Genomic DNA, 122574 nt, shown 5'->3' on the forward strand with positions numbered 1-122574 from the left:
GCTGGGCAAATTTCAGAGAGAGGAACACCTCCCTCGGGCCCAGCCAGGTTTCAGTAATACATGCCAGGTCGGCCTCCTCATCCAGGATCAGATCCCGGATGAGGAGAGCTTTATTTACCACCGACCTGGCATTGAGCAGCAGCAACCTGAGCCCAGGGCCAGAGTTACACTCATCACCAGTACCCAAGGTTGGGCTCACGGAGCCAGAACAAGGGATCGTTATTAAGCAACGATCCCTCGTTCCCCTGGAACGGCTAACTCCGTGGCCCCCGCCATATCTGCCTCTCCCCAGAAACACTGGAATATTCCGACCCTCTGCCACCCCAGAGATCGGTGCCCCTTCCCCTCCCGCCTCTCGAGCGTCAGGTGGGCCAAATCTATCATTCATACTGTTACCATTCATCTCATCCATACCGTAACCCCACCCACCCCAGCCATCCCAATCATACCAACCATTCAGCTCCTGCACACAAGTATATCTATCCCAATCATCCATTAATTTAGAAACCCCCAATAATATTAAAATAGATTAAATTAATAGCAATTTAAAAAACACTAATAAAATATATCACAATATATAATATAAAATAGAAGATAAAAAAGATTATATAATTATATAAATTAATTTTTGATAGTATAAAATCACATCATAATTATTATTTAATCATCAGCAATCAATCAGTCCAGGTGTGATGTTCCTTTAGGTCTTCATAGAGTCTTAAGGTCTTAAATCTACTATCTTTTTCAACTGTCTTTTTTAATCAATCCACAAGGGGCATAGTTCTTCAATGATGGTACATAAAGATTAAGATTAAGAGGGGAGGGGAAAGGGGGTTGGTGGGACAACAAGCGGTAACAGACAATGGCAATGATCCCAGTCCAGATTGGTCATAATGTTCCCAAGCAATGAAAAAATCCATCACTCTCACCCCCTAATCATTCTAACTGTTGTTATTCCAAGGAGGCAGGGTAATTTCAATATCTGCCAACTCCTCAGTCCCTTAGCCTTACTTTAGCCTCCCCTCGGCCCAGCAGCTCTCACCCACTGGTGCCATACGGGGGGGGGCTGAGTTGTTGCCCCTGGATGTTCCTCATTTGCCGCATCTCCGTTGGCATCTAAAGTTGTTCTCCGCCACTAGACTCCGTTCCTTTCCGCCGTCTCCCTCACCCTTCATCGTCTCCGTCACTCCCCGGTCACCACCGTCTCGACACCAGTCCCTCTCACCCACCGGAGTCGGGCTGGGAGTTTGACTCAGCAGTGGCTCGACTCCTCTGAACTCCTCTCGGCTCCTCTCCTCTCTTCCCCTCCGGTGTTTATACTTTCCGTCCGGCCCCGCCCCCATCTTCCGCACCAGCTGGTCGTTTTCCAGTGCCGTGCTCTCTCTCGGTTCTCTCTCGGCACCCCCTACGGCAGTGGCTCGATATTCCCTCAACTCTTCTCCTCTCCTCACCTCCGAAGGTTGCACTTTCCGCCAGACACAAAATTTTAAGATCCATATATATGTGTGTGTTTATGTATCTTATGTATTCCTTCCTTCCTTCCTTCCTTCCTTCCTTCCTTCCTTCTTTCCTTCCTTCCTTCCTTCCTTCCTTCCTTCCCTTCTTCTCTCCCTCCCTCCTTCCTGTCATTTTATTTTATTTTGGCCACCAAGAGGCTTTGGGGTCAAACATACACAAATGATGTTTGTTTTTTAATTAATGGAATTTACCCTTGAATTAATGTTTATTTAAAACCAGTTGATTTCAACAGGATTTATTTCAATATATATATTCATAGGAATAATTTCATGTTGCATGATGTTACCTTGCACAATAGCAGCATGATATTAAATAACATCAGAAAATTAAGGGTTTAGCTACAAACTTTAATAAATATATTAAATTCTATTATTGATTATATTTGCCTTACAATTATGTTTTGATCAGTTTCCATTAAAGTATTTTAAAATCTACCTAATTAAAAATCAATAAATGTAAAATATAACTAATGTAAATTCAGATGCATTCAATAAATTGGATTACTGTATTTCTATTTGTTGAATGATTTAAATATTTTACTGCATTAAAAATTACAGTTCAGTAATAATTTTATGAAGGGCTGTGGGGATTATTTGATTCAGCGATTTGAAATCCTGAAGCCTGTTTCTATATTCCTGCAGTACTATATGCATCCCAGGAAAATGAAACACAAAAATTAAATATTTTTGTTCTTTTCAAGGCAGCTGGAAAGAAGGAAGAAGACATCTGCTTTCTTAGGTGATATGAGGTCATAAAGGGTTGCCTGCAGTGGGGAAGATACTTCTGATGTCACAAAGGAAGCCTTAGCAACAATTGAAGCATAAATACAACAATAATTGCCTTGTGAGCTCAGAGTGCCTTTGACTGGCTAAGTGGGTACGATCTCTGCTTGTCTTTTGACACCTGAGATTTCAAGTGCCCAGAAGATTATTTCCAGCTCTCCATGAGCCCAGACTCCTGAGCTGGAATTTGAGATTTCTGCTTTCCAAAAAGCTTTTTTCCCCCAAGTCCTTTCATCCCAACTGGTGGAACCCCTTAAGCTAATGTTACCTCTGGAAGTATTTCAAGTAAGTTTTTCCTTTGTTTGGGAAGACAGTAACTAGCTAGTTCTCTACGAGTAATCTCCAGATGAAGAGATTTAGAGTTCTGACTGTCTCCTTATAGTTATTTTTAGGGCTCCAGCTGGTGGTGGTTGTAATACAGAAAATACTTTTAGTAGTTATGCTGATTCACCCACTATTTCTATACAGAAACAATTTTATTTGGGTAACTTCCCAGCTGGTCTACAGAACGTGTTACATATGGAGTTGGCTTTAGTACCGTGGTGAAATCCAATTTTTTATACTACCGGTTCTGTGGGCATGGCTTGGTGGCATGATGTGGTGTGGCTTGGTAGATGTGATTTGGTGGGTGTGGCAGGGGAAGGATATTGCAAAATCTCCATTCCCACTCCACTCCAGGGGAAGGATATTGCAAAATACCCATTCCCTCCCAAATCCTGGGGGAAGAATATTGCAAACTCTCCATTCACACTCCACTCTAGGGCCAGCCAGAGGTGGCATTTGCCTGTTCTCCAAGCTACTCAAAATTTCTGCTATCGGTTTTTCAGAACCTGCCTGATTTCACCCCTGCTTTACTATGATAGTACTAAATAAAAATATGAGCAGCTTACTTTCTACTGTTGTGCTGGTTACCAAATAGGCTCTGGGACTGGGAGTCATAAAAGAAGGAATGGAGTCCTGATTTATTATATCTGCACTTCATCTTTCTTTTAGGAATTAACTTGTTCATCTGTTCAAGCTTTATAAGCCTGCAAGAATACCTAAGCTTCACATTTCATAGTTGAGTGGGGATTTGATTCAGGATGTTTCTAATTTAACTCCATCATTATCACCCTTATAACAATACAGCTTTCACCTGTTTTTTCTACAGGCATTGCTCTGATGGAGTTGTTTTAATGGCTTGAATTTTGATTTTGTGCTTGCTATTTTATGTCTTATTGGAAACGGGAGGAAACAGTTTGGAGTAATTCTGTTACAATCCTGTAAATTGTCTTGCAATCTGGTTTGATGAAGATAATATATATATAACTTTATGGATACAGAGATGTTTTTAAGAGTGGGTGGGATACTGTATTTTTTAAAGAAGGAAATCTTCATGTTTTCCTAAAGTGGGGGATACCCCCCTGAGGGTCGCTGGGATGCCTTAGGGGGAGTGCTAAAAGATAAGAGGGACCAGGGGGTGGTGGTAGGTGGTTCGCCGGTCCTCTCCCTGCACTGCCAGCGCCACTCATATCCACCCAATCGCCCGCTTGCCACTTTTTGCGCCACTCTTTTCCCAGCAGGGACTGAGCGGGGCTGTAAGATGGGCATCTTCCTGGAATTTAACAGCTCTGTGTGTTTGTTGACTGGTCTCTAGGGGAAAAAAGTTTGCAAAATACAGTGCACAACTTGTTTATAAGGAAAAAATATGAAAGTAATTTTGTTATCCCAAAATGATATTTTGGAAGGTTGAATTCCATTACTTGAAATTACAGGAGCATACCCTGGGAAAAGCAGGTAATTATTATAGAAGGCACTTAGTGAGGTAAACATTGATAACAACAGCGAGGCCAGAAAGACTCAGAGAATTTTGAAATATGGAATAGATGGTATCATTAAATCAAGCATAGAAAAACAAAAGTAAAAATAAAGAGTTAAAATAGAGGTATAACATGTAAATATGTATACTGTATAGAAAAGTATAAGTATATTAGCTACTGTAATAATATCAGTATAATATGTCTACATATATAAAATGTGAGGAAACTCAAAAAAAGATGCAATGATGTAACAATACAGAATCACTTGTATTTATTGTATTGTATTATTTTTGCAAAGGAGACTGAAAATTAATAAACTCTATTATTAATTTTAAAAATACATCTAGATTTTGTTTTTAGGATTGATCGGGGGGAAAAATCCCACATCCTGAGACTCAAAGGAGAAGAGGTGCTTGTTAAAGAAGCCACAAAAGCCGAACCGGCATGGGAGACTGGAAAGCTTACATCAATACAGTCCTGAAAGACAAGAATATTGAAGATGTAGCAATTGTTGGACATTCTGACAATAAGTCTGTATGGGCATCTAAACCAGGAGGTCTGTTGGCAGCCATTTCTCCTCAGGAAGTTGGGCTGATCACTGGACAGGATAGAAAATCTTTCCTACAAACTGGGATCACCATTGCTGGCAAAAAGTGCAGCGTGATCCGTGACAACTTGCTAGTAGAGAAAGATGCTGTCATGGACACCAGAACCAAAGGTGGTGACAGTAGGTCCATCTGCATTGGGAAATCTTCCAAAGCTCTTATCTTTCTCATGGGGAAAAAAGGGGTCCATGGAGGAGCCCTGAACAAGAAGGTGCATGATATGATAGCAAGCATGAAGGCAAAAGGCAGCTAAATAGAGGGATTTGCCTGAATCACTTTTCTCCTGAAAGGAGGACATGGGGAAAGTATTGGTCCTTGAAATAAAAGCATTTGATGAACACCTGGCCTATTTCTTTGGATTATGAATTGGGATAGGGATTGCTCTAGTAGATCACCTACTAAAATCTAAAGGGGGAGAGGCAGAGAAATAATACAGGTAGGAAGAGTGATTCCCAAATATAAAGTACATGAACTACTAAGCAGCAAACTAACTGGCACAATGTTTAAAAAATGTTTTGGCCTGAAAAAGTCTCCACTGGAATGAATATGTCCAGCTGTCCAGCATATCTTAAGGCAGTGATGGCAAACCTTTTTGGTTCACGTGCCAAAAAAGGGTGTTTGCGTACACCTGCCCACACCCATTCCCTTTCCCCTGTGCATGCACACAATTCCCTCCTGTCCCTGCGCATGCGCACAGGCCTCACTGAAGCCTGGGATGGTGAAAAAACGGACAAATGGGCAAACCGGAAGTTTGGGGAAACAGATTTCTAATTTGTCTGTTCGGCTGTTTTTTGCACTCCTGAAGCTCCCAAGGGCGCAATGGCCTTCTCCAAGGCCAAAAACCAGTTGGTTAGTGCAGTGAATGCTGGCTGGGGAATTCTGGGAGTTGAAGTCCAGATATCTTCAAATGGCCAAGGTTGGGAAACACTGGGCTAGTGCACATATTGCATGCTGGAGTTGACATAGAGCAATGCGTGTGCCCTCCGATATGGCACCTGTGGCACATGTGCCATAGGTTCATCATCACTGTCTTAAGATGATACCAAGTAGTCTCCACCAAGGAATCTTGAATTTGTTCTGAAGAGTCAAAAGAGCCAGAGACTTGGATTCAAGATTAGTTTGAACCAATGGCTTACAATGGTATTTGGCCACAAGTTTTAATTAGAATCATTCCAGCCTCATCCAAAGGTCTGAGTTAGGCACACAACCAGAAACAAGTGACTTAAGAAACTTGGTTGAAAATCTTATGATGGTTGATTCCCCAAACATCCTAAGATTTTTATTAATATTGATTGTTTCTTCATTGCTTATTTGACCCCTATGACAATCATTAAGTGTTGTACCACATGATTCTTGACAACTCTATATTTTCTTTTATGTACACTGAGAATATATGCACCAAAGAGAAATTCCTTGTGTGTCCAATCACACTTGGCCAATAAAAGTATTCTATTCTATTCTATTCTATTCTAACCCAACTATTGGTAACCCAACTATTGGTAACCCAACTATTGAGTCACATCACTATTTGATATTTTCTTCATTTTGCTTTTTGAAGGAAAATAATACATGGAATATTTTGTTAACTTCTCCATAAGTTCAAATATGCTAATTTAATATTCTTTAAGAATATTCAAGTACATTATTCCAAATTCTGAAATTCGCTTTCTTCAATTCCTTTTTATAAAGTAACTGGAAGATGTCCGGATTTTAATTCCCAGAATTCCCCAGACAGCATTCACTCAGCTGGGAAATTCTGGGAATTGAAATCCAGACATCTTCAAGTTGACACACTTGGGAAACACTGCCTTAGTGCAAAGTTCAAGGGGATTCCTTGCATTTGTGCTTGATGCAAATCTATGCAAGAAGTGTGTATTATGATAAAAATGTAATTATAACCATTAAACTGCACATTAGGAATTGGAAACCTCCACACCCATTTCCCCAGATGTTTCTTTTTATCTTTCTATTTGATCATTAACAAGAGGGCAACTGTCAATGGAGATTCTAAATTATCCAAGTCATACTTGTCCAGAAAGTGTTTTTCCAGAAACCAACTGGACTTTCTTGGGGTTTTGTTTCTGAAAATATTTTACTTCTTAAAAATATTTCCTGTAAATTATACCCTAGCCTCCATCGTAAGGAGTAGTATAATTTTTAGAAAGGTTATGTCTTTCAGGGAATTTGGGCAGAGGGAAATCCTGTGCAAATAAATTAGAGAAAATGACAATGAACAAAAAGGTATTCATTCCCTCACCTCCAAATAAACAAGCAGTGGAACAGGACAATAGATATCTTATTTTATGGAAATAAAGGAGAGGATAAAAATATCTGTACTTCCATTTACCATCTCCAGGGGAAATGCTCAGTGAGTCATACACGTTAGCTGAACTCAGTGCAGTTTTATTCTGCAAGTAACTGGCCAATCATAGAATTAAAAATAGAATTATTAATAATGGATACTTGGAGAAGAAAACAGCTCTACAAAGACAATTGATTTCACTTGCACTTCTTGGGAAATCATTTTAGCAAGTATTACCCATTTTCAGCAAAATCGTCGTGCAAAATTCCAGAGGGAATGATGGGAAGTTAGAGGTGGCCTTTACTGGCTGTGCCTGTTCCATTTATCCTCCCTACCTCCATGAATCCAGACTCCTGAGCTGAAATTTCATGACAGAAGTGTGCATTTTGCATGCGCAGTAGCTTTTGGAAATGTGCACATGGGTGGTTTTTTTTGCAAGCCGTGGCAATCGGAGGACCAGTTGAAAAGCGTGGACCATTGCTGTTGGTTCGGCGAACGGCGGCAAATTTCCACTACTGGTTTTAAAGAACCGGACCAAACTGGCAGCAACCCACAACTGCCCTGCCCTGTGTATTATCCTAATTTTGTTACGCTCTACATAGCGTTTCTTATCAGGTAGACTCAGCATGGCATGGCTGGCAAAGCTCTTGGAGCAGGAGCTTGCAGAATCATTTAGTTAGGGTATGAGCAGGAGACTACGGCATCCAGATACTCCAGCTAACAAACACAGTTCTCACCATAAAGGGAAGAGAAGGTACGAACATCGGAAATGGCAGAGTATGAAGGCTATGAAGGGACTGGTGGGTAGAAGAAGACTTGACAATGGTCCTAGACTCTAAATCCAGCATGGGGATAGTGCCATTTTACCAGTTCAGTAAATGAGGCTCGAGGAAAACAATTCTGAAGATATAGTCTCAATTTTAAAAAAAAATCACAACAGCACTCTTTGTGCCCGACAAACATTTCTGCTTTCAATAGTTTTTGTGGAAATCCAGAAGGTTTTGATGAGTTAATTTAGGTTTCCCTTATCTTCTAAAGACAATGAAAGAGGCAATGACATGGATATCAACAATCCTGTGGTAGGAGCTCTATTCTTGAAAATATTGCTGATTATCATCAAAGCAAGCCTCTTCAACAAGTTTAAGCTCTTCAACCCTCTTCAACAAGAAGCTTAAAATAGAAATTTTCAATTTTTTTAAAAAAATGTATATTTTAATAGATTTTGTTTGGGGTGTATTTTTTTGTAAACTCTGCAAAGCCGAAGGAATGGGAAAGTACAGACAATTGTTGATATAACAACCTAAATCTATGCAATACAGTACAGTATTTCTTAAATATTTTCTCATTCCCAACAGAATTTGAATTTTTCACAGTAGAGGGTGCTGAAGAGCAAGTGTAGAAATTTGAGTTTTCATAATAGCTGCATCTTGTTATCCAGATATAAAATGCTGAACCTGGATATGTATCTAGTGCACATTCCAGCTAGGTCCAGCTACAGTCTAATTTAAGATTTCACCATTGATTTTTATTTGAAAAAAAAAAGCAATATGTCTTATTTCCCAGACATATAACCTGAAACATTTATGAAGAAAACAAAGGCATCCATAAGGGGGAATGGGTCAAATAACAAATTGGGCCTGGCAATACAAACTACAGTATGTGCCTTATGCACTTGGGGCTGCCATAAAGATCCAAATCACAAAGGACTTTGTGCATTGACCCAGAACACAATAACAAATTAAACAAGTTCCTATTATGCTAGGGCAGAGGTCTTCAAACTTGCCAAGTTTAAGACTTGTGGACTTCAACTCCCAGAATGGGAGTTGAAGTCCACAAGTCTTCAACTTGCCAAGTTTGAGGACCCTTTGCTAGGTGGATTAATCACATAAAATGGAGTGGCTGTGGGGTTTGCTTCCCAAGGACAATTCCATCTGTCCGTCCATCACCTGGGGGGGGGATTATTGACCCCCTCAGAGAGGGTACGCAACTTGGGCATCCTCCTCGATCCACAGCTTACATTAGAGCACCATCTTTCAGCTGTGGCGAGGGGGGCATTTGCCCAGGTTCGCCTGGTGCACCAGTTGCGGCCCTATCTAGACCGGGAGTCACTGCTCACAGTCACTCATGCCCTCATCACCTTGAGGTTCGACTACTGTAACCAGTGTTCCCTCTAATTTTTTTTTTGGGGGGGGGCAGAAAAGTATAGTGTCTGAGCGGCAGTCCCTTTGGGACTGGGCGGCACAGAAATAATAAATAAATAAATAAATAAATAAACAAACAAACAAACAAATAAAAAACCCACCCTGTTTTGCCTCAGAGAATTTCAAAATAAAATACTGTACTGTGTGTCTATAACAGTGAGCTCATAATAGGGCAACTCTATCAATATCAAAATGCCACTTAAATAGTTGAGCTAGTTTCAAACTAGATTTTGATTTTCTTTCTCTCTTCCTTACTCCCATTCTTTTTCTTTCTCTTTTCCTTCCTCTCTTTTTTCTATCTGTTTCTCTCTCTTCCTCTCTCTCTCCTTCCCTCTCACTCTTTCCCTCTCGGCTTCTGGGCAGGTTTGGAAAACTCTGAGTTGATGATGATTTTTAAGTGAGCGATTGCTCACTGCTCAGCTTAGAGGGAACTATGACTGTAACTCTCTACATGGGGCTACCTTTGAAAAGTGTTCGGAAACTTCAGATCGTGCAAAATGCAGCTGCGAGAGAAATCATGGGCTTCCCCAGGTATGACCATGTCACACCAACACTCCGCAGTCTGCATTGGTTGCCGATCAGTTTCCAGTCACGATTCAAAGTGTTGGTTATGACCTATAAAGCCCTTCATGGCATCAGACCAGAAAATCTCCCGGACCGCCTTCTGCCGCACAAATCCCAGTGACTGGTTAGGTCCCACAGAGTTGGCCTTGTCTGGGTCCCGTTGACTAAACAATGTCATTTGGCAGGACCCAGGGGAAGAGCCTTCTCTGTGGCGGCCCCGACCCTCTGGAACCAAATCCCCCCGGAGATTAGGATTGCCCCCACCCTCCTTGCCTTTCGCAAACTTCTTAAAACTCACCTCTGCTATCAGGCATGGGGGAATTGAGACATTTTCCCCAGGCTTATATAGTTTTATGTATGGTATGCTTGCGTTGATTGGTTTTTAAATTAATGGGTTTTTAGATACTTTTTAAATATTAGATTTGTTTATTGTATACTGTTTTATTATTGTTGTGAGCTGCCCCGAGTCTGTGGAGAGGGGCGGCATACAAATCTAATAAATGAATGAATGAATGAATGAATAAATAAATAAACAAACAAACAAACAAACAAATAAATCTGTACAAGAATACCTAGAAACTGTGGATAATTATCATTATTGATGATAATTCTGCCATGTAGATGCCTTGAGAGAAATATTCAGAAATACAAAAAAACAAAAAGGCAAAAGCATTCCTTGAGCCCTGGAAATTGAGAAAAATATTAGGTAGAGAATTGAACTGTCTCTTTCCGGATTCACTAGGGTATAATAAGGAAAGGAGGAAAATCTCAGTCAGATTTGCAAGATCTCAATAAAATTTAATACTTGTGTGCTTGAGGAATCTATTTCCTGATCTGGATTACCTCAGTGGGCTGACAGTCTCTCACCTCTCTCCTTTGCTATTTTCCATTCCTTTCTCTCTCCCCCAACTCTGTTTATATGTGATATGCCTTTCTCAGAACTACACTCCATCCATCTGATGAATGAAAGAACATCATCTATGAAACTTCTGTGAGAAACTATATATTACAGCAGTAGAAGACACTGATGGTTTTGCCGTACAAGATTAATGTCTATTAAAACTGTTGCCGAGGCATGGATTCCTATTCACTCCTTCAATTGACATCTGCTTATTCCAGGAAGGTTAATGCTTTCAAAACCTGAATGACTTTAATAATGTCTGTTCGAAGATACCCATCATCAATCCTTGGAACTCTAAAACATAACCCAATCTCCTTTTCATTCAAGATTAATTCCTTCTAACTCTATCCACACACGGTTCTCCACACCATTTAACTGTTATATCCTCTCTCTTCTGCCGTTGGTGGGGTCATCCTGAGGGCCTCCCTCTTTCACTGTTCTCCTTAGCCTTTTTACCCTTTCTACGCTAATCCCAAAACCTGCCCAGCAAGTGATTTCCCCACTTTCTATTTCTATCTGTTTGGGATATTCCATAAATCAAGCGAAATCAAGAGTAGTAGATGCTTGGAACAAACTTCCAGCAGATGTGGTTGGTAAATCCACAGTAACTGAATTTAAACATGCCTAGGATAAATATATATCCATCCTAAGATTATTATTATTATTTATTAGATTTGTATGCCGCCCCTCTCCACAGACTCGGATAAAATACAGGAAATAGTATAAGGACAGACTAGATTAATGATGGCGAACATTTTTTTTCTCAAGTGCCGAAAGAGCGTGCATGCACTCTATTGCGCATGCACAAGTGCCCACACCCATAATTCAATGCCTGGGCGAAAACAGCTTTCCCTGCCCCCCGGAGGCCCTCTGGGGGCTCGAAATTGCCTGTTTCTCAACTTCCGGTGGGCCCAGTAGGCCCATTTTTCACCCTCCCCAGTCTCCAAAGGCTCTCCTGGCACAGGGGGAGAATAAAAACGCCCTGCCCCATCCTCCTGGAGGCTCTCTGGAAGCCCAAAATGCCCTCCCAGAGCCTCTGTGTGAGCCAAAAATCAGCTGGCCAGCACACAAATGCACATTGTGGTTGAGCCAGTGCTAGCAGATATGGCTTCACATGCCAGTTGTGGCACCCGTGCCATAGGTTCGCCATCACTGAACTAAATGGACCATGAAGGTTTTTTCTGCCGCCAATCTTCTATGTTCTATGTTAAGCCCATCTCCTTTTCTTGCGAAAGAGAAAATGGAGAACACCTTTGAGATATGTGGATTCATGCAGTGCTGGGTTGCTACCTTCTTTACAACCGATTCGCTGAATGCGCACTTTGCTGCACGCATGTGTGCAGTTCAGAGGAAATAGAACTTCTGCCTTATAAACTAGGCAAGGAGCATGGAAAACAGTTGTGGAGCCCCAATTCAATCTGCCGCCCCTGATCAGCTGGGCTTCAAAAGCAGAGATAAAGGTCAGTGTAGCCCAGGGACACTTTCACTGATACAAAGAACTGGTGTTCTCTCGGCTTGGGAGTCAGAACTACTGGTTCTAAAGAACTGGTCCGAACTGACAGCAACCAACCACTGATTTCATGGCTGTAAATGAACATAATACCCCTAGATAATTGATTATCCATGCAACACTTGGAATAAATCTGTATCAGTGGTGGATAGAATAGAGTACAGTAGATTACAGTAGAGTAGAGTAGAGTAGAGTAGAGTAGAATAGATTAGGATTTCTACCAGTGTAGTAGGTGACTCCGTTCTGGTAATGGCGGCCAGATTATGCAATTTGTGCACAACACTCCAGTGCCGGTCAATCGGGCAGCATCATTTTTTTCCTTAATTTTTCAGGTGGTTTTGCTGCTTGCACATGCGCAGAAGCAAAATCTTGCAAGGGGACACTCGCACCAAGAGATTTTGATGATTTTTTGCTTATGCGCATGCGGGGAAGCAAAAAGATCTGTGAAATCGTGCACATGCGAGCGTTCCCTCATGAGATTCCAGTGCATTTTTGCTTCCTGCACATGCGTGGAAGCAAAATCGTGCGATGAGCCTGTGCATGGGGGCGCACTGAAATCAAGAGGATGTACGCGAAGCGCAACGGTATGCAGGTAAAGTGCAGTCCGCTACGTCTGTGTGTTCCATTGCAATTGATTATTATAAACAGAATGTATTGTTTAAAACAAAATGTATTGATAATGGCAGAAATATACTTGTCTTATTCCCTTTCTTTTGGGTGAAACTTTGGAGATTGCAAGCTTGAAGAAGGGTGGCTGCCTCATTTCTTATGCTATGATCTTGTGTCAATTAACTCTGGGAATCCTTTGGACGAAGATGAAGAAGCGGGAAGGAAAGCAGACTAATATTATTCAACAAAGCCATGTATCCAAATTAATTGGTTAAACGTCTTTACTTTTTTTTTGTAAATTATTTTGTTAACAGATATGTTTATTAGCAATTTAAAACACAATACAGCCTTAACACAGTTATATAAAATAAATTCTGAAATATATACTGAAAGCAGAGGCAAGCAAAAAAAAAAGGGATGGAAATGAATGTTATTTAAGCAGAAATGTATCATTTGGGAATAGAAAGACTAGAATCATTCCTCTACATAGATGAGAGAGCTATTTCATCCAGGCTGCTAGCCCAGCTTCATACTTTTCCAGTGAGATATACATCTGATTATTTATTTTTGATTTATGGACCATATCAGAAAAATAGATTTGATTAAATATTGTAATGCAAATGTCTGTCCTATGTAAGTAGGCAATATAAAATCCTATACAGGAGATTTGGGCTGCTGCTGCTGCTGCAACAACTCCAGAACCTGAACAATGAAGCAGAGCTATCCATGGCATGTATATACATTTGGCATTTCCTTGGAAATTTTGGATGAACTGAAGTCCCTGCAGAGAGCAGCTTTCTCTCCCTATTCTTAGAAACTAAGCCTTAGAATAGATCTTCTGCCAAGTAGATTCCCAAGCAGCATAATTACTTTGGACTGGTGATTCACTGTTGGCCTGTTAAGTCTCTTGTATCGCTAGAGGGTTCAAGAGAAATGCAATCTATTCCAATAGTTCAATGTCTCTCAACTTTGGCAATTTTAAGTTGGGGGACTTCAACTCCAGAATTCTCAAGTAGAGCATCTTACAGAAATACAAATGAGAAAGAACAGAGACACAAGTCACCTAGAACGGTAAGCATATATTTCACCACTACATTAAAGCAATAAGAATAAGAGCTACTTGCCTCTGTCTCTGTTCCCTATAAAGAAGCAGATTCCCCAGAATCTCTACTGAATGGTGAAAACCAAACTTGCAGTCTGCAGTATCTCTGCTCAATACAGGTGGACTCTGAAACTGCTAGAGTTGAGGGGACTATAGACCAGACACACACTGAAGGACCCCACATTTCGATCTTTCAGTACCATTCTCCTGATTTGCTCCCTTAAGTGCCTGCTACACAGTTTTTCATCAGTCCTCTTCATCACTACCTTACATGATTTTTATAAAATGCATGGGTAACAGTTAATTCTAGACAGTAAAACTGCAAGTTTCTGCACTTCACAAGGAGAGTCTAAGCCTATATTGGGTACTATATGAAAAATTAATGAACTATATCTTAATGTTTTTTAGGGGACCAATTAATTTCTCTTTTGGAATTCCCATTCTTCTTCAACACTCACGATACTCCTCTGGCTGAACATACATATGCTTTGTTATTACAACCTTTCCTAGCATGGCACTTTGGAGAAGCTTCTATTACATGTATGTCTGATCATTGGCCAGCATTTTGATGTCTTGCCAGAAAAGCAATTACTTTTCTTCTGTTTCTTTAATTTCTCTTTTTTTGCCTTCTCTCTCTCCCACCATCCTATATCTTTTCCTTTTTTCATCATTATTTGAATGGACTGATTAATTTTCCCAAGAGTATTATATGTTTAAATCTGACCCAGTTAATTAGTTTTGTACCTTTGTCATTACGTGTTTGTTTTAACTGATTTGTTCTGAATCATAAAAATCTGAAAAACAGCTAAATGTTTTACAAAAAAATGCACAACTGGATCCATTTTCCTTATTCCTCCTTTGACAAATTGGGGCATTTACAGAAGATGAAGCGTATATGAATGAAGAAGAAATTGCGGCCCTCCACAGTTGTTTTGCTGTTGTTATCTTTGTCGTTCTTGTCCCCTTCAAAAAGTAGGAAGATCTATCGCACTGATGTACCAGTCCAAACAGCCAAGCCAAGGGGTGAAGTGTAGGCCCTGGCCAAACCCTGAAGGCCAAGGATCAAATAGCTGCATCCTTTCTGCAACACTTTGCCCACATTCTGAAAGTAGTGAAAAAAACATTATTAGCATGAGAAAACAATTCCCCCCACAATACTACAAATATTTCTACAGCCCAAACATTCCAATTCAACTCAGTTGGAACAATTCCTCCGATTCCTAGAAAGTCCAGTGGCTGGGGAAAGCAAGGTTAGATCGACACTTAGCCAATAGGTTCATTGAGTCAACTTGATTCAATCACTGTCTTTTAGGCCAACATATTTATCTAACAACAGGATATATTTATTTATTTATTTTATTTATTTATTAGATTTGTATGCCGCCCCTCTCCGTAGACTCGGGGCGGCTCACAACACAATAAAACAATTCATAATAAATCTAATAATTTACAATTTAAAATATTTTAAAAACTCCATTATTAAGCAGACATACATACAAACATACCATACATAAATTGTATAAATTGTATAGGCCTGGGGAGATATCTCAGTTCCCCCATGCCTGATGACAAAGGTGGGTTTTGAGGAGTTTACGAAAGGCAAGGAGGGTAGGGGCAGTTCTAATCTCTGGGGGGAGCTGGCTGCAGAGAGTCAGGGCCGCCACAGAGAAGGCTCTTCCCCTGGGCCCCGCCAAACGACATTGTTTAGTTGACGGGACCTGGAGAAGGCCCACTCTGTGGGACCTAATCGGTCACTGGGATTCGTGCAGCAGAAGGTGGTCTCGGAGATATTCTGGTCCGATGCCATGAAGGGCTTTATAGGTCATAACCAACACTTTGAATTGTGACCGGAAATTGATCGGCAACCAATGCAGACTGCGGAGTATATAATTGTGTTTATAGCTTGAACTGCTTTCATGCTGGTTTATTCCAAACGGGACTTATTCAATTTTTTAATGCCGCCCTTCTCCTTAGACTCAGGGTGGCTTATAACATGTTAGCAATAGCACTTTTTAACAGAGCCAGCATATTGTCCCCACAATCCGGGTCCTCATTTTACCCATCTTGGAAGGATGGAAGGCTGAGTCAACCTTGAGCCGGTGATGAGATTTGAACTGCTGACCTACAGATCTACAGTCAACTTCAGTGGCCTGCAGTACTGCACTCTACCCACTGTGCCACCTCGATTTTAAATGCCTGAGCCATTGTTCATTATTCACATGAAGTGATTTTTTAAAAATCTGAAATATTTTTCTTTCTTTTTCTTCCACACCTTCTTTACAATTCAAATGGTTTCAGAACAAATTACCAATAAATAGCAGTAAATAAACAAAATAAAAAAGGGTAAAGAAAAACAGATTTTAAAAAAACCAAAACATACAGGAACAAATGCCAATTTCCATTGAATTTCCTGCCAGAAAATGTCAATGCAAAAAAATAATTAAATAGTCATGATATTCCTGAGCTAAATCTCATCAGTGAATATTGTGGTGTTTTGCATTTTGAAATGATTTTGAAAGGCTATGGATTATATCACAGCCAATAGCAGCCACAGGATCCTTGTGCTTTTTGTCAGAATGATGAAATAGTGTTATATTGCACGCTCTGGTCATGCGTGCAATATTGTGACACATGGGGGAAAGCGGTGAGACTTGCTGTGATGCTTTCATTAGTCTGACCCTTTTGTTTTGCCTTCCCTATCCCCATTGATCTGAACAGTAGCTGGAAAAGGGGGAAGCAGCAATGCAAAGTTGTTTTAATATACACATTCAGATGCCACACACAAGAAAAGCATTGATTCCCCATTCCAAAATAGCACATTGCTATATTAATATAGCTGGAAGAAGGGGTGTGTGGAATGAGTACTTTCCACTTCCCAGTCTAGTCAAGACAGTTAGTACAGTGGTAAAATCTACTTCACTTCCCTACCGGTTCGAAAGTGTGTGCTTTGCGCACATGCCTTTTCACTCTGCGCATGTGCAGAAAACTCTGTGCATGCGCAGAGGGTTAAAAACAATAAAATGGTGATGTGTAGATGGGCGGAGCCTCGTGCTGCTGCTGCTTCTGGTTCTCTAAATGACCGCTGGCTGCCACTACTGGTATGCCCGAACTGATCCGAACCTGTAGCATTTCACCCCGGATCAGTACTGTACTAATTTACAGGCTAGTTGGATTAGAACCTGAACAGATCAGAATGATCTTTCCCTTTCCCCCTGAAGCTTTTAAAAAAGGAATTGTTAAATATTCTGTCAGTCATCTACTTTTAATCTATGCAAATATGAACATATTGTTTTACTGTGCCTTTAAGGGCATGATTTCCTTAAAAGAGAAATAGAAGAAATAGAAGAATCAAAGCTGGTAATGAGGGGCAAAATTAACCACCAGCCAAGAAAGGACCCCCCCACCCCGATTTTCATCCAGTATTGCTAATGTTGGACTGTGATGGTAGGGAAGGAGGGAGCCGCCGCAAGTTCTAAGAAAGGAAAACCCATAATCTCTGCCTCCTTTGATTCTACTCTCTGAGTAAAGGAGTGCATAGGGTTCAGGAACAAAGAGCAAGCATTGGTGCTAAAATAATATGGAGTTATTATTAGGATTCCACCTCTTCTGAATGGTAAATGTTTTTGCAAAAGCATATTTATCATGCCTAACTTGGTTGATACAATTTTCTGAGTTTTGCTAGAACACTGAACTATAAATCCATCAATAACAGGCTGGCTTTTCCTGTAACACTAGGCTACATAAAAATTGGTTGCTCAGTTTGTGGTGTGAATGCTGCCATAGATTCTTCTTTAGGAAGTGTTAAGAAAATCGGCAGTGCACACCAACGGAGTGGCACTTGCTTTTCTAAAAAACGGAATATCTGTTTTGCCTTGTTATAGTGCTAGTCCTTTTACAGCATTTTGACAGAATATATTTCTTGTACACAGACAAGTCTTAAGGTCAGCAGGACAATACAAAAGAGAGACTATAATAAAACAATAGTACAGTACAGGAAATGTTCTGACAAGCTTCAGTGGTCAGGAAATTGAGATATTAAGCAACAATCAAGGACAGTACTAGACATTGCATCGAACAATCCTTGCTATGCTTAAATAGCACAGATTCACAGAAAGCATATTTGTAGTCACCTAAAGGTGTGTCTGATTTCCATCTTACTCTGTTAGTAGTGGAAGGACCCAGGAATGCTAAGAATGTTTGAGAAAAACAACAGAAAAGCAGGGACAGAAATTTAAAGCTAAAGGAACAAGAAGGAAGTAAAATATTGAAGTAGGTTTATCCTTTAAAAAATGTAAGATAGTCGTGGGTCAACATAACAATATCAGTGTTACATTCTTAGACTGAAGCACATGGACTTTAGTCAAGTCCTCCTTTCTGAAGGGAAAATACTGACTGCTGATGGCTAGATTGTTTGAGAGCTCCCTCTGAAAGGGCTGACTGTCAGGCAGAGTCTTTGCTGGGTTGCAACTACTGTATTTTCGGAATATAAGATGCACGCAGATTTTAGTGGTAGAAAACAAGGAAAAAACTATTCTGAACCAAATGGTGTAGTAATATATTATTTAATAAAATACCAGTGTAGCAGAATACTTTTTACAAACATGTATACTTTTTACAACTATGTGCACTTTTTATAAACTTCAAACTTAACACTTTTAAGACTTGCGGACTTTAATTCCCAGAATTCCTCCTCTAATCATGCTAACTCAGGAAAGGGAGTTGAAGCGCACAAGTCTTAAATTTGCCAAGTTTGAAGAGCATTGCACCCCTAACCCCTAACCCAGGAGTCTTCAAACTTGACAGCTTTAAGACTAGTGGACTTCAAATCCCAGAATTCCTCCTCCAGTCATGCTGGATGGGGTCATTAGAAGGCAAAAACAGTTCCGTTTTTTGCCCGTTTTTCACAAAAATGGGGGCATTTTTGCCAGCACCCAGGAGCTCTCAGCAGGCTTCCCAGACCCTCTGTCCAAAAATTGGGTTCAGGGGTGGGGCTTCGGGACAGCAAAAATGGCTGTATTCGGTGTATAATATGCACCAACATTTCCATCCTCTTTAGGGGGAAAGGTGCGTCTTATCCTCTGAAAAATACGGTAGTTGCTAAATAAAGAGTTGTTGCTTTGAAGCCACTTCTGCCTGCCTCTTCCATTCACCCTACCTAACAATCAGTACTGCAGCAATGATAGAAAAAAGGGAGAAAGAAGAGGATTTTTTTCTTAATACCATAATAACATAATAGGTAGCGAGATAATAGAATATATATCATATAAAAAGTGTTATATATCAGATATAAAAGATATAAAAGAAAGAATAAAATTTCCACAACACAAAATCAAAAACTACTTAGACACAATTGCCATTGTTTGGGGTTTTTTAAAGAAATAACCTTAACATGTAGATTCTGATTCCTGTTACTAAACCAACAGCAACAGATTATGTGAGCTGTAAATCAAGAGGCTCAGACGATGATGGCTGGATCTTTCTTTTAAAGTAAGATGGATATGAAAATACACAAGATCTGAAACATTCACAAAACAACCCATTTCCTCTAATATAATCATCTTATATCAGATGGCTCCAGCCGATGGTGCAGATACCACAATGGAGAAAAATCCAGGAAATACAGTACTTGAAATGGAATCCAAGCCATTGCTTTTAACCTAAAAATTACAAAATCAAACAGCTTGCAATTGCAAGCTCATTATGAACCATCTCTTTTACTGTAACTTAGTTATCAGCTTACGGACTGCTCTCTGTTACAAGAATGAATATAGAAAATTCAAGTACAGTACTTGATTACAGGCAATATAAATAGTTTCTGTGAATGAATTTGCTGAATAGAATCTAGTTATAGAACAAATCTAGAACTAAGGAGGAATTCCCTGGCAGTGAGAACAATTAACCAATGGAATGAGTTACCTTCAGAAGCTGTGGACAATCACTGCAGGTTTTAAAGAAGAGATTGGATAACCATTTGCCTAGAATGGTACAGGATCTCCTGCTTATGTAGGGGGTTGGACTAAAAGACCACCAAGGTCCCTTCCAACTTTATTATTCTGTTATTCAATTAAACGTTGCCTACTGTAGCTCTCTCATTCCAGAGTAGGGATAGAGAGCTAATCTATCCAACGCTCCCATTATTGTTCATATTGAGATAATTAATGTAGTTCAGCAATATTCTGAACATTTTGCAATACCCATATATTGGAAATCTCCGGGTTAAGTGCCAATTGTAAATCCTAACAGAAACAACACAACTTCATTCTGATATTACTGCAATTAATAAAGCTAGGAGTACGAACTAGATATTCAAGAAGGATAGGGAATAACATTCAATTCTGATGTATGGCACAAAACCCTACACTGAGAATGAATTCTAAAACTAAATATATTTCTTTCTCTAGAATCTGATTGGTGGATCTACAATACAAAGTACAGCCTACATCCAGAAATGTGCCTGCCTTTGGATTAGAGTATTCTATGCAAATATCTCCCTACCTCTTTAAAATAGGAGTCCCATTTGCACATTACAGGAGTCAGGGGAATCTAAACATGCTGTGCAGAACTCTAAACAGTACAAATAACTTGCTTAATTAATCCAAGGGGAGTTAAAATTTAATCACATACGAACAACCTTTTGAAGGCTAACTCCATCTCCAGATTAATTAATCTTCTGGTATTGTATGAACTACTCCTTGGCCATTAGTTAACACTCCTCAATCCTAACACAAGTGGGTGGACCAAAAGAGTTTTTGTTTGAATGGGTTTTATTTATCGTTATTTACTGGTACCTAAAATGATGCATTTACTGCTGTTGCTTCTTCTCATGATTGTTCGATGGGATTTTATTATTATATTATCCTTCAACATAAGCTGGCAAATAATTTTGATTTGGCCGACTCCAAATAGGAACTTGGAGAACTCCCAGCGGTTTTAGGATCATACTTTAAGAAATTCTAGAAACCTTTCTGCCTTGATAGTTTTCATCCCACACAACAGGTAAAAGGGAGAAGCAAAGCTGGAAGGTATCTGCCCTCTCCAAATTAGAAAGATTATAAGAGCAGGAAAGTGGGTAGAAAACACGTCAGCTGCCCGGCATCCTATCAATAGCTTGGAGGATTTAAAATAATGGTTGTGATATGGCAGATCAAGCTGTCTATGATCCTTGTTATTGGTAAACAAAGTGAATCTGTTGAATGGAGAAGGAGATGGTTGGGTTTTCCTCATTGTGCAAACTCAGCTATGATAAGCAGTCTTTCAAGAGATAATAAAATGTAGGCAGATGTCACTATCTTTTCTTCTGTTCAAAACAGAGGAGCCTGAAGACTTCAGTAATCTGTATAAAAGTTGATCACAACAACACAAGAGTACACAACAGATTTAAACTTAATATTAACTGCTCCAAACTTGACTGTAAAAAATATGACTTCAGTAACCGAGTTGTCGAAGTGTGGAACTCATTACCGGACTCCATAGTGTCATCCCCAAACCCCCAACACTTTACCCTTAGATTATCTACGGTTGACCTATCCAGATTCCTAAGAGGTCAGTAAGGGGCGAGTACAAGTCCATCCCCTGTCCTATTGCTCTCCTATATCTCCTATACCTTTCTTCTATTCCTATATCTCTTCTTCTATTCTTTCATTGATATGTTCTATTATTATATCTTCTTTTCTATTGTTTCTTAGATATATTTTACTATGAGTATCTCCTCTATAACCTTCATCTTGTATTTTACTATGTGTATATAGATATATACCCACTAAAACCCTCATTGTGTATTGGACAAAATAAATAAAATAAATAAATAAAAGGCACAATTGCCACTTTCTTCAATCTAGCTCAAGAAAATGACTGAAGCTTCAGTTGTAGAAGCAATTGTGTTCCACAGGAAATACTTGATTACAGCCCGAACAATGAAGCCCTGATCTCAGCAAGGAGCAAAGTAGTGTTCTAAGATATGGCATGTTTTTCTTTTGTGATTACTTCCATACGGAGCAAACATTTTGAAGCCGGACGTGAATATTTTATCAACAGCAAGAACATACAAAACTACAGAATTCAAATCATTTCTCTTTTGGTGGTTACAATTGCTAAATCAGATGACCTGCATACAAACATCCTACAATCTTCACTATGTGGGTCAAAATGTTGAATTCATCTGATTGCTACAATAGAATGAGCAATCCCAGAGCTACATGAATCCCCAGCCCCATTTATTTTGCAGCCCTCGGGGCTTCTGAAATCACAAGCTGTGGCATGATTTTCAAGCAGAAAATGTCAACATTCCAAGTAATGCAACTATAGAAATAGGAATTGTGAGGCAGGCAAATTCTTCAGTTCGGGAAATCTGTAGTAGCTTAATATAACTGAACAGCAAAGAAACATCCAAGCCATCTGCTCCCCTAAACTAAAATTTTAAAAAAATATTGGAAAATTCTGGATCACCTACTTGCCATCACTGCCTTGTCAACTTGTCAGAAAATGCTAATGCAGCCCCCACTTATCAAAAACTGTTGTTCACAAATGGCAATGATCATGGACAACCCTTTATCTGTTATGAAAGCTTTTTCAGCCTGATGGTCTCAAAGTCTTGGCCATAGTAGCTGAGACAGGTAGAGCTGAATGATATCACGTTGCCCAAGGATGCCTTAAAATTGTTTACTCTAGGGGTGAAATTCAAAATTTTTCCCTACCAGTCCTGTGGGCATGATGGATGTGGCAGGGGAAGGATACTGCAAAATCTCTGTTCCCACCCCACTCTGGGGTAGCCAGAGATGGTATTTGCAGGTTATCCAAACTACCCAAAATTTCTGCTACTGGTTCTCCAGAACCTGTCAGAACCTGCTGACAGAATTGCATTGGCTGCCGATCAGTTTCCGGTCACAATTCAAACCTTTAAAGCCCTTCATGGCATTGGACCAGAATATCTCCGAGACCGCCTCCTGCCGCACGAATCCCAGCGACCGATTAGGTCCCACAGAGTGGGCCTTCTCCGGGTCCTGTCAACTAAACAATGTCGGTTGGCGGGCCCCAGGGGAAGAGCCTTCTCTGTGGCGGCACCGGCCCTCTGGAACCAACTCCCCCCGGAGATTAGAACTGCCCCTACTCTTCCTGCCTTCCATAAACTCCTTAAAACCCACCTTTGCCGTCAGGCATGGGGGAACTGAAACATCTTCCCCTGGGCATGTTTAATTTATATATGGTATGCTTGTGTGTATGTCTGTTAGTATATGGGGTCTTTTTTAAAATCTTTAATATTTTAAATTGTCAGATTATTTATGATTTGTTTCCACGTGTTGTGAGCCGCCCCGAGTCTTCGGAGAGGGGCGGCATACAAATCTAAGTAATAAAATAAATAAATAAAATAAATTTCACCGCTGGTTCTTTCATTGCTTCTTTTTATTTCACTGATTGATAATCAGGGTAGGAAAACACGTGGTCTTCTAGGTAGAGTTGAAGTATAATTCATATCATTTCTTACCATCGGTAATGCTGACTAGACCTGAAGACATTAGACTTCAATAACATTTGCTATATTGCACATGGATCATCACTAGATCCAGACTCAAATTTCTAGCCCCAGCAGAGAAGTTAAGTGGGCGATCTCAAGTCTTCATTATCTCTAGCCTGCTTTGTAGACCTTAAGCCTTCAAAGAATTGTAAGGGATAACAAGACAAGGAATAAATGGCCCTAAATTTCTTGAATACAAGGAGCCACATGAATGGAAAAATTAAATTAACAGCAGGAATAAAATGTGAAATGGCTTCTCAAGCAGTAATAAGTTGATGCTGATGCATTCTCTAAGTTGCCATCTAGAAGCTGTTCTGAAAAGAAATGTGGTCTGTTTTGCTGCTATTGTGGAGGAAGGTGCACACTTTCTGCTAACTGAAGCACTGACAAAATTAAGGCCAAGAAAAAAGCAACAGAAAGATTAAAAAAACATCTGCTGTCATATGGATTTGCTTAGAATATTTTCCATACAGAAATGACACATCCCTCTATAGATCTCTAGGTAAACATCAACTTCACTTTCACACTGATCAAAATAGTTTCTTTTGAAGAAGAGAGGGGAAAAAACCCAGCCAACTCCCACGCTGGATAAAACAAACACTTTGTTTTTCAGAGATCATCCTCATTCTGTTGCAGGATTCCAGAGAGTATCTAAAACATCTCATACGCAGATTCAGATAAATAAAATGCATAACATATTTATTTAGAGCTTAGTGTCTCTATACTGCAATACACTTTGTGTAGTTCACTGGAAAAAAAAGAGGTTCCCATATCTTGAGAGCATGCAATCTAATCAGCCGTTCAGAGTCCGTTTGGAGTGAGTGGCATATAAATACAATCAATCAATCAATCAATAAATAAATAAATACTTTAATCCCATCAGCATTTTGTCTGGGCTCTGGTTAGTGGCCGTGCATGGTGTGATGTGCTGAGCCAGTTGGTTGATGTATTCCTGCCAGTTCCCTGAGGCTCATTCTAGTTAAAGTCTCTTTTGTCAGTCTCACCATTCTTTCTCACCAGCCATTGCTAGCCGGACTGAATGGTGAGACGAGTACTGTACATGCCTTATTCCCAGGTCGGCCAGGAATGACTCCATGCTCTTGGCTGTCAGCTGTGATCTGTTGTCTGGCACAAGAACGTCTGGAAGACCATTCATCGTGAACATTCTTCTCAGGATTTGTATGGTGGTTTCTGTGGTCAAAGTGTGCATGTATACTACTCCAGCCATTTGGAATATGGACCCACAACAATTAGAAAAGTTTGCAAGTCTATGTGGATTCTTGATCACCGGGCTTTGGCTATCTTCCATTCCAATTATTTTGTCTGGGATACAGCCAGCTTGGTTTCTTGTCATAGCAGTCAGGTCACCACCTACTCGATAATGTCCTGGTCCAGTTTCGGCCACTACTATAACTCCTTGCTAGTGCTTTCATGCATACTATTCCTGGGTATCATAAGAACATAAGAAGAGCCATGCTGAATCAGGCCAAAGCCCATCAAGTCCATCATTCTGTGTCACACAGTGATCCATCAATTGTACATAGGGATCTTGAGCAGAAAGAGAAGGCAAGACCCTCCCTTTCCCTTGACCCCCAACAAATGGTACCTGAGGGAATCCTGCTTGCCTCAACCAACATAGAGGGGCACATGGACATCCGTTTCAATAACCACCGATAAACTAGGCATCCATGAATCTGTCTAATCCTGCCTTGAAACTGGCTATAAGTATCCTATAAGTATCCTATAAGTAGAGTCCCCATTACTCTTTTCTATAGACTGGGGTGCAACAATTCGCTCCCCCCACAGTAAATACCCCTTCAATACTGATAGTTCAATTTTCTTGTATTAAACAGTTTAAATTCCTCCCCCACCTCCTGCAGCAAGCGCTTCTTTGTCCAGCTGGCTGTAATTCCGCTCAGCCCATGAAAGAGTCTTTGAATAGTATGCGATGGGGACTTCTGAGTTGTTGGGAAGTTGATGGCTGAGGATGTCCCCCACTCCAAAAAAAGATGTGTCACATGTTAACAATAGGGGGGAAGTCTCACTATATTGCATGAGGATGCTGTTAGCCGAGAGCAAGTCCTTTACAGCAGCAAAAGCATTGACCTCTCTTTGTCCCCATGTCCACTTGACCATCTTCCCAAGGAGCCTATAGAGAGGCTCTGCAACGGTCACTTTCTACTTCTTTAAAAAAGGCATAGAAGGTGAATAAGCCCAGGAAAGCTTGTAACTCAGCTTTGTTTTTGGAAGTCGGTGGCTCTTTGATAGCTTTTATTTTTGTGTCTGTGGGTCAAATGTTGGAAACGTCTATCAAGAATCCCAGAAATTCTACTTTGGTGACCCCTATTTTGCATTTATCCCATTTTACTTTTACTTTACTTCGTATTCGGTGACTTCAGTCATTCAATTGGACTCCCTGTGTGTCCAATGGACTGTGCCGGTCTTTCAGATGTCTGCTGCTGAATTGTCTGACAATTTGGCATCTTGAGCTTCCTCCACGACATCCTTGAAAGATACCTCCCCTTCTGATCAGCAGCTTCTTCTGTAGATTGAGATATCTCATGCCTAGAATGATCCAATACTTCTTCATCTCCTCCAGATTTATGAATTTGCATTTGGTTGCAATCTCCCGGAGTTTGGCAACAAAGTCATTCAGAGATGCACCATTGCACTGGCGGAGATGGTAAAATTTGTTCCTGCTGACCATCAGGGTTGCTGCTGGAGCATAGCGTCCGTGGGTGCCATTACTGTTGTGCCATTATTTACATTTTTGGCCCACAGTAAATTAGGAAGAGAGCCCTCTTCCTTCTATTGTCCAATAGATCCTGGAAGTTGTTGGCTTCCAGGAATATGCAAAAATGGCTCAGGTAGGTGGGCCATTTTTCCATCTTCGGGTCGAAGATCGCTGGAGTGGGAGAGGTGCGAGTAACCATCTTCAAGTTTGCCTGGAGCAGGTCAGTGCTTGCTTCTAAGATGGCCATGGAAGGCATGTGGTGCCTTTGTCCTATTGTCCCTCTTCCACTATCGTAGTCGCCAGTATTGAATTTGCACGGGAATGAAGGAGTGACACACAAGAACAATTCAGCACCTTTATTTCTCCAAAGCTGAGTGGAAAACAAACTGGTGAATGAAACTGAATTGAAACAACTGATGGGACAGTGGGACAAAGTAAGAAGATATATGACAAGTAGAATCTGAGACCAAGCTACATGAAATAAATTGGAATCACTCTATAATATAGATAATTTGCTCTTGGCTTAAAGTGGGTTATATAAGAAACACCCCCGATATGGGGTGGGGTATGTGTGCGTGTCGGGGTGGTGGGCATTTTTCACCATGCACTGTTTTATGTTGTGTGAATATTAAACTTGTTAAAAATCAATAAAAAATATATTTAAAAAAAAGAAAGAAAACAAACTGGTGGCAGGCTGCAGAGAAGCCGCTTTTAAGGGCTTCCCTGCAGCCTGCTGGCCACTGATAGCAGTTCATTTCTCCCACTGCTAGAATAGCCAATCAGTGGCAGCCATGCAATAGATAACAGGTACAACCCACTTTAACTATAAAGTGGGTTGTAGCTGTTATCTACTGCTGGAGACTTCTGAAGACTTTGTTTCTGTCTCTCTCTGTATTGTGAATATAGTATGTGTTGTGAGTGCAGATTGCATGTCATACATCAGGTTCATACTCACATCCCCATGAGTGAACGGTAACTTTCTGTCATGTACACTCTCAGGGCAGACCTGCATTTTATGCCTGGCCAATTAAGAATGCTGTACAAGTCACCCATCCCTTGTCCTTTCCTTATTCCCAGCCTTTTCAAAATACACTCTGTAGGCATGCTCTGCTGCTTCAATTCAAAACTATTTTCCAATCTGACCTTCCTTATGCCCTTCAGAGCAGATGGTGGCCAACACTTACTGCTGTTCTAGTAGGAACCCCAGCCATGATTGGTGTCAGTGCTTGGCATACTCCAGGGGTCACCAGTGGCTGCCAGTTTGATTTGTCTTCTGCCAGTTGGCAGGCTCCATCTTTTGATTTTGTAATTTTCTAGTTGATCCAGTAATGGTTTTAGGTCAGTGAACAATCCTCAGTCCTAGAAGTTCATGCTCCTTTCAATCCTTAGATCCTCCAGTGGCATCCTTTCCATTTCTGGCCCAGGTTGAGTGAAGCCAGCTTCTTTTGCTTTCCTCTCTCTGCTCACAGAACTGCCAATCTTCCCTTCCCTACCCTTTATTTTTCAAATAAGGTTGCTACATAGCTCCTCTAAAACTGGATTACCAATTTGTGCTGTCCACAAAGTTTGCATAGACCCACAGAAATGTGGGAGCAAAACCCCCACAATCTTTTCCTTTTCTTTATCATTTAAAACTGCAATATAAATATATTGGAGGGTGGGTAGAAAGGAGTCCACATGAATGTCAAAAGAAATAATGTGGGAAGGGGATTGAAGGCATCTATGTGGGCAAATAACAAAGAAAACAAAGGCAAGGCATGGGAAATAATGGAATGAAAAGCAGCCACTGATAGATACAGTGAAATCCGCCTTTCCTTCCTGGGTGGAATGCTAGACCAATCCTTGAATACAGCTCATCTGTCTGGAGCCCATATTGCAGTCTTCGGAGAGGGGCGGCATACAAATCTAATAAATTATTATTATTACAGTATTATTATTTTGGACATAAATACATTATAAAGCGTCCAGAGATACTTTACGAGAAGAGTCCTCCACTCCTCTACTTGCAACATAATACCATATACTTAATAGGAAAGTGAACACAAGAACAAGGGGACACAATCTGAAGTTAGTTGGGGGAAAGATCAAAAGCAACATGAGAAAATATTTTACTGAAAGAGTAGTAGATCCTTGGAACAAACTTCCAGCAGATGTGGTTGGTAAATCCACAGTAACTGAATTTAAACATGCCTGGGATAAACATATATCCATCCTAACATAAAAATACAGGAAAGAGTATAAGGGTAGACTAGATGGATCATAAGGTCTTTTTCTGCCGTAAGTCTTCTATGTTTCTATATACAACCAGATTTGAAATCCTAGGCTTAGAAAGCTTAGAACTAAGTCACCTTTGACATGATCTAAGCATAGCCCATAAAATCATCTGCTACAACATCCTTCCTGTCAATGACTACTTCAGCTTCAACCACAACAATACATGAAGACATAATAGATACAAACTCAAAGGAAACCAATCTTGACTGTAGAAAATATGACATTCACAACTGAGTTGTTAGTAGTGCATGGAACTCACTACTGGACTGTTGTTTCATCACCAAACCCCCAAAACTTTACCCTTAGACTATCCACAGTTGACCTCACCCGGTTCCTAAGTGGTCAATAAGGGGCATGCATAAGTGCACCAGTGTGCCTACGGTCTCTGTCCTAAGTTTCCCTCTCATTAGTACCAATATCATGTATACAAACAGTGTCATTTCTTCTATACTACCAATAGGTACTTGACAAATAAAATAAATTATAAATAAGAAGCAGGAAATGATCATTCGGGTCTTGCAGTGGCTGTCTGGTACCCTACATTCCTTTGACCTGAGTCTTTTACAGGAAGACCTCACTTAGTGACTGCCCTGCTGAATGACTGTTCAAAGTTACACTGCTAGTTAAAGAAGCTATGCTGCTAGTTAATAAAGTTACACTGCTAGTTAATAATCCTGAAAGGAAAAGAATAAATAAATGTCAGCATCCAGTGAGTTTTCAAAAGCTTTAAAACTTCACAGTCTTCTCCTTTACAAAGTACAAAGTAACAAACAAAAGGAAGGAAATTCTTCTTTCACTTGGACTCCCTTGTGGAACATCCGCTTGAAAGTGAACAGAAACGCCAACCTGCCATATCTTACACACATACCAACAGAGAGAGAGAGGGAGGGAGGGAGGGAGGGAAGGTGAGAGAGAGAGAGAGGGAGGGAGGGAGGGAAGGAAGGAGAGAAAGAGAGAGACAGAGAGACAGAGAGAGACAGAGCTAGCTTCCTCTTTCTGTCTTTAAAAGGGCAGGTAGTCCAAGAGTGTCAGTCACCACGCCCTCCGCTCTGCGAAGATGGGGAAGGGGCTTATTTGTCAGGATTTCACTCTTCCGATACCGAAGGAGCATGGCTCCTAATCTTCTAATCCTCCAGCAGTTCTTGGAATAGGAAAGTTATTTGCAATCCACGAAAGGGGAAAGTAACTTGTCCCTGAATTCAATCTCACCTTTAAACTCTGAAAGGGGAGGATCTGTCTCTAAACCAATTCCTGTAAACTGGGCTTCTTTTTGTGTGAGCTCAAAATGTTTCGCTGCTTATTCAGCTACTGGTAGAAGTGAAATATTTCAAAATACACACAAACACATACACACCACAACAAAGAAGCCCAGTTGCCATGTCACAGTTTCCAGATTGGATCAGATCAGTGGTTAGAGTGCAGCATTGAAGGCTACTTCAGCTAGCTGCTAGCTGTAGTTCAGCAGTTCAAATCTCACCACCGGCTCAAGGTAGACTCAGCCTTCCATCCTTCCGAGGTGGGTAAAACAAGGACCCAGATTGTTGGGAACAATATGCTGCTATAACAACAACAGAGTTGGAAGGGAGCTTGGAGGTCTTCTAGTCCAACCCCCTGCTTAGGCAGGAAACCCTACACTACTTCAGACAGATGGTTATCCAACATCTGCTTAAACACTGGGCATTCACAACTTCTGGAGGCAAGCTGTTCCACTGATCAACCGTACTGACTGTCAGGAAATTTCTCTTTAGTTCTAAGTTACTTCTCTCCTTGTTTAGTTTCCATCCATTGCTTCTTGCTCCACCCTCAGGTGCTATGGAGAATATGTTGACTCCCTCTTGTAGCAGCCCCTGAGATATTGGAACGCTGATATCATGTCTCCCCTGGTCCTTCTTTTAATTAAACTAGCCTGATTCTTTAAACCGCTCAGAGAGGGCTGTCAAAGCACTACGAAGCAGTATATAAGTCTAAATGCTATTGCTAGATGACATGACAGCAGCGTTCCAATATCTCAGGGACTGCCACAAAGAAGAAAGAGTCAAGCTATTCTCCAAAGCACCTGAGGGTAGGACAAGAAGCAATGGATGGAAACTAAACAAGGGGAAAAGCAAATTCCTAACAATTAGAACAATTAATCAGTGGAACAGTTTGTCTCCAGATTTGAATGCTCTTAATACTGGAAGTTTTTAAGAAGAGACTTGGACAGCCACTTGTCTGAAATAGTATGTAGGGTTTTCTGCTTGAACAGCTGGGTTGGACTAGAACAGTGTTTCCCAACCTTGGCCACTTGAAGGTATCTGGACTTCAACTCCCAGAATTCCCCAGCCAGCATTCGCTGGCTGGGGAATTCTGGGAGTTGAAGTCCAAATATCTTCAAGTGGCCAAGTTGGGAAACACTGGACTAGAAGACCTTGAAGGTCCCTTCCAGCTCTGTTATTCTGCGCTGTTCATCCGCCGCGGGTTCAATCTTACCTTGCTGTATTTCTTAAGTCTCCTCTTGCACGCCTTACTTGCGCGCTCCGTTTTCCTCGCCGGCGGCGGCTCGGCGTCCAAAGCGAGAGGTTGGTAGTTGTCCGGGAGGGCGGCGAAGGCCACCGTTTTGGAGGCGCAGCCAGCCAGCTCCTCTTCTTCTTCTTCAGGCCGGCCCTCGGGAGCCGTCGGGGCCTCCTCTTCCCGCCGTTCCTCCCGCTCGAGGATGGAAACCTTGTCCTCGGCGGGGCTGCTGCGGCGCCGCCGCCGGAATTTGGCCCTCAGAGCGCCCGCCACGGGCATCGTGAGGCAGGGACGCTGCTACCCCTCGAAACAGGCCGCAGAAGTTTCCCTTCGCAACAGGTGGAGCGTGAGGGAGGCAAGCGGGCGCGGGCCTCCGTCGGGTCCCGCTGCAGGAGGGCCCTTCCCTGCTCTGGGCAGGGATTTTGCCAGCGTCCCCTCCAAAGTTCAACGTCCAGCCTCGCGTTGCACTGTTGTTACTGCCAAGCCAGCGCCAAGCCTTGGCGGCACCTCCGGAATTCCAGCGCCTGACCGTGCGCAGGAAGCCGGCGCTGGGAGTTTGTTTGATCAGGCCAGGAAGGAAAGGCCGGACCTTTTTATTATTAAAAAAGAGGCAGAATCTTCGGTAGCCGAAACCTCTCTTTTCATCGGATTGGAGTAAGAAGAGTTGTGGTTCCAATTACGGCCCTCCTTCTCCCTCACCCTCCCCTCTCCTCCACACGCAACAAATTACCTCAATCCTCCAGATTAGTTTAGAAAATTTACAGCTACGCCACCTCCGAACTGATTTAACTGTAGTTCATAAAATCATACATCACAATGTACTCCCTGTTAACGACTACTTCACCTTTAACAACAACAACAACAACACCACAAGAGCAGGCAATAGATACAAACTAAATGTCAATCACTCCAAACTAGACTGCAGAAAATATGATTTCAGCAATAGAGTGGTCAACGGCCTGGAATTCACTCTGTTGTTTCCTCCCCCAATCCCAAAATCTTCAACCTTACATTATCTACCATAGACCTCTCCCCTTTTCTAAGAGGTCTCTAAGTCGTGCCTACCATCCCTGTCCTAATGTCTTTTTATCTTTTCTATCTCTACTTTATACTTATATTATGTTGAACATACAATATTATATTTGTATGACAAATAAACAAATAAATTAAAAAAAAACACCTTTTGACTGTGTAATCTGGGGGGGTCTCAACTTTCTAAACAAGGAAAACTAGAATTAATAAGATTAGGTAATTAAAAGTTAAGAATCCACCTTAGACTATCTGCACTTTATAAAGGCTTACTTGAAAACAAAGAAGCCGGATTCTCAGGGCGGTTAAGAAACAAGAGAAGGGAAGTTCTATTATGTCTGGGGACAGCAGGTAAAACCCTCCTAGGTGATGAAAGCCCCAATTCACAAAGCATTAGGTCGACATACAATGAGACTTTAGAATGTACAATGAGACTTTAGAAACCTTTCATGGCTTATTCTGCAGAAGCTGCTGCTTTGAATGTCCTTTTTCAGTCAAGGTGGCTATGGAGCCAAGTCAAGAAAAAACAGGGCCACAATTACTCTTATTTCCTTGCCATTTTCCCTCACTACAGTATTAGCTTTATCTCTTCTAAGTATCTGTGGAGCATTGTTGCATTGTGTGTGTGTGTGTGTATGTATATGTGTGTGTGTGATTTTTTTTGTCAAGATTTTTTACAAGGCTAGGTTCCAATCCCAGTAAGGGTATGGCTACCTGATGAGGGCAAATAAGCCTGAACTATATCTATAAAATAGAATAGAATAGAATTATTTTATTGGCCAAGTGTGATTTGTCTTGATGCACATGCTCTCAGTGTACATAAAAGAAAATATACATTTGTCAAGAACTATGAGGTACAATGCTTAATGCTTGTCATAGGGGTCAAATAAGCAATGAAGAAACAATCAATAAAAATCTTAAGGATACAAGCAACAAGTAACAGTCATACAGTCCTAAGTGGAGGAAATGGGTGATAGGAATGGTGAGAAAAAACTAGTAGTAATAGTAGTGCACTTAGAAAATAGTTTGACAGTGCTAAGGGAATTATTTATTTAGCAGAGTGATAGCATTTGGGAAAAAATGTTCTTGTGTCTAGTCTTGGTGTGCAGTGCTCTGTAACAACGTTTTGAGGGTAGGAATTGAAAGTTTAAGTCCAGGATGTGAGAGGTCAGTAAATATTTTCATTGCCCTCTTTTTGACTTGTGCAGTATACAGCTCCTCAATGGAACGTAGATTGGCAGAAATTATTTTTTCTGCAGTTCTGATTATCCTCTGAAGTCTGTGTCGGTCTTGTTGGGTTGCAGAACCAAACCAGACAGTTACAAAGGTGCAGATGACAGACTCAGTGATTCCTCTGTAGAACTGTATCAGCAGCTCCTTGGGCAGTTTGAGCTTCCTGAGTTGGCACCGAAAGAACATTCTTTGTTGTGCTTTTTTGATGATGTTTTTGATGTTAGGTGACCATTTTAGGTGTTGAGATAGGATAGAACCTAGAAATTTGAAGGTCTCTACTGTTGAAACTGTGTTGTCTAGTATAGTGAAAGGTAGAAGGATTTCTCCTAAAGTCTACCATCATTTCTATGGTTTTCAGTGTGTTCAGTTCTAGATTGTTCCGGTTGCACCACGTGGCTAGTTGTTCAACCTCCTGTCTGTATGTGGATTCATTATTGTCTTGAATGAGTCCCCTTCCTTTTCATTATCCTATTCATTATCTTCATAAGTAGTCTCCCTTCCTTTTCATTATCAGCAAAAATATGTTACATATGTAAGTTTGATTTAAGTACCAGATAAGCTCCTGATACTTGCTTTATTGGAAAATTTATTGAAGGAAAGCAATAAAATAGATTATTCCTTCTGTTCAACATTATATTCACTTGTCCAGTTTAACCTACATTTTTACTGGTTTTGGTGGTTTGTTATACAAGTGCTAAACAAGACGGTTTAGCTTCTATATTGAAGAATGTGCTACCACCTGCTGAGACTTTCATGTTTTTGGACTGTGCTTCGCTTCCTGTCATCTCCAGTCATTTACCATGTCACATGGATTTGATGATAGCTCAAATCAAGATTTTAAAATATTGTCATCCAGGTTGTACATTACTTCTGTTAAGTGCTCCTCTTCTGAAAAATACCAAGAAATCCAATTATCTTTTACAAGTCAGTAACCATATGTAAACAATTCTTGATTGACTTGATTATGACAAATTTTGTCCTGACAAAATTTAACTTAATTACAGAAAGAAAGGGGGGAAAGAAAGTATATTTATGAAACAGGAGGTCCTGTTAACAGGAGGTTAGTTAATAGCACAATGACTAAACTAGACTTGCAATTAATCCACATTCTATTTATTATGCAACAGGCAGGCTAGGAAGCCTGAGCAGCCATTCCCACCACTTTCTATTTACATAACAAACAAACCAAGAGGCTGGTTAATTGAATTCATATAATCAACACTCAAGCTTAATTTAGCTCTCAAAAAAGAACTCAGGGGAGTAAAAAAAAGAGAGAGAAAGACTTGGAATAAATACCACCATTCTTTTAAAAAATTATAGTGTGCTTTCCATGCAGACAGCAGAGATTTATAATCAAGTTGCCTGACCGAACTCCCAATAGTCATCCAGCAATAACAAAATTCAGAGTTTGAGATGTATTAATGCACAGTATAAGAAATTTGTAATACTGTGCTATTAAACTTCCCTGGTTTTAGTGTTCTATCTTATGCTGTATTGTTTCTTTAGTTATATATCCTGCTTGCAGAAGTTGATTTGCAAACTTCTGATTTCTTTAGTTACTATAGGATTTCTTTAGTTACTATACAATATAGTAGATCAAGTATTATCCTGCCGCATAAATCCCAGCGGCTGATCAGGTCCCACAGACTTGGCCTTCTCCAGGTCCCATCAACCAGACAATGTCGTCTGGCGGGGCCTAGGGGAAGCGCCTTCTCTGTGGCAGTCCCAGTCCTTTAGAATCAGCTGCCTCCAGAGATTTGAACTGCCCCCACCCTCCTTGCCTTCCGCAAGAGCCTTAAGACCTCTCTATGTCGCCAGGCATGGACAACTAGTACATGCCCCTCCCTTCTGACCATTAAAAGTTATGTATGCTTATGATTGTGTAATATTGTTTTTTTTAAGATAATGGGTTTTAGTCATAGTTTTAATTATTAGATTTGTACATATATTGTTGTTATATTATTGTTGTTGTTGTTGTTCTTATTATTATCATCTCATGCCTCAATGTTTAACTGCATTAGAAATCCCAAGCACTAAAATAATTACACATTTCCTCCCCAAACCAATAATCAGAAAAAGTTCAGTTGCTGATGCTCATTGCAAGAAAATATATTCTGTATTTTCTGAGGTTGAATGAAAATACATAGACCTGATCTAGACTTAAAACAGTTTAAAAGTACAGTAGGCATCTGACATCTGTAGGTGAACTGCAAGTTCCTTCTGTACAGCTCTGAGTGTACCATTTGATGAGACCCAGGATACCTGTACAGGTAGTCCTCGACTTGCCATCATTTGCTTAGTGACTAAAGTTATGAAAACACTAAGAAAACCACACTCAATAGCAGCGACTGCGAGAGGGATCTTGGAGTCTTGGTGGACAACCAAGTAAATATGAGCCAGCAATGTGCAGTGGCAGCCAAAAAAGCCAATGCAATCCTACATTGCTTCAACAGAGGGATACAATCTAGGATTAGGGAGATATTAAAGCCATAGTTAGGCCACCCCTAGAATAATACATCCAGTTTTGGTCACCACACTACAAAAAAGACATTGAAACCCTAGAAAAAGTGCAGAAGAGAGCAACCAAGATGATAAGAGGAGTAGAAACTAAAACATGAAGAGCAGTTGCAGGAAGTGAGCATGGTCAGTCTGGTGAAGAGAAGGACCAGGGATGACATGATAGCAGTGTTCCAATACTTGAGGGGCTACCCCAGGCTCTTTTCCAAAGCACCAGGTCAGACAAGGAATAATAGATGGAAACTGACCGAGATTCAACCTGGAAATAAAGGGGAACTTTCTGATGGTGAGAGTGATTAACCAGTGGGACAGCTTGCCTACAGAGGTTGTGGGAACTCCAATTCTTGAGAGACTTTCAAAGAGAGATTGGACTGCCATTTGTCCGAAATGGTACAAGGCCTCTTGCTTGAGCAGGGTGGGGGTAGGGGGTTGGACTAGATGATCTACAAGGTCCATTCCAACTCTAATAAATAATCGAAGTGTTTTACAAATGGTCTTCACTCTTATGGCCATTGCACGTTGCAGCATCCCTGCAGTCATGTGATCAAAATTGGGGCTTTTGGCAACCAACATGTATTTAGAAGAGTTGAGTGACCTTGGGTGTGTGTGTGTGTGTCACATGATCGCCATTTATAAACTGCCCAGGAGTTTCTAACAAAGTTAATTTGGCCACTTAATGATGCATGACTCACTCAACGGTGGCAGCAAAAGACAGATCATACAATGGGGCAAAGCTGACTTAACAATTGTCTTACTTAGCAATGAAAATTTAGGGCTTAGTTGTAACTTGGGGACTACAGTACTTATATTGAACAAAACACACCAGTGTTCTTTCTCAAGCGCAAATGATTAGGCTCTAATTATCATTTTTGGTCAAGTTATTTTTATTTATTTATAAGTCACATTTTGAACTATCCATCATTCCCCCCTGGGGGGGGAGGGGAGGGTTATGCAAAGGGACAGGGTTCCTTGACAAATTTGTATAATAATAATAATAATAATAATAATAATAATAATAATAATAATGATGATGATGATGATGATAACAAGAAGTTGCAAGGGATCCTGGAGGTCTTCTAGTCTTAACCCCCTGCTTAGGCAGGAAACCCTACACTACTTCAACAAATGGTTATCCAACATGTTCTTAAAAACCTCCAGTGTTGGAGCATTCACAATTCTGGAGGGAAGCTGTTCCACTGATTAATTGTTCTAATTGTTAGGAAATTTCTTCTTAGTTCTAAGTTACTTCTCTCTTTGATTAGTTTCCACCTATTGCTTCTTGTCCTACCCTCAGGTGCTTTGGAGAACAGCCTGACTCCCCCTTCTTTTAAATAAATTAGACATACCTAGTTCCTGCAACCATTCTTTATGTGTTTTAGACTCCAATCCCCTAATCATCTTTGTTGCCCTTCTCTGCACTCTTTCTAAAGTCTCAACATCCTTTTTACATTGTGGTGACCAGAACTGAATGCAGTATTCCAAGTGTGACTTTACATTGGAAGTTAAGTTGGAAGAAAGGAAATGTCTATCCTGCACCAAGGTGGATACATTCAATTAAAGTGTTGATAGGTGCATCACAGGAAAACCCGAATAATCAGGGTGAGCAGAAACCCTAAGTGATAATTAATGGAATTTATTCATTTAAACTTTTAAAATGTGTGCTTTTTCCTAGGGTCCATTCTCCACTTTCACCTACTTACTCATGGAAAATAATATCTGTAATTTGCAGAGATTCATCAAAAAGTAAAGTACTTTCTCAAAATGAGTGGTTACTATACGCCACTGATTGCAGAAAGGATCTTAATGTGATGTGTGAAGCAACTAGAAGAGAAAATCCTCAACTATTTTGTGAAGACCTTCTAAGCAATCAAAACTGTATTTATCCATAGCTCAGAAGTCTTGTCTGTCCCCCCCAAGGCAAATTGTTTAAGCGAAATGACTTGATTCAGCTTTACAGCTATAATTATTGAAGCAGTTGCTTTATATCATTTTGTAGCACACACTGAGATGTTGTAAAACTTACATAGTCACAAAAACTAAACTAGTGAGATAAATCTAGTTAAATGTCATTTTAAAAATGAAGCCTTTTATAATCACTATATTCAAACTCACATCATCTCTCTGTACAAATCTTCTGTTTAGCCATGCAGATCTCTGTTGTTTGCACTGAATGTTCACTAATGTGTGAAAGCCATGTATGGAATAGTTATTAGCTGCTATACACTTGGTCTGATAATATGAAGAATTTAGACTATGTTGTTTGCACCTACATTTAAACCCAGTTGGAACTTTTTTAGGATTCCTGCATGATGCAAAATGAAGCATCTCCATAATTAAATTACAATCTCCCATATACATTTTAGATGTTTTAAGGCAGAACTCTATTATAACTTGGTTTTGGTTCACCAAACTGAAAAAACCCCCATTCACTCTGGTTTGCATACTGTAGCTATTCTACTGGTATGGGTTTCCACATTATACTAAGTTAAAACTAGCCAAATAATATTACAATTTAATATTATATGCAAACCAAAACACTGGGGCTGTGGATTGTAAGGAATGTGACTTTGGTGATAAAAATGTCTACACACAAATCCATACTATGGCATAAAGCTGATGTAGATTCATTTTTCACCATTGAAAAATTCACCTTTAAAAAAAAAAAAATCTGTTGTTACCGGCAAATTTCCGAGTACACTTTGATAATGTGGTATACAAATATGCTAAATAAATATTTTAAAAAGGAAGATAATTAATATAAGAACCTGACTTAAAAAACTGAATTACTTTTAGAAATAAAAAGTAATACATTCAGGCTAATTTTATATAGCTGTTTTGAAATAAAAATGACATTGTGATAACTCTGCAAGTATCATGGTCATATAACTAAAACGGTATAGGAGCATCTGCAATCAATGGATGAAAGTAGATTATTCACAAATCTCTAAACTTCTCCTGATGCAATATATGAAACCATTATGTCTTCCCTCCCCTTTCTCACAATTCCTTTGCGAACTATGGTACATTCAATACAAATTGCTAGATAAAGAATAAGGCGACATGTTTGATAGTATGGAGATCTGTTCAAGTAAGTTTTTAATAGAGTGCACCAGTGAATGTGAATTAGGATGACTTTCATTAAAAAAAGTTTAAAGGAATACCAGTTAAAAAGGAACACAGTTCTTTCTTGCCAAAACATCATCTGTTTCCTAAGGCAGTACATGTTCGTTGCTGAGCAGAACTGTTACAGAAGAGCTACATCACAGTACAGTACAGCATCTCAAGTCCATCTGTCAGAAGCCATTCTCAAATGGCACATTTAGCTACACTTACAGCCTTCTAAATTCAGGTTACAGAATTTACATTTTTTTTTGCTTTTTGCTTTTAAATAAAGTGATAATTTGGGGTGATTTTTTTCCCTAATCTTTATAGGAGTGTGCAGATGGGGCCATATGTTGAAGTTACAGAAATTACAACATTAAATAACATTGCACAACCAACTGCTATGATTAATTCAGTACAAGATAATCAATATTTAAAATGTACCATGTCTTAATGGCCTTGCAGTTTGAATCACTAATTATGAAGGGATTTTCTTATCAAGGCAACTGCCTGCACACAGTTGCACTTCACAGGTAGAATGATTTATAATAAATACAAGAAAGTGGGCAAAATATTCAAAACTCAAAGATACATGGGAACAGAATTTATACAATCACATCAAACAATGCAATAAACAATGTAGGGTTAAAAGTATATGAAGATCCATGTATTCTTTGGGGGGAATTATTCTAAAAACCAGTTAATTCCTGAGGTGGCATTTAACATTAATTTTAATTTCACAATTCTTGTGCTATGAAAATCTCAGTATGATGATAATATTTTCACAAATTGGGAATTTTAGTTTTCTGAAGGAAGCAAACAGTATTTCATACTACAATATGGATATATGATACATATTTTTACTCTAGTGAATCATTGGACCCAAGATTCTAAGGATATTTAAGTTTGCAAATAAAAGTAATCCAACATTTTACTTTATTTCCCAGTGTGTGTTTCAGAACTCCATTTCCTTCACTGTTAAGTGCCAACACTGTAAACATGTTTGCATTTTTTTTCTGAACTAAACACTCTTTCTTAAGGGAAGGTAAGAGTGAAAAGGGGAAACATGAAGAATACTGTGTAGACTATGTGCCAACTTTCTTTTAAACAATTCATACAGAGTTTGTTATAAAGTAAAATTGATTAGGCTACGCTTCTAAAAACCATTTCTGTGCATTTAAAAAAAATTATGGACAGTTTTTTAAAAGAAAAAAAGCATGGTAGAGGTAAGATTTATAAAAACCACCAAAAATTGGGGAGGAAAGACTAGGAAGAAATTTTCAACTCAAAGTAAACATACTCCTGTGCTGATGTCTAAACAACTATACAAGGTCTGTATTTAAGCCTTACTATACAACTTTGTGAACATAAAATGAACAGAATGCTCTATGTACTTACCTGTTTTTTTTTTAATGTAGGTCATACAGAATTAAATTTTACAATTCAGAATAACTATGTATAACCTTATTGCAATAGGGACAATCTCTACATGGGGAGTTTCACAGGCCAATTGTATTAGGCATAACCAGTACATTCAAAACATAGGCTTGAATCTTCCCTGATCCCAGAAATGTTGCTTCTCTCTACAGCTTAAGCTCATTTGCTATTTTGGATGCAATGTTTTTAAAGGCAATAGAAGTTCCCGATATTCGCTTGAAGCGGACTCCGTTGAGTGAAAGGCGTGGCAACTTGCATACTTCCATCTCCCACTGAACAAGGCTATCCTGTCGCGCATCCCCATGAACACAGAAGAGCAGGAATCTTTCTTTTTGCTCGTAGTCACAGTTGTTAGCATCTAATACTTTTCGAATTTCTCTCATCATATCATTTGGGTCCATGGAACTTGTTGTTTTCATACTCCAGGTGAACCTCAAAGATCGCGGCTTGGAATCTTTGCCATCTTCTTTTTCTCTTTCTTTTGGTTCCCCAGATGTACTCCTGAAAAGGTAAATAATATTTATACCCAAACAAAGCATTAGGTCAAAATATCATTTCAATTACAATCTTGCTGCTAAAAATATCAGTGTAACTCCAAAGGAGACTTCTCAGCTGTCACCAATTTAGCCTTCTTTAGAGCTGGTCACCTAAACTCTGTACACGGCTTTGAAAATACAGTACACAAAACAGAAGAGAAAGAAAACATGCTTAAAAAGCAGCAGGAAAAGGCAGCTACCCTGTTATTCTCTAGAAATTTATGTGTATACCTCTTTAATCCGGGAGTGAATTTTGCCAATTTAAAGCTACAGATCTAAAAAAGCAAGAATAATAATTTTGGATGCTTATCGTTTTTTCTTTTTGACAATAAATGAACTATGCTCCAACTATGCAGGAAAGTAATTCTTGTTACATAAAAAAAATATTTTTTGGGGGGGCTAGATATGCATCGAACCACCATAACAAATTGTTTTGTGCTATAGAAAACACCAGAAATAACACCTAGCACAAGTGCATTGTCCTAAGCGGCATGGTATTCTTTGCATCTTCTAAAGGTCTGAGCATTCAAGTAGGATAATTGACAGGAAAAAATATATCTCCCTAATATTCAGTGTGTTTTAGCTATCAATTAACACACATTTATTGATTTATTTAAAACATTTATACAGCTGTCCATCTTATATCAAACTCTGGGCAGCTCCCCAAAAACATGACAATTTATGAACTTTATGTTCTGGAGCACTTTGTCAATTAGGATGTGAAAGAAACACAACTGTTAATCAACATCGGAATTGTTACTCAATATATCATGTCTGTATAGACTACAGGATACTGGGTTAACATGCCTTGGATAAACAAAGGAGCTTCCTGCTCTTTTGAAAGCCGCTCACCTCAACACCAAGCACATGGCAAGCCACCCCCCCATAGCAAATAGCAAAATAAATTTCAGAGAAACTGTATTTGGCAAGGATTTGTGCAGAAGAAAGAAAGAGAAGAAGATCCCAGGGTGGATGCAGAAGCACTTGTTTGTTTCTTAAGACATTTTAAATCTTCTGCTCAGTATCGCTTAAGGAGAAACAAGTCATCATCTGAACTTGACAGCATTTTTCTACTACGTTATGCTGGGTTTATCATGTTAAGAGCTCTTTCATCTCTGGTGGTGCTGATATGTCTGCACACACAACCTGCAAGATTGAACACTGTTAGCATAATCTGTAGCACATGCAAGGATTAAAGCTAGAATTATTCCGGTTGTCTTATACTATTTTTACAGATACAAATAGGAACTCTATCATAATTCATGTGGCTAAGACTTATTGCCACTTATATGCACTTTAGTGCATTAGGTTAATGACCACAGCAGGAGGAATTCTGAACTCAAGGCAGAGATTAGCAACATGAAAGTTTATATATTAAATGTGTCAAGGGCCACCTTCCATGGATCATTAGGAAGTATACAGCATTCATACACTTTGCATATCCTGACATGAAAAAGCAACTCTTAATAAAAATTCCAACCAAACACACTGCCACTAAGAAAGGAGTTCTTGCTCAGATTCTAAGAGCAATTTCATGCACAGACTTTTCAACATGCAAAGCGACTGAGGTGGCAACATAGAGAGTGCGTGTCTTGCCTCTTACTCTACAAGAGATATAAATTAACGCATGCAATTCTGTTGGGAGTGTAGGCTGCACTCCCAAGCCATCATTCTGTGCAGTAGACAGACTACTTATATATAACAATATCTATGCGGCCCATGGCATAAACCAGGGGTGCACAACTTTCTGGAACCCAAAGTTGCATTTGCTTTTGGGGAATGCATTCTGAAATATGGCAACTACCGAATTACCATTACAGGGACTATGTTCATCAATAGCTAATATGATTTCTTTTTATATATGTAATATTAATTTATAGCTCATTAACAATTCTACAATGTGATGGTTTTTGAACACCACACTATCATCGTCTTTGGGGATAACATGCAACTTGGAGGCTTCAATTGTGCATCCCTGATCAAACCCAGAAGTCCAAGTAGGCTCTATGGAAACTAGCTCAAAGGTATTTATTTAATGATTAAAAATAACATTAATCCAGATTATTTCTCTGTATATGCCTGTGTTAAGCCAAAAGTGACTTGCCTGAACATTAATACTTTTGCTTAGTATTTGCAGAGAAGCAGCAAGTATGGACAGAGTGCTTATTGATTTAGGTGATTAGGCCCTTTGCTTGTTTTTGGAAAAACAATGTAGAGCAACACTCTGACCTTGGAAAACCTTAAAAGGAATTCAGCAGCCCATAATAGGAACTCCTGTATAAGACTTTGTAGACAATTGCCACTTTTATAAGAAGTCATTTAAAGTAGGAGTTAAAGAAGAAGTAAGAAACTGAAACTCAGATGCAATATTTTAAAGATACAAGTTACCTAGAGATTTTGCCATTTTACATATTAGTTTAAAAGCTTTCAGAATCATGAGATTTTGAGCACAAAGGGAACCCAGCAGCGAAGTATTAATAGTGGCTCCTCACCTTGAGGTGTCAGTTCTGCCACTGGTTTCGCCTTCACTTGGATCCCTCAAAACAAAGTTAAGGTTAAGGTTTTAATAAATGAAGGTTAAAAATAAATGAGTCAAGAAAACCTGCAACTAGAACAACATATAAATTACTGATGAACAAATATTCAGCATAAAATCATCATTTATTAAGATTTTAATAAACTTTTCCACAGCTGCAGTTTTTCATATGCAACTCTAATTTATTTTTTACTATAGCGGCCAACTTTAGTTTTTTCCACTCATATCCCTTACATCAATGCTTCCCAAACCTGGGGAAATTACCCAAAATTGAGTGTTTTTTCTTTGGATAACGATACACAAATACATTGCCAATCATAACAATCATTACCCACACAACATATTTAGGTAATAAAAAAGTTTGGGAAGCAATGCATCAGTATTTCTCAATTTAACAGCTTTAAGATGTCCGGACTTCAATTCCTAAAATTCCCCAGCCAGCATGGGAATTCTAGAAATTGACACCCAAACATTTTGAAGTTGTCAAGGTTGAGAAATACTGCCTTACATTACGGTTAAAAATAACCATCTGCTTATATACTCATAAACCAAAATTTTGACTACACTCTTGTTTTATTCTATCCATTTCTCACAAAGTACAGCATTATTTAGAGCACTACAGCATTCAAGACCCAGGAATGGTTATTTTAAATTATGCCTCTAACATGACTTTATACGACAACACTGCAGTTCATTTGATAATCATACATATATCTGTCTACAAATTTAAGGTACTAATACTTGAAAATTTTCATATTAAATTTATATCTTCCAGCTTCAATAGCTCCTATTATATCATTTATTTGGTACCCTTTTTTGAATGCAGTGTTCTGACAGAAGTTGTCTTCAAGCTTGGAAAAACAATTCTAACAATGCTTCGTTAATTTTGTTCTATTCAAAACTAATTACTCAATATTTACCTGTATGTGTATGTAGATTGTTCTGAGTTCGGGTTTTGCCCCGTGTAATATTTTGAGTGTCTATGCGACGTTTCGGTGAAATCACATTCACCATCATCAGGCTGAAGTTATCTTTTGGGTTTCTTAGGATGTTTGATACCCAAAAGATAAAATCCAACTCGAAAACCAAGGAATCTATGAAATCCCTTGCAAAACATGTGCAGCCACATACATTGGACAAACTAATCGAAGAGTAAACGCACGCATTGCAGAACATAAGAATGCAGTCAAAAAAGAAGAAAAAACTTCCTCCCTTGTCCAGCACATTAAAAAAACAGGGCACGAAATTGACTTTGAAAAAACTAAATTACTTTCCAAAACAGAAAATGTATACAGAAGAATAATTATGGAAGCCATAGAGATAGAAAAGCACCCCTTCAGCATGAACAAACGGGATGACACGTCCCACCTACCAGAGATTTGGAAACCAGCCTTAAACAAAAAAACATATCATAATCCTCACCATGTCAATCCTTCAACTAAATGTGATTCCACCAACCAATCAAATCATTAAAACATAGTCACCCAATCTATTTGCTACATTCAAACCAAATCTCCACCCCCAACACTATATATAAGGAACAAATGGCAGTTGCAAACATTCTATATTTACAGCAGCACGAAGCTTATAACTTCAGCCTGATGATGGTGAATGTGATTTCACCGAAATGTCGCATAGACACTCAAAATATTACACGGGGCAAAACCCGAACTCAGAACAATCTACATACATATACCCGTGAAAATCTACGAAAACATAATGGATTTTAATTTTATATCCAATACAACTATTGTTATCTCAACAGATGTATGAGTCAGTTATACTAACACAACATCTATTTATGTTAATGTCTTAATGTATAATTCATTATTATTTTCATTCAACATTATCACTGAGTACAGGTAGTCTTCGACTTACGACCGCAATTGAGCCCAAAATTTATGTTGCTAAGTGAGAAATTTGTTACGGCTTTTCTTGCCACATTTGTTAAGTGAATCACTGCAGTTAAGTTAGTAAAATGGATGAATCTGAGTTCCCTATTGACTTAGCTTGTCAGAAAGTTGAAAAAGGAGGATCACAAGAACTAAAGATACTGTAGTCGTCATAAATATGAACAGTTGTCAAGTATCTGAATGTAAATCACATGACCATGAGGATACTCTAATGGTCATAAAGTGTGAAAAATGATCACAAATCACTTTTTTCCCAATGCTGTTGTAACTTCAACCCGTCACTAAATGAACTGTTGTAAATCAAGTATGTATAACACTGTTTTACACTTACATAGCATGTGACCAATAAAATGAAATGTAGCATATACTTGTACTTTCCGGAAAAAAATACATATGCTTTTAAGAAGATTGGTTCCCAAGTTATCCAAATCAATAAACAATTGGTTTATTTGCAAATTAATCAGAAATATTTATCTTAACTCCCTTCTATTGGTAGTAGATCACTGCATTTCGACAGGCATCGTTTTTAACATGATTCAAGGGGCTTCTATAGATACCCACTGGATTGCTTTCAGCTTAATAGGTCACAAACTTTGCATGCTTGATATATGCAGAAAGCTCCATATATAAGTTAGGGCGTATTTTAGATAAATTATTCTCTGTGATATCAAAGAATAAACATACCATGTGATCTAATGCTATGTCTAACAGATACTCCAGATGCCACTAACCATTTGAACACTAAAGAACACTTGTTAGTGAAATATTTTCTCAATCTATTATACATGAGAAATCAAAAGGCTGGGTTAACAAATATCGCAACCATGACAATTCCAAACAAAGACCTTGAAGCTGTGTTACAAATATCTAGATACCTGAGGAAGCTTAAATGTGAAGTATGAAATATAAATGTTAAATGCTATGGGCCAAATTCAGCACTGAAGTGATTGAAGAATGTATTTTAGAAGTGAAAAGTATTTTTATTAAAAACAGAATATATATGGTACAAAAGAACAGTCAGCGTAGAATTCTACAACTTAAGGCATTTAAACATGATTCATAATGTATGCATTTAGAATATACTGTCTCAAAGTGACACCTTGTTTTGAAAATGCAAATTAACATTAAAGTGAAATTAGTTTTAACTGTTAGAACGTTAAACTAGATAATAATTGATTTGGGATTTAAAATCTACTCACAAAGTCTATTTTGTGGCCTACTAGTTTTAGAGTTACTGCATTCATTAATTTAAATTCACATTTTCTGCTTTTCAGGAGAAAAGGTTCATTTTAGCTTGTGCTTGAAAGTATTGCAGAAGACGGTAAGGAATTTTGTCCTATGTATGAGAGATGAGGCTTACAAAGATGATGCCTACATTATTTTATTTAAAATACAAAGAATCTGGAAAATCAGCTTAAAAGTTTTAATGTAAGTAACCATGAATACCAGATTCATGCAGTGTAGACATGCTGAAGTAAGAGAGATGCTCACCACAATTCCTGTAGTTGAAATGACATCCTTGTAGGAATCTTGTGGTAGAATTGGCTTTTAATGTGTAAAATGCTAGCATGCCTATCAGCATTTTCACATACATTGGCCAATACCATACTAAACTTTACACGTCATGCAAGATATCCAAGTTTCTAAAGTAATAAAATCATAATTATTGCATCCCAAATCTTAAGAACCTTTGGGCTTCAAAGGGGCTTCTAAGGAATTGTAAAACAAAAGCACTGACCTGAATAAAACCTGCTTAGTTTTAACAATGATTAGCCTCTTATTTCAGAGTTTGCAATAACCTGGAAATGGAAACAATGGTTCTTACTAACCTGCGGACAAATTTGGAAGTTATCTTGCTTATAATGCCAGTGGATGTTCCCCTTCTAGTTTGAGCAAATGTTCCTGTTTCGTGCGATGGTGAAGCAGGGGGCCCATTGTAAGTGGCATTGCGTCTCTCTCGTAGCTGCTCGCCATGAAAAGTGCTTCGGCTTGAACTCCCCCGAGGAAATCGGGTTCTATCTGGAGTGGTAGTGCTAATACTGTGAGCAGAAGGGGAAGCAGCAGGTGCTCTCTGAGTTGCGCTACTGAAGAGGGAGAAGAAAGTTTGAAAAGCAAAAAGCAAAAGGAAGAAGCAAGTCAAGGGAGGCTTACATTATGATTGGCACCTCTCTCAAACTTACCCTAGCTAAAGCTGAGGCTGAAATTAATATGTACTGTCAATTTATTACAAAGCTTACGCTTTTGAATAAATGTGGATTGCTTATTTTTTAAAAAAATACCACTTACTGAAGGAATAAAATTAGAAATACTTTTGAGAAAGTACAGAGTCATATTTGCAAGTTATTTGTTTATTTATTATAGTTATTTATTAAAGTTGAAAGGGATCTTGCAGGTCATCTATTGGTTTCACAAACCAATAGCTGGTGCATTTGAAAATAGATCATTACAGTATTTAAATTCCTAGGTATCCTTTAAAACAGTGGTTCTCAACCGGGGGGGGGGGGGGGGGTCAGGACCCCCTTGAGGGTCAAATGACCATTTCACAGAGGTCATCTAAGACCATGGGAAAAGACAAATTTCCCATACTGTTAGGAACTAAAGCTTCTATTCTGGTGCCTTGGAACATATTTTTAAAATCCAACAAATCAGGTGTTTACAGTGGGGATGTCCCTGTGACCTTCCTGCCAATCAGCTTAAAGCTCTGTTGGGAGAATTGGCGCTAGACTTATATAGTTGGAGGTCACCACAACATGAGGAACTGTATTAAGGGGTCACAGCATTAAAAAGGTTGAGAACCACTGTGAATTATAGTATTTTCTAGCTTGCTTGGTCTCTTAGAACTCCTTGTAATTAAACAGTGGTAACACCAGTAGAAGTGCTGTAATGTTAAAAACACACAGAAAAAAACTACTTCTCTTATCATCCCTTTAGATTTTCATTTTCCAGCTTACTGAGTCCTCTGTTCAATAACTTTATATTTGGTTTCACATTCATTTCATGACCTGCATTCCATTTTGATCTCAGAAAACTCTTCCATTCTGTTGGAGCACCTTCTGCCTTAAAACAATCCAAACACTTTGTCTACCAAGTGGTCAAGAACATTCCACCCTCATCACATGAGATCACAATTAGGCACTTCAATACCAAGTAGGTCTGCAATAGAAATTTCAGAGCAACATTGTGTTGCCTATGGCAGGGGTCTCCAACCTTGGCAACTTTAAGATTTGTGGACTTCAACTCCCAGAGTTCCTCGGGCAGCTTTGCTGGGAATTCTGGGAGTTGAAGTCCACAAATCTTAAAATTGCCAAGGTTGGAGACCCCTGGCCTATGGCATCATTTCTAAAGAAATAATAGTGCTTATTTACAGACTTCTGACCAGGCAAATAATTATTATATTTTGAAAAATACCTTGGTCGATAAGCTTCAGTGCCGTCTTTGATAGTTGGAAGTGCAACTTTTATAGGATGACCAGAGGCTGACATTGACTTCTGATGTCGAGGTCGTGCAGATATGGCAGAAGGGACCACAGAGCCAGTAGGAATACTACTTGCAGACATTTCTGTTAGGCTTTTATTATAGGGAGGAAGAGGTTTAGAGGAGTATCTTGAAATAAAGATGTTCTCTAGCAAAGTAGGTACATGTAAAATTTCCAAAGAAAGGTTATATCTCCCCACCCCCAAGGTTAAAACCTAGCCATAAACATCAGCTTCTATCAGGAAATGCAGCAAATGTTTGTACTGGCTCAAGTTGCAGAGATAAGGCAGCTGCCCTATAGCAAATATGGCTGTATAACCTTTGTCTTGCTCCTAAAAAAAAAACAAAAAACAAAAAACCAACCACCCAAAATACACCATGAAAGGAATTTTTTGCTAGTGACATCCTTTATATATCGATCGAGGAAAAAACATAGTATTTTTAGATTTGGTGGTGGAAGAGGCAGAGACATATTAATTAAGATCCACTTAGTAGATTTAGAAAAGTACACAAATAAAGGAAAATCATTTCCTACCCAAACTAATATATGCGCCTGTCTAATTAGGAAAAACAATTATGGTTGACTTCCTTGATCAACCAGAATAAATGCTTTGCACTCTTAGGCACAGCTTAAGTCTATCATGTCATTCACAGACCCTGACTGCTATTAAGCTACTAGTGGCATTTTAAATTCTGTTAGTCATTCTGAAGGAAGCCACATCAAGACTTCATTGCAAATGTAATCAACTGACTTCAGGGCACCCAAAAACAACTGTTTCTTCAGGGGGATATTTCTGCTACCTATATTTTTTATAATCTCAGTATTTAAGAAATTTATGTTTTTCTCCTACCTCTATCTATTGTACAACATCCAGAAATCCTAGCTAATATAGAGTTTTAACAGTGGGGGAAAGTAATTCTGGAAGTTGTAAATCCAAAATATCTGAAATATTTTTTAATAATAACTAAGATGCCCTTTAAGCACCTATAAAAACTTTGCCTTGTTTTGCTTTGAAAAAGCAACTATTATCAAAAGCCAACATATACCGTAATGCTTTCTAGGCTAATTGTCATAGTGTAAGGAGGAAAGATTAACATTTTATTAAGTTTTATTTAATCAGCGAAGGTTGCATGACTCATTCAGTAGGCGTAGGTCCCACCTATCTTCCTTGCTGTGTTTTCTCTATTTTATTTTTTTCCCTTGTTTGCTTATTTGAAGGTTCTTTTTAGTAGTTACAATTTCCGCAAACCACTAAATGAAAAAATGTGTCAATCCCATGGAGCTATTAGGGTAGCTTTAAATAGGAAAAGCAAGAAGAGGTTTTGCACTTTGGTCTGTTAAGAAATTTCAAGGGTGGAAGGGAGAGATAGAGGCAATTAGTAGAAACATAATTAAGGAGGGCATGTGTAGAAAAAAATGAACAAGGGAGGATATAGCGCCTCTATGGAGGAATGACAAGGTATGTAAATAATCTTTGCAGGTTTAGCATTCCAGCTAACTTAGTATATAAATCAAGGGGAGAGTGTTTTGAAAAAGCGGCAAATTAATTTTTGCTGACATTTTCAAAGTTGACCTGTGCATTCAATTGACAGCTTTCAGCAAGGACAACAAAGGAACCAACAGCAATTACAGCCCACATTTACAGTGTTAATCATAGATGTATGGCTTACATAGCAGCAGTTGTACATAAAAGTTCACAGACCAAATGGGTTCCAATATTAGTTCAGCTCAGGAATAATGGAAGTAACATCAGAAGAAGACTGTTTGAGGCTAAATGGGCTTCTCTTAATTTATTATTATTATTTTATTATTATTTATTAGATTTGTATGCCGCCCTTCTCCGAAAATTCAAATTTAATTTCCATTTCCTTCAGAGCATCCTGCATTATGTTGAATGTGAATAATTAGGAGATATTTGATTCTGGGGAGATGAGTTTTAGTACCTGTTGTCTTTCCCATTCTGAATGGCAGAATAGCGATCTGTAGAACGTTCGCAGACATAAGTGTTCCTCCGTGTCATGCTAGTTCCGGAAAACATATTGTTCTAGAGGAGAGGTGGACACAGATTTACACATAAATGCAAGTTAAATAATGGCAGAATGAAAAGGGCTAAGTTTATAGTATATTATCATGTTCATAGACAACAGAAACGTCCCTTCCTTCTGTTTAAGAAGTCAAAAGCTTTGGCATTATATGAAAAGTACAAGCTCTCATTATTAAGATTTCAAATGCAAAGTGATAGCAATGATGAACAGAGTATTAAAGGGAAATACAAATTATTTATAGTCTCTGGCAATAGCCACTGCAATTATCTCCTAATAATAGGCCTCAATGACTATTCACACTTTTAATTAGTCTCTACATATATGCTATAGTTTGCATTCAGAGTAGAATGCAACATCAGCACAAATGATGGCGTAAACCACAGCAAAGAGTTGATCTGCTGGTCAGGGTTTAGGTAGTTATGCTGGGGAGGAGAGGGAGTTCTCCAATTCCAAAATGGGTCTGAACAAGGTCCAAAAGGCCCAATATCTTTCCTTGGGCATAAAAGCTTGAGTGCAGCTATTATGCTAATGAGAGTCTGCATGACAACTGTAAAGTAATGTTACCACTGAGATTAACACTAGACCAACAATCAAGAAATAAACAGTACCCTATATCAAGGAACTACAAATGCAGAAAAACAAGCTAACAGTACACAAGGAACCACAAAGTCCACTCTCATCAATACTTATAGGTTATATAAAATGAAAACAAAGCCCATACTCTTCTAGCATTGATGATGTTACCTAGTTTGATAATGAAATGTCGGGGGGGGGGGGGGGCGGGTTGGGAACTAAGTGTCAGGCCGAAGCCATTTTATTTGGGATCTTTGGCTTGCCACATTTTATACTATTGTATTATGTATTTTCTATTGTGGAAAAATGGGAGGGCAGATGGTATGAGGTTGTTAGTATGTAGCCATAACAAATTTCTTTCTAGAAAGCCAAGGTCATTCTTTGTCTCTGCACCTCTGCACCTGCACAGAAAGAGATGGGGGAACTCTGCCAGCATGGCAAGTGAAGAGTGGACAATGTGATGGATTTGTGGGTGTGGGGGTAAGGACTTGAATGTTCAACTGGGTGGTAAAACCCGGAGGACTTCAAATTTGGATTTCACCCAGATGTACCAACATGGTTCTAATAATAAATTCGGATTTTGAGGAATACTTTGACTTAGACTCTGATTTAATTTTGGATGCTATTTGGAACCCTGACACTACGTTCTGAGAGCACCAAGGAGACCACAAGGTAAAGCCTGCCTCACTTCTAAGTCATCTGTTTAAGTCACAGCTGTAGCATTTCAGCACACAATATCCTACTATAGCGAGCAACCATTCCACATTACTACAAACAAAGCATAGCTATAAGTTCTTCTGAAAAGAAATCTAAAGCATTAGCTTCCTATTGTGGTTTCAATACATTTAAATTGGCACAATTGCTGATGATGCTATAAATCACAATGCAGATATTTTAAATGGTAGTACAAACTATATCTGCTATATGAATGGGATTTCCCCCCACTTCCTAATTATGCTATCTATCAAATACAAAGCAATAAGGCATTGCTTCTTTGATTAAAAATAAAGGAGTTTGCAGAGTTGTCTGGGAAGGAAGGTGAGACCTTGAGCAATAAGGACAATGAGAGTATTGTGATATTGTAAATAGAGTAGTACCTCATGATACGAACCCCTCGTCTTACGAACAACCCGATACAAACCCGGGGTTCAAAAAATTTTTGCCTCTTATTACGAACTTTTTTCTTCTTACAAACCTGCCGCCGCCACCACCGCAAAGCCCCGCCGCCCGGCTGTCGCTTTTTGAAACAGCCGGGGGGCTTCCCAGCGTCCTCCTGAACCCGAACGCCAAACCCGAACTTCCGGGTTTGGCGTTCGGGAGGCCTGGGAAGCCCCGCTGCCCGGCTGTCACCTTTTAAAACAGCCAGGGCGCTTCTCGGCGGCCTCCCGAACGCCAACCCGGGAAGTTTGGGTTTGGTGTTTGGGTTCAGGAGGACGCCGGGAAGCCCCCTGGCTGTTTTAAAAGGTGACAGCTGGGCAGCGGGGGTTCCCAGTGGCCTCCGGAACCCGAACTTTTGCCGAACTTCTGGGTTCGGTGTTCGGGAGGCTGCTGGGAAGCCCCGCCACCCGGCTGTCATCTTTTAAAACAGCCGGGGGGCTTCTTGGCGGCCTCCCGAACACCGAACCCGGAAATTCAGCAAAAGTTCGGGTTTAGGAGGACGCTGGGAAGCACCCCCGGCTGTTCCAAAAAGTGACAGCCGGGCGTCGTCGTTTTTTTTTTGCATTTGTTTTTTTTCGTTGCACGGATTAATAGATTTTACATTGTTTCCTATGGGAAACAATGTTTTGCCTTACAAACTTTTCGTCTTACGAACCTCCCCCTGGAACCAATTAGGTTCGTAAGACGAGGTATTACTGTATATTTATTATTATGTTTATAAAGAAGTTAATGAATCCAATTGAATCAGTTTTCTGCATGTGCTTCTGGATATAATTTTCTGTAAACCATTTTTTGCTACTTAGATAATGTTACTACTTAGATTTTCAAAGTCTTGCTTAATTTTCTATGCTACCATCAAACTATTCACATAAAATATTAAACAATAATTATAAGGACTTGTTATTGCTACAGCAGACATGTCGTCACATGTCATATCACAACATTTTTTGTGACACATCCAGCCTGCGGGCCACAAATTTGATACTCCTGTGCTACCTACACAGATCTGACAGAACAAGTGAATAAAAAAATTCACTTACATTCTGAACAACTGTTGATTTTTTCCTTTCGGGGCCTACCAATGGACTTGCCGTCACCTCACTTTTGGAACCAACTGTTGTGCTGCTCAATTTCCGTGGCATTTCTTTATCCCATTCTTCTTTATGTTCACTCTCCACACTGTTTGCCTGAGCTCTTTTCGAATACGAGACAGCAGGAGGGATGGATGGGCCAACTATAAAGCAAGAAAACATCAATGAGATCATGTAGCACCGTCAGTCAGTTTGATAAGTACTGTATTTATATTTACTGAAATACAAGTAAGGCAAACTAATATAAATAAGACAAGAGCGATTCTATTTCACACAGATTTTACCTGAAAGCAAATTTTAATTTATTTTTTTACTGACTTGTAATACTTTTATAGAAGCACCCTCCCCTTGAGGGAAGCTCTAGTCTAGCCTTTATACATAAACTTCCCAAAATATTAATGGCTGTGACTCCATTTATAGACTTACAGTAAGGGGATTTTTTAAATTACACCTAACCATTTTCATGGAAATGCCAAAACAGTAAGTAATAGCAGTTCTTTAATTATCAATTTTATCCACTTATGTAGAAAGTAATTTTTTGAAAATTCTGCAAGGATCCCAAACATAAATTAACTCACTCCAAACATGTTTTAAAATCTAAAATACTATACTTTTAAGATTTTACCTTATTTATTTATTTATTTTATTTATTTTCAAATACATTTTCTCTAACTTAATACACAAATATAAGACATACTTTGCTAAATTTAGAGGTCAATTTTAATTTCAAAATTCAATGGAACCACACAGATCCAAGAAATATATTACATAATTACAAAAATGAAAATGAGATAGTCTAAGGGCAGCAAATTCAAACATATTCCGGCCTAATGTTTTAAAAGATTGAGCCTATTTCATGTATACTGCTGAAAAAAATAAAGGGAACACTTAAATAACACATCCTAGATCTGAATGAATTAAATATTCTCATTGAATATTTTATTTGTACAACTATTCCATTTGCACAACAGCATATGAAATCGACTGTCAATCAGTGTTTCTTTCTAAGTGGACAGTTTGATTTCACAGAAGTTTGATTTACTTGAAGTCATATTCTGTTTTTTAAGTGTTCCCTTTATTTTTCTAATATGAACATAGTTGATAGGGGAATTAATTTCCAACATAGCAACCTCTAGTACGATTTCAAGCATGTCTGTATATTACATTTTACTCCATATGAACAGTAAGGTCAAATATTTAGCTTTCAATAATTTTCCTCAAATAAATAGTTTAGTGGATATGACTCATTCGTTTAATTGAGTTCTGTTTATCTAATTTTAGTATTTGTGTGAAAAATAGATCATAACTATGGAGATGGTTGAAACATAAAATTTAATAAGTGGTATAGAAAGTGAAACTGTTTGAATTTTTAATGTTGTGAACCTGTTTGTATAAGAGCATACCGGCACTTATAAATTTATGAACTTTTTTGAATTTTCAATATTTCTACATAAATATGTCCTATTTATTTCTACATAAATATGATGGCGAACCTATGGCACATGTGTCACAGGTGACATGCGGAGCCGTATCGGAGGGCATGCAAGACATTGCCCTATGCCAGTTCCCTGATGTTCAGCCTTCTTTTTGGCCATGTTTCCCTGAAGTGAAAAACAGCACAATGGGCAAACCATTTTTCTGGAATTCCAGTTTGCCCATTGGGCTGTTTTTTGAACTCCAGAGCTTCAGGGAAGCTTCCCTGAAGCCTCTGGAGCAGGGGTCCCCAAACTTTTTATACAGGGGGCCAGTTCACTGTCCCTCGGACTCTTGGAGGGCCGGATTATAAAAAAAAAACTATGAACAAATTCCTATGCACACTGCACGCACCTTGTTTTAAAGTAAAAAACAAAATGGGAATGTACTATTAAGAGGGGGGGAGAAAGTCTGAAATTCATATATGTTTATGTTTTGTTTTTAATTTTCTTTTGTTGACATCTGATTGGCTATACAAGGTTTTCTTGGCTTATGAAAAATGTATAAAGAAAGAAGGAAGCACTTTGGCATAATGGTTAATAAGTTAGAAATATAATTGGTGTTGCACTTTTTGAAGGAACATTAAGGAGGAAATTTAATTAAAAGAAAATGAATGTAACTGGGTGACAAAATTAGAAAAAAAAACTTTTGCAACTTTTTTGATGATTGATATTAGTTACTAACAAAATACTGCATTTTATTCATGGAAAATTAGATGGTACACTGTGTTGTTTGAATGTATGTTGAGAGAAAAATAAAAAAAAATTACCCCCCAAAAAACAGTCCTTCCTTCCTCTGTCCCTCCATTCTTCCTTCCTTCCTTCCTCCCTCCCTCCATTTCTCCTTCCTTCCCTCCTTCATTCCTCTCCACTTCTCCTTCCCTCCCTCTCTTTCCCTTTTCTTTCTTTCTCTCTCTCGTTTCCCTGTGCTCTTGTCACTCACCGGCGGGCCGGATAAATGGCCTCAGTGGGCTGATGTGGCCGGCGGGCCGTAGTTTGGGGATCACTGCTCTGGAGGGTGAAACAGCCTTCCCCAAGGCAGAGAATCAGCTGGCCATGCGTGCTGGAGCTGACATCGGGCAACACCTTATGTGCCTTCCGATATGGTTCCACATACTTCCTGTGTCATGCATGCCATAGGTTCGCTATCACTGTCCTAGGACTTATTTATGTAGAAATATTAAAAATTCAAACAAGTTCACCAATTTATAGGTGCTAGTGTGCTCTATCTCTTAACCCATCTTCTTTTTCTTTTCTTTTCTGCAATTCCCATGGCAAGTGTATTTGAGAAAGAAAATATTTGCACATCCAAAGTTTGATATCGCTTGCTAAATTTTACGTTTCAAACGTCTCCTGAGATACAAAATTAAACATGGACTCTTCTTTCAAATATGAACAATTATTTACTGTTTTCTGTAAGAAAGTAACACTTACAGATTCAAAATCAAAGAATAGTGAATATGACAAATCAATATATTTGGATACATTTTCTTTGACAGAAATAATGGTTTCAAATGCTTCCTATAACCAGAAAGAAAAGGATTTTTTTTTCTTTTTTGGAATTTTCTTCCTCCTTGTAGAACTCTTCTAGCTCAATGATAACCTAGGTCTCTTTACATGCAGATCTCTTTACATTTGAGATCTCCCTAGAAATTTTCAATAATATTCAAGTCTGAAGACTGGGAAAGTCAAAACGAAAGAAATCAACACTGAAAAAAGGTGGATATTTCAGCAACCAAAATTCAAAATTTAATTCCAATCATAAAGCACTTACAGAAAGAAGGATAAAAGTTTAATAATGCCCCCGGTTTGAGTATTATTGAAAAATCTTTGGAAAAAGCTCGAACAAGAAGTATATGCCAGGGGAAATAATGATGAATACAGACCAACTTGCTTCCTTCTGAGTTAAAATAGCTACAGACATAAAAAGAAATGCAAATGAAAACTACATCTCTCCAGTAACCCAAATTATTTTTATACAGACAGCTCACATGATAAAAGCACCATGATGTGCTAAGCAATGTTCAGGAAGGTGTTGCTGCCAAGCCCCCAGGAAAGAGAACACAACTTAAAATTATATTCTGCTACTTTACTTGGTTGAATGCCATCCCCACCATGTTCACTGAACCGACGCTGTTTCTGATTGGCTGATATACTCCGTTGGACCTTCAGGTGAGCAGGAGATTGCATAGAGCTGTTGTTGAGGTCACTTCCAGGTCGAGACCTTTGACTTAGGGTAGTACTGGATAGAGTCTCGCTCCCATCACACTGTAAGGATAAAAACCATATGTAGAAATCAAGATCATCTCTTTTTTTCTAAAAATATACACTAGTATTCCTTTCTAAAGGTTAGTTAAATTAAGTAACACAATTAAGGAGTACTTCTAAAGTCACATTAGAACATTTATTACCAAATGACTTTAATTTTGGCTAGAGATTGCAGATTTCTTTAAAAAACAAAAGTAAAATGCAGCTTGAAGATCCTGCTATTGCAAAATAAGGCTTTTATTTATCTTTAGAGAAGATTCCATTGTCCTCAAAATTCTGTTCTGGAATTTGAATGTGTAAATTGCTATGACTAAATGGGGAGGAAAGCTTTGGTTTGTTAATAATACAATGTTGGATCAATAGGAAAATAGGTGAAGTAAAGGGATTGAAATTTACAGTGAATTATAATTTGAAAAAGACTTTTTACAAGATGATGAGTCATTGGCACTTAACACTTGATAAATTGTCAAAGATGTATACAGGAGTGTCAAATGTATGTTGTAAATGTAAACAATATGAAGGTGCTTTTTATCATATTTGTGGAAATGTAAAAAGCTATGCATTAATGGAATAAGACATATTTTAATTCTAAGAATTCTTACACTGAATGTAAAAATGAAGCCAGAGGCTTTTCTTTAGGTTTGATGGATAAACAGATTGAAAAGAAAACATAGAATTTTGTTTTTATATGGGATAACAGAAGCAATTCTTCTGACAGATACCCACAATGGAAGAATGGATGGTGAAATTAAAGAAGTTGGTGGAGATGGCAAAATTGATTGATTCCATTAGAGAAAAAAACCCCATTATTTTCATTGCTACCTGGAAACAATTCTTAGACTTTTTATATGAAATAAAAATAAAATTTTAGCTTTGGGATTTGATGACTAGTTATATTTATTGATTCTAGAAGTATTGTACATTGTGATTTAATTTACCAGTAGTGCATATGGTCATTGTGTTTTCTGTTTGTATCTGTACCGAAGGAAGATGAAATTAACTCTTTATTGTGGCTCTTTCTCTTCTCAACTGCACGCCCAATTTTGCATTTTCCCTTCCCCCCTTTTTGCTTTTTATACCTTTTCTGAAATGCAATAAAAAAGAAATGTATAAATTGTTTTTCAAAAAACAATTACCGGTAAAACATTTTAGTGCCTCTAATTATCTGTGACTATGGGTGGCCACCTTAATATATGCAATATATGGGTTGTTTAATGCTACTGTTTTTATTATTTTCTTGTTTCTTGCCTTGCTGTAAACTATCCAGAGTCTCACCATTGAGGCAAAAGACTGTGAATATATAATATAGAAATAAATATGAGTTACAGAAAGGATGAGAAAAGCTTTTCTAATCCTAATTATTACTCCAACAAGAATGGCTCCTCCCCCCAAAAAAGAAGAAAAGAAGTGAAAATCAATCAGAGAAAGGGAGATGTTCGTTTGCAGTGAATGATCACTCTTTAATAAACAAGCCCCTGATTTATGAAGCGCAAGCTTGCATCCATTGATCCGGTTTATAGACCGCTCGCCTCTGTCAGTTTGTTTCCTAAGATTGTTGGCTTGCGATAAAGAAGAGCATAACTTGCTTTTATTTCTCAATTCACATAAAGGGTGTGCGCTAGAAAACAGCTTAAGAAATTAAATAGCACCAGCACCTTTCTTTTTAATCATTTTGCACTATAGAAGAAAACTTCCAAACAGAGCAGAAGTTTATTATTTGGGTATAAATGAAATGCTCGCAACACTCTTAGTATTTATTTAAAGCAGAAAAAAAATCCATGAAATGCTAAGATATTATGCAGGTTTAAGAACAAATATGGTAGCCTCCAAAAGAAGTGGAGTACTCCCATAACTGTGTGAACGGCAGTTCAACACAACCAGGAAGGTTTTAGGATCAATGATGGAGGCCATTTTGGGGTTGACACATCAAAAATTCAGAAAATGCCCAATTTGACTCCTCTGGCATATCATCACCACCACCACAACCCTGCCCAAACAAAAGAAAAATAATTCTGTACATTTTTATTTTAAAAAAATGCAACCCAATCATATGCGTGATCCCTAGGATCTGCCATGCACTGCTTATCTTCAGGCAGTGTTGTGTTTCTGTAGTCAACCCCAGCGGCTTATCCAAAGCTGTGCCCTCCCATGGCCTCCAGAGCCTCTGAAAATTGCCCAAGGGTAGGATGTCATTTCACACAGTTTTCAGAGGCTGCAGAAGAGCATTCTCTGAAACGGCTTCAAGACTGAAAACCTTGAGGAGGTTCTGAAGGCCACATGAAAACATACCCCATTATTGCACCATCTCTGTAGCCTTCATAAATTGCACAAAAGCGCACTCCTTCGCTGCACTAGTTTTAAAGAGCATACAGAGGCCATGTAGACAGCATGGCTCTCTTGCAAGACTTCCAGAGGCTGTGCAAGGATACGCCCTATTCTTGTGTAATAAATATAGCTGCTTTGAAGAATAATTGTTGTTTGATGTTGGTGAATGCTGCGTGTCACCTGAAACATGATGGCTTGTCGTCTTTAACACACGTGTATTAGATTTACCATCACTGCTCTAGATTATGAAAAAATTGCTATGCCACAGACTGCCTTTTTAAAAAAAATTTAAAAGCTTTTATTGAAAATTCATAAAAACAAACAAAAGTACATACAAAAAGTAGAGAAATATCTTAATCTCTTTTCCCTTGCTTATTTTACTTTATATACAATTTTACATATTATACGGTTTTTCATATCGATATTCTTGCTTTTCTAACATAACTCTATGTTCATATATAAATAAAAAAGACTTAAATACAATTTGTATTAAGAAAAGGAAGGAAGGAAGAAAAAAGAAAAAGAAAACATAGTTTGTTACAGAAACCATTTTTAACATTATGTATACAATAATGATTGTCAACCTTGAATTAATTTACTAAAGTATGCTCAAGAATTAGTAACTGATTCAAACTTAAAGAAAGGTGAAAAGTGTATACTAAAATACTGTGCAGTAGAGATATTCCCTACTTACAAAAACTTATAGTGCCAGAAAATGAAATTAGACAGGCACTCTAGTCATTATTGGAAGCCTACAGGAACTGACTGAATATCACTGAAATAATGGCAAGTAACAGAAGACACAGTAATGGTTATAAAAAATAATGGGTTGCAAATCCCGTCACTGCCGGTTCGCACACACGCTCGCCCATACGACGCAATCTGGGGTGGGTGGGCGGAGCCTCTGGCTACCACTGCTAAGAGTTCGTAGAACTGGGCCATACTGGTAGCAACCCACCTCTGGTTGTAAACAAGCTATGCTAAGAAATCTGGAGAACAGTGTCTAGCTGCTTGGAAAGGGTCAATCAGACATGGATTTGTAGAAAAATTTATACCAGGGGTCAAAGTGATATACTTATCACAGCATGGAAACCTTATCATTAATGGAGATGTAATTAAAACCATGTGAACTTATCTCCTTGTTGTTTACGTTAGCGCTGGAAGATTTGAACAGAGATATCAGGGAGAGTGAGAAGATAATGGGCACAGAAATCAAAGAAGTTTATATCCTAAGGTTTTGAGATAAATATAAATCAAGATTCTCTATGAAGGTGCCTATTGAGTGACATCTCAGGAAGCTTTTTTTCAGAAAAGAAACAGATTGTTAAATTTATGGTCAAACAATAACTTTTATTCAAGGTGAATCTAATCTTAAATTTAAAGAAGAGTTTGAATCATAAAGATGTGTCTATTATTGGTTTACATATTTAGGTAGTTCTCTACTTATAACCACAACTGAACTCAAAATTTATGTTCCTAAGCAAAACAATTGTTAAATGTATTTTGTCCCATTTTACAATCTTTCTTGGCGCAATTGTTAAGTCATTTTGGACTTTGCTTGTTACAAAAGGTAGTGAGTTCCTACCGGTATAGATAATTCCACGCATGCAGAAGCAAAAAAACCTCGCCGAAATCTCACATGCACCCTCTCACGACTATTGATCATGTGACAACCTTCATAAACATAATCTCCTTGTTGTTTACGTTAGCGCTGGAAGATTTGAACAGAGATTTGAACAGAGATATCAGGGAGAGTGAGGAGATAATGGGCACAGAAATCAAAGAAGTTTATATCCTAAGGTTTTGAGATAAATATAAATCAAGATTCTCTATGAAGGTGCCTATTGAGTGACATCTCAGGAAGCTTTTTTTCAGAAAAGAAACAGATTGGTAAATTTATGGTCAAACAATAACTTTTATTCAAGGTGAATCTAATCTTAAATTTAAAGAAGAGTTTGAATCATAAAGATGTGTCTATTATTGGTTTACATATTTAGGTAGTTCTCTACTTATAACCACAACTGAACTCAAAATTTATGTTCCTAAGCAAAACAGTTGTTAAATGTATTTTGTCCCATTTTACAATCTTTCTTGGCGTAATTGTTAAGTCATTTTGGACTTTGCTTGTTACAAAAGGTAGTGAGTTCCTACCGGTATAGATAATTCCACGCATGCAGAAGCAAAAAAACCTCGCCGAAATCTCACATGCACCCTCTCACGACTATTGATCATGTGACAACCTTCATAAACATAATTGCCATGACTCAGGTTCCAGATAACTTTACCTGGATGACTGAGAATCTTCAGTGATATATTGCATAATAATTTTAATGACTAGGAAATATTAAGAAAATAATGGTCAAGATCATCCAATGCAAATTAGAGCTCTACATTGGAAAAAAAAGAAATCTCAGATGTCCAAGAACATCTCATTGTCCTCATGAGAAGCGATAGTATGGACAAAATTAAGTGAAACACACTGGCTCCAGGTTGGCAAAGAAATACAACAAGGCTGCACTTTCCCCTTATTTTTTCATTTTATATGCTGAATATATACCGCTCAAAAATCTAAAGGGAACACTCAAATAACTCATCCTAGATCTGAATGAGTGAAATATTCTCATTGAATATTTTGTTCTGTACAAAGTTGAATGTGTACAGCAGCATGTGAAATTGATTGTCAATCAGTGTTGCTTCCTAAGTGGACAGTTTGATTTCACAGAAATTTGATTTACTTGGAGTTATATTGTTTAAGTGTTCCCTTTTTTTTGAGCAGTGTATATTAAAGAAAGCTGGAATAAATAGAAGAAGATGAAAATGAAGGAAGAAACATTGATAATCTGCTATATGACACTATCCAGAGGGTTGAATAAACAAAGGCTCTGCAAACTGCAAATTTGCAAAGTTAAAGAAGAAAGTGGAAAAAATGAGAGTAATGCTAACAACTAGAACAAACTTCAGAATTGGCAATCAAGATATCAAATTGTTGGATATCTTCTTTGAAGGAAACTAATCAAGGAAAAACCCAACCTAAAACTAAGGAGAAATTTCCTGACAGAACAATCAATCAGTGGAACAACTGTGTTTTAGACGTTGTGGATACTCCAACCCTGGAGGTTTTTAAGAAAAGATTAGAGAACCATGTGTATGAAATGGTATAGGGTTTTTTGCTTGAGCAGTCAGTTGGACTAGAACTCATCATATTTTTGGATTTCCAAATCTGTTATTATGTTATTCTCCCTTTTAAGATTAACCATCAACAATACAATACAGGAACAAAAAGTCAAGAAATACACCACAGACTAACACTGTGAGCCGCCCCGAGTCTGCGGAGAGGGGCGGCATACAAATCTGATTAAACTAAACTAAACTAAACTAAACTTAGTAAAGTACCCACAGAAGCTTTGGAAATGATATTCAAATGCTATAAATATTATCAAAAGAGATCAGAATTATACTAACAATTGTATTCCCTGTGACATTCTATAGAAATGGAAGGTGGATTTGAAGAAGCAGGATAGGGGTATATTGAAGCTTTTGAACTCTGGTGTTGGAGAATATTCCTTAGAGTACTATGGGTAGATTAAGAAAACAAGATGAAACTCTGCAAATGCTTTCTAGTATTTTCCCAACATGACCATGACAGCATATTAATGGTGTTCAATAGACTGTGTTCAATAGATAATCAAGGTGCCATAATCATGTTTATGTTTCTGATAATCAAATATCAAGACCAGAGCCCAAAATTCTACACACATTATTAAAGTCAGAAAAACATGTAAAGTCCTAATGATTGTTGCAGTAGTAATAATGACACTAGGCTTTATTGAAACCCCCAAAGCATTCACTGATTATCACCATGAGTCCTTCCCATCATCCAATGCCATTCTATTACATGCCTAGAGTAGGCAAAAGTTTTTTTTAAATGGCTAATGTATAAATTCTTACCCTGTGAGTGTCAAAGAGTTGTTTTGCTTGTTAGTAAATGCTATGGGCAGATTAGGGTAATACAAAGCACTCAAGCAACCACATTGTTTGAAAGGCTTGTGCAGTTACTTCCAAGGCAGTCCCTGGATGCCTGTACATTTATTGCACAAACTCTTTATTTTCCCAAAAACGAACCAGAATGTTTGTCTATGTTTGCACATACCCAGATATCCACAGGGCCCGGAACATCAGTGGAAGCAGCTATTTGAGATAGTTTCCTTAATATGCCAAAAGGAGGTACTTTATTCGTATTAAAACATTTTGCAAACTGTCCCTTTCAAAGGTTTGTACAAACCTAGATAATATGTTCTATCTCCTCAAATTAGAAATGCAAAACTATTTAAAATAAAGGAAAAAACAAACATAAATAATGGTAAATTACCTCAGGTGGTTTTCTCCCTAGAAGCAAATATGTAGCCATTACTTCATCATATTTTTGGTTTACTAAGGAGTCATGAATTTCATCTCTTGCAAAACCCATAGTGACCATTATATCTAGGGGGGAAAAACAGATTTTATTTTTGATGAGACTATCTGAAATATTTAGGCTAACCATAAGGGCATTTTCTAATGTACTGTTTTTGTCCAAACCAGTAATAATTCTGGGAATATCTCAGAACTAATTATATGTAATTTTCTTTTTTATTATTTAAAATATTTATGTTTTATATTCGGTTGTCCAGCAACATGTTTCAGAACTTCATAGATCACAGACCTTTGAAAAATATCTAAACAATCAGACAATTCATAATTTCTCCCATGTTTTATGAAAGGTTATTGCCAATCTAAATATTCATAGAATTAAGAACTATAAAATAGAGGAAAAAATGAAACAATATTGATGATTATTTAGTGTCCCCTTTATCATGGATCCTAGCCACAAAGCCAATTTACATTTCTTTTTTAGCATAAAGTATAGCTGAACACAGAAGTATTTCTCCCGTGAATTACCATTCAAAATCATATTTTAAATATGCCTTTGCCACTGTAATAAGAAAAGAAAATGCAAATTGTGTTTTCAATGAAAAGTGAATGGAGAATGAAGAATTTGGAGTAAAAATGGTATTCTGGAGACTCGAGCAAGACATATGAATTAGCGTCAATTGCATCTTACGTATAATCAGATAGTACGGAAATACTGTAGTTAATACTTAAAGCAATGAACCTCAAAAGCAATGAATAGTAAGATTAAAACTGTTACCTATTCGTTTAGTGTCATTAAAATCTGGTTCAGGTTCAGTATATGGCTTTAATTCTTCTTCTTCATGACCGACATTCATCCACCGGTCCTTCATAATTTGCTTGAAAATAAACAAAATTGAAAATTTTAATTAATTTAATTATTTAGAGGGGGAGATATTAAAACTTCATCAAATGAAATAATATTCGTGTTATTTCATGTTATTTAAGCAATAAAATGATTAATTCTATAATCTTACTTAAAAACATAAATCCATTATCTTCGACAATTGTTCAAAAGAGAAAATCACTCTAAGTCTAAAAGTTATGTCAAACATATAATATGTACAGACAAAACTCTGAGCAAAAGATGAACTTCAGTGATGCAGGGATACTTTCCAGCCAAAAAAAATATCTTTGGATCAATTATTAACTTCTTCAGTGGGCAGGAAAGGATCCTAACCTGAAACCAGAAAGTCAACCTATGCTACTATGGATTATACTAAATTAAACAGGCCCATTGTCTATGGAGATTCTCAATCATCCAGGTCATGGTTGTCCCAAAGGTGCTTTTTCAAGAGGCAACTGGACTTTGTTTTTCCTTGAAGAAGTTTCATTCCTCATCCAAGAAGCTCCTTCAGTTCTGATTGAATGGTGGGGAATGGAAGGATTTATATTCCTTACAAGTGCTCTGGTCTTTAGCACTTTTTCTGAGAGTCATTGAGGTCCTTGGTTTCTTGGATGAGAAGTAAAATGTTTTCAAGGAAAAACAAAGAAAGTACAGTTGGCACTTGAAAAAAACACCTTTGGGGAAAATAGGCCCATTGTTTTACTTAAAATTAGTCAGCTTTTAAATTTCCTAATTAACTAGCAAAAATATAACTGCAACCCACTGCTTGTTTAGGCTATTTTGAATTGAAAACAGTTTTTAATTGTAACAGAAACAATGTTTAATTGTAATATTAACAATGCATTAAGTTTAAAATTAAATTAAAGTTTCTTAAAATTCCAAAATTATATTGAAAAATTAGAAAACGTCAAGATATTATGCAATAGCTTAATTTGTTTGAAAATATGTAAATCATTCTGGAAAAGGCAACATATTGATTGATAAAAGGATGAAGCAATATGTATTACTTAGTGATTTGTGATATTTTGCAATGATATTTTGAATTTGATAATTAGAAACAGTCCTAATAATAATACTACTACAATAAACCTTTATTTTAGTAACTAATATGCGAACTATGCTGTCTCAGATACAAGGTTAACCTATAACTACTAGACATTATTTTCCTTAATAAAAGTAATATTTTTTGTAAAATGTTTTGAGTTGTTTACTGTAAGTTTTTTTAAAAAAACACATGCCTAACAAATTGCAATCCTGCTCATATTAACAAAACTATTAGAAGTCAGTGGACCTCTCTTGATAAATCTATTTCACAACTTAAACAATTCCAAAACATGTTAATTCTCATGACATATAATACTTAGTTTTAAAACAGGCCTTTCTAAATTGTCATCATATAAGTTCAAGAGTCAGAACTTCTCCAAAAGTTGCCATTCACTGTAATTTTTATTGTGAGTCAAAGAAATTACTAACTATATGAGGAATAGTTATATTAGAAGTATTCAATTAACACAAACTATAATTATGTTTCAGTTAATTAAATCCAATTTAATTATTATGCTGATTCCATCCATATTTTGGAGTACAATCTCCCCAATATTACTTAAAAACCTGGCATAGCTTTTGGGCCAAAAGACTAATACATTTAGGTTAAGGTCTCAGGAAGAATTACAAGGCCAGTTTTAAAACCTCTGGGGTTTAACTTATTCCACTGACTTGGGTTAATAAACAAGAAAATATTCAGAAAACTTACTTCTAAACTCCCTCTCTTAATTGGATTCAACACAAGTAGTTTTTTCAGTAGATTTTCACAGTCTGTGGACATATAGAATGGAATGCGATACTTTCCACGCAATACTCGTTCTCGCAATTCCTTTTGAAAGCCAAACAAAGAAAATAAATCAAATACTAAGGCAAACATTAAAAAAACCAGACTTTAGTAATTTCAGATATTATTTCTACCTTTAGGTTTTGACCATCAAAAGGCAATGATCCACTGACAAGAGTGTAAAGAATGACTCCAAGACTCCAAACATCTACTTCTGGGCCATCATATTTCTTTCCCTGAAAGAGTTCTGGGGCAGCATACGGGGGACTTCCACAAAAAGTGTCCAGTTTGTTGCCTACAGTAAATTCATTGCTAAAACCAAAATCTGCAATTTTAATGTTCATGTCTCCATCAAGAAGAAGGTTTTCTGCCTATAAGGAGGAAAAAAATCAAATACAGGGTACTTTTAAATGTTTTTTATACCATCAATAGTAAGAACTGTATGTTCTATGATAATGTAAAACATTTAGAATGTCAAATGTCCATACTTCAAGTAATAAATTCAATTATGTGTTGTTTTTCCTCTTTTCTGGTATTTCTAAGCTGCCAACCTGATTGCAACCTTATATCAAACTGACATCAGTGAGATTTGTGAAAAGTATAACAATTAATAGCCTTTCCTTTTTCAAAATTATTATTGTGCATTCTAGAGAAATAGCAATAGCACTTAGACTTATATATAGCTTCATAGTGCTTTACAGCACTCTCTAAGTAGTTTACAGAGTGAGCATATAGTTGAATAAAGTAGTGTGGTACTTAGAAACAAAAATGGATAAATATCATTATCTTTGTTCTCCCTATTTCTGATTGAAGGAGATGTACACACATAACAAAAACAGGTGTATCTGAATCTTCTTGGAACTATTGGTTCCAAGCTTTGCTTCTTTTACTATTAAAAATACATACTCTTCTAATGTGGTATTTTCTTAATTGATTATTTCAATTATTCAATTAGTGCATGATACTTATTAGATTGCCTTTTTGCTTAAAAACTATAGGTCATCCTTGACTTTCTAATGTTTGCTCAGGGACTGTTCGAAGTTAAAATAGCATTGGAAAAAGTTATTTTTGACCATTTTTCACACTTACAATCATTGCAGCATTCTCATGATCTCATAATCAAATTTCAAATTTTGGCAACTGATTCATATTTATGACAGTTGCGGTGTCCTGGGGTCATAAGGTCATCTTTTTTTACCTTCTTACAAGCAAAGTCAATAGGGAACCCAGATTCACTTAACAATCATGTTACTTTCCACACACATTACTAAATAATGACCTAAAGAAGCAATAGACATGAAAAAGACCTTGAACTAAAGGAAGCTATTTCAGTGATAGAGAAATAGGAATTTAGTAGGCATAAAAATTAATATAACAAAAGTGCACAAGGAAACTGGGCACAGGTTGGGGCCCATAATTTAAAAATGCATGAAACACCTACTATAAGCAAGAAAGGGACATTATATAACCATTACAGAATAAATACAGGGGGGAAAAGCATTTCCTTAAAGTGAGCATTAAATCTGATATGTATAATATACTGTATGCTTTTTTCTGCAAAACTGCAGAAAAAAACAATTACTGCCAACCTGCCTTCCATTGAGGAAGTCAAAAAGAGGGCGGTGAAAATATTTACTGAACCCTCTCATCCTGGACATAAATTGTTTCAACTCCTACCCTCAAAATGACACTATAGAGCACTGCACACCACAAGGACAGTTTCCCCCCGAATACCATCACTCTGCTAAACAAATCATTGTCAAACTATTCACTAAGTCTGCAGTCTTCTCATCATTCCTATCACCACTTATGAATACATGACTGTAACTTGTTGCTTGAATCCTTACGATTTATATTGTTTCATGATTGCTTATTTGTACTCTATGACAATCATTATTGTACCTCATTATTTTTGACAAATGTATCTTTTCTTTTATGTACACTGAGGACATGTGCACCAATGACAAATTCTATTTGTGTGTTTTTGTATTGTTTTTTTAGAGATATAAGATGAAGATCATTTGGAAAATCTAAATCTAGCTCTAAAATCACAAATTTATTTTGTTCTAAAAAAAATTAATTCTTAATTAATCCAGAAGAAAAATTAGCATACCTTGAGATCACGATGAACAATGCACTTTTGATGACAGTACTGCACAGCAGACACAATCTGAAATATCATTGCCTTTATTAGTAAAATAACACATAAGGACAATCCTAACAATAATTGTATCTATGTAGTTGTAAGGCATTCAAATTAATCTGTGCTGGTAATTTCATACAATGCTTATATATCTATATGTATTGTAATATAATGTCAACTGTGATAGGAGGCTGGTAGGAAAAATTAAAAATTGCTTATTAATCATTTAATGGCTACATTCAGTGATCAACTTTTGCAACTGTAGCTTTCTAATATTGGATTGTTTTAACAAATCACAATTAACATTAACCTTAGAGCTGGCTTGGGCAACACAGAAGCTGCAGGTCAGTACAAATGATTCCTCATCCAGATATCCATCATGGTTAACGAATTCTAGGCAAAGAAGAGGCTTTAATCAGTGGCTTTTATATCATAATTATTCAGATTCAATTATCTTAGCTATCGCTAGTTCTCACGTTTTGGAATGCATTACTTTAACCAGAATTATTATGCCTTATTAGTTTTTGAAATTCAAATCCTGTCAATTAATATATGTTTCTATATTAAAACCGTAATTTTAATATTCCAATCATTATGCTAATACTTTAATGCAGTTAAACAACAGAGGGGCTGAAACCTCTTCTTTGCTCTAGACACAAAGCATAGGAATGCAATGAATTGCCACTGAAGAAGGAAAATGATCTTTTTCTACAACAGTAGCTTCCCTAAAGGAAGCAATATGATACACCAAAAACTAGACAAGCATAATTTGTACAGTACTTTACGCAAGTATTTCAACCAACCTCAAAGTCAGGCTAAAGGGGTTTAAAGACATAAGAAATTTCCCTCTTATGTCTTTAAGGGAAAAGGGGCGTTGGTCTTACCTGATATGCCTCTTCTAGTGGGGTGGAGCTAGCACTCAGGAAGGGTTTTCCTCATCCATTCAGAATGCGGACCGAGTCTGACAATTTTGACAAGATCCGCCTTGTTAGTACTACCCACCTTTGATGAATCCGAAGACACAGACTCGACATGGCTGCTCCTGGACACCAACTCCAATGATCTTGAATAGCAACCAGTCACTGTTGGCAAGCCCCATATCTGCACCAAGATTATTCTCGGAAAAGTTCAGATAGATAGAGCAAGGGCGGGACAGTGCTAGCTCCACCCTACGGGAAGAGATGTATCAGCTAAGACCAAACGCCCCTTCTCCATTGTGAGTAGAGCTAGCACTCAGGATGGGACATACCCAAGCTAAAAGGCCCTTTGGGTGGGAACTGTCATAGAATGTCTAACTGGTCTCCTTGGGAACCCCCTGGAGAACCCTGCAGCCAAATGCCACCTCTGCCAAGGCAAAGGAGTCAATTCTGTACGGGCGAATGAATTGCGATGGAGATCACCTGGCAGACCTCCTTGAGAGAGAAACCACAGAAATCCAGCGACCAGTGGTTGATGAGGAAGCCTTGAGAACCAAAGATTGCGGTTGAAAGGCAATTGGGAGCCCTCAGTTTTACAAATCGGAGCTATCCAGTTGATGTAAACTCAAGGGCTCTCCACACGTCTAGGGTGGTTGGGATTTGGGCAAAAATTGGGAAGGATGAGTTCCTGCGCTCTGTGGAATACAGTATTAATGTTGGGAATAAAGGAGGAATTAAACTCGGGGGAAGGGAGAGGAATTCTAGAGAGGGACCCTGGCTGACATCTTTCAGACCCACCTATCATGTGTGGTCTGGTCCCATACAGTGGAATAAAGGGACAGACAACCACCTATGGGAGGATCCAGGGAATTATTGGGAGCATTGGTAAGGATGACCTCGTCCTCCACCCCTGTATGGGCGCTTAAATTGCCTCCCCCTTCTGGGTCTATCCTGCCACTATCTAGACTGTGTTGGGATCAGGAGAAGCTGAAAACCTGGTTGGTGCCGGAAAGGGTTTCCAAGCATAAGGGAGGAAAGTTGCTCTTCTGTGAAAAAGACTGGAGGATCTTTCTTCCGTTCCAGGATTCCACTAAAATAGGATCCAGTGCCTTACCAAACAAGTTTGGACCCCGCAGGGAAGCTGAAGTCAAATGCCCCTTGTGGCGGGTATCAGCTGGCCATTGGCAGAGCCATTACATACGTCTGGCCACTTCAGAAGTAGCAATTGTCTTGGTGGTGAGCCGAGATGCATGCAGGGTAGCATCCACCGAAAACTGAGTGGTCACGAAGACCTTGTTTAGGCCCCGTTGAGCACACAAGCTTCAGGCAGGAATTTGCTCCTGGATCTATTGGAGCCATATGAGCAATGTGCGGGCAAAGAAAGATGCAGAAGATGAAGCTTGTATTGCCCAGCCCCCCACCTGATGTGCTTTCAGAAGGGCCTGCTCTGTCCTCTTGTCCTCAGATCGCAATAATTCTTCTGCCTCCCCTGGCATGGTAGTGGTTGTGTGGAGCACCACCACTGCGGCATCGACCAAAGGAGCAGCCAGGAGAGAAGCCAACTCAAGTACCACATTAAAATACTTGTGGTCTAATGAATAGGGTGCAGACCCCAACACCAGAGATGGCCACTGATGTTGGATAGTGTCCAAGAAGACAAGTGGAGACAAGTCCATCTCAGGCGTAAACTCAGCGAACAAGGGATCGTTCTGCACTGAATGCACATCTGTGGAAGCTGGAGCTGGGATATCAAGGCCAGCCATTTTGTGGGCCTTGTAAAGAAGGGACCTGAAAAGCCCTGGGGAAACAAACCTGAAGAGGTTGGCTGCTCCAGGAAGGGTTCTTTGTCCTCCAATAGGGCAAGGTCATCTCGGTTGGCCTCAATGAGAAGTAAATCCTGGGCAGCTGAATCCAAAACATTGGAGTAGCAATCAGGGCTATATTGTCTAGAACCGTGTCCAGCCCGCTCGCCCTGACAATAGCCTGGCAACGGGTATTCTGCTGCCAAAGAAGGCCTGCCCTGGCCCTAAGGATTAGCTGCCAGTGCCTGTTGGACCGTGGAAGCAATTTGGATCTGTATGGTAGCCTGATCCAAAGAGATTTAAACCGCCCCCCAAATAAGATCTCTGTGAAGGACCCGTAGTTATGGTCTTGGTGGGAATGGAGCCCAAGCTAGTTAGTTGCAAGGTAGGGGCTGTAAACCAGGTGGCTCCCCAGAGATTGGGGGTGTCCAGACATAAGGATGGGTTATGCAGGGACAACTGATTCCCAGAGGAGACATGAGAGGCAGCTGTAGTAGAACAAGAAAGACCAGGATTATCAGAGGATTTATGGCCAGAATCCTTCTCACATAGCACTTACAGCTTGACTATTTAAGGCATTTGCCATGTTTTTTGCTGTGTGCATCCGTCATTTGGAAGTTCTGCCTGACAGCAAAAATGTGTTCAAAATGGCCACCAAACAGCTGCTTTCATTTTTGGCGGGCTAATTCACTGCAGGTGCTGAGCAGAGCAAGTTCTGAAGATCAAGGCGCCTGCCTTTCTATCTGGTTGGGTCGCTTTTGCAAGGCAGCCAGTTAATACTGTCTTCATGGGAAAGCCGCGCAAGCGGGTCACTCGGCAGACAATGATGTCCCACATTCCCCTGGTCAGATAGCAAGCAGACAATGACAGGTCACCCCAGTGGTGGCAAGAAACATGGCCAAATAGTCTCACTGCTTAAGAGGCAAGTCTCCTGTGACGGCGCTGGCTTATGTACAATTCAATCAAGCATCCAAACGCCTGAACTGGCCAAAAGGTCAGGAGGAAGGAGCCAGCGCTCCCAGCCCACTGCTGCGCCGCTCAATAGCTTAGAGCCAAAGATCCCCTGAATCTCAGTAAACAAGTGCCTTGCAGCCCCTTGCAGTCAATGCCACGAAGGAACAGCAGAAATTGCCTCAGCAGGAGCTGAAGCCCTGCTGCTGAACTCCCCAGCTCCTGTGCGATGTATCTGGGGATTTCGGTAAAGCAACTCACGCTTGTCCAAAACAAATAGGTCATTTGCCAACTGGTGGAACTAGCAAAATAGGAATGAGCCAATGTTAGCCACGATCTATCCAGTCAGGACTGAGTCAAAGCTGGGTTGTACTAGCAAGATCCTGTCAAAATTGTCAAGACTCTGTCTTCATTCTGAATAGATGAGGAAAACCCATTCTGAGTGCTAGTTCCACCCAAAAAGGAAAGTTCTATCCAAAAATTTATTAAATGATAATTATATATTCATTTTCAAGGCTTTTCAATAATAGAAATTGGTACAATTTTTTAAAGAGATAAATCAATTTCTTGTTTATTAGATATTTTTGAAACCTGCAACACATCAATATTTAAAGATAAGCTGATTCAAAAGTTCTTTTTTGTAAAATAAAATAAAATAAAATTAGTTTTACTACCTGAAATTCCATTTGGGAACTAAGAACCAAGTTTATTTTTATTTGAAAATATTTATGTTTTTTATTTCATACCTGCCTAAATTTTGCACGGGCCTCTTTCTCTTTCATTCTTCCATGTGCAACCAAGTAGTCAAATACTTCTCCTGAAATAAATGTAACATTATCACATTGTAAAATATAACTGAAAAATGTTTTTTGTACTTAAGTTTTACAAATAGTTAAATTAACTTTAAAATATAATACTATTTTCATTTTATGTTGAGTCATCGAGAAAATCATGTGTCTACTTCCTATAACAAAATAAAATTTGTATTCAGATTATATTTTAATATCGTACTTAAGGGAAAAGGTAAGGATAGTATTCCTAAACTAAGTATTCATAAACTAAGTATCTGTAGGAATAAAGTTTTTTGTGAAAAGTCTGATATCAGAGGAGGTCTCAGTTAAAGCTTGAAATGGGACTTACTACATTAATGTATTGAAAACTAGGTTGGAGCTCAGCTTGTTTTTCTAAGAGACACAAAGCAAAAAACCACTTACATCAACAATAGCCAAAAGATAGTAACTTCCAGCTAACCCTAATTTGCAGCTTAGCTATGATTCTCATAAAGTGGAAATAAGTTCATTTTTTTCTAACATCTGCATTATCAATTTCATACATTAGACATACTGTAGAACAGAACATTAACTTACCTCCGCTAGCATATTCCATTATTAAATACAATGTTTTCTCTGTTTCAATAACTTCAAATAGTTTCACTGTAAGATAAAAATGGCGATCAATTGCCTAACCATAAACAAGCAAGAATATTTTAAAACAAAACTAAATACTTCAATTCTAAATTCATGTATCTTATCCACATCACATAAAGGTATATGAAAAAATGCATGCTGAAATCATAGTTTGCTTCTACAGATGTGGTTCTTGAAATCAAAACCATTCACTATTCTGCTAGAACTAAGTTGGATTAGAATGGTGCCTGTTTTGATTCCCCTGAAGAAGGCAGGAGTTGTTTCCAAAGGAGGCAGCAGAACTGTTAAGAACCAAAAGGATAATGCTCTGGAATATATTACCAAAATGACTATGGTGATGAAAGAGTTTAAGCTGACAAGATTTTAGCATCCAGGAAACCTGCTTATTCTAATGAAAGCAGGAGCTGGAATAGGCGTTGATTGCTTACCTGAACGCCTCTTCTCGTACGGTGAGCGGGTACAGCAGTCACATGGGTTGCTCATGTCCAATCCGGTGGAACTGAGCCTAGTGTTAAAAAAGCTTGCCGGATCCGCCCCTTCCCCAGAATTCGCGAATCCATAGACTAGGCTCAGCTGTGAAGCTCTGTAGTGTTCAACTCTTATTGTTAGAGGAAGAAAGGTTATAGGAAGGTAAAGAAGACACATACAAGGGCGGGAAGTGACTGCTGTACCCGCTCACCGTACGAGAAGAGGCGTTCAGGTAAGCAATCAACGCCTATTCTCCGTACTGAAGGAGCGGGTCCAGCAGTCACATGGGACATACCCAATAGATGGTCCCTAGGGTGGGATTAGATTGCTATCATGTGAGATAACGGATTGGAGTACCCTTCTGCCGAAGGCAGCGTCCGCTGAAGCGTAAGAATCAATCTTGTAGTGCCTGATGAAGGAATTTGGCGAGGCCCAAGTGGCTGCTTTGCAGACCTCCTCCAACGGGGCTTGAGTCGCCCAAGCGGCCGAGGTGGCTGCGCTCCTGGTGGAATGCGCTGTGATGTTCCTTGGAACTGAGAGGGAGGCCGACTCATAGGCCTTAGATATAGTCCCTCTGATCCAACGGCCTATTACTGTTGAAGACACTTTGGCACCCATGACTCTGGGGTGATAGGCTATAAAAAGTGCTTCTGACCTCCGAAAGGGTCCTGTGCGTTGGATATAGATTCTCAACGCTCTAATGAGATCCAGGGTGTGCCATCTAATTGCCAAGGGATGGTCTCGTTGGAGGCAGAAGGAAGGTAGGACAATATCCTGAGTTCTGTGGAACATGGAACTGACCTTGGGTAAGAAGGTAGGGTCCAGTCGCAAGACTACCTTGTCCTGATGAAATTGACAAAGGTCCTGCCTGATTGAGAGGGCAGCCAGCTCCGAAATGCGTCGGGCAGAGGTAATAGCCACCAGGAATGCTACTTTAAAGGATAGGTACCTGAGGGACGCCGACTTTAGGGGTTCGTATGGTGCCTGCGTGAGGGAATGGAGAACCCGTGGCAAATCCCAGGATGGATACCTGTGAACCTTGGAAGGTCTGAGGTTGGCTATGCCCTTGAGGAATTCCTGAACTTCAGGGAAGGATCGGAGAGGCTGTCTGCGGGGGCCCCCTAGGACAGATGAAATGGCTGCCAGATGACGCCGGAGGGTGCTGGTGGAAAGTCCTTTATGGAAACCTTGCATAAGGAAGGAAATGATTCTGTGTATGGGAATGCACAGGGGAGAGAGGCCTTCCTGTAGACACCACTGGTGAAACTTGGACCACGTGTGGTCGTAGATTCGATTGGTCGAACCCCTTCTGGCCTTTAAAATGACCTCCACTGTATCGGGGTCGTGACCACGCAGTTCTAAGTCTCTCCTGATAACAGCCAGGCGGTGAGGTGGAACCACTCCGGATCTGGATGGAATGAGGCCCCCTGCCGCAGCATATCCCCCGAAACGGGGAGTCGCCAAGGGTCCTGGACGGACAACTGTTGGAGATCCGCGAACCAGGGCCGGCGGGGCCAATGAGGGGCGATTAAGATTACTCGGGCCCTCTCGGTGAGGACCTTGTGAATCACGTCCGGGAGAATTGGAATTGGAGGGAATGCGTAAAGTAGGCCTGGAGGCCATGGGCTCCGGAGGGCATTGATTGCTTCCGCTCCCGGGGATGGAAATCTGGAAAAGAAGCGAGGGAGTTGGGCGTTCGCATTGGTCGCGAAGAGATCCAGAATTGGTAGGCCGAATCTGAGGCTGATTTGATGGAACAGGTCTTGATGGAGGTTCCACTCTCCTGGGTCTATCGTTGCTCGAGATAGCCAATCCGCCTGGACGTTGAGGCTCCCCGAGATGTGGTCGGCTAGGAGCGACCGAAGATGTTTTTCCGCCCAAAGGCCTAACTTGAGGGCCTCCCTCATGAGGGCCTTGGATCTCGTGCCCCCCTGTCTGCAGATATGGCTTTTTGTGGCAATGTTGTCGGTGAGAATGAGAACGTGCCGGTTGGGAATACGAGGAGAGAAATGCTTCAGAGCCAGGGAAACGGCTCTTAACTCTAGCCAATTGATTGGCTTGGAAGCTTCCTCCGGGGACCACGTGCCCTGGGCTATCATCCCCTGGGCGTGGGCGCCCCATCCCGATAGACTGGCATCTGTGGTGATGACAAATTGATCCGGGCACCTGAACGGGGATCCTTTGTCCATGGCCGGAGACTTCCACCACTTGAAGGATCTGCGAACAATTGGTGGGATGACAATGCGACGATTTGAGTTGCTGTGCCCCGATCTCTGAAAGGGTAATAGGAGCCACTGAAGTTCCCTAGCATGAAGGCGAGCCCAGGGAATGATGCCTATGCATGACACCATCTTCCCCAAAAGGGAAGACAGGGTTACTATGGATACTGAAGGTTTAGATAAAATGCAAGAAATTAACTCCCCTATACTGAATTTTCTCTCGGGAGAGAGAAAAACCTGGGAGGATTCTGAATTAATAATGGATCCCAGGTGTAAGATGGATGTGGAAGGTTGGAGATGACTTTTATCAAAGTTGATGGAAAATCCATGGTCCTGAAGGACTGACATGGTGATAGAAAGGTCTGTTTTCACTTTCTCTAGGGAGTTCCCATGAATCAAAATATCATCAAGATAACATAAAATGTGAATGGGAGACGCCCGGATATAGGCCGCCAGGGACCCCAAGAGCTTTGTAAAGACCCGAGGGGCCGAGGAAAGGCCAAATGGCATCGCCCTATACTGGAAATGCCTGCCTTGAAAGGAGAAACGTAAAAATTTTCTGTGGCATTTGGCTATAGGAATGTGGAGGTAGGCCTCAGTGAGGTCTAAAGAGACCATGAAATCTCCCGTGTGGATGGCGGCCAAAATAGATGATAAGGAGTGCATCTTAAACTTCCTATATTTGATGAATAGGTTAAGCTTCTTTAAATCCAAAATAGCTCTCCAACCTCCGGAGGATTTTGGAACCATAAATAGGATGGAATAAAAACCTAGACCCTTCTGACCGGAGGGAACCGGTTGAATGGCTCTGATGGACAATAAGTGAGAAATGGCCTCCTCCATACGGTTACAATCTGAGGAGGACCTGGGAGAAGGGCAGGAAATAAAACGTTTCGGGGGGGGAGAAATAAATTCTAAAAGAAGGCCTGTTTGAACAGTGTCAATGACCCAGGGGTCCTTAGAGGTGAGACGCCAATTAGAGGCGAAATGGGCTAGGCGACCACCTATGGGAATTGAGGAAAAATTACCATCTAGGTTTCTTTGAAGCCCTGTTAGAGGACGCTCCCCTTTGGAAGCGAAAACCTCTGCCCCTGGAGTTCCTACCTTGGGAACGAAAGCGGGGGGAATACTGACCTGGAGATCTCTGATAGGAAGCCGCTTGATCTTGCTGACGCCCTGGGCGACGAAAGGACTGCGTTTTGGTAGCCTTTTTGGTGGTTGGACCCAAAACTTTCTTCTTGTCCGTGGTTTCCGTGAGGAGTGGATCCAGAAGATCACCGAAAAGAAGGTCGCGCTTTAAGGGTCCCAGGGATAACTGCCACTTCTGGCGTACTCCCGCTTGCCAAGGGCGAATCCATAGGAGTCTTCTTGCCGTTGTAGAAGCTGCAATAGACTTAGCCGAAAATCTAGTAGATTGTAAAGTGGCATCAGCCACGTACTGAGCAGCAGCAAAGACCTTGTTGAAGTCTTGTTGACCTCTCAAGTCATCTGGAGGAATATGCTGTTGAAGTTGGCGAAGCCACAGAAGCATGGCTCTGGAGAAAAAGGAAGCCGCTGCAGAACTTTTAATGGCCCAGGAATCTGCGGTGAATCCTCTTTTGAGCATTTGTTCAATCCGCTTGTCCTCTGGGCGGAGGACTTCCTCTGCTTCGCCTGGCACAGCAGCCGCCGAGTGAAGGATCTTGACAGGTTCATCCGGTTTAGGAAAGGATAGGAGCTCCTCATAGGAAGAGGAAAGTTTGTACAATTTTCTGTCCTTGGTTGAGGGATTAAGCCCAGAGGCTGGGAAATCCCACTGCTTAAGTAAGGCATCTTTAAACAATTTAGGCATAGGAATTACCTCGTTATCCTCCTGTTCCTCTGTGAAGTAAGGTAAATTCTCCTCCGGGGGATCAGTGGATGTGGAGGCCTGTTTCTCCTGGGCCGCCAATCCCGTAGAAATTCTAGCTTTGAGGAGGAGAGATTTGAACAATTGAGAAGGAAAAATAGTAATTGGAGAAGGAACCTTTATTTGGGATTCCTCATCATCTGAGAGGCCTTGAAAGGGATCCTCATCCTCCTCCATATCCTCATATTCGTCCTGAGAGGAATCTGAATCATCCTGAATAGGAGCTCTAACCGCTGGGGAAGAACCCAAGGGGCGGGAGGGACGAGGAGGTGGAGGAGGTAAGGGAAGCTCATTGATGGTAGAGAATTTAGCATCAATGGCCTTGGACAACACAGAAAAAATAGATTGGAATTCAGGAGGTAAACTAGAAATATCAGCAGGAATGGCAGAAGAATCCCTGAAGGCCTGGGAGGATCCTGGCTGGGGGGAATCTTCAATAATATCTGGTTCCTCTGGACTTATTCCCCATAGGTTAGGTTGGGGTCTGTCTAGGTTTGGCTCATCCAGAGATAACACAGGGACCCCAGAAGGAGGCAGACTAGAAGCCTCTGGGGGGTCTTGACTACTGAGTACTTGGGCCTGTACTTTCAAACGCTTTGCTGATTTGTCATGGATTCTTTGTAGGGCTAGGTCCCTTCTCTTCTCAGCCCTGGTGACCTTGGTCGAGGGGCGGGCCCCTGAAGAAGAGGAGGTCGAGGCCTGGGGGATACTGGTAATCTCATCGCCTGTAGGCCTGGCCTCTCTGGGACCTTTAGTTGTGCCTCTCTTGGGAAAAGTAGCCATAGTCTGACAATTAACAGAAGACCAGGCTGAGCCAAATAACTGAATAATTAGGGAGAAGATTTCAAGGACTTCCCAAGAGGAATGGATCCTGCTCCGAGGCCTCGGAGCTGCTGAGACTTGAGGGCAATCTGGGCAAACCCAGAGTTCGTGTCCCCAAATACAGCGTGGCCAGCCTCCCTAAACTTAAATTAAAGTAAACCAAGGCACTCTGGTTGGAGGCTTAGCCGGTGGAGAATTAAGCCTGAGCGTCCCAAAGCCCACTCCGGGATCCACGCGGTGGACTGAGGCCTACGCGGCTGGCAGGAGGCCAACACGAGAGGCCTAAATTTAAAAAGGGCGCGAAGGCCTTCGCGCCGAAAAATCGCTCCGTAATAGAATTCTTAAAGGGGAAGCGATCGACTAAGTCCAGGAGACTAGAAACAAGCGTCTCACTCCGCAGGAGGTATTTCTTAAGCCCTTTTACAATAATACAATAATGAATCAATGAATCAATACTTGCACCAAGACCTCCAGGCCAAAGGATTAAAGGAATCCACAAGCGGCAGCGGGGATCGTAAACGGCAAAACAGCCGGGGGGAAACGAAACCGCAACTTCTCCCAAGGAAAAAAGCCGAGCCACAAACGGCTGGCGCTATTAGTGCAAGTAAATAAATAAGGATAAAACAATTCTTACTACTTTTGAAGGAAAAGATCGAAGGGAAGGTGTTAGAATGTTGAACGAGCTATCACAATACAACCGCAGGATATGCGAACTGAGCGAATTCTGGGGAAGGGGCGGATCCGGCAAGCTTTTTTAACACTAGGCTCAGTTCCACCGGATTGGACATGAGCAACCCATGTGACTGCTGGACCCGCTCCTTCAGTACGGAGAAGTCCATATTCTCTATGCAACAATGTGTGTACCTTGTATAAAACAAGCTCTGTGGTCAATTCAGAAACAATAGCTTTTCTCTTGAACAATACTGTTCTACCCCTTATCAGCCACAAAAATTGTCATCATATAGTAGATCTTTAAAGATGGGAGAAACTAAACCAGAAAGGGAAAGTTACACACTTTCATTACGAAGTGGTACTGATTTTCACTAAAATAAATATTTAAAGTCTATTTTGCTAAAACTATTATCACATTTTCATAAATTAATAATAAATAATAGCATATAGTGCTTATAAAGATTCATAGTGCACTGCATGCATTATCTTCATGGTAATCCTTATAGCAATCCCAGAAAGTGAAATATAGGAATGTACTATCTTCGCCATATATTTATGGCTGGATGGGGAAGATTGAATCTAAGAAAATGGCTTCCTAGTGAATTCAAAGCAGCAACATTTGAACCAGGAATTCCTGATATACTGCTTACTGTATTATTTTAACTACTATGCTAATCAGCCAATATTACAATCCCGATTTGAATTACAGTACTGTAATCAGTTTCTTTTCAGTGCTAAGCAGAGAGAAACTTTCAAGGCCAAAAGGGGCAGAACATAGACTAGGGCCAAGGTTTTACACTTAATCTGTTTCTAAATTGGTATGTTGGATATTAAGACTGCCAATTACATTGGCAAGAAGACATTTTTGAAGGAAACCTGGGACAGACAAGCAAGCATTTGAATCAAATACCTATAACAACATTGCCTGTTTTTTTTTTAAAAAAAAATAGGGTTTCTTTCAAGAAAATAATCTAGACTTTACTATGTAATGATATAAAAGGTTGATAAAAGAATTCCAAAACTGGATTTTTAGACTATGATTCTGCCATGGCAAAACTGGAGAGCCAATTAGAAAATTCACTGCTCATACAGAAATCAATGAAACAATCTGCATCCTTCCTACTGTATTCTTGCAATTAAGTCGCTATTTCCAAGATAAAGTATTATGCTTGCTTGATTTAGCAACACATGAATTCTTTAAAAGCCAAAAGCAATATTTATTAGAAATCTAGAAATTGTATATAATGATGTTCACAAAACTTAAGTATTAACTATTTTTTCAAAGGTTTTCCAAAGTTCAAATATAATTTATGAAAAATAAATTGAATGTAGAAGAAAAATCTAAGATTCCTACCTATATTCGGATGATTTAGTATTTTCATTATTCGTACTTCTCGAAACAGCTGTTAAAAAACACCCATGAATAATTTTTATATAACTTTAATAAATTATACAATTAAAACAATATATATTTAGGAGTTTGGTTTAAAACTTAGTATACTACTGCAATAGCAAAGGATAAGATCTTAAATGAGATGTACTATTCTCAGTGCAATCAATTGGATTTACCTTTAATGATCTCTAACTTTTCACATTGATTTCAATGGACTCTTAGCTTTACTGCGAATATCCATTCAGGTCTGAGTTATAATTAATACAAATGTACATGACTTTCTAAAATTTCCTTCCACACACAGCTACTATCCAAGGTTTAACAGGGGACTGATCTTTTCAGTTTTTCAGATTGGTTATACCCACGATGGCGATCCTGTGCTACACACGTGCCAATAGGTGCTACACAGCGCCATATCAGAGGGCATATGAGGAATTCATTCATTAATTCATTCATTCAATTTTTATGCCACCCTTTTCCCTAGACTCAGGACAGCTTACAACATGTTAGCAATAGCACTTTTTAACAGAGCCAGCCTATTGCCCCCACAATCCAGATCCTCATTTTACCCTTCTTGGAAGGATGGAAGACTGAGTCAACCTTGAGCCGGTGATGAGATTTGAACTGCTGACCTACAGATCTACAGTCACCTTCAGTGGCCTGCAGTACAGTACAGTACCTACTGCACCACCCTGGCTCTATTGCCCTATGTCAGCTCCAGCATGCATGGGCAACTGATTTTCAGCCTTCTTTTTGGCCCCTTTTGCTCTCCCCAGGCTTCAGGGAAGCCTCCTGAAGCCGGGGGAAGGTAAAAAATGGCCTAACAGGCCAACCGGAAATTCATTCCTGACCTTCCAGTTGGCCCTTTGGCTGTTTTTTGCCGTCTCCAGGCTTCAGGAGTCCATTGTGAAGCTTGTGTGCATGCACGGGGGGCAGCAGCAATAACTGGGGGGTTATTATATATTATATTATATTTATTGGATTTGTATGCTGCCCCTCTCCGTAGACTCGGGGCGGCTAACAACAATGATAAAAACAGCATGTAATAATCCAATTAATAAAACAACTAAAAACCCTTATTATAAAACCAAACATACACACAAACATACCATGCATAACTTGTAATGGCCTAGGGGGAAGGAATATCTTAACTCCCCCATGCCTGGCAGCATAAGTGAGTGTTGAGTAGTTTACGAAAGACAGGGAGGGTGGGGGAAGTTCTAATCTCCGGGGGGAGTTAGTTCCAGAGGGCTGGGGCCGCCACAGAGAAGGCTCTTCCCCTGGGGGCCGCCAAACGACATTGTTTAGTCGACGGAACCCGGAGAAGGCCAACTCTGTTATGCGTAGGTGTTGGGGGTTGTGCGCATGCATGGGGGAGGGCATGGATGTGGGCACGTGCACACAGCCTAGCATGTGCTCACACACCCTTCTGGCACGCGAAGCAAAAAAGATTCAACATCACTGGGGTATACCATTCATATGGAAAACACAATAATAAAGAAATCAAGAGAAAAAGCTGAAGAAATATTTTTAGACCACACAAAATTATCTTTTCTTGCAGGAGCATTTCAATATAACAGTAAAGCAGCAGAATCACAAACCAACAAAGCAAGATAAATACTGTGCAAATATAAATTAACATGGAAACAGTTTGGAGTCAATGAACAATTGAGACCTTGAATTTTCAAGGGTTTTTTTTAAGTTAACTGATATTATCTCAACCAGTTCAAGGACCAGGTAAAGCATTTATTTATGCTAGTTTAATAAAAGGTTAATTTAGAAAAAAACAAGAGGATTTGTGAGATGACTAATAAAAAAAGTAAATTAACATGTAAATTTTATTGTATGATTGCTCTTCATATGATCACGACATGGCAGACAAAAATTGTCAAAACAAATATATCCAAATGGTTGCAGTGTACTATATAGCAGTGTTTTTCAACCAGTGTGCCGTGAGACATGGTCAGGTGTGCCACGAAGAAGGAAGCTCAGGTTCTGGTCTCGCAACTTTTTGCTGAGAGAGAGTGAGAGTGAGAGAGAGAGAGAGAGAGAAAGAGAGTGAGAGAGAAATCAAGAGAAAGAAAAGAGAGAAAGAGAGAGAAAGCAAGAGTGAGAGAGAAAGAAAGCAAGAGAGAAAGAGAAAGAAAGCAAGAGAGAGAGAGAGAGAGAGAAAAGGAGAGGAAGGGAGAGAAAGAGAGAGAAATGAGCAAAAAGGGGAGGAAAAAAGAGAAATGAGAAAATGATTGAGACAGAGAATGAGAGGAAAGAGAGAAACAAAAGAGAGAGAGAAGTGACTCTTGATTTAAAGCATATGATAAAAAGCACCCAAAGAATAAGAGAAAAAACCCAGCCCTCACCTGTTTTTGGAAGTGGTTCAAGAGTGTGTATACACACACACACACACACACACACACAAGGGTGGGGAGGAGACAGGGATGGAAAAATAGAGGAGAGTGTCTTAGGGTATCATTTTGGTTGGTGGTGTGCCCCAGGATTTTGTAAATGTAAAAAAGGTGCCGCGGCTCAAAAAAGGTTGAAAATCACTGCTATATAGCACCTCACTAGTCAGAAGCTATTCTCAGTGTTTTTCAGTTATCTTGTATGAGCAAAGAAAAGAAAAAGGGATTGGACTATTGAATCCAATATGGAATATATTATGACAGAAACGTTACCTTTTGTAGACTGGTAGGATTTAACTGGGTTTTGTCTATAATTTTGACAGCAACCTAAGGACAGAAAGGCAAAAAATAACATTTAAAAAAGTTAAACAATTAATCTTTTTACAGTATATAAAAATTGTTTATTTTAGGCAGAAACTGACACCACTCAGATATAATTCTTAATTATCAAGTGTATATTTTTTCAATAGTGAGCCACATACTACTAGAGCAGTGGTTCTCAAATTTCCTAATGCCGCGACCCCTTAATACAGTTCCACGTGTTGTGGTGACCCCCAACTATAAGTCTAGCACCAATTCTCCCAACAGAGCTTTAAGTTGATTGGCAGGAAGGTCAGAGGGACACCTCCACTGTAAACACATGATTGGTCGGATTGTAAAAATATGTTCTAAGGCACCAGAATAGAAGCTTTAGTTCCCAACACCACGGAAAATTTGTCTTTCCCATGGTCTTAGGCAACCCCTGTGAAATAGTCATTTGACCCCCCAAAGGGATCCTGACCCTCAGGTTGAGAACCACTGTACTAGAGAGAGATAACAGAAAGCACACCTTCAGAATGTACTTACAGGTAATTTTTTACTTACAACCACAAAAACTAATATTGTTAAGCAAGACAATTGTTAAGTGAGTTTTGCCCCATTTTATGATATTTCTTGCCACAGTTGTTAAATGAATCACAATTTTAAGTTGTAACACTAATTTAAGTGAATATGGGTTGCCCACTGACTGCTTGTCAGAAAGCAGCAAATGGTGGTCACATTTATATGGACAATTTTTTGTCTTGAATATTTTCTCCTGAGTGGGATTACTTCTAATTTAGAATTTAAAAATCTCATTAGGAAAAAGAGGAATTAGTAAGACAATAAGGGAATTCTTTCTCTTCCACCCACACTATTCTTTAAAAATTTCCACACACAGTTTTACAAAAATATAGTGACAGACCAAAATCTGCCCACAGAAATGCTGGCGTTATATGTCTTATGGTACTAACAAAGCTGCCACACCTCAGGAACAAAGTTCAAGTACATATACTGTGGACAGCCAAACCCCCCCCCCCCCAAATACCTTTATATGCAGGATTTTATTTTCAACAATGAAAATATTAAACACACATTTTGCATATAAAATAATACTTATCAAGCCTACCTTAAAGAAACTTACCTCTCTACCTGTAAGAACATGTCTAGCTAGCTTCACTTTAGCAAAATTTCCTTTTCCTATTGTTTTTAATAAGCGATAGTTCCCAATGTGAGGATGCTCTTCATTTACAGAGGTGATAGAGTTTCTGCAGCGTGGTATATTCTGGCGACTACTTGATTTTGTGGGTTGGATATGAGATTCAGAATATCCATCAGCAGAAGTGTGCTACAAGATTAAAAACAACACCAATCACTACTTTAAACTGTACAGGATTTATAATTTCTAAATTAGTTAAAGGAAAAGAAAAACTGGAAAATTGTGCGAGCAAATCAGTATAAAGGAGGTCAATTTTTAAAAATGTTTTATATAATCATTTATTTTGTACATGTTTTATTACTACTATTACATACATTACTACAATTAAGAAAAATAAATTACATTTTTAAAATAAGCAAATTCTATTCTATTCTTTCCTTTTCTTGAAATTGAATTGAAACATTTCCCCCAGGCTTATATAGTTTTATGTATGGTATGCTTGTGTTGTATGGTTTTATGTAATGGGCTTTTAGATATTTTTTCTTCTTTTAAATATTAGGTTTGTTTACTGCATACTGTTTATTATTGTTATGAGCCGCCCTGAGTCTTCGGAGAGGGGCGGCATACAAATCTAATATATTCGATTTGTATATATGCTCTTCATTTACAGAGGTGATTGAGTTTCTGCAATGTGGTAATATTAATAATAATATTAATATTAATATTTTTCTTTATTAAATTGAATTGAACTGATATCCAATTTTCAATTAAATACTCCTTGAATTACCCAAAACGTCACAAGATATTAAAGGAGAGAAGTCAGAGAACAATGTGGAAAAATATTACAATATTTTTGTATATGTATCTCTTTTAAATATGATCACACATTTAATAATTATTTATTTTAAATTACAAAGAAAATTATAAGCCATATTATAATATTTGCATAGCTTAGCAAACATAACAGAAAGGATTAATAACTGAAAAGCACATGCAGAATTTAGACTAAGTTAATTGCTATTACAATAGTCTACTGATTATTAAATATTTATGTTTATGTTTTAATGTAAATGTTTAATATAATGGAAAATAATGCATTTGTCTTCTCACTAAATGCTATATACTGTATCTAATTTATAGTGTGCATTTTTAAAGGTTAAGTTTATAAAAAAACTCATATCTGATGTAGATTCATTTTATCTTCAACCTACATTGAACAAAGCACAACTCTATATAGGACAATATAATGCACTATATACTGTACATGCTAAAAGCTATAGACTTTGTTTAGAAGTCGAGTTCAAATTTCGAGGATGAGACTATTACTGCCACTTTGAGTGTTGGGGAATCCAAGCATTTGGATTCTAGCACATAATTCCTCTATCCAGTTTTGATTGTAAAGAAAGAAATTTCCAATACCATAATTTTGCAGACTTTTTGTCCGTTAAATTTATTTTATTCACATTGCTAAAATACAAACTCCAAAAAAAGGAAAAAGAAAAAATACCAATACAAAGCAAAACTAAACAAGACATTAAAATTGTGCATAAAAACATATATACACATATATTGTCCTCTCTAATTGAATACTGATAAATATATTTCAAGAATAATAATCTCCTCCTCCCTCTCCCTTGTAAAACAGATCTACAGTTTAGGAACTTCTACAATTTTGTTTACCCAACCAATATAACTGACATCAATCTACTACGTATATAAACAAACATAGCTAAAGGTAAAGCCAACAACAAAGTTAAACTTCAAACCCTGCAGGTTTAATTTTACTTTCATTTTAGCACCTGGGCTTGCCAGCAACTTCAATTACTGGTAATCAGTTGAGGGGTGGGAGGCAGATACTCCAATGGCTTGTGCTAAGCAGGCTCTGATGTTTACTGCAAGAAGGTAAATTGAGACCAAAGAGTGGGGGTGGCTGGCTGGAGCTACCTTTGATGTATAAGACGCACCCAAGTTTTCACCCTCTAAAGCAGTGTCTCCCAACCTTGGCAACTTGAAGATATTTGGACTTCAACTCCCGAATGCTGGCTGGGGAATTCTGGGAGTTGAAGTCCAAATATCTTCAAGTTGCCAAGGTTGGGAAACACTGCTCTAAAGGTGTGCCTTATATTCCAAAAAGTATGGTACCTCTTATTCATCTTAAATTCCAAATCACAATCTTCCATATGCCATGACTGTTGCCAAGATATTGACCTTACTCATCCATCATATTTTTGATTTTCTAATTATCTTATTTTAATAAAATAGCAAAGATATAAATAAGGGCTTCAACCTTTTAGTACATTTTGGCCTGCATGCCATAAGCACCAACAATGCACAGTTTATCAAAAGAATTTACACTATTCTATGAAAGCAGGTAATTCTAATAGAGAGTCCAAAAAACCCCGTTGCCCAAACCCATCAAGAAATAAATGCAGCATACTGACATACACTATTCTGCTTGTCAGCTACCAATTATTTTCTCTATGGGGTTTGAGAGGCATATTTGTTTCTGAGTATAAAACTTTCCTTCCAATTACGCTACGCTCTGCATTTGTTTTTTGTTTTATTCTGGTAATTAGTATGTTGCCTTCAGAGAACAGTTTTGAAAACATGTCGTAAAAAGCCTGATAAACAAACAAACTTCCCAACTAAGGAATTTTAGTCAACATACACAAATACACTTATCTTTAAAGACATGTTTCTTCCCACTCTTATTCAGTAACGCCAGCCTTTCCTGGGGACTTCTTGCCATACATTCTTCATGTGGAGGCTGTGCACAAATACTTTTCAATGCAGAAAATAATAATGACTACACTACACTTGAAGAGCAAATCAGCCTATCTGCATGAAGCTTCTACACACACTCTCATCAATGGTGTCACAGAAACATTTCACACACAAGCTGCAACAACAGACTCAAACCCAACCCTGATAAGACAGAGTGGCTGTGGGCTTTGCCTCCCAAGGACAATTCCATCTGTCCATCCATTACCCTGGGGGAGGGGGGAATTACTAACCCCCTCAGAGAGGGTCCGCAACTTGGGCGTCCTCCTCGATCCACAGCTCACATTAGAGAAACATCTTTCAGCTGTGGTGAGCGGGGTGTTTGCCCAGGTTCGCCTGGTGCACCAGTTGCGGCCCTATTTGGATGGGGAGCTCACAATCACTCATGCCCTCATCACCTCGAGACTCGACCAATGTACCCTCTAATTTTTTTTCGATGTGGGCGGAAAAGTGTAGTGTCTGAGCGACAGTCCCTTTGGGACTGGGCGGCATAGAAGAATAAATAAATAAATAAATAAATAAATAAATAAGAAAAAAATTCCTTCTTTTTTATTAAAAGAAATTAATAATTAAAAAAAACCAAAATCCATTACTATTAAAACTAAATCAACCAGCAAAACCAAAAACATAACTATTAATAAAAACAGGTGAGGGCTGGGTTTTTTTCCTGTTATTATTTAAGTGCTTTTACCATATGCTTTAAATCAAGAGTCACTTCTCTCTCTGTTTTTCTCTCTTTCCTGTCATTCTCCGCCTCAATCATTTTCTCATTTCTCTTTTTTTCTCCCCTTTTTTCTATAATTTCGCTCTATCTCTTCCTTCCACTCATCTCTCTCTTGCTTTCTCTCTCTCTCTTTCCCTCTCTCCCCCCCTCTTTCTCTCTCTTTTTCTCACTTTCCCTCTCGTTTTCTCTCACACTCACTCTTTCTGTCTTGTTTTCTTTCTCACGCTCTTTCTCTCTCTTGTTCTCTCTCTCTCCCCCCTTTCTCTCTCTCTCTTTCTCACTTTCTATCTTGCTGTCTGTTGCTCTCACTGTCTCTCGTTCTCTCTCCGTTCTTCTCAGTGGAGGCCGGCGAAGGTGATATTCAATGTCGGGGGGGCGCAGGCGTTTGCGCGTGCTCCAAATCCCCCTGCTAGCCCCCCGGAACATTCAAAATAAGAAAAGCCTTCGCCGGCAAAGGCTTTTCTTATTTTGAATATTCCGAGCGGGCTAGCAGGGAGATAGGGAGCGCGCGCAACCGCTCGCGCGCCCCCGACATTGAATATCACCTTCGCCGGCCTCCGCTGAGAGAATGCCTGCTCCGCCTCTCCTGCAATCCCCTTGCTGAGAGCCCGGGACGAAAGTGCTCTCGGCAAAGGTGAGACGGGCAGGGTGTGTGTTCCGGGTGCGGGAGGAGCCGCGCCGAAAGGCAGGAGGCGGCGGAGGAGCAGAGGGGGCGGGCAGGGGGCAGCGCCGAAAGGCCGAGGGGCCGGAGGAACTGTGGGGAGGCAGGGACGGCCGCGGCTCCCTTCCCTTCTGCTGACGGCGCCTCCCCGCGGCTGGCATGGGGATGGGGAGCACGCGGCTGTGAAAAAGGCCGCGCGGGGGTGTATTTTGGGCCGCGCGTGCGCGCACGTGCGCAGCTTTTGGGGAACGGTGGACTCGACTACTGTAACACTCTCTACATGGGGCTACTTTGAAAAGTGTTCGGAAACTTCAGATCATGCAGAATGCAGCTGCGAGAACAACCATGGGCTTCCCTAAATATGCCCATGTTACACCAACACTCCGCAGTCTGCATTGGTTGCCGATCAGTTTCCGGTCACAATTCAAAGTGTTGGTTATGACCTATAAAGCCCTTCATGGCACCGGGCCAGATTATCTCCGGGACCACCTTTTGCCGCACGAATCCCAGCGACCAGTTAGGTCCAACAGAGTGGGCCTTCTCCGGGTCCCGTCAACTAAACAGTGTCATTTGGCAGGACCCAGGGGAAGAGCCTTCTCTGTGGCGGCCCCGGCCCTCTGGAACCAACTCCCTCAAGAGATTAGAATAGCCCCCACCCTTCTTGCCTTTTGTAAGCTTAAAACCCACCTCTGTCGTCAGGCATGGGGGAACTGAGATATTCTTTCCCCCTAGGCTTCTACAATTTATGTATGGTATGTTTGTATGTATGATTGGTTTTAAAATAAGGGTTTTTAGCTTTTTTAGTATTGGATTGTCGCATGTTGTTTTTACCACTGTTGTTAGCCGCCCCGAGTCTACGGAGAGGGGCGGCATACAAATCCAATAAATAAATAAAATAGGCGTTGATTGCTTACCTGAACGCCTCTTCTCGTACGGTGAGCGGGTACAGCAGTCACATGGGTTGCTCATGTCCAATCCGGTGGAACTGAGCCTAGTGTTAAAAAAGCTTGCCGGATCCGCCCCTTCCCCAGAATTCGCGAATCCATAGACTAGGCTCAGCTGTGAAGCTCTGTAGTGTTCAACTCTCATTGTTAGAGAAAGAAGATATAGAAAGGTAAAGAAGACACATACAAGGGCGGGAAGTGACTGCTGTACCCGCTCACCGTACGAGAAGAGGCGTTCAGGTAAGCAATCAACGCCTATTCTCCGTACTGAAGGAGCGGGTCCAGCAGTCACATGGGACATACCCAATAGATGGTCCCTAGGGTGGGAGTAGATTGCTATCGTGTGAGATAACGGATTGGAGTACCCTTCTGCCGAAGGCAGCGTCCGCTGAAGCGTAAGAATCAATCTTGTAGTGCCTGATGAAGGAATTTGGCGAGGCCCAAGTGGCTGCTTTGCAGACCTCCTCCAACGGGGCTTGAGTCGCCCAAGCGGCCGAGGTGGCTGCGCTCATGGTGGAATGCGCTGTGATGTTCCTTGGAACTGAGAGGGAGGCCGACTCATAGGCCTTAGATATAGTCCCTCTGATCCAACGGCCTATTACTGTTGAAGACACTTTGGCCCCCATGACTCTGGGGTGATAGGCTATAAAAAGTGCTTCTGACCTCCGAAAGGGTCCTGTGCGTTGGATATAGATTCTCAGCGCTCTGATGAGATCCAGGGTGTGCCATCTAATTGCCAAGGGATGGTCTCGTTGGAGGCAGAAGGAAGGTAGGACAATATCCTGAGATCTGTGGAACATGGAACTGACCTTGGGTAAGAAGGTGGGGTCCAGTCGCAAGACTACCTTGTCCTGATGGAATTGACAAAGGTCCTGCCTGATTGAGAGGGCAGCCAGCTCCGAAATGCGTCGGGCAGAGGTAATAGCCACCAGGAATGCTACCTTAAAGGATAGGTACCTGAGGGACGCCGATTTTAGGGGTTCATATGGTGCCTGCGTGAGGGAATGGAGAACCCGTGGCAAATCCCAGGATGGATACCTGTGGACCTTGGAAGGTCTGAGGTTGGCTATGCCCTTGAGGAATTCCTGAACTTCAGGGAAGGATCGGAGAGGCTGTCTGCGGGGACCCCCTAGGACAGATGAAATGGCTGCCAGATGACGCCGGAGGGTGCTGGTGGAAAGACCTTTATGGAAGCCTTGCATAAGGAAGGAAATAATTCTGTGTATGGGGATGCACAGAGGGGAGAGACCTTCCTGTAGACACCACTGGTGAAACTTGGACCACGTGTGGTCGTAGATTCGATTGGTCGAACCCCTTCTGGCCTTTAAAATGACCTCCACTGAATCGGGGTCATGACCACGCAGTTCTAAGTCTCTCCTGATAACAGCCAGGCGGTGAGGTGGAACCACTCCGGGTCTGGATGGAATGAGGCCCCCTGCCGCAGCATATCCCCCGAAACGGGGAGTCGCCAAGGGTCCTGGACGGACAGCTGTTGGAGATCCGCAAACCAGGGCCGGCGGGGCCAATGAGGGGCGATTAAGATTACTCGGGCCCTCTCGGTGAGGACCTTGTGAATCACGTCCGGGAGAATTGGAATTGGAGGAAATGCGTAGAGTAGGCCTGGGGGCCATGGACTCCGGAGGGCATTGATTGCTTCCGCTCCCGGGGATGGAAATCTGGAAAAGAAGCGAGGGAGTTGGGCGTTCGCATTGGTCGCGAAGAGATCCAGGACTGGTAGGCCGAATCTGAGGCTGATTTGATGGAACAGGTCCTGATGGAGGTTCCACTCTCCTGGGTCTATCGTTGCTCGAGATAGCCAGTCCGCCTGGACGTTGAGGCTCCCCGAGATGTGGTCGGCTAGGAGCGACCGAAGATGTTTTTCCGCCCAAAGGCCTAACTTGAGGGCCTCCCTCATGAGAGCCTTGGATCTCGTGCCCCCCTGTCTGCAGATATGGCTTTTTGTGGCAATGTTGTCGGTGAGAATGAGAACATGCCGGTTGGGAATGCGAGAAGAGAAATGCTTCAGAGCCAGGGAAACGGCTCTTAACTCTAGCCAATTGATTGGCCTGGAAGCTTCCTCCGGGGACCACGTGCCCTGGGCTATCATCCCCTGGGCGTGGGCGCCCCATCCCGATAGACTGGCATCTGTGGTGATGACAAATTGATCCGGGCACCTGAACGGGGATCCTTTGTCCATGGCCGGAGACTTCCACCACTTGAAGGATCTGCGAACACTTGGCGGGATGACAATGCGCCGATTTGAGTTGCTGTGCCCCGATCTCTGAAAGGGTAATAGGAGCCACTGGAGTTCCCTAGCATGAAGGCGAGCCCAGGGAATAATGCCTATGCATGACACCATCTTCCCCAAAAGGGAAGACAGAGTTACTATGGATACTGAAGAATTAGATAAAATGTTAGAAATTAACTCCCCTATACTGAGTTTTCTCTCGGGAGAGAGAAAAACCTGGGAGGATTCTGAATCGATAATGGAACCCAGGTGAGAAATGGATGTGGAAGGTTGGAGGTGGCTTTTTTCAAAGTTGATGGAAAAGCCATGGTCCTGAAGGACTGACATGGTGATAGAAAGGTCTGTTTTCACTTTCTCTAGGGAGTTCCCATAAATCAAAATATCATCAAGATAACATAAAATGTGAATGGGAGACGCCCGGATATAGGCCGCCAGGGACCCCAAGAGCTTTGTAAAGACCCGAGGGGCCGAGGAAAGGCCAAATGGCATCGCCCTATACTGGAAGTGCCTGCCTTGAAAGGAAAAACGTAAAAATTTTCTGTGGCATTTGGCTATAGGAATGTGGAGGTAGGCCTCAGTGAGGTCTAAGGAGACCATGAAATCTCCCGTGTGAATGGCGGCCAGAATAGAAGATAAGGAGTGCATCTTAAACTTCCTATATTTGATGAATAGGTTTAGTTTCTTTAAATCCAAAATAGCTCTCCAACCTCCGGATGACTTTGGAACCATAAATAGGATGGAGTAAAAACCTTGGCCCTTCTGACCGGAAGGAACCGGTTGAATGGCTCTGATGGACAATAGATGAGAAATGGCCTCCTCCATACGGTTACAATCTGAGGAGGACCTGGGAGAAGGGCAGGAAATAAAACGTTTAGGGGGAGGAGAAATAAATTCTAAAAGAAGGCCTGTTTGAACAGTGTCAATGACCCAGGGGTCCTTGGAGGTGAGACGCCAATTAGAGGCGAAATGGGCTAGGCGACCCCCTATGGGAATAGAGGAGAGATTACCATCTAGGTTTTTTTTGAAGCCCTGTTAGAGGAAGCTCCCCTTTGGAAGCGAAAACCTCTACCCCTGGAGTTCCTACCTTGGGAACGAAAGCGGGGGGAATACTGACCTGGAGATCTCTGATAGGAAGCCGTTTGATCTTGCTGGCGCCCTGGGCGACGAAAGGACTGCGTTTTGGTAGCCTTTTTTGTGGTTGGACCCAAAACCTTCTTCTTGTCCGTGGTTTCCGTGAGGAGTGGATCCAGAAGATCACCGAAGAGAAGGTCGCGCTTTAAGGGTCCCTGGGATAACTGCCACTTCTGGCGTACTCCCGCTTGCCAAGGGCGAATCCATAGGAGTCTTCTTGCCGTTGTAGAAGCTGCAATAGACTTAGCAGAAAATCTAGTAGATTGCAAGGTGGCATCAGCCACGTACTGGGCAGCTGCAAAGACCTTGTTGAAGTCTTGTTGACCTCTCAAGTCATCGGGAGGAATATGCTGTTGAAGTTGGCGAAGCCACAGCAGCATGGCTCTGGAGAAAAAGGAGGCCGCTGCAGAACTTTTAATGGCCCAGGAATCTGCGGTGAATCCTCTTTTGAGCATTTGTTCAATGCGCTTGTCCTCTGGGCGGAGGACTTCCTCCGCCTCGCCTGGCACAGCCGCTGCCGAGTGAAGGATCTTGACAGGTTCATCCGGCTTGGGAAAGGATAGAAGCTCTTCATAGGAAGAGGAAAGTTTGTACAACTTTCTGTCCTTGGTGGAGGGATTAAGGCCAGAGGCTGGGAAATCCCACTGTTTGAGTAAAGCATCTTTAAACAATTTTGGCATAGGAATTACCTCGTTATCCTCCTGTTCCTCTGTGAAGTAAGGTAAATTCTCCTCCGGGGGATCAGTGGAAGTGGAGGCTTGTTTCTCCTGGGCCGCTAATCCCGTAGAAATTCTAGCTTTGAGGAGGAGAGATTTGAATAATTGAGAAGGAAAAATGGTAATTGGAGAAGGAACCTTTATTTGGGATTCCTCATCATCTGATAGGCCCTGAAAAGGATCCTCATCATCCTCCATATCCTCATATTCGTCCTGAGAGGAATCTGAATCATCCTGAATAGGAGCTCTAACCGCTGGGGAAGAACCCAAGGGGCGGGAGGGACGAGAAGGAGGAGGAGGTAAGGGAAGCTCATTGATGGTGGAGAGTTTGGCATCAATGGCCTTGGACAACACAGCAAAAATAGATTGGAACTCAGGAGGTAAACTGGAAATATCAGCAGGGATGGCAGAAGAATCCCTAAAGGCCTGGGAGGATCCTGGCTGGGGGGAATCTTCCATAATATCTGGTTCCTCTGGACCTATGCCCCATAGGTTAGGTTGGGGTCTGTCTAGGTTAGGCTCATCCAGAGATAACACAGGGACCCCAGAAGGAGGTAGACTAGCAGCCTCTGGGGGGTCTTGACTACTGATTACTTGGGCCTGCACTTTCAAACGTTTAGCTGATTTGTCATGGATTCTTTGTAGGGCTAGGTCCCTTCTCTTCTCGGCCCTGGTGACCTTGGTCGAGGGGCGGGCCCCTGGAGAAGAGGAGGAAGAGGCCTGGGGGATACTAGTAATCTCATCGCCTGTAGGCCTGGCCTCTCTGGGACCTTTAGTTGTGCCTCTCTTGGGAAAGGTAGCCATAGTCTGACAATTAACAGAAGACAAGGCTGAGCCAATAACTGAATAAATAAGGAGAAGAGTTTCAAGGACTTCCCAAGAGGAATGGATCCTGCTTCGAGGCCTCGAAGCTGCTGAGACTTGAGGACAATCTGGGCAAACCCAGAGTTCGTGTCCCCAGATCCAGCGGGGCCAGCCTCCCTAAACTTATTAATTAAGTAAACCAAGGCACTCTGGTTGGAGGCTTAGCCGGTGGAGAATTTAGCCTGGGACCCCCAAGGCCCGCTCCGGGATCCACGCGGTGGACTGAGGCCTACGCGGCTGGCAGGAGGCCAACACGAGAGGCCTAGGTTTAAAAAGGGCGCGAAGGCCTTCGCGCCGAAAAATCGCTCCGTAAAATTCTCTTAAAGGGGAAGCGATCGACTAAGTCCAGGAGACTATAGAGGCGTCTCACTCCGCAGGAGGTATTCTTAAGCCCTTTAATATTTATATATACAGTAAAGAATCAATAAATCAATAGATTAATACTTGCACCAGAACCTCCAGGCCAAAGGATTAAAAGAATCCACAAGCGGCCGCGGGGATCGTACACGGCAAAACCGCCGGGGGAAAACGAAACCGCAACTTCTCCAAAGGAAAAAAGCCGAGCCGCAAACGGCTGGCGCTATTAGTGCAAGTAAATAATAATGATAAAACAATTCTTACTACTTTTGAAGAAAAAGATCGAAGGGAAGGTGTTAAAATGTTGAACGAGCTATCACAATACAACCGCAGGATATGCGAACTGAGCGAATTCTGGGGAAGGGGCGGATCCGGCAAGCTTTTTTAACACTAGGCTCAGTTCCACCGGATTGGACATGAGCAACCCATGTGACTGCTGGACCCGCTCCTTCAGTACGGAGAATAAATCTAGAAACGGTGAAATAAATCTTAGGGAAGCCGATAAATCCCTAATCTAAAACCATTCACTTGCGAATGCTGACCATAAACAAATGTTATTACAATAATTTGAGGACCAGTTGGTCTTAGTGTCTAACACACCAGACTAGAAACCGAGAGACTGTGAGTTCTATTCCTGCCGTAGGCATAAAAGCCAGTTGGATAACTTTAGGGCAGTCACTGAGTCTCAGCCCAATGATGTTAGGCTCAGATAACAAACACATCGATCAATTCCTGTTGCAAGCAATAGATCAACTTTGGTTGAATCAAAAAATAGGAGGTATTCATTACTTAACACATAATAAGAGACATTTGAAGAAATTTAAAGAGTGACTTAGTTTACACAGGAGCTAAATTTGAATTAGATATCAATTTATATTTTGGAGATGATTACCTGTTTTCCTGTATATAAAATGTTAATTAAGCTACAAGAGTGATCACAAACCTTTTTGGGTTCATGTGCCGAAAAGTGAGTGTGGGTGTGCTAGCAAGCGTGCATATGCCCACACCCCTTCCCTCCACCCACATCTATGTGCCCCCCACGCTGCCCCTGCACATACGCACAACTCCGTCCCCCCATCCCCATGCATGCTTACAGGCCTTACTGAAACCTGGGACGTGAAAAAACTGCCAAATGAGCAAACCGGAAGTTTGGAAAAAAGGACTTCCAGTTTGCCCGTTGTGCTGTTTTTCATACTCAAGAAGGTTCAGGGAAGCTTTCTGAAGCCCCAGAGTGCAAAAAACAGCCCAACAAGCAAACCAGAAGTTTTGAAAATGCACGTCCGGTTTGCTGTTGTGCTGTTTCATGCTTTGGAGCTAGAAATAAATAAACAAACAAATAAACAAGCAAACAAACAAACAAATTATTAGATTTGTATGCCGCCCCTCTCCAAGGACTCGGAGCGGCTCACAGTCTACCTTAGGAATGCATTATCATATTATTGTTGTAGCAGTGATGACTAAAGGATATTTTAGCAAGAATGGCAGGATAAGCTGCATTTAGATCCAGAGTCATGGGTATTAGGTGACACACAAATTCAATGAATTTAACTCAATCTAAACTACTGTAGCACATTAAAAATGGATAATAATTTAAGCCTTTTACAAGAAAACTTTTGTCATTACTGAGCATTAGCTTTTGATAGCATATATTTCAGTTTCATATGCTGGACAATAGATCAGTTCTTTCACATACTATTTTTCTGGAGCCAACAGCATTCTAGAACTCTGACAGATTTACTAATACTTGTTGTTTATATTCTAGTGGACTGCAAAGTTTCTAGACAGCCCCCCAGGACAAATAATTTTCTCTCATGTGCAGAGACGTTAAGGCAGCTGAACTGGAATGGTGCTTAATCTTCTATTCAGGCTAAATTCATAAATTACCAACAACACTAAGGAATCTGCTATGGTGCAGCTGTTTGCATCTCCATTCAGCTGTTTGAAGAAAGTCATCATAAAGACAAAATGATTTGCCATGGTTATTTTCAACATCACCCTCACTGGTAGACAATAAGTAAAGTACGGTAAGCAGTTCTTGTCCAAACATTCAAATATTACCATCTGGCTTTGAAGCAGATATTCTACCAGTTTCGACATTTTTACAGATATGTCCTCTGATCAAACTTTTTTTCATATGTAACAGCAGCTGTCATTCATACTACTCCCTTCCCCCTCTTCCTTCAAATTGGAAAAGAAAGGGAAGGAAACAGGAGCATCTTCAGTACTATTTTAAAAAATGCAGTACACAAATCAAGTCATTTTTAAAGCAAACTATCAAATTGATTTGGAAAATTTCTTTCCAAACTTTAAACAAATTGCCTGCACTCTTATTTTCAAACTGAATCTTTCAGCTTGAATCCTTGTTCTAATTCTTGAAGCCTCCCTACTTTATTTTTTAATCTCATAAGAAAGGGTCTGCACAACAACGCAGGAGAAGTAACTCATCCTGTCTACTCCTAAGCCACTAGAAATTGATATACCATACTAACAGGGTGATTACTGCACACAACTGAATATAATAGCCTTTCCAGGCAGAACATATGAACATTTTTTCTTCTGGATTTTAATAGATGGACTTACATAATTGATGAAGCACTTACACATTCAACAGACAACTAACTACTTTAGAATATTTTAGCTCTATAAGGAACATTATGTTTTATGTTAAAACTATAAGCTCGAAAGGAGGTGGAGAGAAAGAGATATATATTTTAAATCTGAGCTTTAATGGAATCTCTTTATACAATATCAATATTATTTATTTACCAATTCTTATAGTTGCCTATTTCACTTTTATGTCTTCCAATAAAAAAAATAAAAGCACAAAGTAACAGTAAAAATGCAGAGCAGCTGGGCGTGATCCGTACAACCAGGGCCTTAGGAAAAGCCAACAAGTTCAGGACACTCTAACCTCAGAAGGAATGATGTTCCAAAGAGCGGGTGGCATGGCAGAAAACTATGTTCAAATCTTCTATCTGACTCTCTGTGTCTAATTCACTTTTCACTTATGAGTCAAGAATTTAAAATGAGTTACCAAGGCTATTAGGGTGGAACACCACAGTCCTGTTCATAAACTGAAAGTTCCTTCTGCACAAGGGTTCATGAGCTGGAAGGTGATTCAACAGCGCTAAGTAGATTTTCAATGGAAAGAGACAAATTTGACCTAAATGTATACACAATCTTTTTTGCTATCTTTGAGAGTCACATCTTCTTGTGCAAACTTCAAATTCTCAGCATCTATAGACCTTCCCTTCTTATTGACTCACAGTGGCCTTGACTAAAAATTCTGTACTGCAATATAAATAGGTCTGTTTCCCTATACACTTAGTTATTATATCTTGCTGTGCCCTTAGTTATTATGTGATACTATGGGTATGCTGTATGGAATGAGCCAGGGTGGCGCGGCAGGTAGAGTGCTGTACTGCAGGCCACTGAAGTTGACTATAGATCTGAAGGTCACCGGTTCAAATCTCATCACCGGCTCAAGGTTGACTCAGCCTTCCATCCTTCCGAGGTGGGCAAAATGAGGACCCGTATTGTGGGGGCAATAGCCTAGCTCTGTTTAAAAGTGCTATTGCTAACATGTTATAAGCCGCCCTGAGTCTAAGGAGAAGGGCGGCATAAAAATCGAATAAATAAATAAATAAATGCCTGGTTGCTGTATGTATAAAAAAAAGCAGAAGAGATGAATTGTCAAAGTAGTGAATATAGCACTGAGTTTTTAAAAACAAATTTGAACTTATATAACCTCAAAATATGGTAAAATAACAGTACAAAGAGAATCTTTTTAGACAAAGTTTCACATTTCTTATTGATCATGGAATTGTCAAGCCATAGTGCGAAATCTGGGATGAAGTACTAAGTAATGAATAACTAAACTAAAATGACCTAAAAAGGCACCTTGAAGCTGAACACAGAACTTTGATGGCAAAAACAGAGCTTTTAAAAAATAACTTAAATGACAGTGAGTTGACAATCTAGACTATTTAACTAAAACTATATATTCTGCACAACAAGATGCTCCTGTTCTTATATTGCTTGGTAAACTGCAAAGCAAAATTTTAAAATCCCCCATGGCTTATAACCACGAACATACATTTTGGAAATGAATTCAGCAAGGAATTTGAACACTTTCCATTGTTAAATAAAACTTATATATAGTTTGGGGCATCCTCCTCGATCCACAGCTCACATTAGAGAAACATCTTTCGGCTGTGGCGAGGGGGGCGTTTGCCCAGGTTCGCCTGGTGCACCAGTTGCGGCCTATCTGGACCGGGACTCACTACTCACAGTCACTCATGCCCTCATCACCTCGACTACTGTAATGCTCTCTACATGGGGCTACCTTTGAAAAGTGTTCGGAAACTTCAGATTGTGCAGAATGCAGCTGCGAGAGCAATCATGGGCTTTCCCAAAAATGCCCATGTAGCACCAACACTCCGCAGTCTGCATTGGTTGCCGATGAGTTTCCGGTCACAATTCAAAGTGTTGGTTATGACCTATAAAGCCCTTCATGGCACTGGACCAGATTATCTCCGGGACCGCCTTCTGCTGCACGAATCCCAGCGACCAGTTAGGTCCCACAGAGTGGGCCTTCTCCAGGTTCCGTCAACTAAACAATGTTGTTTGGCGGGGCCCAGGGGAAGAGCCTTATCTGTGGTGGCCCCGGCCCTCTGGAACCAACCCCCCCCCCCCGGAGATTAGAATTGCCCCCACCCTCCTCGCCTTTCGTAAGCTCCTTAAAACCCACCTCTGCTGTCAGGCATGGGGGAACTGAGATATTCTTTCCCCCTAGGCCTTTACAATTTATGCATGGTATGTTTGTTTGTATGTATGTTTAGTTTTACAATAAGGTTTTTTTTAGTTGTTTTAGTATTGGATTAACATGCTGTCTTTTATTATTGTTGTTAGCCGCCCCGAGTCTATGGAGAGGGGCGGCATACAAATCCAATCAATCAATCAATCAATCAATCAATCAATCAATCAATCAATCAATATTTATTTATTTATTTATAGAAAGTGGGTAATGAAAAGTACACTTTTCAGTCATATGGCTTATGGAACTCAGTAAGTTGAATGTTTCATTAGAAGGTCATAAGCAGTGGTTGGTCTAACACAGAAAATGGCCACTTTGAAAAGAAAGCAAAAAATATGGACTGTGCAGAATTGTCTGACATAAAAAAAATGTTGTCATCACACATTTGGACAAAGCAAATCTTGATTCTCTGCTACATTTTAGAGGATAGAAAAGCAACTGAATATGCAGCCCATATGTAATTGACATTGAAGATATGGTTGACGACATTTTGAGCATTGCTAACCTTCAATAACAGCTTATCGAGATTCAAAATGATGTCACTGTGGCTACATAAAAAAGAAACAATAACAACAACCCACCAGAAACACTGAGTGCACTTTAGAACAAGTGAAAAGGAGGTAAAAACCCAACTCTAAGAAATGAGGTTCATTAAAGTTTTATTTCCCTTCCCTGTCATGCATTTGTGTGAAGCAGATTTTCTGCACTTTGAATGACAAAAACCAACCTTTGAAAATAAACCAGAACATGACTTAAGATGCAGAGCAGAGTCAGAAGACACACCTAGACTACTGCTAAGAAAAGATGGAAACAGTCTTTCATGGAAGCCAAGGAACAAGAAGAATAGTTGAAGGGCCATTGTGTGAAAGAGTTGAGGAAACCTACAGATAACGTCTTCTGATATGGACTTTGGAGGAGACCTAGGGAACTGACTGGGGTTGGGTCTTACCTTATTATCCATGACGACTTTGAACCTGTGAATATCAAGGAAGCGAAAGGATCCGTGAGGATGTCAATGCTGCCATCTGTATATTACATCCATGTCCCCCTGGAGTGGTTAAAGCCTCCTAGGAGGTGGCCCACCAATAGGTTCAAGCAACAGTTAACTGATCTTTAACTGAGGAGCCATCCTATCTGCCTTTAAAGAGGAAATGCTTTGCCTTCGCCTCAGGAAACTATGATTGTACCAGTAGCATTGATAATATTTGATTGATTTCTAATCTTATATTTCTGGAAAAGATTGTACAAAAGGCTGGTGATATGATCTGAGTGTCAGGCTGAAGCCATTTTAGTTGGGGTCTTTGGCTTGTCACATTTTATGCAATTTTAAAATTTATTCTTAGCTGTGGGAATTTGGGAAAGATAGTTGCACAAGGGATGTCTTCATATATCCATAACAAATTCCTTCTATATCACTGATAGCGAACCTTTTTGGTTCATGTGTCAAAAGGGTGTACAGTATGTGGATATGCTAGCATGCGTGCACATGCCCACAGCCCTTCCCTCCCCCCACACACATGAACCCCCCCCTGCTGCGCTGACCCCTTAGTCTTCCCTTCAAAAAGTTCAGGATGGCGTTAACAGGATGCTTAACTAACTGGAAGGCAGAGGCCAGTTTGGGAAAAAATTCCATTGAAATTTGGGGGTTTCATGGCTGAATATGGATCTGAATTCAGTACACTTAATCTAGATACAGTAGTCAATTAATAATACCTTTTTCACAAGTTTCCCCCTTACTTCTGTAAGCCTAATGTGACATTCCCATGCTTGCCTAAAGTAAATCTGGAGACCCAGTCAAGATATTCTACTCCTTGTTTTGTGATGCCTTCCGTTGTCGCGGTATTCACAACAGGACATACGTAACTATTGAAACAAATTAAACTACTATACAAAAAACTAATATAGATTAGCAGATTGCCAATCTGTATTAAATTACAGCATTTAAAATGAAAAGTTAACAGGACTGTCAAAATGTTCATTTATGGTGCAATGTATTGGGGTGTCTGTGATCTGAACCAGTCTTAGTATATTAAAACAGGAGTAAATTTAATCTGTGAAAATATTCTAGCCAAATTAAATATTCTATTTCCAAAAATTGTTTCAAATTTCCATTAATTTTTGTATTAGAAAGTTTTACTCTGTTGAATTAGTTTCACATAAGGCTCAACATTTGTGTTGGGACTATGCAATGCTGAAGAAACAAAACACAGCTTGCTCTGCAGAATTCTTTTAATTTGTTTCCATACCATATAAACACAAGACCATGGGAAATAATATAGAAGTCTATTATTTGAAACTCAGCAATTTTTTTACAGATCAGCAATCAATAGTATAATAGTCTGTTTTCTCACCGGGTCAAACAGAATGGGAATTTTTTGGGTTCCATCATCTAAGGAACTACATTTGGCGGGCCATAGAGGACAGGTCTTTTTTGCTGTGGTGCCCACATTGTGGAATCTTTTCTCCCCAGAGATGAGGATAGCATTGTCACTCCTGAGCTTTAGAAGGGCCCTCAAGACCTACTTAAGCTTGCCACTAAGTCTGGGGCCCCTGGGGCATGAGTGAATTCATGAAGTGCTCCATTATTATCAACATCTCCCAAATATTCTTTTATAGTTCTGCTTTTGTAATTTTAATCATTATTTATCATGTTTAAGTAACACACAGAGAGGCACACATTTTATTGTTATATGCAACTAAAGTCCACAGTCATATAAATTTGATAAATAAATAAAATAGTAAAGAGCTTACTAGTTTGGTTGCCAGAAATGAATTAAATTTAAAAGATAATTTATGAAAGTGGTCCCTCGATCATCGTGAGGGTTCCGTTCCAGGACCCCAAGCGATGATCGATTTTTCGCGAAGTAGCGGTGCGGAAGTAAAAACACCATCTGCGCATGCGCAGATGGTGTTTTTACTTCCACCGCCGCCCGCCCTTCGCCCGCCCACCCCGTTGCTCGCGCCTGGGGTTTCCCCACGCGCGTGCCGCCCGCCCACGCCGTTGCTGGGGCCGCTTCCCAGCTGGGAAGCGGAGCTGGGATGTCCCCAAGCGCGCGCGCGTTGCTGGGGCCGCTTCCCAGCTGGGAAGCGGAGCTGGGGTTTCCCCAAGCGCGCGCGCACCGCCCGCCCGCCCACGCTGTTGCTGGGGCCGCTTCCCAGCTGGGAAGCAGAGCTGGGATGTCCCCAAGCGCACGCGCGTTGCTGGGGCCGCTTCCCAGCTGGGAAGCGGAGCTGGGGTTTCCCCAAGCGCGCGCGCACCGCCCGCCCGCCCACGCTGTTGCTGGGGCCGCTTCCCAGCTGGGAAGCGGAGCTGGGATGTCCCCGCGCATGCCGCCCGCCCGCCCACGCCGTTGCTCGCGCCGCCGCTGGGGTCTTACCGGGGCAAGAGGGGGAAGACCCAGGGAAGCCGCCCAGCAGCTTATCTGCCCGGTGGGAAACTCCACCATCTACGCATGCATGGCCATAGAAAAAAGGCACGCATGCGCAGATGGTGGAGTTTACTTCCGGGTTGAAAACTCGCGATATAGCCCTTTCGCGATGCTCGAGGACGCGAAACTCGAGGGATCACTGTATACAAATAGTCCATACTTCATGACAGTAATTGGGACTGGAATTTCCATCACTAAGTAATGCAGCTATAAAGCATGGGATATGACAGTGCCACTTCCAATTGCATTTGTTAAGTGAATCACCAGAAGTCATTAAGCAGGGATGCCACATGAGTGCCATTTGCAACCTCCTGCCATCTTCCCCATTGACTTTATCGGAAGCTATCAAAGAAGGTCTCAAATTATGAACATGTGAATGTGGGGAGCTGCAACACTGTAACTGTGAATGAGACACTGAGCACCTGTATCATGATCATGTGATCCAGGGGATGCTATGACTGTCATAACTACAAGGACCAGTTGTAAGTGCACTCATTCAGCACTGTTGTAAATTCCAACAATTGCTGAAAATACGGTTGTTAAGCAAAATCCAGCTGCAGTATATAAATACAATTACATCAGTATACGTTGATGGATGTAGGTAAATATAGATATAGTGGTATAACCAACTCCATAATTGAAATAAAAATGATAGTACTATTCTAGCTGGCAAATGTTATAAGTAAGGGTTCATCATAACAACAAAAAATCTACTTTCTCAGAATGAAACCTGTAAGCTCCTGTCAAATGGATTGAGGAATCATCCAAACCAGAAAGTCTATACTGCTCTGCAAGATAGGATTTAAGTCTTACCCTCCAAAAGCAGTTTTTTTCTATGACATTTTCATACTGGAGATGCCACACACAAAAAATATGACATGTTACTAGCACAAAATATTACTGCAAAATAATATTACGGCATCATAAAGTTATGTGCAAAAGTCTCCGGTATGATTAGCTTTCCCTGATTTGATGCTTCCAGTTTTGTTAATGACTGCAACTAAGTCACAATTCTGGATAAAATGCTGAAGTCAGCAAAATGTGAAGCAGTGTTTCCCACATTAGTGAGCATGATCAATTACTTGTTCTGTAGCAGGGAGCCAACTATGTGTTAAAGCCGTGGTTCTCAATCTTCCTAATGCAGGGACCCTTTAATACAGTTCCTCATGTTGTGCAACTGTGACCCCCCCAACCATAAAATAATAAAATTATTAGGAAACTCAGGGGTGGGTTCTAACATGCCTCGCTGCCGGTTTGCTTCCTCCTGTGCTACGTGGGCACAGATGCATTTTACACGTGCATGCACATTTTTTAAAAAATGCAAAAAAAGAGAGGCAAAAACAAGATGGCGACACATGCATAGTGATAGAAATTTGGTTTGTGTGCATGCTCAGAAGTTCCCATGGTACAGATTTTTTTTCAGTAGTCTATTTACATGTGGATGGACCTGCCAGAGGAGCAGAGTCTTGGTTTCTAAGACTATCAGAAATATGTGTTTTCCATGGTCATCGGCGACCCCTATAAAAGGGTCATTCGACCCCCCCAAAGGAGTCACGGTTTAGAATCGCTATGTTAAAATCTTCGATCTTGCTTTCAGTAAAGATTCTAATTTACCAAGTTGTCTCTGAGTTTTCTCCCAAGTCCACCCAAGTGCTGAGTAGGGTGTTAAATGTCCAGAGAACTATAAGTTACTGCTGTGACTGGTGTGAATTCCAAGAGCTGGAGACTTGTGTATCTTGAGGGTGTCAAGTTGGCCGTAACAGTGGCCCTGATAGCTCCAATTTGCATTAATTTCTTATATCCCCGATTATGAAATATACAGCATTATAGTGGTATAATCAACTCCACAATTGAAATAAAAATGATAGTACTATTCTAACTGGCAAATGTTATAAGTAAGGGTTCATCATAATAACAAAAAAAATCTACTTTCTCAGAATGAACTTATTCTCAGCAAACAGAACTATTGGCATATTATTTTTTAAAATAATCAATGGTTGAGGAGATAGCTATTGCCCACCTTTGTGCTTCTTTTATGCAAGTTCATTTAAACCCATTGTACATTTAACTTAATTCAGTAGGACCACAAGTTTGAAGACTTTCAAACAAGGACAATAAGTCATTGAGAGTCGGGCGGTGTGCAAGTTTAATAAATTATTATTATTATTATTATTATTGTTGTTGTTGTTGTTGTTATATTATTATTATTATTATTATTATTATTATTATTATTATTATTATATACACAAAAATGTGAAATTACACCTGCCAGATTTTTAGCTGGTGTTGAACTTCATACACATTGAATTCTTCCCAGGGACCTAGGACTGTCATGGTGAACCTCTGGCACACATCGCCAGCTGGTTTTCTGGTTTCTGGTATTTGCAGGCATGCCGGCCAGCTTCCCACACCATAATTCAATGCCTGGGGAGGGTGAATACAACTTCCCTTGCCCCCCAAGGCCCTCTGGAGGCTGGAAACAGCCTGTTTCACAACTTCTGGTGGGCCCAGTATGCTTGTGTTTTGCCCTCCCCAGGCTCCAAATTCTTCCCTGGAACCGGGGTAGGGTAAAAAAAGCCCTCCATATCCCCCTGGAAGCTCTCTGGAAGCCAAGAACACCCTCCCAGAACCTCTGTGCGAGCCAAAAATCAGCTGGCCGGCACACACATGCATGTTGGAGCTGAGCTAGGGAAACGGCTCGCGTGCCAGCAGATATGGCTCTGTGTGCCACTGATGGCACCCGTGCCATAGGTTGGCCATCACTGCCTTAAGGCAATATTCATTGTGTTTTTGTAAAAATTATGGGTAGTCCTTGACTTACAATCATAATTGTAACAGCCTAAAATTTCTGTTGCATAACAAAACAGTTGCTAAGTAGCCATTTTATCTTTTTGCCACAGTTGTTAAACAAATCACTACAGTTTTTAAGTGAATCATACAGTCATTAAGCGAATCTGGTTTCCCCCATTGATTTTGCTTGTCAGAAGTTCCCTAAGCAGGTTGCAATTGACAATCCCAGGACCCCAGGATGTTGCAAACATTGTAATTACATGCTAGTTGCCATACATCCAAAGTCTGATCCTTGACTATGGCGCTACTGCAGTGGTTATAAATGAAGGAACTGGTCATAAGACACTTTTTTCAGTGGTGTTGTAACTTTGAACATCATTAAATGAATGGTTGTAAGTCAACAACTACCTGTATGCAAACCTTACTTGATAACTGCTAGCACCTCCTTTAGCTACAATGCTATCTTCTGTATCTGTTGATCAATCCATTACACAAGTTTGGTAGTACAGTATTTTGGCTGATTTCTCTTTATAGAATTGCTTACTTAAATTAATTCCTTGTTTTACACCATACAAACATTCATTAAAATCAGACACTAAAATACGAATTGTCTTTTGCATTTCCTACACTCATGTAAATTTCAAGTCACAGACAAATAATTTCCCTATAGAATTTGCCGGTATAATCCAAAATCCATCATTTCTTCAAGTATTGCAACACATCTGGATCCTCAGAAAACAAAGGTCCCCCACAAACTTGTGGAGTATGGTCTTTTATTTTCTCTAATCTAATTGAGCCCACATGATAAAAAGTTGAGGTCTCAAACTGGGATAGGAAGTTTCTTATATTTAGCCAAAATGAAACACTGCATTCTAACAAGAATTCTAACCATGAAACACAGGGTTCAAAGGCAAAGGACATAAAACTTCAGAGCTGTTCAAAACACAAAACACTCAAGGTCTTATATGCTTTGCTGCTACAGAAATTTTTGCTGGAAACAGAAATATATTTTCTTCATGTGTATATATTTGGCACATGGATTGATGGAAGCTAAAGTCTTCGGCAATAGTTTTATAGCCCTTTTCAGCCTCATGAGCATCAGCAACTTTATTCCAGGGTCTCCAACAATTTCTTTAGACTTGGGTATCATTTGCTTCCACATGCCTGTGTTGTAAAGACCATGTCTGCAGGCATAATGTACCTTTTCCAACAGACACTGAATTTGGTCAAGGCGCATGGTGGTTTGTTTGAAGCCTGTGAAGATTAAGGAGATGGCTTTGAAAACCAATGTATACTGTATATATCATCTCATTGGTTCTTAAGAAGGACACAAGAAAAAAGTTGAGAAAAATTCTCTCCTAATAAACTGAAAAATAAAGTAGATTCTACAGTGAAAGCATCCTAGACATTGAGATTTCTGGAACCTTACCACTTACTATTTCAATAAACCTTACTAAAATGATTCAGTCGGAATCCTGCTTTAAGTTGAGTTGGATCTCAATAGCCTGGAAATGTATTCAATAAAGAGATGACACAGTTGCATGTTGTTTGTTTAACCAGAATCTCTTTATCTATTAATAGAACTTAGATAAAGCTCTGATCACATTGTAGGTCATGGTACTGCAGGATTATGGATAATTGTAAAGGGTTCACAAACTTTCTCTCATCACTGTAGCAGCCTTTTATTATGATGGCATAATAAGAAGCTATTAAAGCTGATCATCTAGTAACCCTGCAGAAGTCACAGTATGTTGAAGTTCCTGTTTCTGACCACCTGCTGTAGCTAAAAGCATTGACTGAAAATAGAAACATAGTAATCAGTAGCAAGACAATAATCAAGGTGTAACAGATAATATACTTTAGGCAATGTTTGCTGCAGAAGTATAAAGAGCCAATTTTGTAGCAGTAGGTAGGTGCTAGTGTTTAAGAATAAAAGCAAAAACCGGAACTGTTTCTATTGGGTATCTTATCAGAGAAATTCAGTAAGGAAAATATATACTGTACAGTGATCCCTTGTTTTCCGTGAAGTAGAGGAAAGATATTTTTAATGTATTTAACAAATATTTGGACTTTTAAAATCCACCCTTTGCATTAAACAGTCTATAATGTTTTTCAGCTGGAACTACATGTAATATCCTACCAGTTTCTTTAATAGAGTACAGTAGTACTGTAGAAGAATTTTATGAATTTTTAATGGATTTAAATTTTTTAGTGGATTTAATGGATTTAAGCCCCTTTTGTAAACCCGTGAAATAGCGAATCCGTGAAAGATGAACCATAAAGTAGTGAGGGATTACTGTACTTGATTGTACTTGTGATAATGGCAGCGAGGATAGTATTTCTGCAAAGATGGGAGGTAGAGAAAATCCCTGTGGAGGAAGAAATAATTTTAAAAATATTGGATTGTGCAGAAATGAATAGATTGACCTTGATACTTAAAGGAAGAGGGGAATCGGAATATGTTCAGATATGGGATCAATTCCATCACTTGTTGGAGTACAGAATAACATTGTAAAGAAAGAGGAGTGAAATATAACAAATGAAATGATAAATATTAGGATATGAGAAATAACGGGGGAATACGGAGAAGGCACAGAAATAGCACGCCCATGATCCACAGATGGATTAATTATGTATTATATGTTTGTCTATAAAAATGTAAAACTTTATATAAAAAAGAATAAAAGCAAAAGAAAGGAATTGTAGTACTTTCAGAAAACACATCAATACCTAATATTCATGATTAAAACATAAAAATAAAACCCTAACATTAAAAAACCCTAACATTTTAATTTTATAATTAATTATAATAGCTTTAAGAATTAATTTAATGTCACAACATTTATTTTATCTTATCAACAAAATTACTAGTAATAAAATTAATCTAATGTCAAAATTAGCCATTTACTTTTCATACATCAATACTGGCCTAGTTAATTTTTTGTGCTATCAAAATAGGAATGATATTCATAATTTCAAACCATGATCATTTTTATTAGTTTTTAACTGATTAACTTTGGAAATTTATTAGATTCATTGAAGACTGTGTGCAGTTGAAAATTGAAATAATAATAGAAATAAAAATTTTAAAATATGGTTGTTTGGTATAGTAATACTCATGCCCTTTATCACCTTGAGGTTTGACTACTGCAATGCTCTCTACATGGGACTACCTTTGAAGAGTGTTCGGAAACTTCAGCTTGTCCAAAATGCAGCCGCGCAAGCAGTTTTGGGTCTTCCGAGACATTCCCATATCTCGTCATCACTCCGCGGACCACATTGGCTACCGATCTCTTTCCGGACACAATTCAAAGTGTTGGTTATCACCTATAAAGCCCTACATGACATAGGACCAGACTATCTCCGAGACCGCCTTCTGCCGCATGAATCCCAGCGACCGGTGAAATGATAAATATTAGGATATGAGAAATAACGGGGGAATACGGAGAAGGCACAGAAAAGCATGCATATGATCCACTGATGGACCAACAGAGTTGGTCTCCTTAGGGTCCCGTCGACCAAACAATGTTGGCTGGTGGGACCTAGGGGAAGAGCCTTCTCTGTAGGGCTCCCGGCCCTCTGGAATCAGCTCCCCCTGGAGATTCATACTGCCCCCACCCTCCTCGCTTTCCGAAAGAGTTTAAAAACTCATCTTTGCCGCCATGCCTGGGGTTCTTTAGAACAATGAATGCTTTAGTTTGATTGTTGAATGAATGATATTGATAGTTTTTTAGAATTTTAAAGATTGTTTTTTAATGTATTCATTGCATTGTTATTATTGTTTCTTCTTTTTCTACACATGCTGTGAGCCGCCCCGAGTCCTCGGAGAGGGGTGGCATACAAATCCAATTAAATCTAAATTTAAATCTATTATGGTTAAGTGAGCCACCAGTTTAATGAATTTATACTAAATTCATGCACTGCACCAAGGCATCATTGTTTAGTGGCCTGGTTGGTTCATCATGTAGAGCTAAAGCAAACAAATCATATTATGCTCTACTGAAATACATGAACCTAGTTCTAAACTGAAAAGCCTATATTTTGATCCTGCATATTTTTATTGATAGACTGTAATCTGTGCGGGGTAGTCATAATTTGTAGGCAACTTTGCAATTAAAACAAAACAAAACATGATGACAACTGCCATATTTATTTGATTTCTTCCCCTAAATACTTTTTTTACACTATGGCTATAAAGTAAAATGTACAAAAAGATACAAAGCTTGATTTAATCATTTTTAATCATTTAATCATTTGATTTAATAATCATTAATAGTATGCACAATTATTATAACAGCACACTAAATAAAGATGATTCTCTGTCACTACTTTGTCTAAAGCTAAGAACACAAGAACTCAGTTAAGGAAGATATGCCTTGCTCTCCCAGAAATTAATTTTCTACCTCCAGATGAAACAGTGGAAATCAGCACAGGTCAATCCTAATTAACAAAGAATATTTTTGTGATTTTCAGCCAAACTAGCTATCTACACTTCCTGATAAGAAATACGAGTTCTGAAGTATATAAGCTGAAAATGACCAATGCTGGCTCAGATCAGAGGTAAGTTAGTAATTCTTAAGGCAGATAAGTAAACCATTCAACTCAGTCTATTTTGCTCAACATGTGGTCAGTAGTATTGATTCATCAATTCACAAGGTCAGATACTTTACTGATCACTGAAAAGGAACTGAAATGTTGCATACACATCACACAATTATAAGGGATATAAAACAATGTTATTTATTAGATGTATTTTTATTTTATCACTGAATCAGAACTCAGCAGTTACAAACAATAGCGAGATATCGCTATCATATTCTACCCCAATCCTCAAGAGCTTAATGTTTACATTTAATGAAGCAAACAACAAAATACATGTTCAAAATGTAAGATTCTACTGATATGCCAACAGAATTTTTACAAATATGAAAGTACAGTATTATATCTGCTTAATATAACTTTAAAACAACAGCAACTATGTAATGATTATTTACAATGCCAAATAATTTTATTTTACACTGTTTTCAGTCAGTTTGCTCATTGCTCTTTGTGAGCCTCCCTGAGTCCTCAGAGGGGCAGCATAGAAATCCAATCAATCAGTCAGTCAGTCAGTCAGTCATAAATAAATAAATAAGCAAGCCACCTCCCCCAAATGCAAGTTTAATAAATTATGGCTGTAAGTAGCAGTGGGGGCAGGGGAGAGTCAAAAAAGGTAAGATGGTGGTGGTGGAGTCCTTGGAAAGGACTTGATAATTGCCAAATCCAGACTAAATATCCGGTTGTGCAACCAGCCAAAACATATTAAACCTGTATGCCACCCAACTCCCAATTAATGTGAAGTTTTCCTATTGCATTTTTGTCTCCAGCTGCACATCCAGGAGATGGAGAGATTGGTTCACAGAGTCCACACACCTCTTCTTGAAATTAATTCAGTGTCCAATATTAAATAAGAGACATAAGAAATAGCATCGTTATTCATTATATGAAAATAAGTAACAACTGAATACTGATTTGCTGTAAATTAATGTGTAAACTCACAATTAGTGAGTTCGTACCTACTAGTCAGAGGTATGCATGCTTTTAATAATCACTCGACTACTTTTTGTTTCCTTCACATGTGTTTTAAAGTCATTTAAGATGAGAATACAGACCTTCGGAGAAGTTTCACTGAATTTAGTGGAACTGACTTATGAATAGCGTGCAGGCAATCCTCACTTAACTATAGTAATTGGGACAGGCAACTCCATCACCAGGCAATACACTTGGTAAAGCATAATGGCAGTTGTGGCAGTTACAGAGGAAAAATTGTGGTAATTTAATGTGTGGGATGGTTCATATAATATCTATTACAGGTAATTAAATGTCCAACTGTGGAAAGCAATCGCCTGGTTCTTAAACTTTAAAAAATGTTGTGATTTTAAAAAATCTTTTATATCCCACATTTAAAAATTTACATGAAACTTTACACTATATATAATTTTTTGTCAAAAGGAAAATAAATTTCTCCTTAGAATGTATGTTTACATTTTTTTAAAAAATCTATTTTTGATAATGCAGATTGTTCCTGATCACTTGAACTATTTGAGATGCAATAGATTCCTGCAATACGCTGTAGGGCCATATACTGTTCAAGGAAGAAATTGTTGTAAATATGTAGTCATCATCATCATCATCATCATCATCTCAGACTAGCCCAATGAACCCTGTAGTGTCAGATTTTGCAATACAATATGGTTAGAACTGAGTTGTTGCTTTTCTTCACTGAGTTTCTCATGCATGGGTCTTGTTAATGTTCCATTTTCCATTAATCCATTCCCTCAAAGTACTTCTTGATAATTGAGAACACGAGACCCCTATTTTGAAATTTCATCTGTACATTATAGAAAAACCGGGAAGTAGTATATTATCTGACAAATGCATCAACAGTGAGACAAGCATTAACATTTCTGGGTCCTATATCCTATGTATGTTCAACACCTTCATTTCTGGTGTCTTATGGCAGATGGTGTATTTCTTACTTCCAAACTATAACAGGGCAATTATTGTGCTGAGTTACCTCAATTTTCTTAAAGGAAAGCAAGACTCGTCAAATTAAAGCTATAAAGAAATGGCAAAAAAAGATATTCACTATTTAAGACAGTTGAAGTAGACAATGATGGATGACTTTTGTACTATTCCAAGCAAACTACAGAGGAAATAAGATAGACAGCAGGAGTTGAGTCTGACTTCGGGCAGTCTTTATCTAAAACAAACTTGGAAATCAGCCTTGGACTTTATTTGTCCGTAATGGTGGGCTTGGATCTCTAGAGCCTTCTGCAAACATCTCTGGTGTTTCCAAGTCCAGAAACCAAAAGGTATTTACAAAAAAGTAGATACAGTGGGACTCATTTTTACATCATCAGAACAATCTGAATTCTATCTACATCCTCATCCTTATGTAGGAAGTGAGATGGACTACAAGCTGAGAAATCCTTATTACTGTATGTTAGAAAATTGGAGGAATGTAATGTAAGTAAAAAAATGGCTTCATTATCAGTTACCGTATTTTTTGGGAATGTAAGGAGCACCTTTTTCCTTCCTAAAAAAGGATGAAAATTCAGGTATGTCTTATACTCTTAATGAAGCTTTTTTCGAAACTCCCCTCCCCAGTCCTAACTAGGTGCTAACGATCTTCCCAGTTCTTATCTTGTAGGTTCTTTCATTGTTACTGTCTTTGAAGAATGTTTTCCAAGACCTAAGTCTTCCCAGGTTTTTTTTTCATTGCTCTAACTTGCTCCAGATGTTTCTTTCCAGCCCTAACCAGGTGCTAACTATGTTGCCAGCTCTTATTGGCTGGCAAGTTCTTTCATTGTTACTCTCTCCAAATAAGGTATTTTTTAAAGCCCTAACCAGGGGATAAAATAATGTGCTGAAGTGGACCAGACTAAGGATGCTAGCCAGATGAATATCTGATAAGCAGATTATTTTCCCTATTTTCCTCCCCCCCCCCCCAAAAAAATAAGGTGCATCTTATACTCTGGTGCGTCTTATACTCGAAAAATATAGTAATTAAATTTGATATCCTATGGCAACAATACAAACCTAGCAATATGAAAATGGGTACAATGTTAATATTTTTTCCTAAATGCAATCACTTTTTTCTCCAAATGCCATCACTCTGCTTAACAATTAATTCCCACAACACTGTCAAATAATTTACTAACTATATTACTATTATTCTTCTCTTCCTTACTAGTATCTGTTCTGCCCGTAATTACAGGGTAATTAGTCCAGGAAGACACACACCACACAATAATAGGAAACAGCTCCCTTTTTAAATGTCAAAGGGATTTTCTGGTACACACAAGGCATAGGTTAAATGCAGTCCAATTGCTCACCCAATAACTGGGAAATTGAGTCCAATTCTAAACTCCAGAGAGGCACACACAATCTTGAACAGCACAAAACCCCCGATTTTGACGAAACAATGAATCAGATAAACTGCCATGAGGCTAAAATACCAAGCTGCACTTTTATCTGTAGCACTAATTACAGCAGCCCCACCCAACCACAGGTGGCCTCATTTTCTCTTATAATAATCCTTCAGTTGTTGTCTCCTATGCATCATTCTATGCATGCGTGGATGTGTCATTAATTCTTGTTCAGAATCCAGGGATGATACAGATGATTGATCTCCTGGGCTGTCTGCCAAACTCCCCTCTTCCCTGTCACTCACGTTTCCTTGGTCAGAGGAGGCTTCGTCAGCAGATTCCATCGGGAGCAAAGCAGGCCTGCGGCATGTGGATGTTTCCCCCACATCCACCTGCACATTCCTTGGGGCAGGAGCTGGGCCAGAGCTAACCACAACAGTATCTATTTCTTCCCACTTATTACTATAACCATATTCCTTGTATCTTTCAATTATATTATTTTTATTTGTTTCCTAGTATGATTTGATAGCTTATTATTAACCTTGACTATCACCAAGTGTTGTATCTTTTTATTCTTGATGAATGTATTTTATTCTTCTTATGTACACTGAGAATGTATATACTTAAGACAAATTCTTTGTGTGTCTAATCACACTGGGCCAATAAATAATTCTATTCTATTCTATTCTATTGAAGTCAACAAAGAGTTGTGGAGCATTTAAATGTGAAACTAACAAGTTCATTTAATACAAATAAAATGTTGTTTAATACAAATAAAATGTTGTTTAATACAAGTAAATGCCAAGCGTTAGCATTCTCATATCCCATGCCAATCACATAAAAAGAACAGCCTATCAGTATTCTTTTTGTGGTCTTCGGCCCCCAACTGAGTGATGCCAAAAATATGAGGCCTTTATTATACACTACTCCAAAAAAATGGGGGAACACTTAAACAACACAATATAACTCCAAGTAAATCAAACTTCTGTGAAATCAATCTGCCCACTTAGGAACTAACACTGATTGACAATTTCACATGCCGTTGTACACATTTAACTTTGTACAAAACAAAGTATTCAATGAGAATATTTCATTCATTCAGATCTAGAATGTGTTATTTGAGTGTTCCCTTTATTTTTTTTGAACAGTATACAGTATTTCAGACAGGTTGATTTGAGTTTAAGGAGCAATAAGCCTTGCAAACAATTAAGGTACTTCCCACTGCCCTTAAAATTCTTTAAATTATCTCCCGAAGTGGATTTTAGCCCTATCCAGTTTGAGAATATGACAGTGACAGTAGTGGAGTGCTGTATTATGTCTATACGTTATTAAATATTTCCCAACTTGTTTTAACAATTATAAGAGGAACAACCAATCAGTAAAGAACTGTCATCCACATATTGAATAAAATAAACAAAACAATCAACACAAACTTTAAAATCCAGCATGCAAAATGTCAAATACAGGCAATCAATGTAAAACATATTTTCTCCCTCATCTTTCAGATCATGGGTTGGCTGAAAATTTAGAATGTCGGCACTTTATCTACAAATCACATTCCTTTTGAAGTTAAACAAATTTTGCCTCTGGAAGAGTTTCTGATAGCCAAGAGCATTGTGTCTAGAGAAACCATTATCCTTCATTTTTCTTTGCAGAGGCTGCAGTGAGTGCAAACAAAGAGAAATCAATTCTTTGAAATCCTATTTGGCTCATTCTTTAAATATCAATACCTTTCTGGATAGTATTTAGTGTAATAATAATTTTAAATATTTGAGTATAAGAATATTCAACCAGGGAAATGACTACAAATAAAAATAAAAATTATTTTAAAAGCAACTGTTTATCTACAATTTCAATTATTTTATCAATTGCTGACTCACTCTAAGAAAATTATATATGGGAAGAAGAGACAATAGCAACCATATTTACTTCACATTATAATTCATTAGAACAATCTATCCACAAACAAGGAAATTAGATAAAAGTTCTACAGCCTACAATAAATGCTAGGATTGCTAAAACATATACCCTTGATTTGAAACTTATTAAAAATATTAAATAATCTTTTCAATATTCTAGAGTTGCTAATTCATGTCTGTTTCCCTAATAAATTTTACCCTCAGAACCACATTCATGGTTTGTTTGTCCTGCACTTACTCAAATCCCATTACCCACTAACTCTATTCAATCTACAGTGAAGCAACTTCTGAGACCTTATTTATTTCTAAAGTCCATCCATCACCTGTTTCTCATTGCAACCTTTGCCCTCAAGTTTCAATACACAGAAGCATCACATTTTCAAAAGAAACTTACCATTAATCAGAAAGACTCCTAATAGTTTTAGCCAAGTTGGTAAGCAACAATAGTTCTTGCTTCATGTAAAAGTTAAATTTTGCTATTGTATGTACTTTTTTTGGGTGGGGGGGATATTATAAACAGACACAAATATTAACTCCTTTCAACAGCATTTTTTTGCTAAGTGACAATAAATAAATGTTTCTATGCACACACAAACAAATCTACGAATCTTTCCTGCCATAACTTATTTTTCCTATAATCGAAGTGGAACAGGATCCTTATACTACATTAAAAACTATGTTTTTTAAAACTTTACATATTAAAGTATTAGCTAAGCCAAACTACATCAAGATTATTGAGTTTTTGGCAATAAGATATACAATTCTTGTATGGATAAGAGATATAATTCTTACCAATACAATTTCTTCATGCAGCATTCTGATTAAAACAGTCTGGAATTCTTTAATTACACTGAGCTTGTAGAAAGCAAAGCTATTTTTACAGTCAGCATTTCCTTTCCTTCCCACCATCGCTACCACACACTTTCCCATTAAATGCAACTATTCAAATCGGAACAGATAAATTGTGCCTAGCATACTGTCAGTGATTCCAGGACAGAGTGAACAGAACTTATGTTTGCTTAGAAAAATAAGCACCGTCAACAGTGATGGCATATTTTTCTCAATCACTGTGGACACTATAAAACTATGGATCAGTTCAACTCTTACTGCATTACTGCATCCCAAATGTCTTTTCCCTCTCACTTCTAATAAATTATGACATGAGACCAGAAACAATATAGAATGCCAGATTTTATACAACCTGGATATTGAAACCATTCTTCCTTCACAAGACAGGCAGCTATTAACAATGTCAAATGGGCATTCCAGTCATATTTCTGCAACCTCAAGTCTAACATCTTGCATCCTTGAGTATGTCTGTGTTTATACAACACCATTTAAAAATACTTGCATGAAGACTTTTTTCATTCTTGTTTTTCCCCCCTATTATACTGTTCCTATAACAACCAACCAGTGAAAGCTAACCATTCCTTTTTTTAATTTAATTTCCGAGGCTGTTATGTGAAGACAGCAATTGTCCAACAGTAATCGTTTTAGATGAACCTTATATAGGAATGCTGCCCAAGACAAAAACAAAACTTAAGTACCAGGAAAATTGGAGGGTGGTGGGGAATTCTTTTTTACTCCTTGCTGTGGATGATGGATTAGTAGAGGAGCCCCACTTTTGGAGGTCACAATATAGGCGGGTGGGAAGTTCTTTTTTACTCCTTGCTGTGGATTATGGATTGGCAGAGGAGCCCCACTTTTGGAGGTCAAAATACAAGCATCTCTGTCTGGCCTAGAAGATCCCGGTGGCAGACACTGAATGACTTACTAGATCCCAAGGGGGAGGGGGGGTGGACGTCCGTTTCAGAGAGATCCGAGCAGAAAGTTTACCTTCAAAGGTTACACCTTCTTGCCCAGATTTAACCCCGCGTCCTTCCCTCTCCTCTCGCTCGGCCACGGACGGCCGACTATCCCCAACCATCTGGAAAGCTTCCACGTCAATCGAGACTGGCAGGCCAAGAGCAGAACTAGACACACCAGAAATATTTCCCAGCGGCTGCACTGCGGGGGGAGGAGGAGGGGGGAACCCGGGAGTCTCGCAGCACGAAGGAAGGACAGAAAGTCGCCTGCCGGGGGGGGGGGGGGAGCCGGGCCCGGGTGTGGCAAAGGGAGGGGAGGGAAGCATCCCACCGAGGCGTGGCTGCAGGACGAGGACGGAAGGCCTCCCTGGAGGCGCGTGGGGTTGGGGGGGGAGGTTGACCCTTCGCCTGAGACGAAAGAGGCGCCGGGCGTCACCCCCCCCGCCCCCGAAAGGGCGCCTCGGTCCTCCCTCACCGAAGCCGCCCCCCTTTGGCCCTCCCGCCAAGGAAGCAGCCCCAGCCCCGCACTCACGTTCTCCGTGTCCCGCTCGTTGACGGTGGGCAGCGGCGTGCGGGTGGACATCTTGCGCGTGCGGCAGTCGCGCCGCCCTGCAAAGCCGGCCCGGGCCGAGACTGGGGGGGAAAAGGGCCGGCCCCGCGACCGCCTACTACTGGCCTGGCCACGCTCTCGCTCTCTCTCTCCGCCCGCCTTTTCTGAGCTCCGGGCCGGCCAGGCCTCTGCGGGGCGGCTTTGCTCCGCTGGAAGCTCTTCAGCGAGGCGAAGGTGATGGCCCTGCCATGGCTTCTGGGTCGGCTGCCCTCGCCGCCGCCCCCTGGGCCGGGATCACGGCGGCGGCGACGGCGGCGGCTCCTCCTCCCGCTGCCACCACTGCGCGCTCAGGTGAGTGTAGCCGGCCCCGCTGCGTAGGAGAGCCGCGGCTCTTCCCTCGTTGCATCCGGCGGCGGCTGCTGCTCCTCCCCGTTCCCCTCCTTCCTCGACCGCGACTGGCGGTGAGCTGCCCGCGAAGGACGCGGGGTTGCAAAAAAAGAGAGAGTGAGAAGCCGGTCGCTGGCAGTGCGGAGAAAACGCTAGGGGCGCCTCAGCCGCGCGGCTCTGCGGAGAGGCTTGCGCCTTCATTCATTGCTCGAGGCGGCCGCCCGCCCGTCGAAGCCCGAATCCACACCTCCCGCCCTTTCGGCCTGCTCCTCCTCCCGCTGCCGAATTCCGACGGAGGTTTTTTTTCCCGGGCGGGAACGACGCGCGAAAACCCAGGGGGTAGTTGGACCTGCACTATGCTATATTATTTTCCAACCCCGGTGAAAACGGGAGAGATTCCTGTCCAGTAGAAAATACTTCAGGAAATAGGACTTTAGTAACCGAGTAGTTGATGCACGGAACTCACTACCAGACTCTGTAGTACCATCACCTCACCCCCAAAACTTTACCTTAGACCAGTGTTTCCCAACCTTGGCAACTTGAAGATACTGTATTTGGACTTCAACTCCCAGAATTCCCCAGCCAGCTGGCTGAGGAATTCTGGGAGTTGAAGTCCAAATATCTTCAAGTTGCCAAGGTTGGGAAACACTGCCTTAGACCATCCACTGTTGACCTCTCCCGATTCCTAAGAGGTCAGTAAGGGGCGTGTATAAGCGCACCAGTGTGCCTTCCATCCCTTGTCCTAATGTTTCTTGGACTCCATTATCTCCCTGCCTAACTAAATAAGCTTAGCTAATAGGCTTTGTGATTACTTGATAGGTTCAAAAGCTGTGGTTTGTTTTAGCAAATTTTGTCTGCTTTGATTAAAAAAGTTATTTAAAGCAGAATTTTGTGAGAAGCAGAAAGAAATGATATATGGTTTTCAGGATTGGAATAAAAATAATAGATTATAAAGAAAGTGCATATAGTGCTGTAACCGTAATGTAAAAGGTTACTTTAGAACTTCTGTAAAAGAAAATTGGAGTGACTTTTTCCTTTTGTTTAATTTCTACAATTTTGTCTATTCCTAATATCAGTTAGTTAGATTTTATGTTAGTTTTTACTCTGTATAAAAATGATAATGCATTTTTATTTTTTATAAAGGGACTGGGGTTCTGATAAAGTTAAGGTGCTGCAAATAATTCAATCCCAGTCTTCTCTATCTCAAATCCTTTTTAAGAAAAGAAGATACTGTTCTGGAAACCAAGATGTCAGTCCTAGTATACAGCTGTTGCAAAGCAAAGCAAAGCCTCTGCTGAGCACCTGCAGAAGACGTAAGAAGAAAAAGCAGCTTCTGGACTGGAAAGCACTATAAGTGGTACAGAAAAACAACAATATGTCAGTTGTGTGAAAACTATGCAGAACTAAAATAGCAATAGAAAAACAACAATTTGTGTTAATGATGATAATTGAGTGTGTTGTTCTTTTTATCTAGAAGTTCCATATGGGATTCTTCAAGTACCATCTGCATTATGTGTACAGTAACAAAGTTTACAGCACTATTCTAAAAAAAATATGTAACTAGCTTTACACACACTAATATATAAACAAAAAGACATTTGCAGGTGCAGATGGTTAATTTTTTTATTCTCATTCCATTGATATTTTTTGTTTTTCAAAAGCACCACATGGATTTCTCCATTTGTGACATAGGAGCAAACAGCTTAAATTAAGAGCCATACAAATGTTTTCAGTGTCACCAGTAAGTAGAAAAAATTGCTGATCTTTTATAACTATCTTTGATATTGAGGTGACCGTATGCTATCTCGGATTATCATCCTACATCAGTGATGGCGAACCTATGGCACAGGTGTCACAGATGGCACGTGGAGCCATATCTGCTGGCACATGAGCCATTGCCTTAGCTCAGCTCCAGCATGCATGTGTGCACCGCCCAGCTGATTTTTGGCTCTCACAGAGGCTCTGGGAGGGCGTTTTTGGCTTCAGGAGGGCCTCCAGGAGAAGGGGGAGGGCGTTTTGCCCTCCCCATGCTCCAGGGAAGCCTCTGGAGCCCGGGGAGGGTGAAAAACGGGCCTACTGGGCCCACCAGAAGTTAGGAAACGGACTGTTTCTGGCTTCCAGAGGGCCTCTGGGGAGGCAATTTTCCGTCTCCCCAGGTATTGAATTATGGGTGTGGGCACTCACACAGGCATGATAGTGTGTGCGCATGCGCTTTCGGCACCTGAGGGGAAAAAGGTTCGCCATCACTGTCCTACATAATACTAGATTATGCTTCTAGTAATCCAGTCAGTTCTTTTCCCAATAGCCCATTTTATGTCAATAGTATAGTACTAATTACATCTTCAGATAGGTTGGTCTTAAGAAGGGAAATAGGGATGGCTCTATGTGAGAGCAAAAAGATTTAATTGGAATGCAACAGTCCATAAGAAATGATCAAGGCAACAGCTTCTCATTTGCTTGGACTCCATTATCTCCCTGCCTAACTAAATAAGCTTAGCTAATAGGCTTTGTGATTACTTGATAGGTTCAAAAGCTGTGGTTTGTTTTAGCAAATTTTCAATTTTCTTAAGTTGGTATAAACTCAATGTAACAAACAAATCCTCATTGTGTAGATTTGAAGTACACGGGGCAGATAATATATAGGATTTACAGATTGAGTTAACACAATATTAAATTAATTTCATTTGTTTCTTTATATCCTGCCCATTGTTCAAGATGGCATACACAGGACCTCCCTTTTCTTCCCTACAATGAAAGCCCCTGCAGGAAAAGTGAGTTGAGAGAGAATAACTATCCCAGAGTCACCTTGTGCGCTTCTTCAGTTGAGAGTAGAAGGGTGGCTGGACTTTCCCACTCCGGGATGAACATTTTAGTTTATACCATGCTGGATCTCTGCTATGGTTTAATATGTTGTATAAATAAGGTCCAGGAGGGAAGTGTTTTTAATAGGAAAGCAAACACAAGAACAAGGGGACACAATCTGAAGTTAGTTGGGGGAAAGATCAAAAGCAATGTGAGAAAATATTATTTCACTGAAAGAGTAGTAGATCCTTGGAACAAACTTCCAGCAGACATGGTAGATAAATCCACAGTAACTGAATTTAAACATGCCTGGGATAAACATATATCCATCCTAAGATAAAATACAGAAAATAGTATAAGGGCAGACTAGATGGACCATGAGGTCTTTTTCTGCCGTCAGACTTCTATGTTTCTATGTTTCTATAAACCAGAACTTCTATTTATGATA

General features: G+C 39.8%; 3 protein-coding genes across 6 annotated transcripts; 1 reads left to right on the forward strand and 2 right to left on the reverse strand.

Moving 5' to 3' along the window:
• The first annotated feature begins 4460 nt into the window (after window positions 1-4460).
• Window positions 4461-5017, forward strand: PFN3 (profilin 3). The gene has a single exon (XM_070741122.1). The coding sequence runs from the start codon at window positions 4544-4546 to the stop codon at window positions 4955-4957; it is 414 nt and encodes a 137-aa protein (XP_070597223.1). The 5' UTR covers window positions 4461-4543; the 3' UTR covers window positions 4958-5017.
• Window positions 5018-13054: 8037 nt separating this feature from the next.
• C1H1orf115 (chromosome 1 C1orf115 homolog) lies at window positions 13055-31756 on the reverse strand. The gene is made up of 2 exons (XM_070734381.1): window positions 30882-31756; window positions 13055-14995 (listed from the first exon to the last, which is right to left on the reverse strand). Exons 1-2 carry the CDS (start codon window positions 31179-31181, stop codon window positions 14876-14878), a joined length of 420 nt encoding a protein of 139 aa, XP_070590482.1. The 5' UTR covers window positions 31182-31756; the 3' UTR covers window positions 13055-14875.
• Window positions 31757-38760: 7004 nt separating this feature from the next.
• MARK1 (microtubule affinity regulating kinase 1) lies at window positions 38761-119547 on the reverse strand. 4 transcript variants are annotated; one of them, XM_070734383.1, is made up of 18 exons: window positions 118920-119345; window positions 85279-85482; window positions 84111-84164; window positions 81400-81448; window positions 73917-73982; window positions 73296-73366; window positions 68850-68906; window positions 66871-67107; window positions 66662-66781; window positions 64801-64900; window positions 63982-64094; window positions 57134-57287; window positions 53497-53690; window positions 50624-50724; window positions 48614-48772; window positions 47035-47289; window positions 43249-43293; window positions 38761-40721 (listed from the first exon to the last, which is right to left on the reverse strand). In XM_070734383.1, exons 1-18 carry the CDS (start codon window positions 118968-118970, stop codon window positions 40367-40369), a joined length of 2385 nt encoding a protein of 794 aa, XP_070590484.1. In that variant the 5' UTR covers window positions 118971-119345; the 3' UTR covers window positions 38761-40366. The 4 variants fall into 4 exon arrangements, with proteins under 4 accessions (XP_070590484.1, XP_070590483.1, XP_070590485.1 ...); XM_070734382.1 differs by having other exon boundaries at window positions 57113-57287; window positions 118920-119314; XM_070734384.1 differs by lacking the exon at window positions 43249-43293 and having other exon boundaries at window positions 57113-57287; window positions 118920-119547.
• Window positions 119548-122574: the final 3027 nt, after the last annotated feature.

The sequence above is a fragment of the Erythrolamprus reginae genome, chromosome 1 (assembly GCF_031021105.1).
Source record: "Erythrolamprus reginae isolate rEryReg1 chromosome 1, rEryReg1.hap1, whole genome shotgun sequence".
Classification (NCBI taxonomy): domain Eukaryota; kingdom Metazoa; phylum Chordata; class Lepidosauria; order Squamata; family Dipsadidae; genus Erythrolamprus; species Erythrolamprus reginae.

Excerpts from the sequence above, each read along its gene's own strand:
- PFN3 (XM_070741122.1), top strand. The coding sequence starts at position 4,544 with ATGGGAGACTGGAAAGCTTACATCAATACAGTCCTGAAAGACAAGAAT.
- C1H1orf115 (XM_070734381.1), bottom strand. The coding sequence starts at position 31,181 with ATGCCCGTGGCGGGCGCTCTGAGGGCCAAATTCCGGCGGCGGCGCCGC. Across the intron at positions 14,996-30,881 it reads GACTTAAGAAATACAGCAAG|AATGTGGGCAAAGTGTTGCA; the intron begins GTAAGATTGAAC and ends CACTACTTTCAG.
- MARK1 (XM_070734382.1), bottom strand. The coding sequence starts at position 118,970 with ATGTCCACCCGCACGCCGCTGCCCACCGTCAACGAGCGGGACACGGAG. Across the intron at positions 81,449-84,110 it reads ATCCTACCAGTCTACAAAAG|CTGTTTCGAGAAGTACGAAT; the intron begins GTAACGTTTCTG and ends GTTTTTTAACAG. Across the intron at positions 64,901-66,661 it reads TTAAGAGAGGGAGTTTAGAA|CAAATTATGAAGGACCGGTG; the intron begins GTAAGTTTTCTG and ends TTTATTTTCAAG.